This window comes from Brachypodium distachyon, chromosome 1 (assembly GCF_000005505.3).
Source record: "Brachypodium distachyon strain Bd21 chromosome 1, Brachypodium_distachyon_v3.0, whole genome shotgun sequence".
NCBI classification, from domain to species: Eukaryota; Viridiplantae; Streptophyta; class Magnoliopsida; order Poales; family Poaceae; genus Brachypodium; species Brachypodium distachyon.
The window spans coordinates 49,801,577-49,941,501 of NC_016131.3; the positions used below are offsets into that span (position 1 = coordinate 49,801,577).

The window sequence follows — 139,925 nt, forward strand, 5'->3', positions numbered from 1 at the left end:
CATCAACTTGTCCCACATGGGAGCCATTATTCTCATCAAACTCCACATTACAAGATTCTTCAACACATCCGGTGGATTTGTTGTAGACTCTATAAATGTGGGAGTTTGATGCATAGCCAACAAATATGCCATCATAAGTTTTACGCTCAAATTTAGATAAACGAACACCTTTCTTAAGCACGAAACACTTACAACCGAATACCCGAAAGTACTTGAGGTTGGGCTTGTGTCCCGTGAGAATTTCATAAAGTGTCTTGTTCAATATCTTGTGGAGATAGAGGCGATTAGTAGCATGGCAAGAGGTGTTGATTGCTTCGGCCCAAAAGTTGTATGGAGACTTGAACTCCGCCAACATTGTCCTTGCCGCATCCATGAGAGTTCTATTCTTCCTCTCCGCTACACCATTTTGTTGAGGGGTATACGCAGTGGAATATTGTCTTTTGATACCCTCATCACTTAAAAACTCAATCAAGGTGTAATTCTTGAACTCGGAGCCATTGTCACTCCTAATAGCCATAATCTTTGCATTGTATTGGCGTTGAGCTTCATTGGCAAAATCGATGACGGTTTGTTGGGTCTAACTCTTGTGCTTGAAGAAGTATACTCAAGTGTACCTAGAATAGTCATCAACAATAACCAAACAATATTTCTTACCACCAAGACTATCATATGTAGGAGGACCAAAGAGATCCATATGAAGGAGCTCCAAAGGGCTCGTTGAAGTGATAATTGTCTTGTGGTGATGTGCCTTCTCATGTAACTTCCCTTCAATACAAGCACTACACACACGGTCTTTCTTAAGTGAAACATTGGTTAGTCCTAGCACATGCTCACCTTTGAGGAGGCTTTGCAAAGATCTCATATTGACATGGGCTAGACAACGATGCCATAACCAACCCACATCAACCTTAGCCATTAGACATATTTCTTCTCTAGTGGGTTTCTTACCGAAATCTACCACATAGAGACCAGGTTCCACATATCCAACAAAGGCTACTTTAACAGTCTTGATCCACAAAAGGGTCACACTAGTTGTGCCAAAGAACGAATAAAAACCCATATGTGCAAGTTGAAGTACCGAAAGTAAATTGTATGAAAGGGACTCAACAAGCATGACATTCTCAATGGATGTATCCGGAGAGATGACAACCTTGCCTAGTCCCAATACCGTTGATTGTGAAGAATCTCCAAATATAACTTGCTTGGACCTTGATGTACTCATTTTGGCGTCCACAAGCAATTCTTTGCTCCCGGTCATATGATTAGTGCATCCACTATCCACTATCCATAAAGATCCACCGAAAGCAACCTTTTACAAGTTTAAGCTTTGGTTTTAGATACCCATCTTTGAATGGGTCTTTTAGCGTTAGCAACAACGGTCTTAGGAACCAAAATAGACCAATGAACATATTCATAAGGAGAACCAACAAATTTGGCATAAACATGCCCATCATTAGTACGACAAAGAACATATGAGGGATTAAAATCCCGGCACTATTATCATAGGTGGCGCCACCCTCCTTATTCTTTGGCTTCTCCTTGGCCGCCTCCCCTTCCTTCACAAAATAAGCATTAGTGTAGGGAGGCGCCTTTGGCCTTCTTGTTGTTACTCTTCTCATTAGGGTTGTACCCAATTCCCTCCAATCCAAAAGCTTTTGGATGATCAATCAAAAAATCATGGAGGTTCTTTTCGCCTTGGTAGCAAGTGGCTAGACCCTTTTTAAGTTGGGCCTTCAACCTAGCATTCTCCTCAATCATAAATGTATGCTTACAACAATGGTCAGTTGAAGCATCTTTATCATTAGAGATTAATTCTTTCACAAGAGAATATAGAAGATGATCACAACACTCTTTGAGAGACTTGTACTCACTTGTCAAGGACTTGTGGTCCCTTCCAAGATTGGCAAAGTCCTCGAGGAGTTTCCTATGACCATCCTCAACTTCACATATTTTACCTAAGTACTCATGAGCAAGGGAAATAGCATTATCATAGGAATCTTTCATTTTAGCAAGATCCTTAGAAAGTGACTCCTCAATTGCTTCTCTATTAGCTTGTTCTTCCTCAAGAGCTTCATTAAGCTCCGCAATTTCATGAGCCGCAATGCACTCAAGTCTTACCTTTTCATCCATGAGCTTATCATGTTCATCAATGATAGCTTGAGCTTCACCTAGTTTTTCCAAGAGGTCCAAAAACCTCTTTTTGGTCTCACCTTCCAAGCTAGCCATGAAGATCTCGAACTCATTCATGCTTTGCTCAACAACACTACTCTCCTCCACACAATCAAATAGAGATAAACTCTAAGAAATGACATGTTTGGTGGGAGGAGGAATTACCGAAGAGGTCTTGGCCATAAGGCACTTGGGTGAGCGGTTCTTGTTCTCATTGGGGGAGTCGAAGAGAGATGGAAGTGAGGGAGCGATGGCAATGTTCGCCCTCTCCTTGGACTTTTCATCATCATAATCTTCTTCTCCCGAAGTATATTCCTCTTGAACAAGAAGCATTCTTGGTTGCCTCTTCTTCGTTGCCTTCTTGTGGAAGGAGGGCTTGGTCTTCCCCTTAAGTATAAGGCGTCCACCATTCTCCTCTCTCTTCTCATAAATACACTCTGCAACGAAATGGTCATTGTTACCACAATTATAACATTTACGAGATTTTTGACCTTTGGGTTTGGAGCTTGAAGCTCCCTTGTTGTAGTGGTTGTTGGGGTTGAAGGAGTTGGATTTGACAAACTTCTTGTTCTTCCAAAAAGCTTGAGCCGCAAGAGCCATGTGGTCATTGAACTCGTAGTGGCAATTTTTTTCCGTGATTTCAACCTCTTCTTGTTGGGGTGCTTCACTTGGAGTTGAAGTGGGATTCACGTTGGCCTTCAATGCAAGGCTTGAGCTTTGTGAGAGGAACTTGGCTCGAATGAGATTGTCCTCGGAGGTCTTCTTGAGAATATCCATAGCTACAAATTCTCCCATCATTTGACTTGGAGTCAAACTATAGTAGTCCGTTCTTTGCCTTATCATTGCGGCATGAATCTCTCGGTGTGGGGAGATAGCTTCTATGAATAGACGCTTGAGCCATTCATCATTGATGTTACGACTTCCGTGATCCTTCATCTTGGCTCCAAGGGTGATGACTCTCCTATAAAACTCATCCGGAACCTCTCCATCCTTCATGAAGAAGTTCTTGCACTCATTGATGACCACTTCAAATTTTGACTTCCTAACACTCTCATTGTTGTCAAAGTGATCACCAATGAGCTTCCAAGCATCTCTAGCGGAATCAACACCACGGACAAATGTTCTATACTCCAAGGGTAGAGCCTTTAGGAGTATTCCAATGACATGCTCATTGAGTTGATGGTCCACATACTCTCTTGGTGACAAATTCTTTGGATCATGAACATAGTAACTTTCTTCAACAATCCTCCACAATTCCGTTGACGTACTTTTGAAGTGAGTTCTCATGAAATGAAACCAATCAACGTAATTACTAGAGGTAAGCATGGGGGGTTCACCTTGATTATACATAGGTGGCAAATTATGGTGGCGATGATTATAATGAGGTGGAGGTGCCACCTCACTATACAACCCATAGCCACCCCTACCTTGGGATTTGGAAGCACTCTCTTCGCTAGCCTTAGCTTTGTTACGGGCTTCGGCATCCGAATCTTCCTTAGTCAAATCCACCGCACTTGGTGGCTTGACATAGGAAGGGTCGGTAGTAGACGAAGATGCTTTGTTAGGTAGGTGCTCACTAATCTTTTTGTCCACACTATCTAGAATAACCTTTTGCATGCTATCCAAAAGCAATTTGATGGATTTGAAAGTTAGTGGAGCATTATCATCTATCAACTCGGTTTCTTGGGGTTTCACGGTGGGTGCCGCATCATCGCCGGCCATACTCTTAAGAGCGGTAAAGCCCTAATTTAAGAGACGAGGCTCTGATACCAATTGAAAGATCGGTATGGTCGGCTAGAGGGTGGGTGAATAGGCGACTAACAAATTTTAATCTTTTTCTTTTTCTTTTCTAGAAAGACACACACACTTAACCTAGGGTTTACTAAATTCTCTAAAGGTAATGCAACCTTAGGATGAAGTGCAATAGCCGAAGCAACTAGATAACAAGAATGTATAGGGTAAGAATGGATACCACATGAGAGACGAAGATTTCACCGGAATTCCACCGATTGGGGTAGGTGTACGTCTCCGTTTGGAGGAGTGCTCTACCATAAAGGTAGAGACGCCACAAAGGCTCACTCTATTCTTCTCTCACGGCACCACAAAGGTGAGTGAGCTCCACTAATGGCTTCCTTGAAGGCGAAAACCGAACCTTTACAAACTTGACCGGGGCTAGCTCCACAACTCAATTGGAGGCTCCCAATTCAATCCTCAAGCTCCACAATCCCCAAGGGAAGAGCTCAAGGCAACCACTTCCGTCTAGGGCTCCCAAATGCCCAAGAGAAATGAAATCCACAAGAGAAACAAGGGGAATCAACTTTGTGACTTGGTGAAACCCTAGATTTAGGTCTTCTCCTCCAATCCTCAAAGAATCAACAAGGGGGAAGCTTTATGGAGGGAGATCTAGTAGAATGAAGCTTAGGGAGTTCTTGGGAGAGAGGGGGCTGTTCTTTGCTTCGTGCTCGGGCAGAAAAACCGTTGGGGACGAAGGGGTATCTATTTGGACTCCCCAAAATCTAACCGTTATGCACTGCAAGTTCCAAGAGCGGAAGTTCCGCTGGTCACCGGAAGTTCCAGGTGACCGGAAGTTCCGGCCCTGTTCCGGCTCAACTTCTGGAAATCCACAATGGATTCCAGTAGCGTTGTGGACCTGGTCCGGAGGTTGGGCGGAAGTTCCGGTGTACCGGAACCCCACCGGAACTTCCGGACCTGAGCAGACAAATGCACACCAGTTAGATTCTAGAGTTGGTTCTCTCTCACTTTTTGGGTAGGCTTTATGTGGATGTAAGATGTTTGTTTGTGTACGTGAAAAGCGATTCACCCATTACCTTCCCATGTGAAATCCCTCTTAATAGTACGGAGTTCTTACGACTCAATACCGAAAAAGCCGCTAAAACTCCACTACTCTTTGTTTTCCAACTTGAGGGTATCGAATCGTTTTGCGCCATTTGATATCAAATTTGAAATACTTAACGCACGATTAGTCCACAACACACGTTGTCATCACCACCAAAATTAACTAGGAGAGAAATGCCCTTTCAACTGCCTCAAGAGTTGTGGTTTTGTGAGACTGTTAGCAACAGCTGTGGTTTTATGAGACCACTGTCACAAAAAGTGTGGTTATATGAAATTTACTCTATATATAATGGTTTGAAGCGAGGCTTAAACATCAAGTGTTACAGGTGGTACATCATTTTCTTTTGAGATTGAGAATATGATGCTCATGACGAACTAATTGTTGAAACGTTTACATACACAAAGGTATCCCCACAGAGAACAAAATGCAGCTGTATACGTGTGTCCTGGCTAGCTATAGATCATTTTGCCCGTCTTTTTCTCCCACGTTATTCTAAAGAGCTATAGTGTAATATATTCGTTCCGTTACAAACATGTCCAAAATGAAGGACCAGGACACGTCACAGTCGCCGTACGTGTGCGTGGTGCGCATGCACGTCGTGTGCCTTTCGATCAGTGATCTTCAGGTCTCTTGGCCCAAGTCTCGTGCTTGATGTTTCTGGAAAACACAAGAACTAGCTAGGCATACGAGCTAGACTAGAGCAACTCTATACTTGAGCTTGGAAAGGATCGATAGGAATTGAAAGGAAAAGGAGCGGCCAGATCGATCGGCCGGAATGATTGAAATGGAGAATCTCGTTTGCTATTCGCCGTTTCTAATTTCAGTTCTGGCCGGGGAAGCGGCGAGTGGTAGGCGCCGGTGTGCCGGGCAATGACTTGTTGACTTTTCGAAACGGAGGCGACGGGTTTTTTTCCTCGCTCGATCCGTCCACATCGGTCAGGATGTCTGAATTTTGATAGGCTCTTTGTTAATGTATGATTTTGATTATGTTCGGTTCCTCACTTCTAATATATGTGAAAACATGGTAAAATAAATACCAAGTTCTGCCTAGTATGTTCGGTTCCTCACTTCTAATATATGTGAAAACATGGTAAAATAAATACCAAGTTCTGCCTAGATTTTCTCCCTTCTGATTTGGTTCATCAGAATTTCAAGAAGCTTAAAGATGAAATACAGAAGCCCTTTCATATGGAGATTGCCACCATGGTCCCGTGGAGCATCTGGAAACGCAGGAAAGAATTCATCTTTAATGGAACAGTGCCTAGCCTTTATAGATGCCGTAGTATTTTCAAAGAAGAAATATTTCTTGTTTTTCATAGGGCCAAAAGGAAATCCTATGCGGCATTCAAGCCTTGGATTGATAGATTTAGATAGCCTTTCTGTGGCTCTCGTACATTTTGTAACCTCTTTTTTTAATATATTGCAGTAGGCTTTTTGCCTACTGTATGTCCCTAAAAAAATACCAAGTTAACTGAAAGAAATTTGTATAGACAAATAATATTATGCAAACAATAATGCTCAAAGTTAAAAAAAAAACATTGACTATCTGACTTATATTCATGGACGGGAAAGTATCAAGAAACAAGTGACCTGGATGGGGGCAAAAAGAAAAGGAGACAAGGCCGTCGTCCTACTCTCCCGACATTATATAGCTCAAATGCTTTGCGCCTATAAGCGCACAATTACATGCCTCTCATTCTTGATTTTGAAGAAGGTAATGACAGTGCGGTGTACGACGTTATTAGGCAGCATAGTTGAGGTCTTTTGAGAATGCCCTCTTGCATTTCTTTCGGTCCGCAACTAGCTCCAAGATTACTAGCATGACAATAGATGGCATGTCACCCTTTCTTCTTATGCCAACTCACATGATGTAAGATTGTCGGTTGTCCGCCGCTCCCGAACCGAACCGGTTATGTGACATCCCACAAGTATGGATGCAGCTTTGGTTGCCCTAGCTAGTCTTTGATCATGTTCTAGATTTGGGTAGAAAATCACGAGGTTCCCGTCTCTCTCATGGAAAGTTTTGGTGGTACATCATTTTCTTTTGAGAATATGGTTCTCACGATGAACGAAAGAACCTTACATAGCTAGTACACCCGCAAGTCCACAACGCATATGCAATGTTCATCGACACCAAAACCGGTCCTAGCTAGCTTACAAGAACAATTTTGCCCTTTTTTCTCTCACTTTATTTTGTGAGTAGCTAGTACTATTCGTTCCGTTACAAACACGTCACAAATCAAGGGACCACAACACATCACAATCAATCTGTGTGGTGCCGACACAAAGACGAACCTAGAATGAAGATAATTAACCCGGTGTCCTTATGCTATATGTATCAAATAAAAGCATATTTTACCGAGCGTTCAATGCGTCCCTCTACCTCAATGTGGGTATGCGACCGTTTGGACAGACAATCTCAGTTAGCGGGGAACCACGTTGTTACCCCCAATGTAACCAAGCTGTTCTTTGAAGTATTCTCTCTTGCTGCTTGGAATATTTGGAAGATTAGAAATAAGCTGATTTTTGAAGGAGAAGGTGCTAGCTTTCAGAACTGGCTGGTGAAGTTTAGATCTGAGTTGACTCTTCTTGGCCTTAGGGTGCCTCATTCCCTTAAACCATCCTTTGATTTCTTGATTGGTATTTCTAAGTTCTTTGCAGGGGCATGTCCCTGCTTGTAAATATGTAATATGTAAAGTGTAACATTATTATTTCTATTAATATATCACAGTCCTCTCCTACTGTTTCATGTAAAAAAAAATGTAACCAAGCTATATTCAAGGCCAACATGTAGTTCTACCACCTATCCACCAAAGATCAACGAATCACAACCAACCTTAATTTTGGTTTGATCATTGCCCATGTAAGACAAAGTTAATTGTTTTGGTGAAACACAAGGTGTTTAGCCTCGATAGGGAACCGCGGCTAGTTAGTGCGACCTCATGTCTTTATCTAGGGATGAAAGTGGGATCCCACTTAAGTCCCACTTCTAGTTCATTAGAATTTTGCTAGTTCAAATTTGAACTAAAATTGAAAGTTTGAACTAGAAATGGTATAGTGGTGGGATCCCACTTGACACCTATCTTTATCAATCTTTAAGCTTTGGCGCGCCGGAGCCTATCCTTCGACGACAGATGTCTACGTGAGTGAGTGAGTGCGCGACTTGTACTTGGTGTTTTTGTAAAACAAGAAACCACACCATGTCTGCTCCTAACTAGCTAGGCGTTGAGACAGTTGTGGTTCACCTTGGTCGGTTGAAAAAGAAGAGATCTTGTGGGGAAGAAAAGAGAAGAGAAAAGGAGAGGCCAAACGCGTTGACACATGGATGCAACCAGTGAAATATGATCGGCCGGCCGTGGTGAGTGAGCTAGTTAGGCAATTTCATGCATGTAGCAGTACTCCTATCCGTTGGATGTGACGGTGCACAGGAAGATCGGGTTTAATGGAGAATCTCGTTTACTATATTGGTACGTAGTACTACAAGTGGAGATATATTCTCCATTGCTTTCTGGCCGTGGGAAGCGGCGAGTGGTAGGCGAGAGTGCGGCAGTGTCTTGGACATGACAGCTAATTCTTCTTTGTTCATGTATATCAGATCAGTGGATTGGGATTCGTGTATGACAGGTCGATCTTGGTCCTATATGCAGCAGCTGCTTTTCTTTTTCATGTTCTTTGGTCCTCCCCACAGTGCATTGCTGGCATCTTAGCTTCCAACCATATCACAAAGCAGCTAGATCCGTTTGTGACTGGATATAGTTAGAGCACAAATTAAACGAAAACTCCTACCACTCGCCGTCCAACAAGGCAACAAAGGTACTATTATGCACTTCCTCCGTCTCCGTCCAACAGAGGATGTCTCAACTTTGACTAAATTTAAATGCATTTATTGTCTAGATACATCTAAATTTTGACAAATTTGAGATATCTTTTGTTGGACAGAGGGAGTACGTGTATAGTTTTAATTAGTGCGGAAAGCAAGTTAGAGACCATCCTAGCTATATAAAACATGCAAAGCAAAAGTTTGCAACCACAAGAAAAAATTGAATGGAAAAGTTGCAGCACGTACATTTCACTAAAGTTGTATGCTTCGAAGAGTTCATCAGTTTTAGTCTTTGAAAACCCATATCATGTCGACCAAAAGAATATTGTGCCAGTTCTCTAATTATTTAAACATGGGTTAATTTATTCATGGAAGAAAGAGGCACTTGTTGGACTGTTTTTTTATATAAAAAGAATGGAAAGAGCACGCTTCTGGTACGTAGAAAAAAACAGCAATATTCTAGCTAGCGATCCATACAGCTAGCTAGATAGATTACGTAAGTACGTACTTAGAGGATACTCCTACTATGGTGTATGCTCGGCATATTCTCAATAGTCAGTTCGTACGAAAGCTAGCCAGGTAAGATGACCAGGAAGGTAGGAGGGAGGTATCCCGTAGGAAGGTTTCATGTGGGCAGGTGATGATTAGCTTAAGCCAAACAATTGGATGGCTCTTGTTCAGGGGAACATATGCGCCGTCGACCAGTACCAAAAATATACTACGTACTAGAAAGAAAGAAAGAAAGAAAGTAGAGTACATAGCATATCAGAGAGAGACGAGTCTGCAAATTGGGCTCTCGAAAGGCCGAGGAAGATGAGTATAGTAGGCCCATGACAAAGTGTGGTTCCAAGCATGGAGCGATCCTCCTTCATACAGGGTTCGATATCTGTGTTTACTGTGCTAGTTCCTGGATCGACTCACTAGCACACACAGTTTCATGATGAAATATAAAAAAACAAAGGTCAAAAGTACTTTATTACATCGCATCATCCAGAATTTAAATAGTACTTACAACCTCGCAAGACCTCTTGGGCCAGCATAAAACAAACACTGTTTCAACATCATAAAACACTGTTTCAAAAGACTGCAGCAGAAAAGGGTAGAACAGAAAGTCCACACTACTCCAAGGTGAGAGCATATTGGAATGTAAGCACATGACCCACAACCTAACGACGAATCTCACTCATCGTCGGATCCACCTGCATTGATAATTGCAGCCACTACGTGGTCAATACATTTGAATGTATTGGCAAGTTCACCAGAGTTATAAAGGACCTACCAAGTACATGCATAATTTGGCTAGGAGGGGTTGGCTATTTGCACAAAAGCATAATTATTCAATCCTATTCTTTTTAAACAAATAGTTTTGAATTCTATTGGACACGGGGTAGAAACACCCATGCTCCTATTAACCTAGGCACATTGAGTAGAAACATCAATGCTCCTACCCAGTTCAATCCATTCATTTTATTAGGAAATTGGAATGAGTGAGACTTTCCTTACAGCCCCAATATCTAGTTGCTCATAATTGTCCGTAACCTGGGACACGGCTAAGTACTTAGTTTGACACTCTCGAGAGGTGGTACACTTTACCCACAAGAAATCGATGTGTTGATCCCTTGCTGTCCTCCAGATGGAGTAGCAACGGCATCGATTACAGGAATTTTCAGAACATAATCCCCCAGACCACCTGAGGGACGCGCCCCCACCTACACTGCTACATACCGATGTCACCTCGGATCCGGGTTCATATTTCTTACATCCATTCTGGCAGAGCCCATAATACCATGTGGTTGTACTGGAAGCTACTAAACAAGAAACTAGTCCAGTCTCTGGTTATCCCGGGTGGCATCCCACATTGTGACGCAGGCGCTCCCCGAATCGCACGGGGAGACGACCATGGACGCTCCCGAATCACATGGAGAGACGACTCAGCGGGCCCCATAGAAATTTCCTAAGGATTCCAAAAAGGTGTGGATCATTAAATTTGGCCAAACAGATTAAAAGATATGATCATTTGAAGTTATATGGGCTTTTCTACAAAAGTGCCATTTCTAATTATTTTGGGATTAAAATTAGATTTTCATTTTATAACTCGGGTGCCACGTGGCGTGTTCTTATTGGGTGGTACCGGTTCGTTTTATAAGGAATAAAATGTTCTAATCTCGACCGTTGATCAAGATCCAACGGCCGAGATCGAAGATGGAGTTCACCGGCGCTAGGGTTTCGGCCGGGGTCGGAGACGAAGGCGGTGGCGACGGCGCGGGGAGGCGGCGTGGGGTCTCCGGCGACACGGGTGGCTCGGGGACGGGCCAGGTTGACGCGGCGCGGCACGGCGAGCTCGGTGACGCGGTCGGCGCGGGGTTGGGCGGTCGGACGCCTTGCCTAGGACGGCGCGAAGACGGCGGCGGGCGAGCGGAGCTCCGGCGACGACGGGCGACGTGGTTCCAGCGGCTAGGGTGCACCAATCACAAAACTTAGCGTGTCAAAACATGCGCAAGCGTGAGGGGCTCCGGAAATTTGAGGTTTCAGCCGAAGGTGCTCACCAGCGTGGTCGACGTGGCGCGAAAACGGCGGCGGTGCAGAGCTTTTCTGGCGAGCAAATTCGTCGGCGTGGGCGCGTAATTGACTTGGGAGGCAAGGGGGAAGAAGAGAGGAGGGCAAGGGCTATATATGGACGTGCTCAGGGCTGCGAAAACAGGACGGAGCGAGGAGATTGCGGCGGTGAGCGCGCGGTGGCGAAAACGGCAGGCAGCGCGGCGGACGTGGGCGCTTTCCTAACGAGGAAGACGAGCCTGACAGGTGGGCCCCACCTGTCAGCGTCTCAGCGCACGCGCGTGGGCGGCTTGGCTGGCTGGGCCGGTTCGGGCGCGGTCGGTCTGGGCCGGTTCGATCCATTTGGCTGGGCCGGGCCGGTTTTCTCCTTTTTTTATTTTAGCCCTTTTCTTTTTCTGTTTTTCTTATTCCTTTGATAATTTTTGATTTTGAACTCCAAATTGGCCCAAATAAATTCCAGAAAATTTGTAAAATCATGATCTATCATGATACAACTTTTGGGAGTAATTTCCCCTCAAAATAAAATATATAAAAATACATTTGCCCTATAAATGCCTTTAGGGCTATATGACTATTTGAATAAAATACTTTTTCAACTCCAAATAATTATCCAAAAATTATGGGATAGCTTATATATGCAATAAACCCCCTTTTGTAAGTAAACCTTATTGATTTGAAGATTCAAAGCTCAAATGGGTGTAAACCCTAGGGTTTAAATTGAAATGAAAATCTTTCCAAAGCCTTTTGAGATTCAAATTTGAATTCAAATATGCAATTGTGGCATGATGCTCATGGATGCAATGCATATGTAAAAGTTTGAAATTTTGGGATGTTACAAAGCAATGGTGTCAGAACTAGCAATAAATAGAACGGAGTTGGGGGAATCAATCTGGTGGAGGAGCTCTGAAACCCTAGCCACCGAAGAAAGATGAGCCGCAGAAGCGTTGATTCTTTGTCTGTTACCCTCGTCTTCGATGGGAACCATAGATCAACATCTGGCAATAGTTTACTTACCTTTTTCGTAAGGTTCTGTGTCCTCGCGACGGCGTCCTGACGATGGAGGCGGCAGCGTATGGAATATTGGTCTCCCGGCTCCATCCTCATCATGGTGTAGCCAATACGGTCTGCTCCATGGAACTAGTGGATCTCATGGTTTGTATTTTCGTTATTTTGGTCTTCTTCCTCGTCGGTTCGGTGACGATTCTGCGTTTCGACAACCTGATTTGCAAGGAGTGTGTTCCCGGCCAAAGTGCGTTCAACAATTATAGGTTCTCATCGGTTGTGGTGAGCGACTCATGCGGCTATTCAAAACCTACAAGGTTAGTCCAGATTGTACAGGTCTGGTCCTCTGCAGTTTCATCACGAGAGACATGAAGAGATTTCAAGATAGGGATGACGAATCTAAAATTTTTTACTTCAAAGAATCTTGATGTAACTTATAGTTTCATTAGGGTTCTTTGTTGTCAGTTTTTATTTCAGTTTTCTCGATACTTCAATAAAGCCAGATGTTTCTCTTTCAAAAAGAAAAGCAATGGTGTCAAAAGCTCAACTCTCAGATGGACCTCACACACACAACCAAATCCTTTGTCTGCCACCTGGCTCAGAACAAGATTATCACCGTTGATAACCTTCGCTAAAAAAAATCACCGCTGATAACCGCGCTATTAGGAGCTGGGGCCACACACTCCGGGTCGCTCCCCTTGCAATTTGCACCTGCCTCACCTCATTGCACATGGAGTGCGACTTACAAAATAAAAACGTGTCACTTCAAGTGGCCAGGTCAGGATTTGTGAACGTCTTTGTCATCCAAGCATTAGCAAAAGCGATTTTGTAAAATACTCCAGTCTCCAGAATAAAATGGAAATCGTGTGTCTGACACTCTGACTCTCTCTCTCTCACGGTCTCACTTTGTTCTTTCTTTCAACACGGTAGCTGAGTACTGGCTGGGCTTTTTACGTCACTCTTAATTTGAGCCAGAGCTCATGCGCATTCCAAGGAGGCACCCCTAGAACTAGAACTAGAACAACTAGTAGAAGGAGAAGAAGAAAAGTGCATTCCAAGGAGGCGGGCGGTCGGGCGTTTCCCCGTGCAAAAGCTACTTCTCCAGGCTGCAGCTAGTGCGTGCTTTTGGTACGTTGGCTGCTGGCAGCTGGCTGCTCCATGGATGGATCGGTGGCCTCCGGAAGCAGCTTGGAGCGGATATTCCATGGGATTATCCATTTATCCCCACTTCAATTCCCCGACAGACTTCTTCTTCTTCGATCCAATATCGATCGTCACTTTGACGGAACCCCGGAAAGCTAGCTAGTCATGACTGCATCCAGGATCCAGCCACGGTGGACTTAAATTACTACTACGTGCTAAAACTATAGGCTACTCCCACCAGCTACCTTTCTTCCTATAGCCTACTCTATATGGAGTACTTGCCATTTCTGGCCTTTTGACAGAGTATGCACGTATAGTTTCTTCTGTTGTCAACGTATGTATATATAACTCGGTCGAAAAGTCCATGCATGTTCTAGCGGCTTGGGTGGCCAGGACCAGGAGAGACGATGTGAGAGCAACTGCATGCATGCCTGTTAAATTATTGCTGCATGCTGTTTTCTCTCCTTGTTTTTAGTTACTTTGATTAGTTTCTTTTCTTCCTTTTCTTCAATTGGCGTTGACTCCAGCTGATGCAACTCGAAAACAAAGTCCATGGCTAGTGTATTTGGGTGGTCGGTCAGGACTCGGGAGTGACAAATGTGAGCCGCACATGCATATGCTGCTTAATTTCTCCCGCGCCCCGTTTTCCTTTTCTCCTTTTTTACCATGATCGGGCCGGTAATTCTTGAGTGGTGTTGAAACTACTGACGACGGTCGATCCGTTTTTCTCATCGTGCTAACATTTTAATTAAGAAGAGGTCAGCCAGGGACTGCGCGCACTCAGCTAACATTTTAATTAAGAGGAGCAGCAACCACTCGAGACTATATCGGTCCAGCATCATCTCTAGGAGTAGCTTCTTCCTCTCATCGATCAATCTCACTTTACTTCTTCTTCTTCTTCTTCTTCCTTTTTTAGCTCGACGTACGCTGATCTGGTCCGATGGATGGATTAAACTAAAGTCCATGCATTCGTGGCTACTTTGGGTGGTCAGGATCACTCAGGATGGAAAGATACGATGAGCTTGTTTCTCCCTCTTTCCTTAATTACCTTCCTTTTACCTCTCGGACGTTGTCGTCGGATCGGAGAGGCAATTCAAAGTGCGCGTGTGTGAATTACGTACAAAGTAATAATCACAACGGATGGCCGTCGTTGATCGTTTCTCTAGTTCTCAGTGGATAAATTAACGTTTTTCAGACCCGGCTGGGTGACCCATGTTTAATTTCCATTCCATTAGAAACGGAAACAACATATTGTCATGCTTACCAAGTACTCCCTCCGTTACATAATTCTTGTCGAAATATTACATATATCTAGACGTTTTTTAGAAATAAATACATTAATTTTTGGGCAAATTTGAAACAAGAATTATGGAACGGAGAAAGTAATCAAAGCAGAAAGGACAGGGGGAAGCGAGTTCAGCACTCGCAGAAACCCCACTATATGTCTCCGCCGTCTCGGCTAAGCGCATGATATTCTGTTAATTGGTGCCTGGAACTGGAAGCATGCCATGCATCGCCAGCTCTAATCGTGTGGTTAATTACTTTCGACATTGTGCCCGATTGGAAAGGAGAATATGCTCTTGTTGCTTTAGTTTATTATTATCATTTACGATACTTTGCCATCCACTAGCCAATCATCCTACAAGTAGGCCGGAGTGTGACGAATGAAAGTAAATTATCTCAGAAAAAGGTGAAAATAATGCGAGAAGAAGATAAGAGTTTCATGAGAACATGGTAGGAAGGAGAGGCTGTGCGTCGTCTACAGGTAGCTAGGATAACGGGTCCAACTGATTCAACTTTCTCCGTCCCGAAAAGGAAAAGTGATCGAACTTTGTTTATGATGAAAGCTCATCCATTCCGGTGTCATCTTCACATCCAGAGACCAGAGTCTATGGACGTATGCTTTCATAATGTCGTCATGGAAGTTCTCACAGCAGCGAAGAACATATTGCCAAATCCTTCCCTTGAAAGTGGTAAAGATGGCCAATCGACTAAGCAGATCCAGCTTTCCTCAAGATTCAACTGATTTTCATGATTTCCAGGCACCTTCGACAGTACATCCGACGTGCCTTTTGGCTCCAGCCATGTCACATGACATGAGCAAAAGAAATTATTGTGATTTATTCTTTGCAGATCCTTCCCAGTTTCCAATGAACACAACATAACCACGCAAATTTCAACTCCTTTTGAGTAACTAATGATTTCTTCCAGTCAGCAGCAGCAGCAATTACTAGTAGTTTTGAATTCTTGCAAGAATCTTACTCCACTAGTAGCTTTGAATTCTTGCAAGAATCTGCAATGATCCGAGGATCCAGCATTGACAATCAGGTAAAACTTTATGGAATAATACACGGGCAAGCATTTTGGGCCACGATCATATGCTACATGTATATGGAAATAGCACAAAATTACATTGAATGCCTAAAGGAAACTTTGATCTCCTACAAAGTGTTATGGCTACTGTAGTATGGCATATGCTACACATCTCTATAACAATTATTCAAGAGCTCTTCACCACAATCAACTCTGCACCCAACCCATTGATTTTCTGGTACATGGAAACCTGGATACGAAAAATGTATCTTGGACGAAAGAATTGCCTATGTTGCTGCAGAGAAGTCTGCCAGGATTGATACCACTAGACTAGCATCCTTCCATTCTTGAGTTTGGACTCCCTTGTTTGAGGGGTTCGAATAACAAGCAATACGTGGCTCATGCATCAACCAATTCCAGTGCTCCATGATAAAAAATTGAGATTGCAATTGTTACCCTCAGAAACAGCAATGCAATCACTGAGCCGTGGTTTCCTCCTCGGCGCCTACTCATGTTGGGTTAGAACTGCAAGAAAAATAAGAGTAGATAGAGATAGATTCAGAATAATAAATATATTAGTGGAATTAAGTCATAAAAGGTTGCTATTAACTCCTGTTATACATTCAGGAACTATTTATTTTAAGAGATTCTAATATCTTTAGTTTCATTGCAAAAAAAATGATGCTATTGTGCACAAAATTAGACCAGACATTTTGTGATAAATAGGAACATACAGAATATCTCATATGTTAATATAGTGAGAAAGGGTAAGGGTATAACTGGTAAGCTCATAGTATATATATGCAGGTATTTTAAACTGTGTATATTGAGGTAATTGGGATTTTCTTTGAAAAATAGGGAGCAGTGGAAGGGTGCAGCTGTCCTATAAAGCCAGTGAATCACCATAGACAATTGGGTTTTTACATTGGCCAAACAATTCTTTTAGGCTGGCGAAGTTCCTTCATTGTTCGTACCCCACTGTTCCTCACCCTCATTTCCATTTACAAGAACAGTCTCTTCAGGTTCATCACTATCAACTTGGACAGCTTCATCCGTGTTCTCCTCCATTTTATTCTCTTCCAATACCTAAGAGAAATTATATCCCATCATTTCAGAAATCATTTAATATGGTATTGTAATATCAATTAAATAGGTTTCTAAAAAATAATCAAACATAAAATACCAAGTAAAGAATTGTGATCAAGGCCTAAACAATCATCTCTAACATAAGAAATGATCAGTATACATTTGAGATCAAAGAAGTTTTTTAAACACCCAATTTAATTGAACAGGATAAGAGGAAGTATGCTGCAAATGCAATACCTCTTCATCAGGCTCTCCATTTTCATCATGTTCATCTACAGGTTCCTCATCTTCAATGACTTGCATCCTTTTGAAAGCTTCCACAAGAGTGCTGTCTGACTTGTCAGCATAGTTCAAGTATTCATCAGCAGAAGGATAATGTCCCCTGCACATACAAGTGTTATTATTACAAAAGGCTTGCTTTCTTCAATCTATGAGGTACTCAAGGGGTTTTCAGAGACTACTGTCCAATGCAATCTAACAAACCGAAATTATCACTATACAGTGAAAAAAAAGGGCAGTGTATGTGTCAATTTTACCTCTGGGAGGCAATATTCTTTTCAACAGTAAGTGCAACCTGCCAGTCTTCAAATAAATTTGGATACTCAGAAGGATCTGCCAAAGAATCTGCAGCTTTTGGATTAACCTGCAAAGAAGGAACAAATGAACAAAATAAGCAGAGAAACAAATGTGAATGAGCCAAGTTAACAAATGAACAGAACGAGCCATGAGACAAATAAACAAAATAATCCAAGGAAATGCAATAATACAAATACTTTATTTACTGGGAGCATACTTCTCAGAAAGAGGTTTAAGAGCAAAAGATTAAGAAATTACTTTACTGAGGTCATTTCTCCATGTTGCTACAATCTCTGAAACTTTACTAGGAAGATAAGAACGTGCCATTAATGCAGCTTCAGGTATACGATTGCTGCATAGTACAAAATATATGTTTTAGCTTTAGAAGGGAAGTGCATGAAACATTGAAAATAAGTAGAACAGTGAACAAGACTCACCTGTCTACAAGCAATTGTATGCAATCTTCCAATTTACCAAGCATAAAGAGGCAGAGGAAAGCAACATTGTTTTTTCCGTGCTCTTTTGCTAGAGAAGCAAGTTTTTCGATTCCGATAGCATCTCCAAGAGATGAGTATAGTAGCAACAAGCCACTTAAATCCTTGGCCTGCAGAAGGCACTCTTCCGCTGCTTCAAGCTGCAATGCCGAATTTGTGAAATATTTAGAACACTAAGGTAGCATAGTACTCCCTCCTTCCCAGTTTAAGTGTCATTTTAGGTTTTAATTTTTTCCCCAAAAAAACTGTCGTATTAGCACTGGCCTCCCCTCTCTCTAGTATGCATTAATTCCGAATTAAACAATTAAACCTCTGTGAATTCCTCCTGCAACTACTCCACCCCCTTTTCGGCTTCTTCCTTCCGAATGTAAAGGGCTGATTCGTTGCATGCAAGGCTAATTATGGCATGGTGGGCTGATTACTTGCATGCGTGCGGTTCCACGCTCGCGGAGAAAGGCAGGAAAATCGGGCCGCGTGATTTATTGAAATTTTAGCCATGCAATTACTGCCTACGTTGGCCTATTTTCCAGCGCTTTAACTCCTTGGTATCTGAATTTTTTCTTATACGACACTTAAACTGGGAAGGAGGGAGTAATACAAATGCAAGCTTATATAATTGGATATGTTGATTTATTTTGTGACAAGATAGTTGCAATACTGAGCAATGACCAGTAACCATTTCCATTGGAGACAAGGATAGTTTCAAAACTCAGTTTTAAAAACATGTTAATTATTTATTTTCTTTAAGAAAGAATTAGATTTATTTTTCTTAAGTCTTAAACAGATGCAATGGTCCAATCCAAAACCATTAAGTAGAAAGAAGAGTTTCACACTTCAACAGTGGCACCCTATGTTATTATCCTTGAAAACTCAACCCGTTGTGAACAACAAATGACATGTTCAAGACCAACAAATTTTCATAAGATTTAAGAACCAACCTTGCCTGTGGACATAGCAAGCTCACCCAACTGCTTCCACTTAGATTCACTTTGTGCTTCTACAGCAATATCCTGCACAGTAGGTCAGACTATAAAATTAGAACTAATGCCATTAAGCCAATAATTTTGCAGGATATGATCTCTATAATGTGAAAGAAAAAACACATGGCAATATGTTGAGTACCTTCGCAACTTCTAATCTTCCAAGCTGCACAGCCAAGTCAAACTTATAATCAGCGTCAGTGGCTATCTCAAGTGCCTCCTCCAACATTCCTCTGGATTCCAAGAAATGAGCAACACTGCCATACATAAACCAAGAGACCGGAGCTAAGGTTAGAACAGAACAGAGTAAGGAAACTGAGTAGTATGATTTTGTTATTTGTCGCCTCAACCAGTCAGTGAACATGTGGAGGTACACTAGTTTTTTTTATAATAGACCTACCAACTGAGTCTATTTTACTGTGATATTGAGATGTACAGCATAGAGTTAATATTGAGATGTACAGCATAGAGTTACACGATAACACAAATATCATAAATATTAAATACTGTCGAACTGGCAGCATAACTGAGAACACAAATGTACTTTCAAGATCAAATCTTGCTTTGGTACTAACATAACTGCACTGGTTTGTTAAAAAAAGAGTGAACTCCAAAAATATGAATCATGAGAAACTATCCTTGTGTCACAAAAAGCAACTAACCTATTATACTGTGTCTTTGGTATGGACGGTAAAATCTCATTTGCACGTTCCAAATCCCCACGCAACACAAGTGTCTTGTATTCTATCAAACTGAGAAGTAATGTGTACCCAATGACACTGCAACAAGATAACATATTAGTTACAGGAAGCAAAAGAGATGCTACATAAGTAGGAAATATATTCAAGCAAACGCACTTAAACTCCTTGTCAATAAGATAAACTCGACTTTGGTTCGCAAGATATCCCATCAAATACATAGGGCGATCCAAGTGATACATCGTGGTGACCTGTAAATTTTAGTGTATGACCATGTAAAAATAATTGTATCCCACAAAATATCCATACAGAGAACATGAAACTAAAGAAATGCTTGCGCAGAGCACGCGATCTATACCTCACCACCAACGCAATAATTTAGTCGCCATGATGAATTGTTATAAATAAAGCAGTCTCCAACCCAAATCCCTGTCCGCACTCGCTCATTGACCTCATGAAGCAGCTCAAAAGCATCTTCAACACCTTCCTCATCCACAGGCTTACCACCTTCAAGATAAGCAGCAACAACATCTCTCTGCAGTGACAGAAATAAAAAACAAGACCTCATGTCATGTCTTAAAAGAGTTTCATATACTAATAAATTCCAAAGGCACAGAGATGAAATAAAATATAAAGGAACATTTACAGATGCAATAACATACATTGTACTTCAGGATGTAGAATGATGCATCACTTGCTATTGCAACTAGATCACCACCATCAGCCCAGTAGACGTTCTATAAACAATGCCAAAATAGGTTATTTAAATGTGAACTCTGCATATCCATTTGCCAGCCAGAAAATACTGAACTCACCTTGACAGTCACATCAATTCGGCGTATGAGTCTACAATCTGCCCAGTCATAAAAGCAAATGAAGTCACTGGAACACATTGCCAACAGCACACCACCAAAGATGCGCTCTGCTGAGAATGTAGGACGGATGGTTTTCTTCTCCTGTAAACCATATCATTCAAGTCCAACACATTTGTAAAATGGATAGAATAGCATGCAAATTTACACAAATGTGCTAAATAAAAGGTGCCCAGGTCACATATTAACTCAACGTACACGCATGGATTTTTAGATCAGTGATATGGTTAGACATAAGCAAAAAAAAATCCATTAAGCTGAAACAGCAAGAAGGCATATGATTCAAGGTGCAACAACAGCAGAAATCCAATAACGGTAAACCTATAATGGTCTGCAATTTCCTCAAATATGATAAAATATGACCAGAAGCACCAACATAAATCAAAGTGCAGCACAGAACTTTTCAAATTAAGATGAGAGCTGTCCACAAACCTTCATTGATTAAATCAATAGATAAACACAAGAACATAAACACTCGAAGAGGTTGCATCTTGTAAAGTTATTTTAGAAGAAATGGGACAAGTGACACGTGGATTTGCATAGCAAATTTACAAAGACCACAAATAATTAGTATAGTACACACCTGGAAAGATTTATTGAAAATCTTTATTCTTGATGTACTTTCTCTGATTGCATACTCTCCTTCTGATGACCAAACAAACTCTAACGCTGATCCAAATGACCTATTCCTCCAAGCAAGAGCAGTATAGATTATGTATTCACCATCTCCACACACAACAACAAATCGGCCATTGGGGTTATGCTTCAAGCTCTAACCAAACAAAAAGATAAATCACAGTTAGATACATTAACCAAGGTATATGAGCCAATCGACGTTACCCAACAAAAGGAAAATCGAAGTTATAACTTTCACTAATGTAGTAACACCACATCAAGTAACAAAAGATAAAGATGCTAGTCCAGTGAACAGTCACTATGCTAAATGAGACAAGAGTATAAGGTGCATAATTGGGGATATCATTCATTGAACACCAAGCATGTTGCATTCTTCAATGCACCCATGAAAAACTCTTGGAGATTGTCTTTCTACATGCAAAAATGACGAGGGATATAAACATTAAGCAGATGAACACAGTCAAGTTAGAACTACTATTGCAGTTCACAATCATAAAATCTTGAAGTGCGTCCACTTAATTGTCAACGGTCATCAGAAGCTATGGATAAGAACAACTGCTGTTATGCAGATCAAGATACGGTTGAGTAGCGTTTATGCAGGAGTTCATATAATTAAGTACACTATATCAATATTAATGAATTTTAGATTGGAAGAGAAATGTACCATCCAAACGTACCTGTGGGTAAAGATCACAGCTTCCTAATTCCTTCACGGCTAGGGGCAACCTTTCCCCATCTGTAGCCTGATATATAACATAGTAACTTAATAAGCAATCCGACCATCTTCTCAATTTGATTAACTTTATTCACGGAACAGGCAAACTGACCTCAAAGCCTGCACCAACTGTTTTTATATTCACAGTTTGTATCTCATTATGCTTTGCCCAAATGATTTTCCCACTGGTATCCATACTTGCTACTGGTACTTCGCGTCCCATTTTTATCATAATAGTTCCCTCATCGTAACCAATCACCATTCTAGATGATAAAAAATGGTATTAGGAGTTTCAAGATTAGAAAATATGGAGTAGCACTGCAAGGCCCAAACGTAGGGATACGGAAAAAAAAACAGGAACTACTAGTTATCCAAATAAGAACGGGATATTGGATGAAAGATATCATTGAACACAACAGAAAACACAGAACACTAGTAATAACCATCATCTGACAATGCTAGGCTATGATGGAAGCGTGAAAACTGAAAAGGCATGACAATTTGATCAACCAATAATTTGATGCATGCAACAGTCTCTTAAAGCTAACACCAAACATAATTAACTGGCAAGGAGAAACTTATATTGATTTATGACTCACAACACCAGCACACATCCGGCAATGATACAAGAAACATACTATGATATGACACCTCTGTTTAATGGCAAAGCAAACACCAGACATAATTAACTTGCAAGGAGAACTTCGCATTGATTTAGGATTCACAACACCAGCACACATCCTTCAACGATAGAAGAAACGTTCTATGATATGACACCTTTACTTAATAGCAAAATATTATCTGGATACCATTTCAATTAGACAGGTGGCACCACCATAAAACAAAGCAGAGAGCAAATGATCTTTCATTTACCTTCTTGATCCCTTCATGTATCCAACAGCCCAGACTCGTTCAAGGCCATAATTTAGTGTGTTCTCAAGTCTACAAAATAAAGAAAGAATTAAAAATAAGAATGTCACAACTTTGTGGAATTTTTAGGACTAGACGAAAGTAATGCGTCTCAGGCTGACATATTTTTCCAGACTATTGGAGGAATTCATAAATAAAAACCATAAATAGCAAATGCAACTTCAGTGAGCAAACAGGTTAGTTAGTTTATTACAGCTCACGGTTATCCTTATGTTTATGCCCTACATGAGCTCATACCCAGATTGCCACTTACTAAATATTATGAAGTCGCTTAAAATGACAGAAATAGATCGAACTTGGCCGAGATACTGTTTCTGGACTTGTTGCAAAAGGAAGATTTCCCACGCTCTGGGCACTACATACAGTACCATGTGGGCGGCCTGCTTATGAGTAACAAGACACTTCTAATTCCACAAAAAGCTAGGTCGAGCGAATGGCCCTTAATTATTTTCAGAAAACTTTTTTTTCTCAAACACATAATAAGTATGTGTCATTCTGTATTTAGAGAACTTTTGGATCTGCACACTGCAGACTTGAGATCCCATGTCAAGAATTAAACTAAATACTCCATAACATCTGAAGGTTGAAAGGTGAAAATGCTCTTTGCTACAACTGCACGGTGCACCGCACCCTCACAGAGATAGCAATGATTATTTTCCCAACGAAAGCTTGAGAGCTGCCAAGTTAAATGATGCGTTAGGTTGTAAAGGTGCACATGTTCTTATGAAAAAGAATACATAACAGCTGTGCACGTTAAGTTAGCAAATCATGGAAACTATGAGATTCCATGTGTTTAAACATCAATGGATAACAAATTACTAAGAGCTAACTGATACCATGCTCATGTGCCAATATATTAAAATTTTATCGTGCCAATTTCTAACAGGGGAAACAAACCTGTTGTTTAGCAACATTTTGTTTAACGAGAAAGAATCAACAAATCAACCTCAGGGAGTGGCTTGAGTTTTTTGTTGGTAAACTAGGAAAGACATATCCAGATTCCACATCAACAAATCAATAAAAAATGGAAAGTAACCTGTAAGTTGTGGAATGCCATATACGAACTGTCCCATCTTCTGATCCAGTAATGATTATAGGAAGCTCAGGATGGAAACAAACAGCAGAAATGTTGTGTGTATGGCCTTCAAGTGTCTGAACACAGCTCTTGGTTTGGTAATCCCAGACCTGGTTTACAATAACTGCACCATCTTAGTATGGTACACCTGAAGGTTAAAAATACTAAAGCGGTTACAGAAAAACAGACCTTTGCAGTGGAGTCATCAGAACCAGTAATCAAATAGGGCCTGTCACCACCAGTGAAGTAGTCAACACAATTCACACCCTTTTGATGTCCATCGAGCGTAAAATTCGGATCTGGAGAACCCAAACTCCATATCTGCCATTTCAGATTAAGAAAGCATCAATGAACCAGATCACATCATGAGTCATGCCACATACTAACATATCGTTGCAGATGAGACAATGTGAAACATACCTTTGTAGTGCGGTCAAGAGATGCACTTGCAAAAGTGTTAGTATCCTTTGGATTGAAAGTAACTTGCATGACATAGTGTGAATGCCCCTCAAAGATTTGAGTGCACATCCACCCTTTATCCCAGTCCCACAGCTTTATCAACATGTCATCAGATGAGGACAGCACGTATGGAAGAGTTGGATGGACAGCAACACATCTGATGTAATCAGTATGAGCCTCAAAAACTTTAACTTTGTCCATGGTGTTGTAGTTGTAGACACGAATGTACATATCATCTGCACCGGCTACAACCCATTGTTTCCTTGATACAAATTTTGCTGACCGCACTGAAATTACATTCGAACATACATAACACAGTAGTCAGTTACAGCTTTTAGCACAAATTTTATCTTCATGTGAACACAAATGCGCTGAATACCTGGCAACTCTGAAACTTCAAATGATTTCACCATGGTCTGCAAGATATACCAAAAACAAACATATTAAAGAAAAAAATTTGAAGGAGGCAGCAGCTTTTATAGTTTGATATGACAGTAAACCATACATATAGGTGGTCAAAAACTAAGTTGCATTAGTAAATAGTCTGATGCAACAAACACGTGGAGGGGACCCATGGGAGAGATTTAACATCCTACACCACACATGTATAACCTAAATTACAACTTAACGAGATAAAACATTAGTTCATAAGGAATCCGACATAATTATGTGAAGGTCATTGTGACATATTATATCCCAGATAAATCAACCAAATGTCGGTCATAAGATAATACAATATGTATGTCCCCATTTGATATTTTCACGATACAGTAATGCTGAATGCTCACTGGACTTGGTCCCAAAAACGAAGTACACTACATGCGGGGCCACTCAGCATTAAACGGTGCTGAACTATCAACAGGAGCCCAGGCTCAAGTCATTTTCTTATGGAAATGCAAGAGAACTTGGGAGCAAGAACAGCATGATGGTTGTTTTAGAGTACTACATAGTTGTTGTGACCAAGTCTAAACCAAGCTACTCCTACATTTGTGGGCAAAGGAAGTATGCAGCAAGAGCAATATTTCGGTTTCGAACATTACATATTTGAACCTACAACACACAAACTTTTCCACAGACTAAATAATAGAAACAAAAATACAGACCATGAACAACAGAAAATACACTGGCGATCGGAGGCTCCAGCTTTGAGAGTTGAGACAATTAGCCATAACAACAGCTACTCCCTCCGTTCCATAATTCTTGTCTCAAATTTGAACAAAAATGGATGTATCTATTCCTAAAAAGTGTCTAGATACATGTAATATTTCGACAAGAGTTATGGAACGGAGGGAGTATTACTTTATCTCTTCTTTTGGAGGAGCATTAGCAGTTAGTCCAATAGCATGAATACAATCAGAAGTACATAATAACAGTTACTTGAAGAGATTCAGTAGTCAGTATTATATAACAGGAAAAGAGATGAACATTAAAACAGCTCGATCCCTTGCCTGTGACTGATAATCCCAGATGCACACGCTCCCCGAGTACAAGCTCGACAGGATCCTACACCAATGCAAAACAATGTAACCAAATTATTAACCAAAAGCGCATCAAGTGATAAGTACCAACAGCCGAAATGAGACTAAACGGGTCCCGAAAATGCTGTCACTTGCCATGGTTCCGTGGGGTGCAGATCCACCGACTTGACCCTCTCCGACCGCTGTGCAAACTTCCTCTGATCACGCAACAAAAAAACAGTGGACACAAAATCAGCTGTCAGTGAGACCTAACGCCGCGCAACGCGAACAACAGCACCAACAACCAACAACCAAGCAACTGGACCAAGATCCAGCGGCGGCGCACCTTGATCTCCAACCTGAGCGGCTGCGGGAAACACAGGAAGACAAACAACACTGATCAGATCTCGCCACACACAGCACGAATTGTGCTAACCCAAACAAAAAACAAAAAACAAAATCCGCAGAGGGATGCAGGGAGATTCGGGAGCGGGCGGGGAGTTCAGATCCGCGTACCATGGCGACGGCGGCGAAGGAGATCTAGCGGAGGCGGAACGCGGCCGAACTGAGCCCTGGAGATCCGCGGCGGCGGGTTGGTGAGGCGGGACCGCGGCGCGGCGAGGCGAGGCGGGGAGGGAGGAGTGAATCTGATCGCGAGCTCGGTGGCCGGTGGGAGAAAGAGAGAGAGAGAGGGCCAAGGCTCGTGGAGAAGTAGGGGGTTTTGTGCGTATTTTATTTCCTTCCATTTCAAATAAGCGCCTGAGAACTTAATTAATTTTCGCATAAAGACACCAAATTTTTTTTGCGCAAAATAAAGACACCAAACGACTGCGAAAAAAAGCAACTATTGGGCCCTGCTGCTGTTGGGTGAGGCCCAAATCCGGCCGGCCCGTATTCCATTTACTCTCTCTTTTTAGTTTTTGTTTTTGTTGCAAGCAAAAAGCCTTCGTCTCGGCGACGGCGAGTAGCAGAGAAGGGAGAACTCTCTCGCATCCATGGTCGCGACCGCGAGCGCGTAGGAGCGACGAAATCTCAGGTATGCACCCGCCCCAGCCTCTTGAAGCCTTGATAAGATCTTCTTCCTGAGTGGTTTTAAGCTCCGGCGCCGCCTAAGGTTTTCCGGTATTGTGTTGTTTGTTTCAGTGCGGAATTCGTCGGGTGTTTTCTTCTTCGTCGTCGTCGGGTCATTCAGAGCAGTTCTCGGGGCAGGTGTTGGTATCCCCGCCATGCCGGAATCGAGTTCAGATCCTGGCAATGGTAAAGGCGGCAAGAGGAGCCTCCCTTCCTGGATGGGCTCCGGGGACGGCGGCGAGGGAAGCAGCCCAGGCAAGAAGAAACACACGGAGGAGAGCCACGAGACGGATCAGCGAATGCCGGATTTCTCCAAACTTTTGGTACTCGTCTGCGGCCCTGTACCTGGATGTTTGTTTCTCTGTGTGGATTCATAAATGAGGCGAATTCCGTGAGTTTGCTTGGGCAGGATGGGGTCGTGTTTGTGCTGTCAGGGTTCGTGAACCCTGAGAGGGGCAGATTGCGCTCCCAGGCGCTGGACATGGGAGCTGTGTATCGGCCTGACTGGTCGCCGGATTGCACCCTTCTTGTTTGCGCATTTGCCAGCACCCCCAAGTTTCGACAAGTCCAGTCGGAGAATGGAACCATTGTCTCAAAGGTTTGTTCTCTTAGTTGTGAACTTGTGATCATTGTAGTTTGTTTCTTCTTCAAACAATCTTATCACAGAGGGAGAAATTATACTCCCTCCCTCCCATATTAAATGATTCAAATTTGTCTAAACATGGAAGTTTCTATATACTAAAATACGTCTAGATACATGTAATATTTCGGCACTTAATATAGGACGGAGGGAGTAGCATATTTAATCGTGGTTACTTGTTATTCTTAAGCTTAATCTGCATGGTGCCATACAGTATCTTATGGTTGGCGTTCTTTTGGCCCTTAATTCCTGCAAAGTATGATTTATTCATTTATTTAACAAACTGGTGTGGGTTGGATTTTTTTTCTGAATTTTCTATTTGATCGCTTGTGTCGATGATTTTTTTTATGCTGTTCAAAGCATTAAACTGATAGATGTACCCATTTTATGCAATATATCTGCTTTGACCAAAATGTCAATGAGAATGCCAAGAGAAAAGTCATATACAGAGCATGTACTGTTTAATCTGCATTCCAGTGCTCCATCTCTTAATAGTTCTGTCATCAGGCTCCATATGTTTACGTTTTCCCGATGGTCAATAATTGAAGAGCAACTATGTCCCATGAAAGGACTAGCGATTTCAATAATTCCATGGATAGATGTCACAGACATTGTGATCCCTGATTCGCGGCAATTTGTGTCTATCAACTTGTCCATGGTTAAGCAATTAAATTTGTGGCGGGTATAGTACTTAGTATGTTCATAGTACACTTAAGATTAGCGTAAGATGGATAAGCAGAAAACTTAGTTGGATTTAGTGTTCCGGAAACAACACAGCTAACTGTTACCTTATCCTCTTTCCTTGTTTTAGGAATGGATCTCAGAATCTCACAGCCAAAGAAAACTTGTTGACATTGAGCCTTACCTTATGCATGCTGGAAAGCCATGGCGACAAAATAAAGAGCTAGCTGAATCCAGTCAAGGTAGTAAATTATTTTATCTGGTATAATGTTTTATCAACATAAGCTCCCCCTTTTCTTTGAGGTTATTTATTTCATTTAGGTCCATAGTTCATCATAAGATTGTTTTCTCGCATCTATATGACATCTTTGGGTGCAAGGCCATTTTCGCTTATCAGGTGACCCAAAAAATTGCTCCTTAAACTTCATTTCTTGTTGTTCTGTTCTGGTTATGGGCCTATGTCGACTCTACCTCTTTAACTTTATAACTTCATCGGGTTACTCTCCATATCTTCTCAGGGTATGAAACGATGCTACTGATGCATTGCCCATTTCCCTGACAAATATATTACATAAACAATAAGCGCATATCAAAGGATGATGCTTTCCTACTCGTCTTGGAAGAGAGCTAATAATTTCTTATAGCTGTAACTATAACTACACATCGTCCCACACTCACACCCACTGGAGTAATTCAGGGATGCTCATCAATAACCTACATGCACATGCCAGACATAGCTGCACGCCTGGTAATGGACCAACTAGGATTGAGTATTGGGAACCTTCATAAAGAACAATTTGATGCTCATTAACCAATTTGTGAAGGTTGAATAATCCTTGCAGCTCCATAGTACTTTACTATTTTCTTATATAATTTTGATTTAATGTAATCAATTAATGATAAAGCTACAATTTTGTAATTTGTTTTTGTCCTCCTGTTGTAGATCGAAAGAAGCCACATAAAGAGCATGAAAAGCAACTTGAGCAGTCTCATGTCAAGTCACCGCCCGCTGCTAAGGTCTGTTCAAAGTAAATTAGTGAAATAACCCAGAACTAAGCTTTTCCAATTCCCCTCACAAGTCACATGATTGACAGGGATCCATTTAGTAAGATATATATGAGTTTCTTCTCGGTAATAACTATATTAAGTGGCTACTTCAATTTTGGTATCATCATCATTGTAAATTGTACGATTAGAGACTGGACAATTGGTTTAACTTATCTGAATCTGGATATTTCCACAAGGAAGTAAGAAACAAAGCAAAAGCAATGAGATTTGGCAAGAGAGATGTGTGTAACAAAAAGAAGACTGTCAATCTGTTCTTTTATATCCATGAAATAATTCAATTTTAAATTTTCCATGAAAGTATGTGAATTCAATATAGCAGAAGTAAATAAAATACGATGAGTACAACACATTTTTCTCTGGAAACAACTCAATATGTTTGTCATGTGGGGCTGAACCTACAGCAAGTGCAAAGCCAAGCCCAAGCCCAGTTTGGCCATTAAATACAACCTCCACTCAAACCCTAAACCATTCCACCTCCCAACATGTGACCATGTTTTCCTCAGGCAATGAATAACTGCAGTGCATCTTTTGCATGCATTCTTTCTACAGGACCTCATAATAATCTCGTTTTTACAGGCAGGACATTCAGACGCTACTAGCAAACATTTTTCGCCCTCAAATATTAAACAATGGGCACTGGATGATTTTGCGAAGACGGTATCATGGTTGGAGAGCCAAGAAGAGAAGGTGAGCAATTTGGGTTAAAGGGGTCAAGTGATGGCTGATGAAACTACATTTGTAGCCTCATGGTCTTGTGTTTTAATTACACTCAGGGTTGGTATCTCATGAAGCTTTTTAAGACTGTCATAGAGATAGTGACTGACCGATTGTATTTGTACACTATGTTATTAACATAAATCAGATCAACGTTCTCTTAGGCTTAACACGTGGCAGGCAACGTATACTATCTGTCATGATGAAATAAATAATTGAACTTAAACAACAAAAAATAACTTCGCCACTAGTTAGCAAATTATAGAGCAGCAAATAGTTTTGTTCAATATTCACTCAACTTTTCCTAGATTTGTTATCAGATAAGAAATAGTGTTTGCTGTTCTACCTAACTTGTGTGGCTTCTTTTCTGATAGCCAGAGCCAAACGAATTAAAGGCAATAGCTGCTGAAGGGGTAATCACTTGTCTGCAGGATGCGATAGAAACTCTCGATCAAGGCAATGTAAGGAATGCGCTATATTAATTTTAGGCATGCCAATATTATGTACTCCGTATTATTTGTCTATTACTTTTAAATGTCGACATAATGCGCTATATTAATTTTAGAGTTTTGGATTGGAGAAAATGTGGAGTGAGGAATTGGTCTCAATTAACTTGATTTTTCTTTGAACCAACCAGAAGTTATTGATATGTTGTTTGCTTATATGCCATTTTCTGTACCAATTGTCATCGACTCATTGTGTTTGTGATTCCATTGAGATCCCTAGCAAACTTGGATGGATAGTGAGCACCAGTGTACTAAACATGTTTTCTAAGTTCTGTTGTGTACTAGAAATGTGGTATACTCTTGGCTGACCGTGATCAACTTGTTTCTTAGGATATTGAGGGAGTGGCAGATCAGTGGAGCTTTGTCCCCCATGTTGTTGATGAACTGGTGCGTCTGGATACAAGAAGAAGCGGGCGATCCTTATCTAAAAAACAACTCACTGAATTGGCAATAAAATGCAAGAATATTTACCAGGCTGAGTTTGCCCACATGGATAGTGATGACAAGAAGGGCAAGGAGCATCAAAGCAATTCTCCCAGTGTTAATCGGCCCGGGAAGATTACATCTGGTGATGCTCAGTACGACAGTGATGATACAATTGAGATGACGGAGGAAGAGATCGATCTTGCTTGCAGACAGTTCTCAGGGATCAGTAGCTAGGTCAAGAAAAGTTATTTTCTGAAGAGAACACTCAATATTAAAGCACGGTATGGTCGACAGAGATTGAATGCACTTGTTATGGCTTGGAAGCTTCTATCAGTTTGAATGATACGCTCTTTTCTTGATTAAATTTTTGGATGTTGTAGCGTGTGTGCACTCAGGTCTGACGTATGCTGGTATTAGAGATGTGTTATTGATTTCCCCGGTTAGGGCATACGTATACCTGGTTGACCTAATCCACGCAGCATGATGCGTACAAAGTCTAGAAGCATTCATGAGAACCAAGTTAATGCACTTATGCACATATATTCTCCATAAACATCTTCCAACAGATGCAAAACCTCTATGGCGCATTGGCCAAAATTTAATTACTTATACAACATGCCATTTTAGGCAGAGTTCGTAGGCTGCAAAACCTGCACTGACAAAGAAAAGGATCATCTCACACGGCAACAGGCCGTTTCAGCGGGATTCTATGAGCCGCGAGCTTCGATGCTGTTCTTCTTCTCTTGGAGAGAAGATACAGGGCAAGCAAAACAAATAGAACCAGGAGATACAGCCAGAGGTGAGATTCCCGGATGAGGAACGGCTTGCCGCCAACATCGTCGTCACAGTGGCAGCCACAGTCATTGTGAAGTGGCTTCTTCTGCCCGTCCGGGTCCAAGATGAAATCCAGATTCATGGCTTCCTGCTCCAGCACAATGCGAGTAGATCTTGGCCTGAAGCCTTCCATGGATGCCACAACTGATAATACCGACAGAAATAAATATAGTGTGATGTTATGAACATACAGGGCCAACAATGAATTACATTTCTCTACCCAAGATTTCCCATTTTAAGTTTTGCACTGATCTTGCTAGCTACCCCGTATTTATTATTGTGGCTGTTGCTGATCTTAGAATTACCCATCCTTTTATATATATGCAGGTGATCTAATCATATCTGAAATGATGCTATTGTGGATGGAAGGAACATAAGAACCTACCTTCATAGGTCTCACCAGGTGTGAGCATTCGATGGTAATCACCAAGAGTTCTGCTAGCACTTATCTATGAACAAGAAAGATGCAAGTATTAGGATCTCTGAAATGAAAAGCTAGGATCTCTCAAATGACACACACAAAATTTATAACATAATATAAATTCACCAGTTCATCCATAAGACCGTAAAAGAATCAATTGCTCAGCCAGGATCTAAATATCACTAATACCTCACTGGCTATGGGTTAAGGTTGCCAGATAAACGAACCTTCGAATCAATTCCCTTCACCATCAGTGAACCAGGTATAGGGCGGCCACTATCTGAAGCAAATATCCTTCCATGAACTCCTGTCTGAAAGAATAATCAATATGGTGGACAAACTAACAAACACCGCTATGTTTAAGAGCAAAATTAACATGAAGTAGAATCCAAAGAGGGGGGCACATTATATCTTCAGTTAGTACATGGCACAAGTTCAACAATTTTGAAAGGTGTTATTTCAGAAGGGGCTGAGAATGAAATGGCGACATAGTTCCAGGTTTAACTTTAACAGGACCAAAACAGACACCACAAGAACATGATCAATCCTACCTGGGTCCACTAGGGTCAGAAGCTTACTACCTAAAAATTCCTCCAACTCAAATTCCAACTTTTTGTGTCACAAAATAATGCCTCCATCGATATGTAAGGCATATAGTTTTCATGCTTTGTTGACAAGCATAGGGCATGCGCGTAAATTTAATGATGCTTTTCTGACCACCCCCTATTTATTTCCTCATACATTTATTAGCTCCTGACATGAGGTACGCAATCTCGCCTTTCCAAAGCAAATCCTGCTCAACATGCGCTGGCGTTACGATGAAGCATGGACATTATTTTGACGATAGTTATTACTCGTTAGAAATTATCTCCAAGCTTTCCATTACCATAATGTCCATGCAATATAGAATAACGGTCTGTGAAGGGGTTTGTTCTGTGGCCTGATGGCTGATAGATATGGCCAATTCACACTGCACTAATGGCAAAAACGGATGGTAACGGTGCAAAACTGATGGCAGTGGCAAAAAGATAAAGAAGTCTCACAGAAGAGGGGTATTTTCATAATTAGCTGAAAAGCAATGGCATGATTAAGAGTTTTCGAGTCGACTGGTGGCATTGTTGTAAATTTCCCTTTCAATTATGGGCCGTAACTGGGTAGTTACCAGCATCACAACTTGTCAGGTACCAGTATATGATCCAGACCCTGGTACAAAATGAAGATGGAAGAACCCTGTGCCTCAATCCACACACTAACTGGCCATTTCATTTCAAATAGTGCAGTGGTTAATCCTTTCTGGTGCATAACAATAGAAAATTGAACACGGTGGATATATCTTACCTTTACAAGGCTTGCAACAAGATTGAGCATACTCATCTTATTTTGTTCCCATATGACAAGAAGCTGTGGCAGTAAGATTTATAAGAAAAATGGAACAAAAATGTATCAAGTGGTCAACAACAGCAGGAGCAGAAGCACAGATAACAAGATGCCAAAATACCTCAGATGCTTTTGGCCATTTTAGATCACTAATTTCAAGGGTTAACTCAAAGCAGCCTCCATGTATATAATTCCAGTCTTGCATGCCACCATAAATTGGATACCTGCATCACAAACCATATTGCTATGATGTGTCTTCAAAAGTAGTGATACTGTGAAAAACTTGGTTGCATTTTCAATGAAAACAGAACTAGGGGGGCAACCCCTGTTTTCTTTAAAAATGTAGTGACGTACACTGAAATGTTACATATACACAGAAAAAATTGGTATGGACAAGCAAAGGAATGCTAGTGTTTGTTTCTGTACCAGAGTGCTCCGTTAGTAATACCTCCTTTGAATTCTTTGCTCAAAGACATGTTATAGTGTGACTGACTATACACTGATGCCATGTACCGGAATGTCTTGTCATCAGGGCATCCATAATACTGTTTCCTGTAAGCAAGGCAATCTAGGTTGAGAATGCTGAAGTCTGAAACCAAGCAAGTAAATTGTGGTCCTAAAGGCTAGAGGCGAATGATAAACAGAAAAATAAACAGACCGCTATACTGGAAAAAAAAAACTCAGTCAAAATGCATACCAGTAGACAACTAGACATTGCATTATAAGATAATATTAAAGGGCATTTAAAGCCAAGAGTTCCAATAGCACAGAAATACTTGTGATATTTTGATTAATAGCTCATTCAGTGCATTACTGCGTTGATCAGCTGTTTGTAAAACTTCGGCAGCATGCTGCTAATCTATCTTGATGGTCCTATAAAAAAGAAAGTGGAACCAACAAATCTGTGGGGCATCAAAACAGTGTTTCCTTAGAGCAGGCATCAGAAGCTACATGCAATCCAATCTCTAAATAAGCCATTTGCAAAACATCAAAAGTCAAGTAATCAACAAGAACTCAAGGAGGCACAAAACATGTAACTGTATATCCTCGGAATCATTTATTGACACATGTGTGGACAATCCTCGGTTGCTTGTTGCTGGATCACTGTACAATGTAGAGAAATAGCATGCAAAAAAGAACTACTAGGGGATCTTGAAACTGAATGTAAACAGTAGAAACTGGGAAACACCTTTTATCTCTAGATCCATCCCATGGATAATTTGCAACAAGAGCACCCTGTAAAATCAAATCAGGAGGCAATGGATACAATTAGGAGCTAGTTTGCAACGACTAAAGAACTATTGTTAGAGTAATGTCCATGCAATGTAGAAGGATCACTTGAAAATGCACACAAATTAGTGAATTCTTAGTATTGGACCATTAATAATTAATCATGAAAATAGATGGATGGTAGAGTGGTAGAAAAATGGCCTTGTCTTGTACATACTACCTAATCTTACATATTGTACTTGAAATCTTCCTATTGCAAATAGAACTTTTTCTAGTATTAAACAATAAAACAAAACTCTCCCCCTTCTGTTATTTTTGACTTTAAACTGTAAGAGTTGCACGATTGCAGTCCGACAGTATATAGATATATAAAAATTTTAAAGTGAGACACCGAATTGCGACCTTCGAGGATCGAACTCTGGTGGGCTGCCAGCACACCTGGCTGGCTGACCACCCAAGCTATGCTTGGTTCTCTCCCCCTTCTGTTATTGTTGTTGTTTTCCTGCGTTAAAACCACTGATGTTCACACTTAAAGATCAAATGGCAGGGGGGCCTATGAAGCTACTAAGTTAACAAAATAGTTCCTGAATTAGATGCCAGACTCGATTCAAAACATCCGCCTTTATAGTACATATCCAAGCAAGTAATTATTCACTTCACCATATTCCGTTCTCAATTTCACAGACAGCAGATAACGACATCCAACACATTAATCACGGAGCAAACACAGCATAGGAACTTTCAGAAAGAAAGCTGGTAAACTTTTTTTTGACTGAAAACTGTAGGAAAGATTCCGACAGTATATATATAGATAAACTTAGCATATAGATATAGTAACTAGCAGCGAAGTTGACAGCGACCGCTCCAGGTTGAGAAGGAATTAAACATCTGGCAAAAAAGTTTCCTTGCTGGATAGCAAAAAAACTTCTGGTGCAGAATAGTGAGCTATATACTTTCATTTGGGACATCCCCGTAAACATAACATGGAAGTTTTCTGGAAACTGAGATTTGGCTCACCAATGAAGAAATTGCCTTGACCACAATAACATAACTGGGCGGGTAACAACAGATAACTATTAAAATAATTTCACAAACTGTGGTAAAGGAAAGAAAAATTACCCCATGCAAACTAGCAGAAGCCGTGAAGTGTTCTTGCTTTATCCAATTTATAATAGCTCTAGTTTCAGGTTGTCTGAAGCTAATCTCGTCGTTGATGGGAAAAAACTGCCAATTGACAATGTAAACTGAATGGCTAGAAGAAAAAAAAGAAGTACAAAGGTGGTTGTGGAACCTTCCATAGGAAAATTAATATGCCAGAAGAGTAACTCACTTGGTCAGGAAAGTCTCTGTTCAGATCAATATTGTTTGCATTACCACGCCTTCTTAGAGCAAATCCATCTGGGTTCATTGTTGGAAGTATATGAAGGTGCATGTTCTCCACAATAAGAGTTGCCTACGGAAATTAGTTTAAGCACCAAGTTCTGAGCACAATATATCGTATCGAGTTTCAAAAAACTGATGGAAATTTTCACAATATTTTCAATGTTGGACATTACATGATTCATAGCAATGTTCCCAAAACAACATAATTTGTAACATGGTTTAGAATCAAATTTCATTACATAAATTAATTGATTTTTACTGTGATTAGTTACTAGGATTTAATTTAATGTCATGGACAAAACAACTCAAAATACTACAGGTTGTTTATCACATAGCCAAAGCTTAAGAGCTTGGCCCATCCTAAGCTCCATAGCTGAGCAAAGAGCATGTAGCAGCGTGTGAACCTTGCATACCAGGGGATCCTTCAGGTAGTTATCACATAGCCAATATGCAAGTTGCATAAGGACTTCTCTTCCAACAGGCTCATCACCATGGACATTTCCAATGAACTGCAAAAATAAAACAAATACTAACGTCACAAATACAAATAGATAGGTACCATTCACATAGAGACAGGAACATGCAAAGTATGCAACCTAGATAGTTATCATCTATAGTATTTTGGATATGATTCTATTACAGCTTAGTTTTATGCCATTGAGATGGGGAAAATGGGCTACTCCAATGTAAATTCACAAAGAAGCAAGATGGAAAGTAACAATTGTAGTGCAATCTGTCAAGGATGTTATTTTACAATTTGAAGAATAGACACCCCGTCGCCATTAGAGAAGTTCACATGTGAGTACACTAATACTATTGTATTACCGTTTTTCCTTATGGGCACGAGCGATAAAAGAATTAAAACAAGATGCTCATCAGGCTGAAATTATAGCACACCTCTTAAAATTTTATTGTACTCCCAAAAATTGAGAAAAGAACAACCCATTTAAGAGTATAAATAATAAAGAAACCCCGAACCTTGAATGCTGGTTCAGCTTCTTTTTGCCCAGGCTTGTCTGATACTTCAATGACCCACTACAAGAAAAAACAGAAAAGTTATCCAGTATACAAATTTAACACTAAGAAAAGCTTTGAAAATAATAAGCATTAGATTACATACCAATGGGGAACCATTTACACTCCTCCCTATGCTGATAGCAGGTTTGTGTAATCCCTCAAAGAGAGAAGAAGGAATAGGTAAGTGAAGTTTGAACATATGAGGATACTGGAGATACCAGAACACGGGGGTACAGCGAGGCACATCAATTTGATTAAATAAAAAAAAAAATACGAAGCACCAGACCTTGAGACGAGTTGAAGAAAATTTCAATAGCAAACCAAAAGTGCAGGAACAGGATATTCAACCAGAAGATTAAGCTATCCAGGAACAGTACTTTTTAAGAAGCTTGGTGATTTTTTTTTTCTAGAATACACCCGAAGCTTGGTGATCAAAGCAGGCAACCTAGGGACTGGAATCAAGCATTTCAAAAATAATGAGACGGACATTTTATGGAAGGAGTTTAGAAAACATGCAAAACACTGCCCTTTTCATTTTGGTTTTCGCTTTTACTTTTACCTATCGGTGTGAACATGGACTATAGATCAATCATGACAATAACAATATGACATGGCTAAACAAACTGATAACCCTCAAAGTGATCAAGAAACTCCAAACATACGCATCAACAACAGGGAGCAAAGTATTATACATCATGTACCTGTATATCCTGGACACATTAGAACATTTATTTCCAAAACCTTGTATCGCATTCTCAAGTTCAGAGTTGCTCATATATCCACGAGTCATTTCTTCGCTAAAGTTGTTGGAAAAGCCAGAGATGACATGTTCAACCAATGTTCTCATGCAGTAATCACACAAATAAAAAAAGTAAAATCTCTGATTAGAAACATACGTGATCTCCGGATTATCCTCAAGAAGAATACGTGAAAATGCCCCATGTTTTCCATTGTCGATTCCTGGTTAGCGGTAATAGATTATTACTTAGGTAAAAACATCTACCCACAATTAATGATTAGAGTGCGTAGTACTCCATTTTATAAGCCAAGTAGATGATGCAGGCTGCTAGGCTTCCTCCTAACTATGCAGATTGCACTCATCATTCACTCCCAAATACTATGCACTCTATCATGCATCCGAAGAGGTCGTACCCTGTCAGCGTACTAAGACCATTCCCAAACAGCACAGTTTCTACCCAAAACGAACTTAACAACAGGCACAACCGCGCTAGGTGGGTTCCTCAGTAACAGCAGCAACCCCTCCCAACACCACCAGAATCAAGCGAACAACCAGATCCGCATCCCATCAAGCTAGCTACTCGAGATTGGTCCCGCCAGTTTTCACGCGGTCGAATGGAGTTCCAGCGCGGCCGAGCCATTGCGCCGGCGCTGGAAAGTGGAATCCAGGAACACAGGGCGAGAGAGAGAGAGAGAGGAACCTGACGAATCAGAGCCGCCTCTGGCGGCGGCTTGCGTGGGGAGCGAGGCGAAGGCGCGGAGGAGGACGAGGAGGAGGAGGGAGAGGAAGCCGAGGCGCGAGATCGCCATGAGCGCGTGAGGGAGGAGGTGCCGGTTTGACTCGCTCCCGTGCACCAGTATTGGCAATTGGGTGAAAGCCGAAGGCGAGGCAGGCACTCGCCTTTCCATTTTAGTATTCTGATAATTTAAAGAACGAATAAAATCACAGCAGCACCAGTGGTCTAGTGGTAGAATAGTACCCTGCCACGGTACAGACCCGGGTTCGATTCCCGGCTGGTGCAGAAATGCGATATTTTTGTTCTTCTTCTTGTCTCAATGCTGAAGTACAGTTTTTTCAGTGGTTGCACCGGTTTAGTCGACGAATCTCTCTCAGGATGCAGAGCAGTAGAAACACAGAACTGGACATGTATAACTTGGGTAGTTCAATGGGCAAAATTCACTTATTCCACATTATTATTAGTTTTCTAGAACAATACAGATGATTGTAGATCGATTTCTCCAAAACAAATAACAAGATTATTCGGTCATTGTTTTGGCATGTACCAGAAGTTCAAGAAACTACGGTATTAGTACTATAGACCTTGTATTTCGCTTGCAAAAAATGTGTAGGAGCACTGCTATGCGTACGACAAAAATTTGTACGATTTCCATACGACACTGTTTGAGCACCATTGATTTCCAACTATGGAAGTAGGAAACCAGCAACCGATGACGTGTACTGCTAAGAGGGTTCTTGTGCACCAGGAACAACCTTTAAGAACATGGCTTTCAGCACCAGCATCACCCAAGGTCTCTGACATGAAATGAACACTTCGGAGCGGCGCTAAACACTTGGCTGTATCGCAACAATCGCAGTGGTGTGATCTAGAAATTCCACATGCACTCTTCAGCACGAAACAGCAGTATGTACTAAGTGAACTAGGACGATGACCTGCAATACAGAAAAAAGGCATGAGACTAGGCTACTCTTGGAACTGGAGCCATAATGTGCAAAACGGTGGGACAGTAGCTCACCTTCCTAAAAGATGACCGCAACACTTGAAGTACAGTTCATCTATTTTGAATTGGAGACCTTCAGTAGTTCATGGAATGCTTCTTGAGGAATATCAACGGACCCTACACGTTTCATGCGCTTCTTCCCTTCCTTTTGCTTCTCTAGCAACTTCTTTTTCCGAGTAATGTCACCACCATAGCACTTGGCCAGAACATTCTTTCTCATTGCTGACAAACTGAAAATGGTACATGAAAGCTGAAAGCATATTCAAGTATGTACCTCTCAAATGCACAGGTTTTTACTTAAATGAGTAGTTAAGTTAACCTAGCATTGAACAGAATTTTTACCATGCAACTGAACAATGCAATGGACGGTTAGTCACAAATTAGAACTGGGTGAGAAACTAGAAACTAATATTCTAAGAGTCCTAGAAAAGATACCTGGACCTTTTTCAAAGGTTTCATAACCAGAATACAAAATAAGACGAGACCATGGAACTGATTTGTCAAAGGTTTCATAGTTGACTAAGAACAATAGAAAAATCAACTCAATTCCAGTGAATGTTTTCACACCAGATGCTAAGGAGCAATGATGTTCTAAACTTATTAAATCAGACATGCTGAAAGCCAAAAAGTGAATGGATCAATCTGATTTTGCTTGGAACTGAAAGTCCATCTCATCTTATGAACTTCTATAATCATTCATAGAAAAGTTCATTTCCTGAATGGTAATAGATGCACTTGTGGAATAGAGTTAAGTGCATACGAGTGATAACTCCAAAGTACTTGGCAATGTAGAACGTTTTTTAACAAAAAATCATCGTTCAGAGAACTAAAAGCATAACTGAGATCTTACGTTTCCCTTGCGATAATCTTTGAACCAATTGCTGCCTGTATAGTTATTTCAAACATTTGCCTGCACAATCAGAGACCAAATGAGTGGTGACTGGTGAAAGGGTATAAATTATTGCTATTCGGTAGAAGGATGGATCAAATTGTTGCAGTAACAATTCGCCCAATAACAAAAAGAACTTTCTCATTCGGAAGTCTCTTTTTACTTCTAATTGTTATCTAAGGGTATGGATCCAAAATGAAGTTTAGCCCCATGAATAGAGATGTAGGGTTAGCTGCTCTAAATCCGCCAAACTCGTCTTTTTTGTATTGTTGTTACTACTACTATAGATATAGACTTACTCAGGCACCTGTTTTAAGCATCGGGTTCCCAAATCAAGGAGCAAAATGTATACCTTTCTATAAATTTCTTGAGCTTGTCCACTAATTCTCGTCCAACCTTCTGGGCTTTTTGGTTATGGATGATAGTTGCCATAGCATCGACAGGCTGGCCATTAAGTAGAATATCCATCTTAACAAGATCAGATTTTTGATACCTGTTGGAATGAATCAAATTAAAGAAATCTAACAAGAATAAGAAATAATGATATGAGGTTGTCGCTTTTTTTTCCTCTCTGTTGCCCATTTAGCCATAAGAAATTCCTATGGCCTACTTGAATGGCAACCTCACGTCAAATGCAAATTAGTTTTACACATTGCTGGTCAAATTAATCCAGCAAGTGATCATAGCTCAGAACATTTAACAACTCGAACAGTTACTAGTCTAGTCATCAGCAGATGTTCCCCCGAAACATTAGATATCCAAATCAAAACTTCACTCTTGTTGGTACCTAAGCAGCTGGATTGGAGACAATTGGACTAGACGGTCATATTCGTGAGCAGCCTACTACAATTTTCAAGAAATTAAGGGTATGCGGAATGTTCCAGGAGAGAAAAATGGAAAACCAGGGCACATGAGGAATTCAATAAACAAGAACCACCATATTCCTTTCCATCTCAGAATATATAAATGTTGGAAACAATAGTATAGCTAGACCATATATGATTGTTGAGTTGAAAAGGATACATACTCGGAATCTTCATAATCAAATGTAGCATAACCAGATGTTATGCTTTTCAACTCATTGTAAAAGTCCACAATGATCTCCCTCAAAGGTATTCGGTACTTCAATAAAGCCCTTTGGCTGCATAAACATGGCTACGATAAGCAAAAACACAAAGAATCTACTAAAATGTGATTTTGGGAAAACAATTACGCATCGATGAATGTATATTCTAGCTGCTCGCCCCTCCTTTCTGAACAAAGCATAATCACAGGCCCAACATACCTACAAAAAATTGGTTGTTCCTCATCAAAATTGTTTTAGTTGCAAAGATTTATCATGAAAACTAATGAGAAAGGAAGCAGCTCTTACTCACTAGGAATAAGAATTGTTGCAATGACTGTTGGCTCCCAGCATGCTGTTACACGTTTTGCAGTATTTGAAGCCAAGGCCGCAGGGTTCTCAACTTGCACTTTGCTGAACGAGACAATCTTAGATCAGATACTGATCTTAGATCAGATATACTAGTAGATAGCAAGTATAATGCAATTATAAATGCACACCTTTCATCACCATATTCAAAGATATATGGTACAGTTGGTATGGTGGATATGACTTGAGCTCCGTATTCCTAAACAGAAAACAGTGACAACTAAAATCTCACAAATGACGATTGCGAGTAAAAATAACTTCATCAGATGATGCAAGAACACTATCACTGTCCTTTTCTCGATCAACTTCTCAGTGAGAGGAAAAATGCATTATGCATGTGCAGGTGGGTCAATTGAGCAAGGGCAAGGCTCCACTTTGAATGCATACATATTGCAAGCTTAACAGTGGGTAAAATTATGCAAAGCTATTTAGTTTCAATACTAAATCGGCACAAGAAAAGGTGTTCAAAAGAACTCAGTGTGGTACCAATTAAGTGCAAAGGTGATTGTATAATTGTACAACTGTGCATAGTGAACCTTATAGTTGCATGTCACCAATAAACTGCCAATTGTTTGCAAGAGTAATAGTAAAACTATACTTGTTCAAGCCGTTGATGAAAGACATCCATGTGCAGCAATCCTAGGAAACCACATCTGTAAGAGAGACAAACCCATGCATATGGATCAACAATGAAATGCAGGCTGTTTCAACACTTGATAGCATGTAACCAATTGAAGTAAAGCATACTGAGCATGCAGAAAAGCTTATACCTGAAGCCCATGCCAAGTGCAGTGCTTGTCTCTTTTGTAACAGACACGCTGGCATCATTGCACGTTAGCTTCTCGATGGCATGGCTAAGAGCATCAAAGTCAGAACCATCGGCTGGGTATACACCAGAGAAGACCATGTGTCTCACAGGCTTGAAACCTGAATGGCTATCCTATATGATGTCACGTAGTAACACAAAGAAAAAACTAAAGCAAGTAAAAATTGTCTATGGGTGATATTGTTAATATATCAACTGTGGTGTTCCCAGGTTGAATCGAATTACTAATTTAATCATATGACTAAAAATGGCTATGGGAGGGTGTGAGTCCCATACCAGGAAGTGGTTCGACGATACTCTTTGCCTGATGAAGTGTATCACCGATGCGTGCTTCTTTAGTTGAACGCATTCCAGTTATAACATACCCCACTTGTCCAGTGTAAAGTACTCCAGTAGGGGTAAGCTCAGGATGCATAATGCCAACATCAAAGACTTCATATGTGCGACCAGTCGCAGCTGATGAAATCTTATCTCCCTTGCGCATCGCACCATCAACAACAGCAACATGACAGATCACCCCTTTGTATTCATCATAGTACGAATCTAAGAGCAGCATTCTTACGGGCAAATCACAACTGCCAGGTGGGCAAGGTATGCGATCGATAACAGCAGGTAAAACTTGGCTAAGGCCTTGACCAGTTTTGGCAGAAGTGAGCAGAGCTTCACTTGGATCAATGTCAAATAACCTCTTCAATTGAGCCTTCACATTATCTGGATCAGCAGTAGGCTGATCAATCTTGTTAATGACAGGAATAATGCTAAGGTTTGACTCAAATGCAAGGTAAAAATTTGCAATCGTTTGTGCCTGTACACCTTGGGCTGCGTCAACTACTAAAAGTGCACCCTGGCAAGCTGCCAGGGACCTGGAGACCTCATAGCTGAAATCCACATGGCCTGGAGTATCAATCAGGTTGAGCAAATAGCTTGGGCTATCAGTCCCATGGGACTCGGAAGTTTCCACAGTATTCCTGTAGAACATAGTTGCTGTTTGGGCTTTCACAGTGATGCCCCTTTCTCTCTCTACCTGTTGATACAAGATATGGAAGTTACAGCAAAGGGCAGAAAGTATTGAACTACACAGCAGGGACATATCCACCCTAGGAACAGCACTTCCTAGTGGAACTTCTTTTCAAAAAAGGCCATATCTACGAGACAGGGAAAGTCAGCAGTGGATGTATTTCATTTGTGCTAATATTACCATCCAAAAATAAGTAATGGTTCAAATGGTGATGCTTGAAGACAAATCCCAATTGCTTTCAACAGTTCACAATTTAGGATGAAGAATTCCCACAGATTAAACTGAATTCCGTATTAAGTGGTAGCATATCTGGCTTGAACTGCTAACCCACACACGGTGGGTCGAATTAGTAGTTATAAAATACTTAATTGTGTGTAAGATTAGACTACAACAGCATCAGTGAAATACTCCCTCCGTTCCATAAAGATTGGCGCGGTGAGTTCTCACAATGTAAACTTTTCCATGATGCGTGTATACGAGCAATGTATTAACATTTCCAAGGGAAACCCCGTTTGCATGTATACGAGTAATGTATAAGGTTGCTAATTCAGTTCCAGTACGTACGAACTTCAAAACTAAGAATCATCCGTGTATCGTTTCTTTCAGTAAAACTATCAAATGAAAGGACCAACATTTCGTTCGAACTGCTCATGCTACGAGAAAGGGAAGCTTTGGCGCCGCACCTGTAACTTGTCGAGGTACTGAGGCTGGCCATGTCCCTTCTGGATGGTGCCGGTGAGCTCGAGCAGCCGGTCGGCGAGTGTAGACTTTCCGTGGTCTACGTGCGCGATGATCGAGAAGTTCCGGATCCGCTCCGGCGGGTACAGCCCCAGCTCTGACCCCGACACGATGGCGCGGCCGCGGTGCTCCGGCGACGCCTGGGAGGACAGGAGACGCTCGGGCTGTACGAGCGTTCGGGAGGGAGCGGAGGCATTGACCAGCGGACGGATGACGCGGCGGGCGGCTCGCCGGAGCGCGGCGGCGCCGGCCATGCGGAGCCACGGATGGAGCGGCGGGAGCTAGGGTTCTGGAGGGGGATTTCAGCAAAAGGATTGCTGAGTAGCGGATGGAATCGGTCTATGGACGAGAAACGATGCCTGACTGACTGTTACGTGGGACCATTGACACGTGTCATTTTATAGGAAAAACACATCTGGACTTGAAATTCGACCCATGCAAAAAACATTTAACTTCCCTATGCAATTAGTTTAAAAAAAACTTCCCTATGCATTTTTTTTATAATTTTCTGAAAAGTTTACATTTTCACATAATTTTTACTGTGGAGACGGTGTTCTTTTTCTTTCTCATCCAATTGTTCCGACACGATCGATCGTCACATTCTCACACAGATAATTAACTCGTGCACACCTTAATTAGTTAATTTTTTAATCATGCACACTCTCGTACAACTTATGTTGCACGGTGTCACGTTTTTCGTACGCACAACTTGCGCACAGTGTACAGCACATCAGCATGGCTTGCCAATGTGGCAGTCGAGCATGCCTGCGAACCGAGTGAGCCGTCCAACATGGCTCCCATGCCTAGCCGGTATAAAGTCAACCTTCCCGTGCCTCCGCTCATTCCTCCCGCCAGACTCATTGAAGAAAGCCCCGTCCATAAAGACGTCCGCCTGCGACTTCCACACCCGGTCCTTGTACTCACTATACAGCGCGTACTCCCGCTTAGTGACCTCCTTGGCGTTGACGTCGTCGGGCGCCACGAAGCAGTTCCCCTGGCTGATGATGGTCGGGTCCCTGTTGCCCCCAATGGCGTACATCTGCCAGTGCGTGTAGTCGTTGTTCACCACGTGGAAGAAGCCGAACACATCCGCTGCACCAGCCCCTTGTCGAAGTGGTTGAATGCCACCGCTATCTGCATCGCGTTGTCCTCCGGGCTCGAGTTGCTCGCCCCAAACAGCATCCTGATCATCGAAGACACATATGATCCGAACAGGTGAAGTGCAATCGGAGACACATTTCGTACGTGGTCATGGCGGGTGAAGTGGTTGTTGGAGATGGTGACGGCGGAGGACCCCGCGACGACATCGACGACCCCGTCGGCACACTGCCACATGGACAAGTGGTCGATCCAGACATTGCTGGCCGACAACAAGGACACGCCGTCGCCGTCTGTGCGGAACCCGTAATGATGCTTTGAGTACCTGATCATGCCCCCCAAATGCGCCACGGAATGGTGGATCTTGGAGTTGTGGACGATGACGTGGCGGACGCCCTGGAGCGTGACCTGGCCGCCCGTTATATCCTGCGCGCCGCGGCCGTTGATCGTCTTGTAGCTATCTTTGCTATTCATTAATCCACAGTTACGTAGTCCATCTCACGTCGTCCTTTGCCCCAGCCGTTGTAAAAAAACCAGTCCCACGAGCGGACGCGTGCCGCGCGATGAGAAAACCAGACAACGAAAAAAGAACCGATTTTTCCGTCCAGTGCGATCCTGATGCCTGAAAGATTCCCCCGCCTCCTCCGCCACCCTTTCCCTGTCTCCGCCGCCGCCGCCCTTCCTCGCCTCCGCCGCTGCCGTTGCCGTTTCCCATCTCACCAGCCGCCTCCCTCTATCCTCACGTGCTCCGGCGACCCAACCATCCACAGGGTTCCGCTTAAGGCGCTCCAATCTCGTTGCGAGGGCCATGGCCTGACCGAGCATTTGCCCTAGGGGACTGATGGCGGCGGCGGCGCGCCGTCATGTGGCTCCCTGTTCCTCAGATACGCGGCAGGCAACAATGGCGGGATAGGGATCGGGGGCTGCTCGCACTCACAGGCGACGGGCGGTGTGAATGCGATGGCGCAGCACCGGAGGCTGAGCTCGAAGTGGAGAAGATCTTCTCCAGGCAGCAGGACATGATCTGGAGGGGGCGCCCGTGTGAGGGACGCCGATGACGGCCAGCAGCCCAGTGCCGCCCCTGCCGAGCGCGTCCTCGACGGTGACGAACAGGCGGCGGCGGCAACCATTGTTGTTGTCATCTGCTACTGTTTTGTGTGAGATGAGGGACGCTGCCCTCCCATGGCGTCCCCTCCATATCCCCTTCCCATGGAGGCCCCTCCGTATCCCCTCCCCATGGTCTACATACCAGCTCCCATGCTTTCGAATAAAATCCAAGTGCTGATTGTTTTTGTCCGCTATTTGTAGCTATCCGTCATATGCTGCTTTACTTTTTTTTATTAAGATTCAGTATTTGCTAAAAATAAGCTTCAGTTCTTCTCATTGAAAACTGAGAGGTTGCTTTGGTGTTGTAGTCTCAGTTCAGATTCAGTATTTGCTAAAAATAAGCTTCTGTTTTTCTAATTGAAAATTTGCACGTATGGCCGATTGAAATATGGACGGTTGAAATAGATGGGGATTGGGTACGGGTCAGCGAGTGATAATGTGGCATCTAGGGAAACAAATTTAATTTACTTGAACTGAGGTAATACATACTCTAAACCTTTTTAACATTTGGTGTTGTAGACACTATTACAGTTGTTACTTCTGTACCAGTTATGGTCTCTGAAGTATGTTTTTCTACATGCTTGTAGGTATCTTGCAGTTTGCACAAGCGAGCTGCTAAAGAGTCTATATCGATACCGGGTGTATGCCGGTGCGATTGTCTTGTCTTATGAGTTTGCAGGATAAGGACGAGCCCCTTGATCTCAATCAGCGTTGAGATCCCTCAACGGTCTTATCCTGACCACGCGGCGCAAAATAAAGCAGCGTTATCATTACCACGGGAAAAGCAATCGCTGCTTACGTAGCGGAGCTAGGTGACTGCACAAAAGAAGCACCGAAAGAGAATCTCTGACGAGAGCCGGCAGAGGATAGCGGTACTTGTTGCAGGGTGCCAGGGAAAGTAAAGTTGTCTTGTCCCCTGCGGTGCCACCCGGAGGGAACCAAGCCGCGTGTCCGGCGGGGCCCAAGGAAGGTGACGTTGGTACTCGGCCCGCATGTCAGTGTGACATGGGCGGCTTATAAATAGAGCACTACCCCTCTCTGGAAAGAAAGAGAGCACTTAGTGATCTAGGGTTTCCCCTTCTTCTTCTTCTTCCTCAAGAATACAGCTCAAGGAGCGCCATTGTAAGAGCTTGTCTATCTCGGCTAATACAAAAAAGTAAGAGTAGGAGTCTTACCTCGGTAAGAGGGCTCCGAACCTGGGTAAATCACGGTTTGCTTGTGTGTTTGTGCGTGTTTCCCTTCACGTCCTCCCTTCTCCGGTTCCTCCTTCGTCCATCGGCCCCAAGTTAAGCCATCCTATGGCATCTGCCGTGACACCACCACGACAGTTCGCGCCCACCGTGGGGCTAGCAACGGCGCTGGCTGAGTCTTCATCCGGACGGGAAGTTTTCTTGCCACCGGAGAGCGTGTGGTCTCCGGTTTGGTCCAGAGATTCGGCTCTCTGGGCTTCATCGATAACAACGCGGGCTGCTTCAACGACGCACCGTTTCCTTGCGCGAGCCGCTTCATCAACTTCGGCGTGCACGAGGTTTATGTTGCCACTGACAGCTCCTGCAGGTACCCAGAGCAGGTGGTGGTGGCCAAGGACCCCCCCCCCCGCCGTCTGCACGGTTCGCGGTCGGCATGTCGACTGCCCCGCTGACCGTGTGGAGGTTATGGTGACGGCTCATGGTGCTGATGCTGGAAGGGACGTTGCGGGAAGTGGCGCGGTCCCAACCAAATCCGGTAGAACGGCAAAACTCTCCTTGGAGAAGCTGGAAAACATCGCTGCTCAAGCAGGCACGTCGGCCCTGCCGCCGAAGCCGACTCAGCTCCAGGCTTCCATCGAACGGCTGACCGCGCCGGTGGCGTCGAACGCTAACCCGGCCCAGTTGCAGGCGGAGTTGGAGTTGGAGCGACAAAAACTGCTGAAGGAAGCTGTCGACGTCGCTCACGCTTGGCAACAACTTGATATTTCGCTCTGTGAGTATAACAAAGCCCGTGGTCTTATTTCTACTATGTTTACTAACCCTAGCCGAGTTGGGGAGGTGCGTAACCGTGGCAAGAATTTGAATGCCGAGATGACTAGAGATGGCAGGGGTGTGCCAGCAGTGTCGGCAAGTTACGCCTCGGCGCTGAAGCCGAAATACAATACCCCTGTCAAGAATCTCAGAGCTGCTGAGGCTACGGCCGAAGAGCTGCCGAATCTTACGGAGGAGGCACTCTGACAGCAGCAACTGCGCGTGAAAGAGCTGCTCCGCACAGCTAATGAGCAGAATGAGGCATGCATGAGAATGCATGGCAAGCCCGGTGCATCTCAGGTTATTCACTCGGCAGCGGATGCCGGAGGCCGAGTTGATAAGCAAGCGTCTTCGCCTGGTGGCAAAGCGAGACAAAAGTGTCAATTCTGGCAGGGATAAGCAGCTGGAGCGTTATGACCCGGCCCTGACCGAGAAACAGATGGTCAGAAGGGTTGATGACAGCCAGAGTGGTCTACGTCCCGGCAACAATCGTCGAGACCAGCAAGAACGTTACTCGTTTGATCATGGACACCGACCTCAAGGTCCGGCACCCAATACTGCTGCGGGTCAGCAGGGTGTCGGGCGCAACCCCCCGTATCAAGGTGAAGATCGCCGATATGACCGTTACGATGATGGATACTCGGCCATGGGTGACGAGGGTTATATGAGGCGAGAGCGTGATAATCTCGGCCCGCTCGGAGCCTGAGTTGGGAACAGGCAAGTGTCGCCCCTGGATGCCCGACATCGGCTTGACAGAATTTATCTGTCTGAACTTCTGGAGGAGCAAGGCCCTCTGGGACCGCGTTGTTTTGCACATCGGATCATGAGGGAGAGACCAGCCCCGGGTTTCCAGCTGCCTAGGGGTACCAGAACATATGACGACAGTACTAAGCCGGAAGATTGGCTGGAAGACTATGTCACTGCAGTGAGCGTGGTAGGCGGCAACCGCAGATGTGCGGTACGTTATGTACCCCAGATGCTGGTAGGACCAGCAAGGATATGGCTGAACAATTTGCCGGAAGGCAGCATCAATTGCTGGATAGACTTTGAAGAAGCTTTTGTCAGCAATTTCACTAGCACTTACAAGAGGCCAAATCGCCCTCAGCAGTTGTCCATGTGCAAGCAAAGGGACAACGAGACTGACTGGGATTACCTGACAAGATGGAACAATCTCCGTAATTCCTGTGAAGGGATAGTGGAATCACAAGCCATAGCGTGGTTTGCCCAAGGATGCCGGCACGGTAGCATGTTGTGGCAAAAGCTGCAAAGAGAGATGCCGGCTACCCTATCTGAGATGATACGGATCGCCGACATGTATGCGTTGGCGATCCGACTCAGCCATCGCTGATGCCGGCAGAACCGCAAAGGGAGCAGCCGACATACAATCCTGCCGGGGCATTCCGGAGGAATGATCATCAAGATCAGCGCAACAAGAGAAGGGATGACAAGCCGGATTACCGATATGGGCCAGCCCATGGCGCCGCTATTCAGGATCAACCTGATGCCGGCTCCGGCCAACGTCAGAAAACAGGAAATCAATAGTGGGTCAAGAAGGGAGAACAAAAGAAGCCCTGGCAAGATAAGACGAAGTATACGTTCGAGGTGATGCTGGATTAGCCTTGTCGTTTCCACACGACTAACCCCAACAAGCCGGCGAATCACACAACGTGGCAATGCAGCTGGATGCAGCGGGCCGAGAAGGGCGAGACAAGTCGGTTACCCCCTCCTCCACCGCTCACAGGTGCTAACACACAGATCCAGGGACCCGCTCAGGCAAATAATGATGTCAACCAAGTGGAAGACCAAGATATCCCGGGATATGCCGGAAGAAATGAGTACAAGGAGCATCACCAAAGCTACATGATTTTCATCACTGAGCCAACTTAAAAGCAAAGTCAGCGCATGCGAGAGATGGAGGTCAATGCTGTTATGCCGGCTGTTCCAAAGTTCATGTACTGGTCGGAGCAGGAGATCAACTAGAACCGAGCAGACCATCCTAAAGTTATGCCCAACCCTGGTGGATACGCTCTGGTGGTCGACCCGATACTCATTTGGCCCGACATTAACGTCAAGTTCACTCGGGTTCTCATTGATAATGGGAGCAGCATAAATATCCTGTATCGGGACACGATGCTTAAACTTGGCATTACTGATAACATGCTTGAGCCTAGCCGGACTACCTTTCACGGTATTGTGCCGGGAGTGTCTTGTGCCCCGGTAGGCAAGATCCGAGTCGACGTCTTATTTGGCACCAAGGAGAACTGTCGGACCGAGAACCTAGTGTTCGAGATGGTCGACCTTAGCAGTCCGTACCACGCGCTGCTCGACAGACCGGCACTCGCCAAGTTCATGGTGACTACTCACATTGGCTATCTGAAGATGAAGATGCCAGGACTAGATGGTACCATAACCATCGCTGGCAACTACAAACGCTCAATGGAGTGCGCAGCGACCGGATCTGCTTTGGCCGAGTCACTGGTCATCGCTGGTGAGAAGAAGAAGTTACAAGAAGCTGTTGCGATGGCTCAGGCGGCACAAATTGACCTGCCGGCTATGACCAATCCCCATGGAAGTGTGGCTTTTCAGGCAGCCAAGGAGACAAAGAAGGTACAGGTTGACAGCGAGTTCCCGGACCGCACCGTCATCATTGGTGCCGGCTTGGGTGAAAAATAGGAAGGTGAGCTCACCAGCTTCCTCCGTGAGAATCGGGACATCTTCGCATGGTCAAATCAAGACCTACCGGGTGTGCCGAGGGAGTTGGCTGAGCACTCATTACATGTCAGACCAGAGGCAAGACCGGTGAAGCAGCCCCTTCGACGCTTCGCGACGACAGAAGGAAAGTCATATCGGAAGAGATATCCCGGCTTCTAGCTGCCGGCTTTATCATGAAAATGTTGCATGCCGACTGGCTGGCAAACCCGGTCATGGTTGAGAAGAAGAAACACGACCCAACTGCTGCCAAGGTGTGGCGCATGTGTATCGACTACACCAGCCTGAACAAGGTGTGTCCCAAAGATCCTTTTCCGTTACCTCGGATTGATCAAGTGATCAATTCTACGGCCGGGTGTGAGTTGCTGTCTTTTGTAGACGCGTACTCTGGTTTACACCAGATACCGCTGAACCCTAATGATCAAATAAAGACATCATTTATCACCCCGTTCGAGGCTTATTGCTATCGCACTATGCCGTTTGGTTTGAGAAATGCAAGCGCTACTTATCAAAGATGCATGCAGAAATGCGTGCACAACCAACTCGGCAAAAGTGTGCAGGTATATGTCGACGATGTCGTCATAAAAACCAAGGAAAGGGCCACGCTTCTGGATGATATCCAGGAAACATTCGCAAATCTGAGAAGATTCCGGATGAAGCTGAACCCGGCCAAATGCACATTCGGTGTGCCGGCAGGGAAGTTGCTCGGATTCCTGGTATCAAGCCGAGGTATTGAAACAAATCACGTGAAAATCGCCGCCATAGAAAGAATGAAACTACCGAAATGCCTCAAAGATGTGCAGAAATTCACTGGATGGTTAGCATCACTAAGTCGCTTCGTTAGTCGGCTGGGTGAAAAGGCCATGCCCTTATACCAGCTGATGATGAAAACCGACAAATTTGTGTGGACGCAACAGGCGGACATGGCCTTTCAAGAGCTGAAGAAGATGATTGCTACGGCACCAATATTAGCCTCGCCAATGGAGAAGGAGCCGATGTTGTTATACATAGCAGCAAGAAACCGAGTGGTTAGTGCCGTCATCGTAGTAGAAAGAGACGAAGACGGCAAATCAGTGCAAAAGCCGGTATATTACTTGAGCGAGGTGCTATCGTCGTCTAAGCAGAATTACCCCCATTACCAGAAAATGGCATATGGCGTGTATATGGCGGCAAAGAAGCTGAAGCATTACTTTGAGGCACATCAAATCCGAGTTATATGCGAGGCACCCGTCTCGGAAATCATGAGTAATAAAGATGCGAGCGGCCGGGTCGTAAAGTGGGCTGTCGAGTTAGCACCCTATGCGCTGCAGTACGACAGACGGGACGCCGTGAAATCTCAGGCTCTGGCGGATTTCTTGGTGGATTGGGCCTAGATGGAGTATGAACCACCGCCCCCGGAAACTAACTATTGGAAGACGCATTTTGACCTTTTTAAGATGAAAAGTGGGCTTGGTGCCGGCATAGTTCTGACCTCGCCAAAGCGCGAGCAACTTAAGTACGTATTGCAAATTCACTTCGCAGCATCCAACAATGTTGCCGAGTATGAGGCACTTGTGCACAGACTGAAAATGGCAAAGGAAATTGGAGTCCGCCGGATTCAATGCTTTGGTGATTCCGATCTGGTAGTCCAGCAAGCTTCCGGCAATTGGGATGCATTGGATGCCAATATGGCACTATACCGGTTCCATGTTCAGAAAATCAATGGCCACTTTGAAGGGTGCGAGTTTCACCGTATACCGCGGGCGGAGAACGAAGCAGCTGACACATTGTCAAAACTCGGCTCAACACGACAGGCCATTCCAGCTGGTGTGGCATTGGAACATTTACACAAACCATCCATCAAGCCATCGCCAGAGTTGGAGTTGATCTTTATCCCGGCGAGCTCTGAAGCTAACGTCACCCCCATGGACATTGACAGTGGCAGCGGTTCCGGTAACCCGGGGACTGAGTGCCTTAACTCGGCAGAAGCAATGGCGGTTGAGCCAATGGAGATAGACGTACCGAATGAGCCGATTTTTACAACTCGTCCCGTGCCGGCTTGGGCACAACCGATAATGTCCTACCTAAAAGATGGGAGTCTCCCGGAAGAGGAAGTGTTGGCAAGGCAAATTCAGAGAAGGGCGAAGGCGTACACCATCATCAATGGCGAGTTATACAAGAGGAGTGTCACTAATGTACTACAGCGATGCGTTGAGCCGGAAGAAGGGCAAGAGATACTCGGGGATATTCATCAGGGAGAGTGTGGCCATCATGCATCTTCAAGAACGCTATTGGGCAAGGCATTCCGGCATGGTTTCTACTGGCCAAGTGCACTACAGGAAGCAGAAGACATAGTCAGGAAGTGCAACGGCTGCCAGAGGTATGCCAGCAAAATACATATGCCGGCATCCAAACTCAAGACTAATCTAATCACTTGGCCGTTTGCGGTTTGGTGTTTGGATATGGTGGGACCTTTCAAGCGGGCGCGAGGAGGCATGACGTATATCTTGGTCATGGTCGACAAGTTCACCAAATGGATTGAGGTAAAGCTGATCCGAAAGTGTGACGGCAAGACCGCGGTGTCATTCCTAAAGGACATCATCTTGAGATATGGGTACCCGCACAGTGTTATCACGGATAATGGAATGAACTTCACGGAGGGACCTTTCACGCGGTTTTGTGCGGAAAAGAAGATCCGGCTAGATATCCCTTCTGTGGCACACCCTCGGTCCAACGGACAAGTTGAAAGGGCAAACGGTATGGTTTTAGCCGGCATAAAACCTCGGCTGATTGAACCGTTGGAACGTACTCCGGGATGCTGGCTGGACGAACTCCCGACTGTGCTATGGAGTCTCAGGACGACTCCCAATCGCTCTACAGGCTATACGCCATTCTTCCTCATATACGGGGCAGAAGCTGTCTTACCAGCCGACATTGAACATGACTCCCCGCGAGTGACCATGTATACCGAACCGAGGTAAAAGAGGCCCGAGAAAATGATGTCGACCTGCTCGAAGAAGCACGGGAGTTAGCTCTATCTCGGTCGGCCATCTATCAATAGCACCTAAGGCGTTATCACAGCCGAAAGGTCAGCCCGCGAGTATTCCGGGAAGGAGACCTTGTTCTCCGACTTGTGCAGCGCACATCTGGCATGCATAAATTGTCACCCCCATGGGAAGGACCCTTCATCGTGAGCAAAGCACTTCACAACGATTCCTACTATCTTATAGATGCGCAAGATCCCAATGCGAACAGGATGGACCGATCAGGCGAGGAGACCAAGAGGCCGTGGAACGTGGCTTTGTTTCGTCCGTTCTATACTTGAGAGATGAGTATTTGTATCGTTTTCCCCTCATGTTGAATGTTTTGAGACAATGAAATTGTTCGCCGGGTTCTCAAAAGGAACTCGGGGACTTCCATGTTATTTAAATGATGTATTGCAATTATCTTTTGTATGTCGGCATGGCTTAGTTGTGTAATCTTATGTCGGTCTAGTAGTGTGTCGGTATCGAAAATCCCCTCTATGACTTCGCTACTGTCCGCACCCGGGTTCATGGCAAGCTAGAGACGGGTACGAGATAACTGAACACATGAAAAGCGATTGCGGAAACAAACAAATAAGCGACCCGAGATGCGCATTGTCTTAACCCGGCATTTCTTTCTTAACTCGGGTATTGCCAAGTGAATTCGTCGAGCTTATTTTTTCGAAAAGGTGGTTCTATGACTTCGCGATTCATACGTCAAACGCCGATAAGGCAGACAAAAGAACCGGGGTCATAAAATTTCACTAAAAGCAAAAATGTACTCGGGGACTCGGTTGGGAATTTGATAAGCAAAAGACTTATATAAATTAAAAATCTCATGTCTTACAAACAAAAATATGTTAACCCGGTTACATATGCACCCGGCATTCCGGGGATCTGATGATTCTAAAATTCCTTTTTTCTGACATCACTAAGAAGAAATAGAGGTGTTGTTGGTGCCAGAACTCGGAGCATTTCCTCGTCAACTGCTTCTTCCTCGTCTTTGTCGGCCATCTCGGCATCTGCTTCGGATGCCGGGCCCTCCACAAACTTATGCACGTCGGCATATTGTATGAAGGAGTAAGCCCGCTCTTGGCGTTTGGCGATCAGCTCCGGGTCCGAGAGGTAGGGGGAACCGGCACGCATCGACTGCAGCATGTAGAGGTTGATGCCATCATACCAAGACAGTACGAACGACAAGGCCTCGTCGGCACCGACACGCGCGGCCGATTCCCGCCACTCGTTGAGGCGATCCTCCACCTCCAGCAGGCGCGTTGCCAGTTCTGGGATGCCGGTCGGAGCCTCTTCTCCCGGCCATAGAGCTCGGAAGGCCCGGATGTCGGAGTTCAGCATATTAACCCCGAACGACTTTAGAGGCTTTACCCGGCTAGCAATGCTAACCAGATAATCCACTAAATCGTATTCAAAGGGGGTTGTCCCGGCTGGATCCCTCTTCCTGCGCGCCTTGAGCACGGTAGCTTGGGCGGTCTCGATCGATTGTGGAAAGAATTTTGACAAAAGCACAGAAGACAGTAATGAGTCTCGGCATCCTGTTACTATTACGGACAAGTGATCGGATGGAGAAATTTGTGTCAGGGCAACTTACTGGTCAGCATGGTGTCGATCTTGACGAGCTCATGCCGGACAACCTTAAACAGCCGGGTCTTCTCGGCATCCTCTTTCTCGGCGGCAATGGCACGGGTCTCAATCTCGGCGACCAGACCCTTGCACTTCTGCACCTCGCTCTCCAGACGGATCCTCTCATCAGCCTTGGTAGAGAGGGCCGAGGTGAGTTCACCCACCTCGGTCTTATGCGCCTGCAGCCGAGCCACGTCCTCCCGGTGCTGTTCTGCTAGCCGAGTCTTCTCATCCAAAGGCTGGAGTTTAAGTTGGACAAAACCGGAAACATGGAGGAAATGATACCTTGGAGTTCGGCGACGCACTTCAGAAGCTCCGCCACTTGGGCGTTGTCCCCGGCTGTGAACAAGAGCGCATATTAGCTTTCGCAGCACACTGATACTCGGACAAAGATTTTATGATAGTAAAATATACTTACTCTGGCTCTCGCGATCAGCTTTCAAAGCCTTGTGCTCCGCCTCCAACTACTTGTACTTTGCTAGCAAAGTCTTAAAGGTAGCGGTGCGCTTATTCATGCAGGACTGCAAAATGATAATTCACCGTAAGTTTAGTGGAGTAAGAAGTCAACAATTATAAGCTTCAGGCTGACTATTCAAACGCGGCCTGAATCTCGGGGAATAAGTGTTTGAAGTTTCTAAAGCTTCAGGCCGACTATTCTAAACCCGGCCTGAATCTTGGGGAATAAGTGTTTGAAGTTTCTAAAGCTTCAGGCCGACTATTCTAAACCCGGCCTGAATCTCGGAGAATAAGTGTTTGAAGTTTCTAAAGCTTCAGCCGACTATTCTAAACCCGGCCTGAATCTCAGGGAATAAGTGTTTGAAGTTTCTAAGTGTTGCAGAGTGTTTGAAGTTTTAAGGGCATAAGCTTCAGGCCGACTAATTCTTACTCGCCCTAAACCTCGGGGACTAGGAGTATGGATACTATATTGGAATTAAAAGTAAAATCTTTTAAGGAATTCTTCGTACCTCTGCAGACCGGCTGGCCTCAAACAAGGCCACCCTTGCTTGGTACATCCGAGTAGACACCGATTCTGGAGTCGCTGCAGGTGGAGGTCCCACCAGGGGGCTTTGCCGCACCGACTGGAGGGTGCTGGAGGTCACCTCATAGTTGTCGGCGCTGTTCCAGTCCATCACGAACTGGCCCAGCGACACCCAGCTGTGCCCACTGGCTGTTCTGAGGGGAACTCCCTGGTGCCTTCGGAAAGGCTGCGGGCCAGAAGAATCCGGAGGCGTTGATCCTGCCGGGTTAGCAGAGCTCTTAGCCTTCTTAGCTTTTGCAGTAGCAAGCTGAGTGGCTTGCGGCTACGATGGTGACGATGGGGCTGTTGGAGTCAGTTGCGGCCCTTGGGGTTCTTGGGGCCCCGTTGCCGGCTGCTGCGCAGTTTCCGTGGCCTGCGGCTCCGTCAATGTCTTGGTTGCCGCCGAGGAAGGAGCAGTCTCGGCAGCCGAGGTCCCAACTGCGGATATCCCTGCTGAGGCGACGTTCGAGGCATCGACGCTCGGGCCGACATCCCGGACGGAGGATGTTGGGTCCACGGCAGTCTCGATCTCACCCGTGGCTTGGGTCGCAGCCTCGGCACGGGGACATGGAGCCGCAGGGATCTCGAATGCGATACACGTTTGAGATTGCGTGGCCGTCAGAGCCGCCCTGCAGAAATAAAAGTTATTCGTTATCATGACAATAAAGAAGAAAACCGGCGTCAAGGATTGAAATAGTGTTAGCCTTACCCGACGATCAACGGCTTCGGTTTGGGTCCACGGCTGGCAGTCTTCTTCTGCTTAACAGTCTGCGGAAGATCCTTCTCGGCGGCGCGCTTCGGGACGGCGTGTCTCTCTCGGCCTGATGCTTCAACAGCGGCCGGACCCGACGTCTCGGCAGCAGCAGGCTCGTCCGATTCAACTGTTTCTGGGGTAATGCGGATATAAGTATCTTGATGATGAATGTTCTAAGGAATATGAGAAGATGTCGGAGATCCTTACATTTGACACGATAAGGGCCGGCATGGGCTATCGGCATGTGGTCCTCTGAATCCGGATCCTCATGATCGATGGTCATGCGCGGGGCCGCGAAGCGTTTGTCCGGGGATTTCCCGTCTTCGTTGTTTTGACGGGCGAACCTCTGCACAGAAGAATCAGGTGCCGCCGAGTTAACTCTTAATCAAAGTAAAGCCGGTATAACCATATGTCGGATGAGAACAGAAGATACATATAAACAAGAAACTTACCAAGGGCGCACGGTGCTTCCGGCTATATGTCGGCATACCCCAGTTCCAGCGCTCCGGCATGCTGGTCTTCTCAATTGCTTTAACCCGGCGCCGAACTTCAACCTGGTCCAGCCAGATGGTCGACACCCGGTCCGTGTCGAATTGACCGCCGTAGAAACACATTTTGTGTAACCGGCGCTGGAGCGGGCACAGCCGCCGGTATACAAAAGTCACCAATAGATCATCGGCCATCATCCCCTCCTCCTTGAGCTCGAGGATGCCGGCATGGATCTCGTTTATCTCGGCGTTGGTCTCCTTCGGATCGAACGTCCAGTTCTTCTTCTCCTCCGGCGGGTCGACTACAAATCCTGGCAAATTGATCTTGTCGGCTTCGAAGGAATTCTTGACGTAGAAGAAGGTCTTGAGCCATTTTTTACAAGACTCAAGACCCTGAATCCGAGGAAAGATGGAACCCCGGCGGGGTATGACGACGGCGGTGGCGCACTAGGTCATCGGCTTAGCGGCGCTGGGATTTTCTTTATCGGGGAGAACTTGGGGCCAGAACATGAACTACCTGGCCCACAAGTCAATGGAAGGCCAGAGGCCGAGATAACCCTCGCAGCAAGTGACGAATGCCGAGAGCGTGAGAATGGCATTCGCCGGAAGATGGTGTGGCTGGAGGCCGAAAAAGTCTAAGAAATTCCTAAGGAAATCGCTAGCCGGGAGGGCAAAGCCGCGTTCAAAGTGAGCGAGAAACACTACATGCTCATCGGGCTCCGGGGTCGGCACAGTCTCGTCGCCGGGAATCCGGCACTCCACGTCCTCCAGAATCCGCCGGGAACGGCGGAGCCACGCAACGTCCGCCAGGGAGACGTCGGAGCCCTCCCAGCCGGCTCACTCCAAGCCTGTCCTCTCTTCCATCTGCTGAGCAGCAGAGTCGACGGCGGCGGGGTTTCGGGAAGAAGAAGACATGGTTGGGAGTAGATCTAGGGTTTGTTGTTTTTGGTGAGAGGATGCTTGCACGAGGCTCAGGCGAGCAAGGAAGTGTGGTGGAGACTCAAGCGAGCGCGAGAGAGCTTGCGGCTGCGAGTTCGCTGGCAGAGAGCTAAAGACCGCGGCGGCGGAGGAGCTCTGGGCTGGCAGCAATGGCGGGGTGCGCGGAGAGCAAAGAGGCAGAGGAATGCGAGGAGGATGAGGAGTGTGAAGGGTTTTTTACCCTCGCCCTCCCCCTTTACTTATACCCGCGGCGCGGTAAGTGGGGCGTGTATCCCCCGCGCCCACGATCCTAGTGGCCAACAGGAAGAACGCGGACGAGGTTGGGGCCGTTAACCCCATTAAAGCGCACGCGCTCAGTTATCGCGCGGCGCGGCGCCGAGAATCCCGCAGGATCCAGGAGGATAAGTGTCTGCGTGGAAACCGAAATCCATCTCTTAATGACTCGGTCGGCTTTACTGTCCGATGGGATGACACGCTCGCCTCAAAAAGCGCACCGGCGGTAACTTGAGTCTTATCCTCCCGTTACTTTAAAGAAGCGCAGAGTACAGGCAACAGGTGGCATCAATGTCGGCAGAAGAAAGTTTTCTGCTGTCGGCCACAAAGGAGAAAAGAATCCCGGTCAAGGGCTGAATAAGCATGCCGACCTAGTATGTCAGAATAACTTAGTCTCGACTAAGAGGACTCGGGGTTGTCTCGGCCTCCTTTCCGGTTAGGCCCTTGTAAGCTTCGATGGTTTGTCTATGGGAAACTGTCATGGCCTGACATTCTTTCCTGCCGGACCGCAACAGCTTCGGGGACTAGGGTCGGGAGGATGACCCCGGGTAGGGTCATGATGACATGCTCTAGCCGAGATGACGAGAGCAAAGCCGGCATGGTCAATTATGCCGGCATCATAAAGCCAAACTAACGCTAAGCCGGCATACCGGGTGTATGCCGGTGCGATTGTCTTATCTTATGAGTTTGCAGGATAAGGACGAGCCCCTTGATCTCAATCAGCGTCGAGATCCCTCAACGGTCTTATCCTGACCACGCGGCGCAAAGTAAAGCAGCGTTATCATTACCACGGGAAAAGCACCCGCCGCTTACGTACCGGAGCTAGGCGACTGCACAAAAGAAGCACCGAAAGAGAATCTCTGACGAGAGCCGGCAGAGGATAGCGGTACTTGTTGCAGGGTGCCAGGGAAAGTAAAGTTGTCTTGTCCCCTGCGGTGCCACCCGAAGGGAACCAAGCCGCGTGCCCGGCAGGGCCCAAGGAAGGTGATGTTGGTACTCGGCCCGCATGTCAGTGTGACATGGACGGCCTATAAATAGAGCACTACCCCTCATTGGAAAGAGAGAGAGCACTTAGTGATCTAGGGTTTCCCCTTCTTCTTCTTCTTCCTCAAGAGTACAACTCAAGGATCGCCATTGTAAGAGCTTGTCTATCTCGGCTAATACAAAAAAGTAAGAGTAGGAGTCTTACCTCGGTAAGAGGGCTCCGAACCTGGGTAAATCACGGTGTGCTTGTGTGTTTGTGCGTGTTTCCCTTCACGTCCTCCCTCCTCCGGTTCCTACTTTGTCCATCGGCCCCAAGTTAAGCCATCCTATGGCATCTGCCGTGACACCACCACGACAATTCTGTAGCTTGCAAGTTGCCAGAGATGTTTCTTGTCTCATAAATGTTGCATTTTAGAAGGAATTCCCATATTTTTGGAGCACTTTTCTCTTTCTGTCTGTGCATCATGTGATTCTTTCATACAAAACAAAAGCATTAATTTGAATGCCTAAGCAAGTTAGGATAGAGCCAAATGAAATTAGCTAGCCACTTGATTTTCAATCAGTTGCTCACTTTACAAAAAAAATTGCCCAATGCTTTCAGGGTGTCTGGTTTATAGGGCAACGAAAATTTAGACATGTAATTTTGTTTTTAAACATTTTGGACATGTAAAATTGTTTTCAAACATTTAGACATGCAAGATTACTAAACAGAGTGACAGTATTGTCAAAATCAATGATCTTTTAAACTTGGATTGTTCTGTCAAAGCTATTATCATCTCAGCCTGTATTACTAAACAAACTTGTTTGCACAGCTGTTGTATTATTCAATTTATTTCTGAAGATGTTTCTGTTCCATAACATCACAGCTTTTGTGCTGCAAAAAAATATTGAGCGCAGTAGCAACCAATATAACCATCAAGTTGAGTTCCTACCAGCTGCTGACTTGATATTGGCCTATAATATTTACCTCGCAACATAAATACACTATAGAGCACATGTATATGATGTTCTAAATTTCCATTTGCTTATTGAGTTGTTCAATGAAATTCTCATTTATTCATATTTTCCTGTTGAGAGTAACACAACAGGTTCTGTGTAAAAGCGGGATAATGGGGCCTTGATCTCTCATTTGTGCATCTATCATGGTACAGTTTTTGAGGATGGTCGTATCACCCAAGCTGGAAAATTTGATGATCTTCTCCAAGCTGGGAGTTCATTGTTTGTATTTGTGGGAAGCCTTCTTGTGGCTACATTTTATATTTCTTTACATTTCCTCTGTCAACTCTTGTTGATTTATATTTAATTTAGCTTTGTTTGTGCACTCATCATTCAAGTAATTCTGAAGCTCTGCAAGCAGCAAACAGATTCATGTCAGTGAGACAGTGACAGTTTGCAACAAGGAGTCATAAACGATGATGCAAAAGGTAAATAATTGGCAGGCACTGGCCTCTACCAGCATGTCAATCCGGTACTTAAGTATCAATGCTTAATTTCCTAACGCAAAGCAGTGGATGCAGATGGAGGCAATCGAGTGTTGGGATTGCCGCCGCAACTATGATCGGGGCAACGACCGTGGCTTCACGGTGGTAATCCATGCAGCGGCAGGAGCACCGCCAACGGCCGCAGCTCGGAACGACGATGCATCTCCTCACCGGCGGCGTCGTTGGCGCCATCAGCAGGACGTCTACCGCGCCCCTCACCTGCCTCACCATCCTATTCTAGGCACGTCTTAAATCGAAAGCGGGCTTGCTTCCTCTCCCTTTCAATGCTGCGCAGAAAGCTTTCTTATTTTGTTTTTACCTCTCCATAAGCCCTATTGTCTAATGCTAACTGTGGGATTTTAGTAGTAAGCAGTGAGTGTATCTTACTAAATTGGTTGGGATGGTTGGGATGATCCTGCTTCCCAATAGTGGATACATGATAATTTTGATTCATTTTGTAGGAGTAAAACAAGTCTTGGCTTGCCGTTATGGGTAAAACAGGCACATATTAGCATGTCTATGTTAGTCAATAATTCATGAATTCTAATTTTCTATTTGCAGGTGCAAGGAATGCACTCGGATGTTTTTTAAAAAATGTGTTTGGTCGTTGTCAAAGATGATGAAGAAGTGGATTTTTTTTTATCACAGTTGAGAAAGCACACTTGATAAGAATGATTTCGAAATGAAACGGAGGAGCACGTTAAACTTGTATATATCATCTAAATTTTTGTTCCGTAACAACGCACGGACATTTGACTACTTGACGATTAATTGTCGGGGGAGACTGACCCTGTTTCTGGAGAAGACGATCCAGAGCAGATTGTCCTGGACTACCGCGTACCAAAGCGTGCCTTTTTTAGGGTGGACGAGCACGTTTGGATCGTCGGACGGGTCGGTGACGACTTTCGTCTTCCTGCCGAGCCCGCCCAGCGCGTTGTGGCCGAAGCCCATGGCGCAGCGGGCTAGGTGCTGACGGTCGTCGGCCCAGTTGGGCCGGCAGCGCCAGCAGCGGTCGATCGGGTTTGTCGCCACGCATGGGCCGCCTCTGTGGTGGCCCGCGATCAGCGAGCGTCGGTCGGTGGTCGTGGCCCTGTGCACGGCCTGGTTGATTGGGTCGCTCGCGTGGGCCGCGAGGCTGTAGGCGCGGGCCGACGCCGCGCGCTTGGCCCAGTAGTCCTCGTCTGATTCCCAGGTGGTGGCGTTCTTCTGAGTGGCCCCCGCTGCTGAGGAAGACGGAGAGGCGGCGGCGGTGGTGACGAGGAAGACGATGTAGAAGGGAACGTGCAGCTGCAGCGAGCCCGCCGCCGCCGCCATTGTGCTTTACTAGATCTATCGATTGAGCCCGAGCCTGGGGCGTACATATTTCTCTGACGATGGATTGACCTCAGCTGGCGCCGGGACGTACGGTCTACTTGGGGATGACGCAGAAGAGGTTCACGGCCAGACAGATAGGCTTGCATGCGCTCAACCCTATGTTGATGATCAGAAAGTAAGATCATGTTCCTTGCATTGAGAGCTCATGGACGAAGTTAACGACAGCTTAGCTGTCTTCAGAGTACTTACTACTTGTACTTATGGGCATCTTAATTTATCCACGATAAAAAAAAAACGAATTATTTGTGGGTGACAAGATGATGAAGCGGTCAACATCGGCCACGTCAAACAATAATTGAGATCGATCAGCACACACACAGGAATATTACTACAGTACTTTTTATGGGCATGTGTCAACACATATGACAGATAAACTAGCTTGCCAGTGAGCAGCAAATTAAGATGATTCCTTGATAGAGGCTTTCTGATACCTCGGCATCGTGCCTGACCTGGCCGCGTGGCATATATATATGGCGTGTCGTGTCAGGCGTCCCCCTCACCCTGAATTATTGCCGGGCTCGATCGGCACAACGTGACAAGGACATGGACGTGATACGATACGTGCACCTGGCCACGTTTCATTTTGCCCCCGCCGTTACGACGTGGGATAGGCTAAGTAAGATCTCAGCTCACTAGCTAGACTGTTAACTCAGACGTCCTGCCGACCGACCAGCACCAGCTGCTGTCCAAAAAAAAAAATCAGACCTGCCGACCATACGGTTCGACGTGATCCAGCGCAATTAGAATCCAGAATCTCTAGTTACAGGTCAGCAACGTCGGCGAGAGATAGGATTTCGCTACTCCCTCCATTATTATCCGTTATTACAAGGCACGCACGCATTCATAAATTCTCAATTTGATTAATTAAACGGACATGTTTCTTAACAAAAGTACATCATTAGATCGAAAAAAATTTCTAATCATATGATTTTTCAATTATTTAATTTATATTTAGTTAACTAAATTTAATGATATGCGTGGGTGTCATGTTATGGGACAGAGCGATATCACGGACACTGCGATAATTAAGTCCGGTGGGCCTGGGCGGGCTCCAGGTGGGTCGACAGGCCATGGCCCATCTGTAGCGGCCAGATTGGCTGGCCGGATCTAGCTATAAGCACGTCCCAACGACTTGAGAGTAGAACCGGTATATATAAATCCTCCGTGGAGCTGTTCATCGACTTGGCGTGTGGCCAACATGTCAATCATTCATCACCCGCCATTAGGCCACCGATGCCATTATCTTTTACTCCTCCCATAGCTAGCTAGGTGGCAGTGGGTACTAGTACTACTAGTAGCAGCAGGGGACTCCGGAATCTATAATCATCATCGCCCGGATTCATTGATTGATTAAAGCAGTCAAATTGGCAGGTTGTTGTTGCAAACCAAACCACCATCCACAAGTTGTTTCACTCCGGAATCATCACGATTTCAAGAAGAAAGGAAGGAAGAAGATTGGGGAGATGTTGATCTTGGAGATGGGGATGTGGCTGCTGCCCTTCACGCTGGTGCTGGCGCCGGTCAGGAGGACGGTGCGGCTCGTCCAGGAGCTGCAGAGGATCCTCCTACTCATCGCTTGCACCAGCTCCGGCGGCGGACGCCATGGCGGCGGCGGGCTCGGCGAGGTCTGGAGCCGCCTTGACCGCCTCGACTCCGCCACCGTCATCATCGCCTGAATCTGAACTCCATCCTGCTTCGTCCTGTAATTAGCTGGCCTCCTCTCCTCTGCTGCTGCTGCTTGCTGTTCTTCGAAACAAGGATCTATCGCTGCTTAGCTCTCTCTGTTTCGAGCTTACGATCGGTTTCGAATCTTTGTTTCTCCCGGTTTTGATGATTCTATCTTCTGCTTTTTTTCCTTCTTCTTCCTTATATACATAGTATATTACATGTACCTCTGTAATTAATTACGCCCCAAATTGGGCCCTTTTCCCGGTTATGATTATTTATGCGAGCTTGAATGTACTGAGACGATTTTTGATGAACAATACTCCTTGGCTGTACAGAGATAAAAAAAAAGGGGATGTTTTCTTGAGGAATCCACGATTTTTCAGGCTGCTGTCAACGCATGCTATAGCTGATGATCCATGGCGATAACTCGGAACGCGTTTCTCGTGCGGATGGATGATGTCATGACGTGATCTCTCTCTTTTCTCAGCTGGCTCGTCTCGATCACCTATGTCCTTCTCGCACCCTCAATCAATTAGACGCTCTTTTTCTCGATGTAAAATCGGTCGCAGTTTGTTCATCAAGTCGATGATCTCTGAGAAGATGGAAATAAGATGTTTTTTATCAAGGGGATCTCTACTGAATTTTTCACCCTTCTCGGAATAACAAATTCAGTAGTGGTAATTTTTCGCATTTGAAAAGCATACGAAGCATCTATCATTACATAAAGATGGATGATGACAGGAAACCTTAAAAATTGTCAGAGTTATCCGTCCAGACTAGCCAGTGAAGTGGCACTGCTGCGTGGCGGATAAGTTCAGCTTTATACTGGAGCAGCGAAAAAGGAAAGAGCTTGTCTGAAAACAAAAGGCGTGCATTAGCATATGGGTCCAAAAGTTTCTTTTTTGTATTATTATTGATTTGTATGCAATCAGGGTTCTTATTCTAAAGATACAATTTGTCCTCGCTTCGCATAAAAGAATCAGCCGAGAAATTTAGGATTTCTATATCATTACTTTTTTTTGGTAATTCGTTCTTACTTTTTTTAAATGAAAGAACAGGTGGTGCAGAGTTATCCAGTCCGGTCCAAAAATTCTGAAATCCCAAAATCTGTATTTCACCATAGTTTATCTAAAATTCCTTTGTTTTAACAAAAACTCCACTGGGTATATTTCTTTTTCGCCATTGGCTCCCCCTCTAAGCTGGGCTATATACCGGCCCATACTGGCATAGACGGCCTGTCTGTCGAGCCCAATTAGATTGGGCCCAGCCCCATTATAGAACTGGGGTCACTTTTCTTCTTCTTCTTCTTCTTCTGAACTTGACTCCAAAACCAAAAACCTGCTTGTTTTGTGCTTCATCCATTCATTCGAGACCAAAAAAGCATCGTCGCAATCCCTAGACATCTGATTAAAAAATGAGTCAAATTTGTGCACAAAGGTACTCAAGAACAGACTTGGTTTTCTTTTATGATGGGTTAGAATTGTGCGTAGAAATACATGGATGGTAGGCGCTTTTCTCCCTCGGTTAGAATATATTCCCTGCGGAGTGTGGACTGTGGTTCAGTTGGTCAAAGACAGATGCTTGACTAATCAGGATTGGTTGCCAATCATGTGCTCGAAGAACGACGCCGTGGTCTCACAGGAATCATACGAACAAATCACTCCGTGCACACAGGCTGTTTCAGTCCACATGGTACAAGTACACAGGCTGTTTTCAGGAAGAAAATAAGAAGAAGAGACAACATATTTGTTTGCAGATGTGTTCAGTCGTGTATCTCAGGATCATAACCACTGTGAATTTCTGTGTAAGCGTAGCAAAATTTAGTGCTCTAGTTTCTCGTGTACACACTGCCGTGGGGCCCTTGCAATTAGCATCCCATTTCCAACGAACTTAACTCCTCTGCCTGCCCTTTCCATCTTGGCCTCAGTCCTCTTCATCACTCCTTGTCCGCATCGTCTCTTGAGTCTTTGACTGACTTCTTCTCTTGCCCGGCTCCATCTCCACTCTCCCTGTGGCTCGAAGGTACGCGCGATTGATCCAACGAATCTCTGTCGTCTCCCCCTCGATCGGCGAAAGCTTTTCACCTTTAAATGATTCTCTCGCCGCTGATGTTCTAATGTGTCGTATGTCGTATCATTACCTAACTCCGGTCTCTTCGTCGGGATTCAGGAAGAACATGTCCATTCTGAGTTTCGCCTCGCATTTCTGAGGCCTCTCGACCGCGAACCGGGGGGGGCGGGGATTAGATAGAAATTGTTCAGGAGATCGAATTGAAAGCTAGCTGAATCTTGTTTTTCTTTCTGGTGTACTCTGTTCTTGATTGGTGGTTCCAGGGAACAGTGGTTGTCGATTAGGAGGAGCAGATACGGAATAAGGGTGGGGAATAGATATACCGATGGAGATCGAGGAAGACGACGCCGGCGGCGGCGGCGAGGCGGCCGGCGTGAGCACGGTGGCGATCGCCGTGAGCGGGAGCAAGAGCAGCCGCCACGCGCTCAAGTGGGCCCTGGACAAGTTCGTGCCCGGGGGCAGGGTCCTCTTCCGGATCCTGCATGTCCGGCCGCCCATCACCATGGTGCCCACTCCAAGTCAGTTGTTCAGTTCCTCCCTTCTCTCTGTTGCCTGTATTGTTTACTGAATGTTGATTGTGAACTGTCTGAATTTTCTGTTCTTCATGTCTGAACTATGAAGAAGATAACAAAGAGGGAGAAAACAAAATGGAGCTTGTTAGTCGTCTGTAGGGAAAATGAAACTTCTTCTGAAATGTGAAGTGGCTGCCAGCCTCTGTGATGAGTTGGTTTTAGAAATATGAATTGAGAGGACATATGGTTTATGGTTTAGAAGTTTTGATTGGAGGGAGTGGCCATTTGATATATCAAAGAGATTAGTTAAACCTTAAAAAAAATACTAGTTCAAGGAACCAAACGGGGAGCTTAAATGAAACAGAGATGAAGGAATTCCAAGTTTGCTTCTTCGATTTCAAGAATGGAGCTTGTCCGATTCCATAATGTATTGTACGATTAAAAAAAAAAGCAGCGCCATCTATGAACAATTTTATGGTTGTAGTGTCACACCAACCTAGTACCTACTATGGGAACTTTGGCCTTTTGTGGTACAACATTATTAGGTTGCATGAATATGAATTATGGAGCTCTTTGGTTGTCCTGGCCGTGGGCAATTTATAATTAAGAGTGTACCTTCTCCTATTACACATTTAAATTTAAATTCACTTGAAATGCTTGTAATGCCAACCTGTTTTTCTTCTCATCTTCTCTCAGTGGGTAATTTTATCCCAATATCGCAAGTGCGGGAGGATGTAGCATCTGCATACTGCGAGGAATTGGAATGGCGAGCTAGGAATATGTTGCTTCCTTTCAAGAAGATGTGTGCTCAGAGACAGGTTAACTAGCTTGCCTGATTGTTTGATTTAGCATGGCACTTGCAGTTAATACAACTCCTGAAATTTAATAATAACAGTGTAATCTGTTTGATGAACAGGTGGAAGCTGAAGCTGTTTTAATTGAATCTAATGATGTGCCTTCTGCTATAAGCGAGGAAATCGACAAATTCAACATTTGCAAGTTAGTTTTAGGTTCTTCGTCGAAAGGCATATTCCGAAGGTAAAACCTTATGGTTCACGTTTCAGCATTAATCTGAAACTACACGTAAACATCTTGCGGTGATAGCTGGCGTACTATGAAGAAATGGACAGAAAAGCTTAAGCATTTGGTAGGATGATCATTGTTTTCTCAATTAATGCCTCAGCTACCGTCCTAACACTGAAGATTGCACTGCAACTACTTGATTGCAAGTTCTCTCTGGACTCTGGAGACTTGCAGAAAATGTAGGATGAGCGATCCATCACCAAAAAAAGGCAACTGCAGCAATTGTACTTGGCTACATGTTCCTTTACCATTGCTCAAACATTCCATTAACTATCCACCAGAAAGAGTACTAATCATGTGGCGTGGTTTAACTAGGTTTATATGCATTAAGAGAAACTTTAAGAGCAAAAGAACAGTCTACAATTACTAGAAGAAAACACTGTCCACAATAGTAATCACGTGCTTAACATTGTTAACAATTTGCAGGAAGCTCAAAGGAAGCAAGACTGCATCTAGAATTTGTGAATGCATTCCAAGCTTCTGTACAGCATACGTCGTTGCAAAAGGGAAACTGTCATTCGTGCACTCAGCTACATCTGATGCATCTGAAACACCTAGGTCCATATCTTCTTTAACCGTTTCTTCTCCAAGCACCAGAAGCGTTTCCTCCACCACACCGTCAGGTAACACATAAATCAATATTATTTTTCTGTGCTTTCTGAAATTTGTTAGTCTTCACACCTATCAACCAAATGCAACTTTTTTTTTTCTCACAAAAAATAGAACATTTTTTTATTAACTAAATTTAAAGTAGCAGCTTCACTTTATGAGACTAGCAAACTTTCAGAAACATATTTAAAAAAATTCAAGAACATAGATATATTATTGTGCTAATTTGTTCTTTGAGAATGTGTGCTAAATATTCTGTCTACTGCAGAATGGGTTGACACAAATGGAACAGCATCATTCGACCGGCCTTCTTTGTCATCTCAGCGTGATCAGGCCGTCGCAAACATAAACCGGTTGTCTAACAGGGGAGCTAACCCTTCAGGCAGAGCCGGGAGTGAGATCTCTTACCATGATGACACAGACCTGATGAGAAATTCGCACTCGATCGAGTCAGAAGCACATTTCAGCAGCAGGAGCAGCAGCAGCAGCAGTTGGAATTCAGTTTACAAGAGTTTCCGAAGAGATAGTTTCCCGGATAGCTCTGATTTGCACGCAGTAGTTTCAGAAAATGCACCAAATCTGAAGCATTCTGGAGACCAGGTAAGAATTCACCCTTTAAAATGAAAACAGTATCTTACTCTCTTCAGTATTTTTTTTTGCATATTTTCTAACTAATGGAAGAGTTCACCTTCCAGTCTCTGCATCGCAAGATGCACACAGCCAAAGTATAATATTACTGCATGAAAGCTGAGATGTCTGTCCAAGTGAATGTGCAATTTATGAACTTGTTTTTTGCTGAGCAGGATGGTCTGAAGCTTGAAATTGAGAGGATGAAGCTCAAACTGCAACATCTTCAGAAGCTTCACGAGAATGCTCATAATGAATCAGTTGACTCCACGCAGAAAGTAAGGGTTCATTTCACAAAACGTGAGTAGTAACCTACTAGGTCTTAACAGTTTCTTGTTGAATATTTGCTATCAGGTAGACAACAACTTAGGCATTCGGCGCTTCGAAGATGAAGTGAAGCTTAAAGAGATTGATCTGACAGAAGAGATGGTGAGGAGATTGGTAACGAGAATGGAGAGGCATGAACAGGGGGTGGACAGAACAGAAGTTGAACCCAAGCAAGGCTCTTCTGAAAGGGAAGCTACAGATAGTAGTAATGGTGATGCTGGTGAGAAGAGAATAGGAGAGACGATTGTCGGACGATGCTTTACCAAGTATAACAGGTACTCTTGGGAGCAGATTCAAGCGTCGACTTCGTCATTCTCGAGTGATCTTATGATCGGTAAGGGGTCATATGGAACAGTCTACAAGGCTAAGTTCCAGCATACAGTTGCAGCAGTGAAAGTCCTCAACTCCCATGATGGCTGTGGAACTCAGCAGTTACAGCAGGAGGTACTGTATTTTACTTTGCTAACATCAGCAATGAGCAATTCAGAAACATGATCTTTTGTTTCCAAATGTTTGGTTCTGCAACTGATGATGCATGGTTTTGTTGCTGCAGCTTGAGGTGCTGGGCAAGATCAGGCACCCTCACCTGCTGCTGATGCTGGGGGCGTGCCCGGAGCACGGGTGCCTGGTGTACGAGTACATGGAGAACGGGAGCCTTGACGACGTGCTCCTCCACCGCCGCCGCCGGGACAGCAGCAGCGCGCCGCCGCTGGCCTGGTTCGACCGGTTCCGGATCGCCTGGGAGGTGGCCGCCGCCGTGCTGTTCCTCCACAGCGCGCAGCCGGACCCCATCATCCACCGCGACCTCAAGCCGGGCAACATCCTGCTCGACCGCAACCTCGCAGCCAAGGTCGGCGACGCCGGCCTCTCGACGGCGCTGCAGCTCCCCTCGGCGGCGGACGTGGCAGGCGGAGGGGGGACGATGGTGAAGCACACGGCGCCGGTGGGCACCTTCTGCTACATCGACCCGGAGTACCAGCGGACGGGGGCCGTGTCGGCCAAGTCCGACGTGTACGCGCTCGGCGTCGTGCTCCTGCAGCTGCTCACGGGCCGGCCGCCCATGGGGCTCGCCCACGCCGTCGAGACCGCGTTGGATCTGGATCTGGAAGCCACCGGCGGCGGATCTAGCTCCGCGTTCGCGGAGATGCTGGACGCGGCCGCGGGGGAGTGGCCGCTGGAGGAGGCGCGGGAGCTGGCGGCGCTAGCGCTCCGGTGCGCGGAGATGCGGCGGAGGGACAGGCCGGGACTGCGCGAGCACGTCCTGCCGGCGCTGGAGCGGATGAAGGATCTCGCCGCCAAGGCCGCCGCCGCCGCCGCCAGGGAGAAGAACACCGCTCTTGTTCTCGGATCATCCACTCCAACTCCGAGCCATTTCCTCTGCCCAATTCTTCAGGAGGTGATGGCGGATCCGTGCGTGGCCTCGGACGGGTACACGTACGACCGGAAGGCGATCGAGGTGTGGCTGGGCATGAACACTAAATCCCCCATGACCAACCTGAAGCTGCAGAGCAGGAGCTTGATTCCGAACCACTCGCTCCGATCGGCGATCATGGACTGGAGGACCTCAAGGAGCAGATGATGATGACGATGCGGCTGCATTCTGGACCAAATTCTGGTGGGCTGCGGTTGACAGAATGACAGGGGGGTTTCACCTTTCTTGAAGCAAGATTTCAACATTTTGGCTGGCATTGTATAGAAATAGAAACACACTTTTGTTTTCCTAGAAGTTTTGGAAAATAGCACTGAGTTTTAGTAATTATTTAAAGAAAAAAAAACAGCACTGGTTTTATGTTGTGCGTGCAGATCTATATATATCAAAATGTGAATAATGTGTGTTGAGAAAATAGCAATGCATATTTGAGAATATTCTACAAATACTTTTGATAATTTGGGAGTATTGAGAATTAGCTATGCATATTTAAAAAGATTCTAGAATACATTGGATTATTAGAGAAGAAAATATTTACAAGAAGCTTTCTGGTGTCATGAGATGATTGGAATAGGCTTGAGTGGTTGTTTGAAGAGAAGATATTTACCATGGAAGGTCCTAGGGCAAACTTCATGAACAAGTGAGAACTCTCTATAATTAGGATACATGTAAAGTATTCAAGAGAATTGTAGTAGAATGTTTAGCATATACCGCATGGTCTTGTACAAGTATAAACAACGGTGCTCCCCACCCCATAGGTGTACCGCCACAATCACCATAAGTAATGTACTACTAAAAACCACAAAAAAAAAGTGCGCTGCCATAAAGAGTAGTATAGTTGTGTACTAATAGGGAAGCCAGCAAAGAAATGTTATGGTGTGCAAGGGTCCTCAGGAGTGGATGTTAGGTCCCCGCCAAAATCTTTAGGATGTTTTTGAAAAGGGCCCTTTACTTATCATTGGTTAAATTCCTGTTTCCTACTCCATCAAATCCCTAGTGGTCCTCCTCTAGATGTTTGTTGATAGATTACTCTTATTGATATGTTCGTTCATCATCCTCAACAATATATGTGTTGTTACTCGAAGCTGATGTTGTTTGTTAAGAGTTTGTTCATCCTCAGATGTTTGATGATCTGTTGGTTCATTCCTGAACAGTAATTGCTACTGAATTTGTTCGGACAATTTCAGATGAATTTTATACGGCCGTTAGATTCTATTTCCTCGCATGTGGATCGTTCGATCTGGATCTGGATGTCTGTCTCTGACATTTGGTTTGGTTAAGTGGCCTCCTTGTTCTCTCTGTGTCGCTTTTTATTTCATTCGATTAGTTGTCTTTTTACCGTGGCGGGAAAAGGGAAACACACGCGGAAGGTCCTTGTTGGGTCGTCGGAACACGCCGGGTCGGCGTCGCGCCGCAGGGTTCAAGCTCTAGCATCTCGTCCCCAGGGCCCGACTTACCTAATGCTTGTTCTCCACCGATTTTCCATGTTTCTGACGGTGGGTTTTGAGGGAAGCGGACTATTCGTGGCTAGGCGGCCCGTGCCTGGATTGGATTAGGCGATTTGCTGCTTCTGCAATTTGATTGACTTTTGGGTGATTTGTTTCGGTGGGTGATTATGTGATTAAGATTCTGATCCATGCACTCTGTCGCAATGTCTTCAATGTTCAGGGATTTTCTGTCCCACAATGTCTTCAATTTTAAGTGGTTTTCTCTCCCGAGGGAGGATGCTAGACTTACTCAACCGTCTCGAATGAATCATTTCCATTGATTATTTGAGCGGTTGAAAGATTTGACAAAAAAAATTATGTGTGCAGAAATGAAGGGGTTCATCTTTTTATGTTTTTGGTCCAAACATTTTTATTACGGGACAAGTGGTGCAATATGAGTCACAGAATATGAATCCACTCGATTTAGTCAGTTTATTATGGGTGCAGTATGAGTTGCATGGTGTTATATCATGGTTTCAATTTGTTAATTGTAGAGTAACGATGAAAATATTTGACCTTGCCAGCTATGCTCTCCTACTTGGGCGTCTTTTGATTATGTTTCCATATGATAATTTATGTGTGATTTATAAATTTCATTTGCTGGTTTCTTCGGTGTATGAATGATGCATTGTATGTCTGGGCTGAAAACCACTGCTGGCTTGTCCTGCTATCCTGAGTTAATTTCCAATAACTTTATTGAGATTTGCTTACTATTTCCCTTGCTGATTTCAGTTTTAAAGAATAACCCATACACATTATTTATTTATATATACCCATTCGAACATTTACATTTTCTTATGGAAAATGACTTTTGACAGACCGTGAGCAACAAGAACAACAACATAGTCTGTCAGTCCTTAAGATGGTTATTTAATTCTTGCTTCTTTGTTTGCATATGCAAATGCACTCCTATGAATTTGCTGATCTCTTCACATGTACAGGTGAAAGAAAAAACTTATCACTAATCTACATCCTACAAGCCGATAACTGTATCAACCAGGAAAGTGACATTTATAGGGCCACAAAAGAGTAATAAGCCGTTACACAAAAAGAAAAGCAAATCCTTTTGTAGCTCGTCGCTTATTGGCAAAAGTTGAAAAGATCAATGTAAACTTGCAGAAAGAAAAATAGAAACGTGGTGGACTTGTGAAGCCCGACGAAGAAACATTAACTAAAAGAATAACAAAGCTTTTATATATCGAGTCATTTAAGTTATAGAATAGTCCCTAAACAAGCGATTCAAAATAACAAGTTCATCTTTACCTAGAAAAGTAAGGAGCAACCTAGAACAGCCAAACACGTTATGTTCGTCAGCTATTCTTTTATTCTTACCAAGCAGTACCTTTATTTGGTGTATTTCGAAGTCGACCATATTAGAATCAAGCTTGCTTGTCATGGCTGCGTGTTTGATGCACAGGCCAGACGTTTTTCCTCATTTTCGAAAAAAAATCAAGCTCGTCGATTATGAAACTTACAGAACTCGGCATACTAACTGGCATTGTTTTTCTTTTAATCTGGTTACAGTAAAGCTGTGAATGATACTCTCTCGGTTCCTAAATACTTGTTCAATTAAAAAAAAATGATAGCCTGTCAAGTCAATAAGCAAAACAGTCTGCTCCAGTTTTATGCAGCCATCCAATCTTGCCATGGATAGAAGATGTTGATTAGTTAGGTCAGCTCTCACTCTTCCCACTGATGATTTCCACAACTTGTTTGCGACTCGTGGGGGATCGATATGATCGAGAGCAGGACTGAAAAAAAGCTTGAAGCAAAGCAAAGCTTTCCTCCGTCGATATTAACTTTGTGAATCGATTGCCTGCCGCGGATCGCGTAGAGATACAACTGTCGGTTGAAAACAACTTTTCCCCCTTAGAGTCCAAAAGAAAAAAAAAACTAATCAAGCGTGTGTGCAGGATTACTCTAATCAGATCTCCCTAATGATCTCGCCGCGACTTTGCCAAGTCACTTTGTCTGCAGCCTAATTAGCTTTCGATTGAAGTTTTGGAAAAAACAGCAGCATGTGTGCGTGCTGCAGGGTCCTGAACATGCACGCATAGTACTGTATTATTTTCATCGAGAATTTTAATCTTTTCGGAGGGGTCTAGTCCCTGAATTGACTGAAACTTGTCGCTGTTAATGAAGATCTTTCGTTTAAACAATTTGCAGAAGTGTAAGTGTTAGGCCAGTCTGCACAGATGCACGTACGACAGCAGGAGAAAGACATGGCTCCAAATACACTTGCTGGAGAAGATGAGAAGAGAATGCGAAAGTAAACCAAAAAGGATGCGAAAGATTTCATTGAATTTTTCCCATCAATCATCAATTAGTAGTACTATTACAAATCAAACCAAGCTGTTGATTCACCAACCGGCAGGGGTTGTTGATCGGTGAATCGTCCACACGCCGTCCAAGAAAAAGCAGACAGCCATTCTTCCGCTTTGCTTAATCTGTTCCTGTTCCTGTCTTCTGTTCGTTCGTCGATCCAGAAAGAAATTGTAAAAACCCAAACCAAATCATCGCTACTAAATGAGCCGAGCGAGCGCTACTGCTGATTTGCTACCCAAATTAACCAAAACAAATCCCCTCCCTCTTGATTGATTGACTGGCCAATTAATTTGATTGATTAATTGACGCAATCGACCTCCACCTGGAAATCTCCTAATTAATCGCCGATCGATCTTGTCGTCGATGAAGGCAGGTCGTCAGGGATCTCAGAAGAGTTCTCTGGTGACGAGCGGCGGCGGCGGCGCGCCGTTCCACGTAGCCTGCCTGGCGGACCGGTCGCCGGCGGAGGGGAAGAACTGGCAGTGGCTGGGCAGAACGTTGCCTGCGGCGGCGGCATGGGCGGTGTTAGATTTGGGGTGGCATTGCTGCTGCAGCGGGGTTCCGGTGGTGGCGACGCGGCGGCAGGAAGGGCACATGGTGAGCGTGGCGGCGGACTGCTGCTGGGCGGCCGGAGCGGAAGCCGCCTTGAGCGCCCTGAGCTCGGCCACCTCCTTCTCGAGGCGCTTGTTCTGGTCGGCGAGCTGCTCGCACCAGCGCTTCATGTACTCGCAGTCCACCTCCGTCTGCTTCAGCTTGGTGCGCGCCCGCCGGTTCTGGAACCACACCTCCACCTGCCGCGCCCGCAGCCCCAGCCGGTTCGCCAGCGCCGTCTTCTGCTTCTGCAGAACCAAATCCAAGAAGAAATCCATGTCAGCCCAAGTCCCAATGCGCGCAAATCGATCGATCGGGAAGAAGAAAGGATCTGATCCATGGCGGTTCCATGGATCGGAGATGAAGGAGAAGGGAGAATCAAGGGAGGGAGGACTTACGGGGTTGAGGGTGCTGTGGGTCTTGAAGCACTCCTCGAGCACGGCGGCCTGGTCCTTGGACAGCCGGAGCTTCTTCCTCCCTCCTCCTCCGCCGCCGTCCTCATCCTCATCGCTGATCGCGGCGCCGCGGGAGACGCCAGATCCCGTCCTCTCCAGCCCCCTCTTGATTCCCCCGCCCCCCCCGCCGCCGCTGACCCCCGAGAGCGCCGCGCCGCTCTCGGGCGACGTGGACGTCCTCCCTTCCTGCTGTTGGCCGTAGTGCTGCTGCTGGTACGACGACGGGAACTCCATCCTCGCCGCCACCGCCGCGCCCGCATCGGCGGAGACGACGGAGCTGAGCGCCGCGTGCCAGTGCTGCTGCTGCGAGGCCGGCGAGGAGGACGCGGTGGTGGTGGAGGAAGTCAGGCTGCCCTGCGACGCCAGCCCGAGACCCAGCCCCAGCCCCAGATCTAAACTCCCTCCTCCGCCGCCGCCGCGAGACATCATCTCCGATTCGATCTGAGCGAACAAGGGGAAGAAGGAAGAAGAAGAACGGAGTGGAAGGAATGATGATGTGTTGCGGCGGCGGGGCGGGGGGGGGCTATAAATAGGAGGGCGGGGGAGGAAGGAAGGAAGAGGAGCAAATGATGAGCTGTTCCATTGCGCGGGGCGGGTCCCATCTAATTTAATCGTGCAACAATTAATTGATTAATATTGATTCCCGGTTATTGATTAATTTCCAGCTGATTTAATACCCCGTGTTTAATTCCTCTTGATTGATTTCCTTTCGCGGCAGCCGCTCATCGCGAGCGATCTGAGGAAGGAGCCTTGTTGACCCGGTCGCTCCGGCCGCGGCTCCAGATCCAGCCGAGCCGATATGGAGCCAGGACCGTGGGGCTTTGGGAAACTTTGGCTATTGCAATCCGGGTATACGTGGCAGGCAGCTTTGGAACTCGGACTAGGACAAAGATGACTGATCGATCCGTGCAATTCCGCTGTCTAGCTCGTTTGTTCCTGCTTGCTAGTACTACCACGAGAGTGCGTAATTAGCTCTGCTGCCTCTCGCAGGCACCACAGGATTGAGAAATTTTGTCGTCCTATAGCTAGCTTGCCTCGCTAGCTCTGATCTTGCTAGTGATATAGATCGCGCGCGTCGTGCTAGCTACTAGCGGAGATGGAGTACACGTGCATTTTCATTTCTTTGCCCATAGTTCTTGTTGATTCTGGGAAGGCAGGAAGCGGAACGCGATTGTTCCTTATTTTGCCGCAAGACGGGCAGAAATTGTCAGGCCATAAAACCAAAGTTGTCGGCCTCGCAAAATAAACTTGTCATTTTCTTTGAACTATAGTCGTCACTTAACGCAATCATTGTCGCTCCAGTAGACTAAAGGGGGAATGTTCGTTGCTTATAAATTCTGTTTCTATTTACTCCTATTTTAGGTGTACAAATTTCCAGAACTAATTAATTATGCGTCCAAAAGAAATCCCGCGGCGATCAAGTGCATGATTAAATGATGGAATCCTTCCAGCAGCACGGCACGTACGTACAGTACCTGAAACAAAATGGCAACAAAATGCAGCTAGTAAATAACTATCTATCTATAATCCGTTTCATGATTACTGTAATTAGTAGCAGCAGCAGCATCTAATCACAGTGAGATTCAGACCGATTCCTCGGGCGCCGCTGGCCACCAACGTACGAAACAAAAACAAAAAATTAAACCATTATCCCCCGCACGTAACCACGCCTTGTTATCTCCTACAGAAAGCCTTGGATCTTAGCACACCACCGCAATGCATAAGTATTGCTTTGCTGTCTGACCGGTTCACGCATCGATCCATCCATCCATCGCCATCACGCCCAGAAACACAAATTATGATGAGAGACCCCGATTGATACTGGCCAAAGATCGATGGACTTAAATTAACTTAACAAACAAACGAATTTAAGCACGAATGGTTCGTCTCGAAGGGCTGCAGCAGCTAGCTAGCTAGCGGCGCCGATTCCGAGGAGCGGGACACGCGGATAGGCGTCCGGATTACTATTACAAAAGAAATATATTCTAGCGCCGTGACACGACACGAGCAATGTGGTGTGGTTATTATTACAAAAGAAATATATTGCACGGATCCATGCATGCATGCATACGTGCGGACGCGCGTCTACGTGGTGCCAATGGAGGGAGGAAGAAGAGGTCAATCTCTGCCAATGAAGTCGCGTCGGGATTCCTGGGGGCGGTAGCTTGTCCATGTCCCCTGCCAAAACAACAACGCTAGCTTGATTGTGTGGCTTCCGATTAGTAGATCGATTAGTTTACCCCGTCTTGTGCTTAGGCCAGACGATAAGATTAGTAGATTAAGCCTAATATGTTGATTGGTACTCTATGTTGATTATGCATGAATCCTGCGATTTGGTTAGCTAGACTTGGTAGCCAAGACTCTTGCCTCCCACCCAAGGAGTGAAAACTGGAGTGATCTACATATTCTAAATTCTAATTGACCAGCTGGATGATCGACTTGTAGTACTACATCTCAACCAGCTCCAAGAACATGAGCCTAGCCGCATCGAAAAAAAAAAAGAGCTGAACCTAATCTACAACTACAAATATTCAAACTTGTATGGCATCTCTCAAGCTCAGTTCATGTCAGTTTTAAGCAAAGCTCGTCATTATACTCTCCAGTAAGTACATGCACCTCCTGAAGACTCCTGAGACGTAGCCGGCTCAAGCTGGGCTGGATCGGCTTCATGGGACCGACCGAGCCGAGCCGGGAAACACGGGAAGAAATAGACCGAAGAACGAAAAGAAAGCGAGGCCCATGATTTCCAGCGCACCGAGCCGAGCCCCCTGGGGTAGGGCCCACCTGGGTGGACGGGAAATTGTGAAAAAAATAAAGGTCCAACAAATAAAATGGGTAGCAAGACAATGGGTGGCCCACCGGCCCGGCCGTGCGCCTCGCTTTGCCGGCACTTTTCCTGACACCACCCACAGGCACTCCCCGCAATCATTGGGGCACTCACTCTCAGTGCTCCAACAACTGCTGCTGCTGTACTTGAACCACTGTAGCACTAGTATTCCCGTTCACTCCTCTGCAGCCTCAGATTATACTCCTCGCACATGCTCACTCCCTTTTCAGAAATTGTCTCTGTATAATGAGATTATACAACAAATGAAATAATTAAGTAGTTGGGGCTTCATAAAAAAAGTTTGTGCTGTGATTGTAAGTTTTTTTTTTTACTTTGGAGAGCAACCGTCGACGGCATGCACGTACAGGTACAGCACCATGTGTTGCTAACGGTAGGTGCATGGTCAATTGGTCATCGTCTTAAAGCGTGTTAAGTTTGCAAAAAAATAATATGGCAGTCAATTGTACCGGAGCTTTAATTCCCCCCTTAATTATAAAGATTTGGATACCATTACTCATTTTAATTCCTATTCTTTTTTACATGCCTTTTATTTCCATCATCATAAGCGTGTTAAGTTTGCCAGAAAAAGTTGCCAGTCAATTGTACTATAGTTTTAATTCCTCCCTTAATTAATTTGATTTGGATACCATTACTCATTTTAATTCCTATACTTTTTTGACATGCCTTTTCTTTCCATCATCATAAGCGTGTTAAGTTTGCCAAAAAAAATTGCCAGTCAATTGTACTAGAGCTTTTAATTCCCACCCTTAATTAAATTGATTTGGATACCATTACTCATTTTAATTCCTATACTTGATGCAATCTGGAGTACTTTTTAATGGATGCCTTTTCCATCATAAGTGTGTTAAGTTTGCAAAAAAAAAGTCAGTCAATTGTATAGAGCTTTAATGCCCTCTTAACTAATTTTGATTTGAATACCATTACTCGTTTTAATTAATTCCTATACTTTTGGTGCATTCTATACATTTTTTTAATATGCCTTTTCCATGCCATCTGATCTCTCCTGATCCAACTCAAAACAATTGCTCCAACCTACCCTCATCAGCTCATGTTGGAGAGGAATTATTGGGTGGGCCATGCCTGCCTCCCAGTCCATAGTGGTTGTTCTTGTTCCTCCATGCACTACTGGGATGTGGAGCCTCTCACTTTTGGCATGACCCACCACCATATGATTGCATTCTCATCAGATTGTGCGTTCTGGTGCAAGCTTTTCTTTTTCATTTCCTTGACAACAAATGTTCTTTTCTCAGCTGGTATATAATTTGGTATCACCTTTATTTAATTTTCCCATTGAGCTGTGCAGCAGCTGCTAGCTGAGGGAATCAGGGAACTGGTGAGAGATGGGCAAATGCAGTTGCAATGATAGGTCCCATGTTTAAGTGGTATCTTGACATGACAGAGAGGGCATGCATATATATGTGCATATGCATGGTCAGGGCCAATAGATAAATAATTAGTCTACTGAAAGCTGCATCAGCAAGCAGATGGGGTGTTTCTTCGTTGAATAATAATAATTGTGTAGGTGTGTGCAGCACTTAGGGTGGCGTTCAAGTCCCCTAGATGTTGTTGTCGGCTCAAGTGGGGTGCCTTCTTTTATCCGCGAATTATTAGTGCCACACACAACGTAGCTAGCAAGCTGGCCCTACCTGGCTTCATTGGCATAGTCTAACTATAAGATGATGATGAGCAGTACTAATGATTTGTTATGTATATATACTCAACTAGAGTATTATTTTGATATGCCAAATGTGAGTAGTAGTATTAGCTAATTAAGAAAAGGTCAATTGGCACCATTCCAACAAAATTCCCAACATTAAACAAGACATTGCAGGTATCCTCCATATGTACATATGTGGTAGTAATAATAATACTAGCATGTGTTTTGTTAGAGATGGAAAGGTTGGTTGAGATTTGAGAGATTTTGTTAGACCGAAAGCGCCGAGCCGGAATATGTGTAATCATGTTAGCTAACCTGGGAAGAAAAGTATGGCGCGCGGGGAGAGAGTATCAGGTAGTACCAATAATTGGCTTGTGATTCAGCTAGCAGCAGCTAACCGTCTCCATCGTCCATGAGAAGAAGAAGAAGATAACATTCATATCCTCAGGCAAAAACCATCCACCCAACAAACTCCACTTCAGTACTCATTTTCCTGCAAAATTAGTTACAGCCTTTGAAAGGAAGGAATTGGATTTGAATGCTCATCAGATCGTCCTAATTAATTATTAGCAGTGATTTGCACGCACGATCATTCTCATCATAGTGCACTCATCTACAGCCCTGGATAGCTAATTAAGCTACTCCATCAGCGACTGCAGCTAGCAGTATACGTACTCCTATATACATGTATATTTATCCCAAAATACCAGCAATACTGTACTTATACTGGAGTAAACTACATTTGGTGATGAACAGCTGGAGTGTGGAGAGAACATTTCTGAAGAACGCTGACAGGAGTGTGGATCTTAATTAACCACAAGACGGTGCAGTTTCCATGCAAGGAAGAGCAGAGTGAGGGACACATGGGCAGCTGTGTGTCACGTGCGCGGCCAATCATGCGAGGTCGACCGGGCCGGGCCCGCATGTACGAGGCTGGCGGGGACACGGCCCATGTGCGGCCCTCGTGGTGGTCGTGCGTGCATGCATGCGCGTCTAATCATTAACATGCCAGTGCGCCCCATCGAGCTTATGATTGATTATTATTGGATCTCGGTCGGTTCTTCCGTTGTGGATGCCTCATGAATGGACGGCTCGATCGCTTGCTTGCTCGTCAGGGGCCGGGCAACACGGAACGTGGCCTTTGCCTCTTCCATTATCGAAGCAAAGTATTAAAGGTTTGATTTGACTAATAATGCCCGAATTGACATTTTTTTTGTGAGGTTAAAAGGGCTTATGCCGTCAATTCGGACCTGCCAAACTCCAATCAACAACTGAACGACGAAGAATAGAAAGGGAGTAAGAAAAGACAAAAAATGCGCGTGTTACAAAACCAATCAGATCGGCTTCGTAAAACAGAGGAAAGAAAATCTATGGTGCAGGGTGTGACGAACCTCACGAGTTTACTGGACTGAATTTTCATCATAAAAATGAGCATTTCAAATTTTCTTCTTATGTTTTTTTGTACTAGGTTCACTATGATTTCACATCGATTTTTACTACTCCGTCAGACCCATATTAATTACTTGTCACTGATCTAGTTAGAACGGCTTTGTACTAGATTTGGGACAAGTAATATCGGTCGGATCGAGGGAGTAAGATTTTCAAATTTTATTAGTGGTTTAATTATCATCACATTCCGGCTTCATCAATTATACCTACTCCCTCTATCCAACAAAGGATGTCTCAACTTTGACCAAATTTGAATGCATCAATACACTAAGTCATGTCTAGATACATTTGAATTTTGATAGATTTGAGTCATCTTTTATTGGACGGAGGGAGTATATAGTTAATTTCACTCCGGGTTCAATAAGTTTCGGCAATTTCGGGAGGGGCCTCCCGCAGGGACCATACCATGCATAGAGAGTTTTGGGCGACGTGCAAGTACCAAAAGTGATATAATTGGTGGCTGGCTTGGTGGTATAATTGGAGGCATGCGTATAGACGTGAACAAACCGTAGGAACTGTGTGTGATTGAATCGAAGAACTAGTGGTAGAATTAATGGCGATGCAGAGCTAAGCTGGCTAGGCGCCCGGCATGCAACGTGAAGGCCAGCGGAGCGTTCGTTAGCTTTCCGCTGCATGCAATCGCACAATGATCAATGCATGGGTATATATGGAGTCGTTGCCTATATGCACAGTAGTTGTCTGCATACCGGCCGGATCCACGGACCAGATATACATGCCATCGTCGTGCTGTGCGCACGGATCTCATCTCGATCACGGAGCACCTACGAATAATTTGAACCTAACGCCTACCTGACGACCTATCGATATAGGAGTATATGATGCATGGATAGAAGAATCGTGTGATTAATTTCGGTTGTAACTATTTTTGGGTTAACGCACGCATGGCATGCATAATGCAAGTTCAAGTTTTTTTTTACGAAACACGGTACACACTTACAAACACGCAGGAACATTTGACCCTCTTCGTTTGATAAAGAATTTAACACCTAGCTAGGATCGTCGACTTAGAAATGTAAGACCCTTTACAAGAGGGTCTCCATGCATGTTTCGTCCAATTCCCCTCTTTTTCCCAATCCTAGAGCATTCTCGACAAAGTACGTTGTTTTGCCTAATCGACCGTATATACGTACTACTGAATAAATGAAACCGGGCGGTGTACTACTCAAGACCCACATTAGCGCGCTGCAGGGAGGCCACTTGTTCATTGCCAATAATACTACCCTACTAAATAGCTAGCCATACCTTAATTATCTCTGCCGGTAGCTCAATTGTTTAGCTGGAACAACTACTGATTTGGCCGACATGGCCGTGCTGTCAAAGACACCGGCCGTGCCATGCCGTGTGTGTGACTGTACGTGTGCCCGCCAATCGAAGAACTTGCTGCGTTTTATAATAATCAGCAGTTGCATGAATGCATGCTGGGATGGATCGAGATCAGCATTCAGCAGGAGGTTGAATGCCTTTCCGTTCCGTGGCCGGCCTGGATCGGTCCAACCGGTCGGTAACTGCTGAATTATTCCAGGTGCACATGCCTCTAGCTTAATTTCCTTCTCTCTCTCTCTCTCTGGAATGTGATGCTAATCATTTCATCGCATGGGCATCCTCTCGATCAGATCCATGAGCTATGGCAGTACGCTTAACTGTATTTATATAAGTGAACAATAATTGTGTACGTGCAGGGAGGAAGCTGCGTCCAGATGTGCTTTGCGACCGGATTAATATAATATCCATTTAATTTGTTTTCTTTGCTTGGGTCGGCTGGAAATTAATACTATTGCTAGTTTGCTAATTAAGCTCCGATCTGGCCGGCATGTACTTTGCAAGCTTGAAACGACACATGAGGAGAATTTTGGTTACCTCTAAGTAACATGGCTTTTGAAAAGCATGGCTTTTTTCTTCTTCTTTTTTCTTAAGATTTAATTCCTATTACGTACACCATGGATCACCGCCGAAATAGCTATCTCAACGGATGAAATATGCATAGAAAACTATGTGCAGCCGTATAACGGATGATTGAGAGTTTTTATTACTGGGCGATAATTTTGGTTTACTGCTCGGTGACCGCGCGTGTTGATCGCCAGTCCCACACGTTAACCAAGCAGAAAATGTCGAATTGCTTTGAAAAATTTGAATTTAAGCGCCAATTATGTGGATAAATTGCCTTGCATGCATAAAAAAGTTTGGATTCAAAATTTGTTTGAAATATTTTGTGCGGCGATTGAGTGGTATTTTTCAGTAACATCACAAACACCGGCTCCCCTTGTTAATTTTTTCTTTCACCCAGTGTTAAAACCTACTCCCTCCGTTTCAAAACACAACTCGTATGGTTTCATGCACTTAGACCAAGACACAGCCCCTTTGCGTACTCCCGAAGAACACATTATTCTTGATTGCAGCGTGGTATTAATTTCTACTCGTCCGTTGCGATTCTTGATTGCAGCCAGGGAGGCAGACGAAGGAGAGAAAAGAACGAGAAAAGGAGGAGTACACGAGTAGCAGGTGGTGACGGAGTAGACGAGGAGAAAAACAAGGAGGAGACGAGGAGCCTTTCTGCATGCATGCATGGACTGTTCCATCGGTAGTAGCAAGCCATCTATGTCGAGGGAATCAAAGCAAAAACCGAGCTGTGTTGTGGAATTTTTTGAAACGGAGGGAGTATACGTTTCTATACCTAAAGTTACACACGATTGCTGAAAACGCACAACTACATACCTGGTTCGTGTGCATAAAGAATATATCGATGCATGCTAGCTCATGACCATCGACGATATATACGTTCATTGTCAGGGCCCATGGTGGGCACAATGCTACATTCCTCTACGACTTGTTTCATGAGCATCCGTCGTTGCCGGTGTTAGAATAACTATGCTCGCTTCTAATGTGGTAAACGAAAGAAAAACCCAATGGCATCGTGTTATTTTTTCACGAGATATAGATCTCTTCTCTATCAAATATGTTTATTATTATCCGATCATCGTAACGATTAATAATCAATGCCCCTTACTTGAAACAATATGATCGAGCCGATCGATGTTTCTTTTAAAGAAAATATGTTGTCCACGGTCTTAGGCTCTGCAGTCTAAACAGACCGTGCAAATCTCTCCTCGACTGATATTAACAACAAGTGCAGGAGACCCGGGTCCCGGTTCAAGAGAGACGTAGAATACAACTAGCCTAGCCTAGCTAGCTGCTTAAACAAGTACAGTAGCTGGGCAGCTGATTGGCGTAGAGGATGATTACACGAACAAAGTAGGTCGACAGCACGCGCATTATGCTAATGACAGTGGCCATTTGTTTATCACGGTTGCCAAGGCGACGAACGATCGAACCACGACCCGAAAGGAAGAAAGGCTTGCACGTACGCATTGCAGTTACTACGTTCCATGTGGGCATGCATGTGGCGTGGAATCCCGAGGCCGCGCCAGGCAGGCATGTCCAGCGCACGTGCCACCGGTCAGCGGCCACGCTGTACAGGAGGAGTGGCTCGTCTCCGAGAGCTTTGTCCGGACGGCCCGGTCAACATTCGATCGACCGGATCATGGCCACTGGGGGTACTATATTGCTCGTCCGTGCGCCTCCTAGCTGGTCTAGTCCTTTTTATCTTTCTTTAGCTTTTCTCTCTTTACATATACAGGTTCTCTTCTTTAGGTTATTAATTTGCACGACCGCATCGATATAGGCCATGTTTGGGAGCCAAGTTTCTTTTTCAATTTTTTTAGCAGAGATACTTCTCAATAGACGACGACCTGTAATTCACAAGGCTATTGTTAATTGGACCCAAAACTAAACTCTTCCAAACTGGCCCTAATTGTCCTCTAACTTTGATCGAGCCGATTTTTGTGGATGCTATTCACCTCTCGAAAAGATTTTCTGCAGTTACCACATTTTAGAGAAGCTATAACTGAGTTTGAGTTTTGATATGGAAATGTGCAAGTAAGCAGTTGGGCTATCACACATTTCTGCACCTAAAAGTCGACACAATTGTGGGCAACTTGACGTGTAACCCGGTCGACTTAGAAACAACCATTTTCTAAAGCAACTGAGCAAAAATATGCAGGTCTGAATTTGTAAAAGGCTCCAACAAATGGCAGAGGGACGACAAGATGAAAATACCCTGAACATAACAGAAGAAGAGGAAAACCATGCACCTAACATGTACTGCCTGGTTTAGCTCGACAAGGAAAATTGATTTATATATAGCCAGACAAGCCCGATGCTATAAAAATCTTACGCCGCTTACTTTGCTGGATGAACAAAATAAAACAAAATTACAAGTCACCTTTACGTTGCAACTTGTCTGGCAGCTCAAAAATGAGTTGATACCACACCAACTCTTACTCTTCGTTTTCCTAAAAAAACTATTGCTATTCATTTTCCTAAAAAAAATTAATGTCGTACTCTTCATTCGAAAAAATATATATATATGAAGAGTAGGATCACTCTTTTGTTCTCTGCACCGTGAGATCCACACTGCGTGCCTTACTGCCATGCACTAGGCAAGAGATAAAAAGAAGAGAAAATAAAAAGTTTGAAATGAATTAGTTTCTCCTGTTAATTATTTCATCAACTTTCCACATGCATACATTTTTGCTGTCTCCGGGTCCGGCCGGGAACTCATGCATCGATCAATCTATGGGATGATCCTAATTAATTTGTCAAAACTAAATTGCCGATTTCCTCTCAAAAGGCACAGGAAAATTTAAAAAAAAATCGCGAAATTTCCTGCTAATTAAACTTGCTTGAACTTGTGAGTGGTGACAGTGCCGCCATTTTAGTTACTAGCTTGCTTTTTGCTACGTTGATCATGGCGCGCGGCAGAGCAGAGAGAGAGCTCGATCGATCGTTCAGTCGTCCTTCTATCTGGCTGGCTTGACTGCCTTGGCAAGCCCAGAGGATACCCCGTACGCCGCCGCCGCCGCTCCGGCGGTCTCCCTGTACCCACACCAGAACTGCCGCTGACCGGTCAACGGCGCCGCCGGACCCGGCATGCCGATGCCCATGCCCATGCCGATTCCGGCATTGGGCGCGCAGGCCGGAGACGAGGAAGACGACGAGGCGACGCTCTTGCAGGAGAGGCACATGGTGAGCGTGGTCATGAGGGGCGGCGCCGGCGCCGGCGCGGCGGCCCTGAGGTCGGCGAGCTCCTTCTCGAGGCGGCGGTTCTGGTCCACGAGCTGCTCGCACCAGCGTTTCATGTGCTCGCAGTCCACCTCCGTCTGCTTCAGCTTGGTGCGCGCCCGCCGGTTCTGGAACCACACTTCCACCTGCCGCGGCCGAAGGCCAAGGCTGTTGGCCAGTGCCAGCTTCTGCTTCTGCAAAACAAAGAAAGAAATCCATGTCAATTCTCAGTCCTCGATCTAAGCAGAGATTAGGGCGATCAACAGTATAGCTAAGCTAGTTTAGTGCGTACCGGAGTGAGTGTGTGGTGGGTCTTGAAGCACTCTTCTAGGATGGCGGCCTGGTCCTTGGACAGCCGGAGCTTCTTGCGCCCGTTAATGCCGCCGCCGTCGGCGTCCACGTCGTCCTCGTCGCCGCTGCCGGCCGACCGCTTCGTCCCGCTGCCGCCGCTCGACGCCGGGCTACCGGGCGAACAAGTCGTCGTCCTCTCCTCCTCCGGCATCGCCACTTCTTGTTCTCGGTCCGCCGGCGCATCGCCAGAGTAGGGGACGAAGCCGCCGGACCTGGAGGAGACGAAGCCCAGGCCAAGACTCAGCCCAAGATCCAAGCTCTGAGGCGCCATATCTAATTAATCAACTGGCTGATCGAGCTAGGTAGCTCTGTTAGTTTAGGGAGATCGGCGGCGGTGATCGATCGATGAGCAACTGATGCGCAGGTGCGCGGGTATAAATAGGGGGATCAATGGTGAACGAACGAAGGAATCGATTTGGGGGAGAACATATCGATGATGGGAGGGGCGACAATGATGAGCTGGTGCGCGTGGGGTGGATCTCCTTTGGGGATTCTTTGGCGAGTTTCCTTCCTTCCATGCCACTGGCCAGCTCGCTCTTGACCCTTGACAAGACACCGGGGATGGCTTGCCGGAGTAATCAACTGGGTAATTTGCTGGCTAATCCAGGTTCCCAGGTGAGATCACGTTAAGATACATGTAGGAATATTGTATACCTATTCTTGTGGTAGCCAAGCTAAGCTATCTATCTACGAGTAGTAGTACTAGCAAGAGACTAGCAAAAGGAATTCGTGCTCCCGAAATTATGCAGCTGACAGTACAATGTAGTACAAGTGGAAATACCATGTATAATATGCTAGCTGTCGCATGATTTCAGCATTACTATGCGTACGAAGTAGATCAAGAGGGCCGGTGACTTGGCTAAATTTCTTCCTCCCACCTTCTTCCATCATATTCAATCAGGCATTACTATAATGGAGTAGTACGTCTCACCAATGTCCATGGAAGCTAGAGTTGGAGAAAAAAAACATCTAGACCCTGCACAGGAGTTTAATTCATGGCAATTAGGTAGCAGAAAAACTCAAATGCAATCTTCTGTTACTGCATCATGACTCATGATAGGCTAGCTAGCAGGGTCCATGAACAATTTGATTGCCACCTTTCCGGTGGAACCACAAGATTCTGTTCTGTTAGTGATTGTGCTACTGTACTACAGATTTTTCTTTCTTTCTGAATGCTTACACTACAGCTGGTGCAACACTTGTAGAGAATGAGAATCTAGATACAGAGTGAGTGGTTCTGACAAACCAGCATGGGAGCATCAGCAAAAAGTACACTGATTGTGTAATCAATAGTGTGCAATGCTAAGCTAATTATTGATAATACGTTGATTAATTAGTTAGTTGATAACTAATTGTGATAGAGTAATACACAAATGCAAAATTCAATCGCGCTGCATACATTGTAACAAAACCCTGTCGCAATAAAAGTTTTCATATCAAGTGAAAACTTCAATTCAGTGTAAAATTGAAAACTTCAACTCCTATACATTAGATCTTAAATAAATGGGAGAGGTAAGATACTCGAGATATGCTCATTGAGCTGAGGTCTGATGATCCATCTATAAATCTCAGCCGTTGAAGAATACAGGAGCACTGGATTTTTTTTCCCTGTAGACATAATGTAATAGTGCTACAATGAGCAAACATATCTCGAGAATATGCATGGTTTGGTTGTTAATGATTGGACGATTCAGTACAGATACATAATTGGCCGACAATGCCACGCGTGTGCTGTGGGCAAAAAATCAATCGTGCGTGCAAGCAAGCAAAAGACTGAAATTAAGCTTGGCTGGATGGATCCAGAGTAGTACGTGCGCGCGTGATCGATCTATAATTAACCAGCTCAGATTTGGGAGGCATTCCAGTACTGGACGGCGACTAACCGTCGAATCATTGCTCTCTTAGTACTACCACTAATCCCGGTCACATGCTTGGTTCCCTGGGCTGTCTGTCACCGGTCCTGTCAGACTGTCAAGTGTCTCTATTGCCGCCTCATCGGTGTCTGCATGCAGTCGCTGTTGACGATTAAATACGTACTTGCGCTTGATTGTGCTTGATCGTACTAATTTGAGTACTCGCTGAGGATGTACGTACAACACTCCACCCCCACACAAGAAGTGTTTCTCAGATAATTAGTGTACAAAGAAATCTATAAAAATAAAATGCTAAGGATTCCAGTCCCATAAATTAATCAGGCGATCGAGATCTAATCCCACAAAAATCCTATAAAGTTCCTTCAAATCATAGGAGCCCTTGGAACGGTTCAGCACACAATTATGCAATGCCACACTGCCTCCGTTCGATCCGGAACGAATGGCACTGTACAAAGCCATGCAATAAACCTCTGCTAGCTTTGACAGTCACTAGCCGGAACTGATGGAATGAAAATTTTAATACTCCGTAACATATTTTTTTGATTAACAAACGTGTTCATTCTATCTATTGCGTCAGGATTTAAGAATGAGTACATTCCATGTTGTATAGACAGACAGAAGGGAGTGTGCATACAGGAAGGGGCAGCAGTGTCCAGATCCAGCAGCTGATTAAACTTCGAGGAATATGAATATTGCACGCAGGAACGAGTGAACGACAGGGCGAGTCAGGGGTATTCGGATTCAGTATTCATCACTGTTCAAGGCAGGAAGGACATGCCCATTTTTCGCCCCCACTTAACTAATCATTGCTGATCCTGGCCCTGTCTGAATAATGCTGCTAATTATTGGTTGCAAGGAAGTGATCGATATGGTGTGGCAGGCAGCTGAAGCTGGAGCTGCAGGGCTGGTGGTGCAGTGCAGTGCTTCGCTAGCTTGCACGCGCGCGCATGTGGCCGTGCCGGGGGATCCCGAGGCGCGCCACGTGCGCCGGCCGGTCAGCGCCTTAATTCCGCTGGGACGGGGGAAGACGAAGGCAAGCCCGAATCTTGATGCACACGCAGCGATCCTCGAACCTTGATGCGCTCTGTCTTAGACTATCCTCCTCCGTTCACAGATAAGTGCATTTCTCGGTTTAGTACACTTATCCCAGAAATATCAATTTCTGCATGATTGCACGTTAAACAATTCCACACCAACGTGTTTCGATCAGGTTTGTTAATCTGGTTCAACTCCCTGCAGTTAGTCATTGAGGATCATGGCCGTGACTCGGATCTAGACAAAGTTAATTGGTCCTTAATACCAAGGCGGTACGATTTGATTCTGAGGACTGTCCAGTCCAGCTAGCTAGCTAGGCCGTAATCAGCTTGTAGCTGTTGGTTAATTATATTAGCTCAAGGGAGCATCTCTCCCAGGGAGAATATTTGTGACCGTTAACACATAACCGAAAAAGGCATATACAGTTGTAGGAACACATGTCATGATTAATCCATCGTTGTAATCTCTTCGATCAGAACAATAATTGGGATGTTAGTTAGCACGTATTGGAGATGGCCATTAACAAGATAGTACTCGATGATTAATTAATTAATGCATAATGCAATCTTACTTAGCTAGCTTAATTTGCTGTACCAGTAGTAGTATTATTTGTTGCCCCGACAAGAGCATGTTATTTGAATAAATCATGGGATGCTATCTGTACTGCTTAATTATACTTACACTTTGTAACTAACTTGATCAGTGTGGCTCTCTCATCTTGTATGGGGACTAGCTAGCTAGAGCTAGCTGGGCTACCTGGCTAACTACTGAATAATTCGAGGCTTCACAATCACATGGCCTTTTGGTGGTGATGATTAATTGCGGCTGTTGCAGAGATTCACTAGTTCCCAATATGTGCTATATATCTGATCATGTAAGCAGATGAATGATGCTAAAACAAAACGGCATTGGCATACATCCGTACGTGCAAGTTGCATTACACATTAGTGCCGCGCCGCCTCCAATGATATGATACATACACTGCTTGATAACTTGATTTGATGGTTGTTAATTTAATTCCCGGTACATACATTTATTATCACATTATCAGAAATTCTGAAGCATTATTGTATGTTTCTTCTCTGCGATTATAGACTCGGATTATTGGTATGCACAACTCGCTCAAAATAATCCAAAGGAGAGCCCTAAATGAATCTCCATTCACATGGTTTCTGGCACGGATGGGATGAGGAACTAGTAGTACTCCCTCCGTCCAACAAATGATGTATCAACTTTGACTAAATTTTAATGAAGTCATGTCTAGATATGCATTCAAATTGGCGCGACTAGTGGGCGGCTGTTGGCTAGTTAGGCCAAACCAGCCAACGGCCATATAAGGTAGGTGCGGACCCGCCCCCCATCCCGCGTGGCCAGAAAAGGAAATGGATCCCTGGTCCATCCCGACCGGCCCCCACTTGGTCCCGACGCCCCGCACGCGACCGCGCGGGCCTTTTTCGCGCGTCCCCACGCCAACCACCACCCTTCACGTGGCCAGCTGGCCCCACCACGCCCGCGTTCCCCCCACACCCTTGCTTCTCTTGCCCTCGTGGGTTCTTTCTTCTTCCCTACGAAAGCAACGCTGGATCTGGCCTAGCGTTGGCAATGGCGACCACCCCTGCAACGCTGAAAACCAGCAGAAAACTGCCGTAAAAAAGGGCTATAAAAAGGTGCGTCCCTTCCTCCCTCCTAACCAAAGCAGCGCGCTTCCTGTTCTCCCTTGCGTTTTCAGTCCGTTTTGTGCCCTACAAGTTGTAAAGTTGCAGGAAATTGCATGTCCGATCTTGTGAGTTGCAAACCTCTGTTCTGGTTAGTTGCTTGGATGAGAAAAAAAATCAAGTCCCCCCCCCCCCCCCCCCGAGAACCGAGAAAAGAGATACTAGCTAGCTCTATTTTGGGCTCAATTTTTGGATTTACTAAGAAAAGTTGCCGCTCTTAACGTTGATAGTTCCCAGCCATACTGTATTGTGCTAAGTTGCTGTGTTCTTCAACAAAGTTGCGTGAAAAGGCATCAGAGTGCAAAAAAAAAGCGTCATGTTGCAAGCTCTATTAAGAAGTTGCAGGGGAGGCTACCCCCCTCCTCCCTATAGTGAAGTTGCTACTCCACAAATGGCAAGTTGTTGCGTCACATTTAAAAGTTGCAAGAAAAAAGGGGAAAAAATGTGTGCAAACTATAGCAACACAAGTGGCATGACATTTTTTTTGCAAGATGCCATATATCATGAACCCCCACTGTTTTGGGAACATCAAAAAAGAAGTATGCCATCTGCTATTTACCATGAACTGCATAGCACATTAAAAAGGAAGAAAAAACTGTGTACTCTAGAGTGGAGAAGTTGCTACTCCACAAATGACAAGTTGCTGCATCACAATTAAAAGTTGCAAAAAAAAGGGGACAAAAAATGTGTACAACCATATATCATGACATTTTTTGCAGATGCCATATATCATGAAACCCACTGTTCTGGGCACATGAAAGTGAAAGTAGGGCATCTGCTATTTGTCATGAACTGCATAGCACATGAAGAAAAACTATGAGGAAGTTGGTAGATAAATCATAGGTAGGTCTATACACACACTTAAGTTGTAGCACACCATATAGTATAGCGTCTATATACAAGATAGAGAAAGTAGCATAACACCATATGTTCTGGGCATTTTTCTGACTAGACCATAGGGTCTATATACAAGAAAAAAGTAACACATCAAGCTAGCTGTGTATAAGAGACAAAAAGATCCTTGAACTTCAATTCCCTGTGCATTCTTGTCCCGTATCATCATCATACTCGCGGCACCTACCTGCGTAAAAAAAAGCACACTTCTGGAAATGTTAGATACCCTTGTTAAGTTACCAGTTTCGTATGAAAAGTTGCATAGCAAGGATAGTTGCTGTCTTTTCTGTAACAGTTGCTTGCCTGATTTTTTTTATTGTTAGTGCTGTAAATGTTGCCTTGTTGCTGTTTTAGGACTATTTTTATCTGTCCTTTTATCTGTGACAAAACATGGAACTAATGGGCAAAATATGCAACTTTCCTAATGCAGGTTGCAAAAAAAAGGGGTAAAATGCTGGACTTGAACGAAATCCCATGTGACCTAGATGATGGATTTGGAGAATGTGTTGAACCATCCTATTGCACCCCAGCTATCCCGGTTGCTGTGCATGAGGAAGTGGGAGAGTCTCCTGTGACTATTTGCATTGCTGAGAACGAACCCTTGGTCGGGGCGCCTATCGCTGGAGACAGTACTGCAGTTGCTGATCACACCAATGTAGTTGCTGAAGACAATGTGGGAGTTGCTGAAGACACTACCGGAGTTGCTTGTGATGCTCCTGACAACATTGAGCAAGAGATTGAATACTCCTCTCAGCCACAGGAGCCATTTCTGGGCATGCGGTTTGACACCCTGGCCGGTGCCAAGGCGCATTACAATGCTTATGCGCGTGTGATGGTTTTTTCTATCAAATCAAACACATCAAGGCGGTCGGCTGACACAAATCTGGTGGAGAAGTAGCAGTTTGTTTGCAACAAGTTTAGAAAGCCCAAACCTATGGACGATGCTGCCAGCCAATCATCTAATCCCACTGGCAACTCATCTAAGGCACGTCGCGACGAGAGTTCTAGTGATGAGGAACATGTGGATGCGCCTAATGAAGATCCGTTGCTATTTAGGAAGGTGGTGAAAAAAAGGAGACGAGAGTCGATCAAGCAAACGGGATGCAAAGCGAAGATGACGGTGAAACTAATTGATGGAAGGTGGGAGGTCATATTTTTTGTGGCAGAGCACAACCATGAGTTGATAACCAAGCCCTCTCTCACAAAGTACCTGCTATCACACAAGAATATATCGCCCAAAGAAGAGGCATTCCTGAGAATATTGGACGACTGCAATCTTGAGACAGGTAAAAAAGATACATGGTTGCTTGACATATCTAAATGTGTTGTTGTAATTTGTGATGTAGTTGCTAGTCTGCTTTTGTGTAGTTGCTAGACATGGAAAAAATGCATCTTCCTTTATGGTTGTATTAGATGGCTGGTAGCACAAAATCCATGAAAAAAAGATAGCACGGTGGAGTTACACATGTGTAACACATTTAGTTCTTTGTGAACTGTTGAAAAAAGGTCAACAAAGTTGCTACCTTGTAGAAAAATGCATGGCTTGCTTGTGTGTTTTTTCAGAGAGTTGCTAAGAAATTCAAGTTGCTGATTTGTTTTTGCTTGTGCTGATTTGTTGCTTGTCCACCCATCCCGTAGGTCAGATGATGACGCTCATGTCCACGTTCTATGCGAACGTGTTTATTGTGCCGTACACCACAAAAACAGTCAGCAACTTCCGCTCGAAGATCAGGTCTGAGAGGAAGGGTGATGACATGGCTGAAACGGTGTCATACTTCATGGCGAAACAGGAAGAGGACCTATCCTTCTACTTCAATGGGAAGCTAGATGAGAACGAGAGGGTGGAGTTGCTGTTCTGGGTTGATGGCATAGCGAGGAAAGCATATAAAGAGTCTTACCACCATTGCATATCGTTTGACACCACCTACCTCACGAACCAATACAACATGCCTTTTGCCCCCTTTATTGGCATCAACCGGCATGGGCAATCCTTCATGTTGGGCTGCGGATTCATGAGGGATGAGACGGCTTCGAGCTTTGATTGGCTGTTTCAGCAATATCTGTGCAATGGGTGGGCAAGCTCCCCTGACACTACAAGAAATCTGCTGATTTATGACCCCCCTTTTTCGTCACTAAATCGTCACTATTTTCCATTTATGACGTTCTCATGACGAAAATCAGATCGTCAAAAAATGACCGTCACTAATGACACTTTATGACCTTTTTTGAAGAAATGGTCACAAACTTTATGACCAATTGGGTTCGTCATAAATTTATGACGAAAACATATGGTCACTAACTGTCCAGCGTGGACATGTAGGATCCAACATGGCAGTCCGACGTGGCATATTTAGTGACGAAATGATATGGTCATAAAACAAAAAGGGCCTGGTCCATGCAGGTAATGTTAATGGGCCAAGCCCAAATTTTCTTCTGGGCCATGCGCAACGTTTCTTTTGGGCGAGGGTCTTTTTACAATCCAGAAATTATTTAAGTAGGTTTATTTCATCTATTTATTTTCTTTCCTCTCAAAAAACTTTTGTTTTCTTTTTTCCAACTCCAGATCAATATTAATTGGGCCAAGGCGTTTTTACAAAAACAGAAGCCAAGAATGACACAGATGTTTGGGCCTCTTTGGGTCCTGTTTTCAGCCCAATACATACAGATCATTCAACACATATTGGAAACAGCATGCGGCAACATTTAGCGAGAAAGTAATAATTACACTTTAGGCAACACATAATGAATAACATTTACAACACATAATACATGTATACTCCAGTTACTGGGGTGAGGCCCCCACCGATGAACTCTCCATGCTGACCATGACTACATACAGAAGACAGATCTAGGCAATTCACGCAAGTCACAACACATGTCACATACCATTCAACGCTCCAGCTTCTCTCCCGCTCGGTCTTGTGCACAATCATCCTACAAACCAACAGAGAAACAATCGTGCGGAATCATCCTGCAAACCAACAGAAATGAACAAACAGAGTAAGAGTATGTGGATCTAAGCGTTGGTACCCGCTCATCTTTGCTCGGTCGCAGACGTGGATAGGTCAGTGGAGCTTGCTGTTCATCTTCCAATGGACCAGCACTCCAGCATCCAGCTCTAGGAGACGATCAACGCCAAACACAGAGATTTGACAAAACTAGTTAAGAACATTTTATAGTTGCACACTCCACTGACTCAACAAACAGTTCTGGACCGGCCTTCTGGTGATTTGTTGTGATACAGTTGAGAATACCTGGGAAAAGGGAGATGGGCTCACCGTCGATGGATTAACGGACTGCGGTAGGGCAGGCGCGGTCAGAGGGAGATCAAGTGATGGAGGCGCGAGGCGGTCGGAGAGGTGGACGACAAAGGGCCTTCCTGTCGAAAAGGGTGGCGCCAGCAGCCTGGGTCGAGGGGGATCGGGAGATGGCGATGAGGGGCGGTTGAAGAGGACGACGACGTGGGGCTTCCTGCCGAGGACGTTCGCCGATCCCTGCTCGAGAACGGCATCATCCGCCGGCCCATAGCGCAACCTCCAAACCCCATCCTGCAACACGAGCCAAGGCACCTCCGGTGCTGGAGAGCGTCCCTGCGGAGGCGGCATCAGAGCAGATGTAGAGAGATTAGACAGCAGGAAGAAAGGGGAGAAAGCAAGGCGGCGGCGTGCGCAGTGCGCTGCTCTGTAACGGTGAAGCACGACGGCTTGTAGGCGGGGTAGAGATCGGGATAGGATTCTTCCGGCGAAAGGGGACGAGGTGTGGCTCAATCGGATCTGAGTCAAGGGAGAGAGGGTGGCGGCTGTCGAGACGAAGAGGAAAAGGAATCCCAAGTGGAGTTAGGGTTAGGGTCTTCTTTATATAGCTTTGGTGTAGTTGGTGCCAAATTGGGCCGCATTGTCCTCAGACGGGTCGGAGCGCAGCCCCATTGGGGATAGCTACAGCAGCCCAGGTGCAGCCTAGCTGCACTTCGCTTTTGCTGAGTTGAACTGATTGTTCTCAAAAAAAAGTTGATGACCTCAAAAGAGAAAATAGATTTGCGGAGCTACTGGACAGAAGCATTTGATTGCCTTGGTGGCTAGGCACGGCAGTTCTTCTTGGCAGGTCATTGTTCGAGTTCTCATCCAGGATTGTTTTTAACTCTCTTATAAATAAGGTTCGGTCGGCCTCACAACCTCATAGGTTGAGTGTGCTTCGCATGTCAGTCAGCGGGCCCTTCATGGTGGTTGGGTCCCACTAGTCAGTCTGGGCCAGATAGGTTAAGCGTGCTCCGCATGTATGTTGACGGCCTTCACTGTGTGGCCCACGGGGTTGCTGGTCCCACTGTTCAGGCATGGGTAGTACGACTAGGTCAACACGTCAAAGTTCACAGTCCGTGGGTCCCACGTGTCAAGGGAGTATTTGTCTGGGCACACGTAAGCACAAAATTGACACGTAGACACGACGAGGGGGCTAAATTACTAAGTTGGCTGTCCAGTCATAGCAATGCATCATAGTTTATGAAGTTATAACCATTTAAATTGGTCACGGTCAGTTAAAAATAACATCGTTTACCGTGTTGTCAGTTTATGACCATTTCGTGTGATGAAATCATGACATTTTTTGACAGAAATGGTCATAAATATTTGGGGTTTGGACCCTCCTCAACACTCTATGACCATTTTGTGCAAAATGGTCATAAATTTATGACCATTTTTCACATGGTCATTAAGAAAAGGTCATAAATGAACACTTTTCTTGTAGTGTGAATATAATAACTGATCAGGACTATGCTATGAGGGCCTCGATTGCAAACGTGTTCCCAAACACCGTCCATCGCAATTGTCGATGGCATATCATGAAGAAGGCACAAGAGAAGCTCGGTTCTTTTTTGGGTAGGAGGCCTGCTGTGTCGCAAGACTACAATGAGTGTGTTGATATGAGTATGACTCCAGATGAGTTCGAGCAGAAATGGGCAACTTTTCTTGCGAAGCACCAGCTAGAGGAGCATGCTGACTTTGCGCACCTCTACAACATAAGGAGGACATGGGTGCCGTGTTACTTTTGGGACTGCTTCTTCCGCTTCCTCCAGTCCACACAATGAAGCGAGGGGTTCAATGCTGTTCTCAAGCGCTATGTGAATCCTCACAACTCGATCCTCAACTTTGTGAAGCAATATGAGAAGATCCAGGTTAAGATCCTCGTGAAGGAAGGGGGCAACGACTACAGGACAGATCATCTAACGCAAGCTACTTGGTCATCCTACCCCATTGAGAAGCAGGCTTTCGCAACTTACATCCGTGACATCTATGTGAAATTCAGGGATGAGTTCATGTTGACAGGGAGGTACAACGTTCGCCCCCAGCAGAGCGACCTCTACCGGCTCGAGCCCAACATGACGTACTGTCAATTCTATGGTAGTAGAAGTTACTTGGTTCTTCCTCGAGTAGGCGACGAGGAGTACAGTTGTGAGTGTGGTAAGATGAAGCGGGATGGGTTGCTGTGCTGCCACATCTTGAAAGTGTTTACTCACCTTGGGATTGATGAGATACTCGGGCGGTATATCATGAGGAGATGGACACAGAATGCTGTCCCGTGGGAAGTTGCTCATCCAGATGAGACGCAATCAGACGCCTTCCCGCCGGAATCATTGAAGCAAATAAGAATGGCAAATTTGTCTGTCAAATACGGTGAAATTGCTAGGATCGGTTGTTGTTCGGATGCAGCGAACGCCATAGCGGAGAAATACATCCGCGTGACAAAGACTGAGATAACTCATCTGAACTTGACGAGGAGGAAAGATGCAAAGAGGAGGAGGGAGACAGCAGCATGTAAAGCATGCGCCACAAGCGCAACAAGCGCATCATCTTCCCCGACGACTACCCAGGCAGCTACAACACCGGCCCCCGCAACTGCACCGCGCCCTGCAGCAACTTCGGGTGGTGCTCCAGCAACTACAACCCCAACCCCGGCAACAGCAGCAGCCTCAGCGGTGAGTGGTGCAGCAACGGTGCCTGCACCCGCAACTGCAACTTCTGGTTGTGCTCCAGCAACTACGTCACGCCGCCCTGCACCTACAACCGCAGGCCCCGCAACAGCAACAGCCTCAGCGGCGAGTGGTGCAGCGACGGCATCGGCTTCAATCAACCCTAATCGTTACGAGAATGCACTTGAACTACACCCAAAGAAGAAGAACAAGTGTGCTCTTTATAGCTCTGATGAGCACAACTCTACCAGGTGCCCTCGGAAGCTGGCCTAGGCACTAGGGCTTGGCCTAAGTATGCTGGGGCAGAACAGAATTCCTTTAGTGTTTTTTTCCAAACTTTTATGTTGTTTGCTGCAACGTTTATCTGTTTCTGAGCAACTAAAATGGATAAAATGGGTGTTTTGTTTGTCAGCAGGAGTACTTGTTCTTTTTTATTTCCATGTGTACTAAATATCTGTCGGTTTCTGATTAACTGGGATGAGCAACTACATGCACAAAGATCTGAGCAACTATTTGACAGATCTGTGCAACTATGTGACAGATATGTGCAATTATAAAAGACAGATATGAGCTACTGCTGTGCTTGTATCTCAACTGAATATTCCTATGTAGTATACTGAGCTCTCATGATATAAAATAGGCAACTCTTGGTGCTACTATGCAAGGAACATGTTCAAAAAGAGCGTAGAAAAATAAAAAAAACGATTATGTGGCGAATATGGAAAGGGGGAGTATGATATAAAAGACCCGCGCTTTCCAATTTGCAATATATCTCACCACTCTTCTTTGTTCTTGCTCAATTTAATCCAGTTGTAGCTCATAATCTTCCGGATGTTCGGTATGTCATCGGACCCGTACATTTGCAGCGTCGTGCCCCACCAAAGTTCGACATTCATGAGTGTGTAGACGCCGCAGTAGTGACTTCATGTCCCAAAAACACACATGGCGCAAACAGAAAAAAAAGAGAATAAAAAGAGACGGTGAGAAACATCCTGTAACGAGAAGGGAGGCCACTGTTGCAGAAAAAAAAACATAAAAAAAACACAAGAGTAAAAAGACACAAAGTTGCTTACTTATTGTTCTGTTTTGGTGGCTCAATGTCAACTAGGCTGAATTTCTCGATTTTGATGTTTGACTCTTCATAGTGATCTTCCCACAATAACCAAAGTGATGCTCTGATTTTTTTTTTGCAGCATTTTCCAAAGGACCGCCCTTCTCCAATTTCCTAGCAGAGTCAAAAACCTCAAATCTACCAGCCTTGATGTTCATCACAAATAGCCAGTAGTGCATTACTGCTTCTGCGGGAGGTTTGGTAGGCTCAAGGTTCTCAAAGATGGGAAAGCAAACCTGTGTAAGACATTTGGAAAAAGAACAGGTAAAAGTTGTAAGATTGACATGAAAAGTTGCTTGTCTGTGGAGTATAAGTTGCATGAACCAAGAACAAAAAAAAACATCCTGATGCTGATGTATAATTTAGCAAACATGCTTTTGCGTTGCTGCTAATTTGAATTATTAAATGTCCAAATGGGAGAAGGAATGGGGTGGTTGTATTTCTTACAAGATCCTTGCGGTCCAAATGGGCGCTGGCCTTTTTGAATTTCGCGACAAGCTCGGGTACCCTCAATTCCATTGCAAGAAGCCATGTCTACATTGCGACCAAGATGAAAAAATATTAGGCCTAACAAAAAAAAACATAGAGAAGAAAACCTACTTCAATTATGAACCCAAAAAACATAAAAACATATAGAACTAATTGCAACTAACCCACAAAACTAGGCAATCTCTATGATCCATCTGAGCAACTGTATGTAGTAACTCTAGTATTTTGAACCCATATAGAACTATTTGCAACTAACCCACACAACTAGGCAACTCTGTCTACCATCCAAGCAACCATGTATAGCATATGTGCTATTATTTTGCGAACCATATAGGACTATTTTCAACTAACCCCCCCCCCCCCCCCAAACAACTTTGTTTACCGTCTGAGCAACCATATATAGCATCTAGGCTATTATTTTGCAACCCATGTAGAACTATTTGCAACTAACCCACACAACTAGGCAACTCTATGGTACATCTGAGCAACCCCATGTAATGTCGCTTACCGAAATCCGTAATGGCATTATAACCTTCTTTGATTTAGTGCCCATTTGTTGCTTCAAGTACTCTATGCCGATCTCCATGACAGTGTTGCTGAGCCATCCTCTTGGCTTCATTGCATTTGCAAGGTCCCGACAAGTGATGTAGAAGTTCTCGTAGTTGATGATTGTTGGGCTGCACAAAATCAAAAAAATGTTTAGCAAAAAACAATGACTAATAGCTGCCTATCATGGTTCTGAGAACAAAGCAGCAACTCTGTATACTAATGGTTGCAACTTTGACACTAGGCCTAGCAAAAAGGCGGCACACTCTTGCATAAAAAACCCAAAAATGGTGGGGATGTTGATACCTTCTGTCTTGCGATGGATTGATCTTCCTTGGCATCCTGGCATAGACAATGAATCCTGTGTATACATCCTTCGCCTCTTGAGACGGTTCAAACTTCTTCACGCGCCAATCGATGAAAGGAGATCCTTTGCAGGCTGCTGATTTGCATACCCTCTTGTCTAGCCCTGCTTGCATTGGTGTTGCAGAACTGCTTCCGCTGCCGGTAGCGTTAGCAATCTTCATAGCCGCACTGCTGATGGGGTGCAAAGGTCAATGGTCTGTTTGTTCATAGGTTTTGGCGCAGGGGGTGTGGCAAGGTTGATGGGAGAGATAGAGCTCCTGCCCGCTTGAGCTTTCCTTGCTGCCGATTCTCTCACAGCACTCTCTAGGCTTGCCAAAGCTTGGTTGGTGAAGACTTCATCCCACTCTTCGAGCCCGCCGTCTCCTTGGTATGTCGCTGACCCGTGCACTACGTCGGGCAGCTGTGAGCAAAATGGAAGCATGTCTGAATCAAGACTGAGGTCGCAGGAGGGCGGGTCAAACATGCCCGGTCTCACGTTGGTCCTTGAGTTGCTGTGCCGAACCGTTGGGTTAGCTGAATTTTCAGGTTGAGCTGCCGCTGGAGCCATGACTGCTGACTTGTTGCGAGCTAGAGTTGGAATGGTCGCAACATTGCTCTTCGCCATTGCGATCACATCTTTGAAAAGCTTCTCGTTTCCCTTTGTTTGCCCTGGTGGTGGGCAATTTACGCGGCTGGGATCAGCATGTGACGTTGGATCCCCCATCTTGACCGGCTGTTGTGAACATGCCTCCTGGGCGTGCAAGTGCCCACCACCTGCTGGCAACTTTTGAACCTCATGTAGCAACTTTTCTTCTTGTGCTTTTGGGAGCCTAGTTGATTCTGGAAACTTGACTTTGTGAACTGGCAACATATAAATCTTGCTTTGCGCCTGAGCAACTGTTTCAGGCAACTTTGCTGATGAGCCTAGTAATTCTGCACCCTTGCCTGCCAAAAAAACATTCATCCCTTGCGCCACTGCAGCTGCTGCCGCAGCCTCCACATGTTGGGCTGGCAGCTCGACGCGTGTGCGTTGCGACTCTCCGGGTGCAACTAGCAACTGCGATATATGGCCTGGCAATTTGCCCTTGGTTCCCCGCAACTCTGTAACTGGGCCTATCAACTCCCTCCTGGTTCCCTGCAACTCTGTGGCTGGGGGTGGCAACTCCCCCCTGGTTCCCTGCAACTCTATGGCTGGGGGTGCCAATTCTGTGGCTGGGGGTGGCAACGCTTCCCTGGTTCCCTACAACTCTATGACTTGGGCTGGCAACTCCTTCCTGTTTTCCTGTAACTTTGTGACTTGGTCTGGCAACTCTTGCATGGTTCCCTGCAACTCGGTGACTTGTGCTGGCAACTCTTCCCTGGTTCCCTGCAAATTTCTAGCTGGGGCTTGCAACCCCTCCAATATTCCCCACAACTTTGTGGCTGTGGCTGTTAAACCCTCCTGTTGTGCTGAAGCCTCCTTGGTTGTGCCTTGTAACTCTGAAGCCGTATCTGATAACTTTGACTCTGTATGAAGCACCTTCCCAACAGCACCATGCAACTCTCCTGTTGGAACTGTCAATTCTTCTTCTGCGCGTCTGGCCTCCATGGCAGGTCTTGCGGGGGGTTGCTGCTTCTTTCCTATTATCTTCCTAGGAGCTAGAACCTTCTTCTTTTTCTCTTTTTTATGTAGAGGATCTGCTGCTTCTTTCCCTTTGTTCAAAACTGCGTCTGCTGGGACTGCTGCTCTTCTCCTTTTTGCCAAAGCTGGATCTGGTGCCCCACCTCCCGGTGCTGCTACTGCTGCTGGTGCTGGTGCTGGTGCTGCTGCTCCTTGTGGTGCATCTGTAGCCGCTTCATCGAAACCCGCTGCTTGATTCATCCAATAATCTATCATACTTTGTGGGCAAAGTTCAGGGAACAAATCCTTGCCCTCTGACTTATTTTCATCACTCCTCTTCAGTTCACTTGCTATAACCTCATCGAAAGCCTTCTTCCGTACATTCTCTTCAAAGCTCAAAATGTTTGGCAGCTGTGGGTTCAAAAACAGTTGCAAAAAAAAAGATGTTTGAATCCCTGAATAAAAGTTGCAAGTGGTACCACTTGTTTGTGTGCCTACAGATACTACACATATTGCTGCTGAAAAAAAGGGACGAGAAGTGATAGGTCGTTACCTCAAATGTAGGCACTTGGTGGTGCCCCGGTTCGAGGTTTACTAAATCGATGAGATTTATCTCGGTGTTGCTGTCCATGATATTGTCGTCTGCTGATCCTGAAGAATTGCCCCTTTTCCTTCGATAGTATTGGAATCTCCTCCTTAAATTTTCAATCCAGCCCCCTAGTGTGGTGTCATCATCAGGACTTTTATCCCTAGAAGTTTCCTTGGGTGCTGCCTCGCCCCTGGCGGCACCTCCGGATCCGCTTTGGTTATCATCGTCATCTTCGCCGCTGCTGTTACCTTCTTCGCCTGTCCCATCTTCATCTTATTTGTCGTCTTCTTCTTCATCTTCTTTGTCGTCGCCATCTCTGCCATTGCTGCTGCCTTCGTCATTCTTTGGCGCCGCCTCTTCTGTACCTTTGCCGGTGCCGTCACCGTAGCTGCCGGACTCCTCGGAGCTGGTGTGCTCACTGCTGGTATCTCCGGCGTGATCGTCATCGTCACCCGTTGCCCCCTCTTCATCTTCTTCTACACTGTCTTCGCCATCTTCAAACTCACTTTCATCATCCTCCATGTGAGGCCTCTTCCTTGTAGGGTTACTACTGCTTGCTCCATCAGATTCCTCATATATCTTTGCTATGCCTTGCACGAATGCACTCATATTCATTGATATGTGCTTTGAGATATCAGTGCAAAAGCTGTTGACAAGATCAGCAATTTTCCTCTTCTTCTGTATATTTACAACACAAAAAACACAAAAAACCCTGTATTATGTTTTGCTGCTATGCCAAAAGACAGAAGATGCAATGTTGGTGCTGATATAAAAAAGCTGCAGGCATATAAGTGCAAAAAGTTGCTGCACATCAACATGGAGTTGCTGACACAAGCAGAAGGAGTTGCTTTTTTTGGAGAAAGGAAAAAAGTGGTACTTACATTTGCACTTGTGTTCGTTGGTAGTTTAGATGCGACAAACTTTCCCGCATCAGCTGGTCCTCCATACAATACATTTGTTTCTTCGACCTGAGCTGCTCCCGCAGAGACGTCCTTTAGCTGCCAGAAAAAAGAAGATAAACTAATTAGAATTCTACTGCCAAATAAGCAATTCTCCAGCAACTTTGTTAGCAAAAAAGCCAAAAAATGGCTTGTCTTTAGCAACTATTTGCAACTGTTGAGAAAAAACTGACACACTCACCGGCAACTTGCCGAACTGCCCATCCTCCTTTGTGTCCTTCTTAATGACTTTCTTAATAAGAGCTGGGGCCCATGCTTGAACCCTCATCCCGCAGCCGCTGATGCGCTCGCCGTGGGCAAGGGAGTCCAGTTATAACATCTGCCGAAAAAACACATAAAAAAGAGAAACAGAAGGTGTTGTTGTGTTGGGCCTCATAAAAGGAAAGATGCCGCAAAGTGACAAGAAAAAAATGTGGACAGAAGAAACATACCAGAAGATTAAATACACAGCACAACACCGAATTTTTCTTGTCACCAAGATCAAGGAACGCGTGTTGGATAGAATCTGCCACAAATTGACAGAAATCCAAATCTGACAATTTTGTTAGGTCGAGCATCGCCGGAAAGCTTTTTGGGCTCACTTTTGTGCTGGTGTTGGGGCGGAGGAACCCGTTGATCGCTGCGATGAGCCATGCTCTAAAAAAGTTGTCATCTGCTGTCCCGTTCATGTCCTTTATCATATCGACCCAGGTGGATAGCTGTGCTGATTTGGCATTCTCCAGGCCATACATTTCAATGATGGTGTGGTTGACGTCCTGATCTACCACGTATGGCACCGGCCGCCCCCTGTTTGGAAGATTCTAGATCCTCTTCACACTGTTTGCATCCACGGCGATCTTGCCCCTCTCTGGGAATACCATCTCGCAGGAGTCGGCGTGGTAGCACGACATGAGATACTTGGTCATTTTATCAGACATGGTTGCTGGGACGTATGTTAGCCCCCAAAACCATAATCCTCAATGACTTTGATTTGATTGTCGTTGAGCAACTCATTCAGCTTGAAAAGCCTGTAGGGCGAGGCCCGATTCCTACCACGCTGTGGAGACGTAAAGAAAAAAATGGATGTTGTTAGAACATTCTAATAAACAACAGATAAAAGTTCATTTTGTGTTGGAAAAAGAAGGCTCTATTGAGTTGGTTGCAAGGTCTGGTTTATTAGTTGCCAGCTGTAGTGCAGTAGTTGCTAGAACTAGTGTATTTAGTTGGCTAGTTCTAAGTAACCTAAAGTTGCCAGTCCTATTATCAAAATGTTGATATCTCTTGTTTGATTAGTTGCTATCTCTAGTATATTAGTTCCCATATTAGTTGCTAGCTCTTACAAAAAATGATATGCATGTTCCCCAGGAAAAAATGAAAGGTTGCTAGTGCTAACGAAAAATGTTGCTATATCTAGTGCAGCAGTAGCTAGGGCTAGTTGGCTAGTTGCTAGGCAACTAATATTAGTTGCGTGTTCCTGTTATGAAAAATTAAGTAAAATAAAAGTTGCCAGTCCTACTATCAAATGTTGCTATCTCTTGTTTGATTGGTTTGCTATCTCTGGTATATTAGGTGCTATCTCATGCATGTTCCCCCAAGTAAAAAAAGCAAAAAAATTGCTAGTGCTAAGAAAAAAGTTGCTATATCTAGATTGATTAGTTGCTAGGGGGGTAGACTTGTGGTTTGCATAAGGAATCATCGGCTCTATTTACTATTGAACATTGCATAACTGTAGTTTCTAAAGAAAAAAACTCAGTGGAAACATAAAAAAAATTGGAAAAAATAGATAAAAAATAGCGGTCTTAGGTTGTTTTTCAGTTCTTACATTCTTAGGGTCAGGGGCTCTATCTCTGTCCCTTCTCTTTTCTTGCAATCTGTTGCGCGGCTCCTTCTTCAACTTGCGGATCTTGTTGTTCAACTTGCAGATCTTGTTCTTGACCTTCCTCTGGTCCACCAGGTGGCTTCGTGCGCTTTGCAGCCTGTTTATAGAATCTGAATCCTTTTGCCTGAAAAAGATGACATTAATTTAGGTAATTTAGAACTCCAGTAAAAAAAAGGTCGGTTGCTGGGTTTGCAGCAAAAGAAATGTTTTGCGTATACACTTGTGGAAATTGCTACCCGCGCTTACCAAATTTCAAGCATGAGCACGTGCTGTCTCAACAGGCAGTTTGCTTCTGCTGCCTCCGGCATCACCTTCACCGCCGGTGTCCATATTATCGTCCCCGGGAGCCGTGGGCTGTAAAAAAAGACAAAAAAAAAGAGAGAATTAGCATTTGCAGATAGGATTGCCGAAAAAAAAATGCTAGGATGCTATCATTCCTGGAAGCTCAAACCTATAGAAAAACCCATAATGACATGATGCTACTAGTATAGAAGTGAAGTTGTGTAGGCTGTACCTGTGCAGTCTCAACAGCAGGTTGAGTGCGGCTGCCTCCACCATCATCTTCGCCAACGATACCCGTGTCGTCGTCACCGGAAGCCATTGGCTGTAGGAAAAACACAATAACATGTTAGAACATAAACTATTCCCCCCGGACCCAGTGCAGAACAAATCCTTGTCACTGAAAAAAAAACAGGATGAATATGTGATTCACATGTCCAATGAAAAAAAAGAAAACCATATAGCAACTCTGATATTTTGCAACTAACCCACAAAACTAGGCAACCCATATAGAGCTATTTTGCAACTCTATGTTCAATCTGAGCAACCATATATAACATCTTAACACTATTTTGCAACCTATGCAGAACTATTTTTGCAACTACCCCCACAACTACTAGGCAACTCTATGGTCCATTTGAGCAACCATATAGCAAACTCAACTATTTTGCAACACATATAGAACTTTTTTGCAACTAGTCCACAAAACTAGGCAACCCCCCATGATTCATCTGAGCAACTATGTATATCATCTTAGGACTGTGTGTTCTTGCAACCCATATAGAACTGTTTGCAACTAACCCACAAAACTAGGCAACCCCGTATGATCCATCTGAGCAACTATGTATATCATCTTAGAACTGGGTCTTCTTGCAACCCATACAGAACTGTTTGCAACTAACCCACAGAACTAGGCAACTTTATGTTCCATCTGAGCAACCATATATAGCATCTTAGGATTGGATATTTTGCAACCCATAACTATTTTGCAACTAACTTACAAAACTAGGCATCTCTATGTTCCATCTGAGCAAGCATATATAGCATCTTAGGATTGGGTATTTTGCAACCCATAAACTTTGCAACTAACCCACAAAACTAGGCAACCCCCATGATCCTTCTGAGCAACCATATTCGAAGCCGCCAAGTCAACCTAATCAATTTCGAAGCCTTTTGCAAAAAACAACCTAATCGATTCGAAAACCCCTGCAAAATCAACCTAATCAACCTAAAATCAAGGGTAAAATTAATCTGAAAGCCCTAATGATCTCCCTGCAAAATCATCAACCTAATCACCCCAACTCAATTCGAAGCCGCTTCATGCAAAACCAACCCATCTCATCTCAAAAAACCGGACAAAATCCGCAAATCCCGCTGCATGCAAGCGCCCCTAAACCCCCGCAATAGCTCAGCTCTTCCCGGGGCTAGGGGATAACAACGGGATGGCGCGGGGAGGCGATGAACGGGGACAACTATGGGGGGAGAACTACACGAGCACTACGCCGGCCTCACACACACACACACACACACACACACACACACACACACGTCGCCATTTTGGGGGGTCAGACAATGCCCGTGAGAATGCCATATGGGTAGACGGAAGGGGAAGGAGGGGGAAGGGGAAGGAGGGGGTCACACCTCGCTCGCTGGGGTCGCCATTGAAGCGCCCCCGCCCCCCCGTGTGGCGCTCATCGCTGGCTAGGTTTAGTTTGCCGCCGCCTCCCCCACGAACTCGCAGGCCCTCGACGCGTCGCGGAATCTCCGGCGACGGACGGGAGGAGTGCCCACCGCGGATTCCTCTCCCTCTCCCTCGCTTCCGTCCCGGACGCGCGGCGGTTGCTGGACGCGAAATCACCAAGAATGGGAGGAGAGAAGAGCGAGATTTCCGTGGGGGTTGGGGATAGAGGGGCGAGGCAGAGAAGAATGGGAGGAGAGAAACGGCTCGTCCCCCGAGATTCAAACTTGTGTCTGGGAGGAGGGGGGGCACGCCTAGGGGGGAGGGAAAGGAACCACCTGGTCGGGGCTGCGTCGGGCGGTTCGATAGCTTCGGCTCGATCGCTCGGTTCGTGGGAGCGTGTGCTCGCTTCAACGAAAAAGTGAGCCGCACTTTCTAGCCTTTGGGATTCAAATTTAGTCAAAGTCTCATCTTTTGTTGGACGGAGGGAGTAATATAAATGTACAATCCACGCCTCCACGGTGCAAATTACGAGAAGTAGTACCGGATTAAGTAACTGAAGGAGCTAGCAATGATTTGTTGCACTGATTAAGTCTGATTAAGTGAAGAATGAACGGGGGCTCCCGGGCAACCGGGCTAGATCTAGCACCGGCCAGCCAGCGACGCAGGGAAGACCGGACCGGCCGGACAGCCAGCCAGATCGATCGAGGCACATACGGACTTCTCATGGACATGGACCAGAGCGCACAAGGTCCGGTCGGGCCGAATAATCATTTGCTCATGTGTGGCCTACTGGCCTTCTCGGCTTAAGTTTGTTTAACCGTGGGGTGACTGTGCCGCACGCATGCGCCGATCGGGCGAATGAGTGGTTCAGCACTTGAGCATGTGGGCCGGTCTTCCGACACGCCAGGTGGGCACGGTCGCCCCGGATCTCGCGCTCTATTCCGATTTCCGAGAGAGAAAAAACCCAAAGGATAACGGGCCCAGCGTCAATGGGCCGGCACAAACTGGTACTACTACTTCGTAGCCCAACGTCTCCGTCGGACGCGAATGATTGTTGGCCCAAGAGCTGCGTCTTGGGCCGCACAAGAGCTAGGTCGGGGCCCAACTCCATCTCCCCGTCGCTTCTTCTCGTGTGCAACCAACCCACCCGGCTCCGCTCTCCCCTCCTCCTCCCGTCCCGGCGCCCCGTCCCCGCACGCGCCACCGCCGGCTCCCGAATCCATCCATCCGTCGACCCGCCCGGCGCCCCGTCCGAATGGAGACGGCAGAGGCAGGAGGGGGCATCGTCGCCGCCAGGAGCAGCCCGGCCGCCGTGCAGGCCACCAACGACGACGCCGCGGCAAGCAAGCTGTAACACGCCCGCCCCGCCTTTGCCTCCTCCCTGCCCCATTTATCCGGCCCTTTTGTTTCACCCTTGCTTGCTGTAGTGGAGGTTCTGATTTGTAGAAGCGAGCTCGGCTAGTTCCTTGGATGCTCTCACGTTCATGTGTTAATAATGCTTGCTTCCCGTTGCGACAAGTCGAGGTCAAGAGAATAATCGTCTTAATTTGCAGGTCCTGTGTTAATAAAGGATACATGAAGGATGATTACGTGCACCATTTTGTCAGGCGAACAACAAAAAGGGCTCCAATAATCAACCGCGGTAGGTATCTACTGTTTTTTGTAAAAAAATCTAGTTCACTGAACTTAAAGTAACAGGGAATTCTGATTTTCTTCTCTCCAAATGACTTTGCAAAGGCTACTATGCGCGCTGGTCGGTTCTTAGGAAGCTCATGCGCCAGTTCCTTGATGCTGGGAATGGCAGTACTGATCAAAAGCGGAAACAAATATTATCTCTTGGTGCTGGCTTTGACACGACATTTTTCCAGTTGCAAGTTAGTCTTCATCAACTCAATATTTCATGGACATCATGGATTCATGCTTAGCGCCATTTTTTCTGACCTATACATGGACATTGTTTTTCCTGTATCATTCATGATGTTTTATGTTGATTTTCTATGCCCTTTCATTGTTATTAAGGAGTAGCTAGCTGCATTCCAGTATTCCTGCGGGTATACTCTGTTTTGTTTGGAGTCAGCATGAGGACCAAACTACATTAATTGTGTTGGTGATTTATCATATTGATCTATCCATTTCTTTCTTTCTTATGTTTGTTATTCTAGGATGAAGGTCTTGCCCCATACCTTTATGTAGAGCTGGACTTTAAGGAGGTATGAGAATGTTTTCTTTATGTATTTATGTGTGGCCTGCTACTCTTTGCAGTATCATTTCCATCTTAAGATTCACTATGCTAGTTATTTTCTACTCCCTCCGTCCCATATTAAGTGACTCAAATTTGCACAGTATGGATGTATCTATACCCCAAAAGCGTCTAGATACATGTAATATTTCGACACTTAATATGGGACGGAGGGAGTATCATCATTCCCAACATCAACTTCTTATCATCGTGAATGCAAGTAATTTCTGGGGACTTCTGATGTCTGGCAGGTAACTAGCAAAAAGGCTGCCATCATCAACCACTATAACGAAATGAAGCAAAAATTAGGACCTGAAGCTTCTATTTCAATTGGTAGTTCTCTTATTTACTCCAATTTTTTTCTCTACTGTCTGCCTACCCCTATTTGCATATATGGGCATTCCTGGTCGTACTAGAATGGACCCACAAATCTGAATTTGCTCTGATTCTTCTAAATATATCAAGTGTGTGTTTATCTAGTTTGATGTATCAGCAGCAATGCATTGTTGAGTAGCTGTGATCATCAAATTTGGCAGTTTTGATGCAATTATTTCTGTTTATTTATAAGTATCTTATTTCTCCATGTTTATGTCAAGTTAGGTGGTACTGTTATAATGGAAAATTGGTAACAAGTCGTTTGCTGACTAGCAAGCGAGTTTAATTGGAGGAAGCATGTCCTGTTGGTTATTATAGTAAAAATTTCTGTTATATTTTAATCTGGAGGCAGCTATTCAGTTCATCAGTTCTGTCTGCAAGAAAATTCTCTGTGTTATAATTTAAGTTGAAAATATTATGGTCTTAGTTACACTACTACTACTAAATTCTTGCCATAATTGTCAGTTGAAGTGACCATTCCTTGTCATGGAACTGGATACATTTTCTATTTTTCGCTCCACGCACAATAATTGACTGTGACCAAATATTTCAGAAAAGGGTGAAGTGACGAGTGCGCATTACAAGCTATTTTCTGCTGATATTCGTGATATACCAAAACTAGATTCGGTTATTCGCATGGCTGAAATGGACCCTAGGTATGTTCTTGTATCTTTTTCTAATGATGTGCAAAGTGGGCACGTTCTGTTAGCTTAATCACAATTTATAACCTGCTGGATGCTCACTTATATTTATTAGTATTTTTTTAATATATTTATATTTATGTACATGTCACAACAACTGAAGCAATGGTTTTATATTGGATTAGTTTATTTGACTGTTTGGATGAGCACAATTAACCTTCATCTGCTAATGAAAATTAACCGACTTGGAGTTATGCCTCATAGTTATTTCCATTATAAACACCATCGAGTAGGATACCTGCATTATGTAGCCTTTATCGCTAACACTTGAATCCCAAGCCAACTTTCAAGCTTTTGATAAATCTTTCTATTGTCATCAGCTTGCCGACCTTTATAATTGCAGAGTGTGTGCTGATTTACTTAGATCCAACTGCAACTGATACTATTGTTAGTTGGGCATCTGAAAAGTTCTCCACTGCCATTTTTTTCTTATACGAGCAGGTTGAATAATTCTCTCATGATCTACTCTTTTGCCACTCTTTGTAAGCTTTTAGCACTGTTGACTTCTACTTTGATGCAGATTCATCCAGATGATGCATTCGGGGAGCAAATGATTAGGAATCTTGAGGTACCATTTTACCTGTTTCACTGTGGTGCATTAACCATTTGTCTTGTGAAATGATTGAACTTTTTGAGTATACGATTGTTGCATGATATTCTGTCCATGTTGGAAATAAATACTTGGGCACCTTCTATTTTTTCACAATAAATTACAACTAATTAGACAGTACTTAACAAATAGTTCGACTTCAGTTTGAAATGTCATATAAAATAATATATATCTGGGCACTCAAAGAGGTCTACAACCGAGTTTGAAAGAAGTGAGGTAGATTCTAGGGATCCCCTTGAACAAATGTCAGTCGTGGCCTTTTCCTACCAGTCTACCACATACTATTTCTGTGATTCATCATAACCTATGCAAGGGCTTTCGACCTGTCTTAAAATTATGGAAAGGCTCAACTGTAGCTGTATGGCAGTAAAGGAGAGAGCACAGCGAGTTATTATATGCATGACTGAAGAGGAAGATGGTAAACTAAAATTGCATAGATGTGCGCAATTAACAAAGTTGAGAAGAGTGCAATTGAAACTCCATTGTCCAGTTGAAGTGTGAGATCAGATGTTATAAGTCATTTGTTTAAGTATCTTGTGTTTGTGGGCTTCAATTGATTGATTAAGTTTTACTTGTATGTAAACCAGATGGTGCTCTTGTTGTTTGTTAGCACCTCTTCTTTTTCCTGATGTAGAAATATGTACTGAGGCATCAGCTACTTTATCTGTACCTTGTAGCACTGTTTCATATTATATACTTCCTGTTGTCCTACTAATGCAGAGTAGAGGATGCCCCCTCCTCGGCATAAATGCTACACCAACCTTAAGTCACAAGGAAAAACTTTTTCTTGATCATGGATGGAAGGTATACATTTATTAGCACTAAAATTTGAAATAATAATGCTTCCCGAGGATCTTACAATTGATTTTTTCAGAGAGCTGTTGCACGGGACATGCTGAAAATATATAATGATTTCATTGACAGTGGCGAAAGGCGCAGGTATTGCTACTGATAATCTCTGAAAAGTAATACTGCATTTCAGAAATGTTCCCTGAGTTTAAAAAGATGCCTAGTGCCTTTAAGTTCCTGTAAAGGAACAAGTGACCGAGGAAACCCATTTCAGTGCGTGTACTCACCCGTTGAGAGTTTTAATTGATAATGTTAAATTGTAGTATCACAAGGGAGAGAACACCTTATTCTCTTAGATTTTCTGTTTACCTCATCCAAAGGTCAGTCGAGCGGATGCAGCGAATAGTTAGTTTGGATTGCTCCATGGTGTTTTAAATATGATCTTGATGAAGGGCACAAGTTCTGGTTAATGTTACTTTGCTCTTGTTTGGTTTTCTTCCTGCCACAACTCAATGAAGGTGCATGGTTGCAGGATTGAGCGGCTTGAGTTGTTTGATGAGTTTGAAGAGTGGCATATGATGCAGGTAATTCCTTGAAAATAAGTGCTTATCAATTGAGCTTTCAGGGCTCCCATTTCCCGTAGAAATATAGTTACATGTGTTTGTGCTCTGATTTTCCATGCATTACGTTTTCTGTTTTCAGGAGCACTATTGTGTTGCATATGGAATAAACGATGCCGAGGTTAGCCTATGATTGGTTCGGCAACCAATTCTTCTTTCAAAAATCGAAAATGCATCTGGGCATATTTGATGATCTTGGAACAAACCTTCTATTCAGTGAATGCCTCTTAAGGTTCAAATTCATCCAAAATGACTAAAATGTCCCCTCTTCCTCTTTCAGGGTATATTTGATGATTTTGGGTTCACAAAGGAGTAGCATTCGTCGTGCTCCTGGATGCAGCAGAATCATATGTAACCGAGACGATTTAACTTAGAAATGCCACAAATATCTTTGCAGAATACGAGAAATATGTGCTTCAAGTGTGGGATCCTTTCCAGGAATAATTGCTGTAACCTTGTACTGTTGTACATATATTGTTTGCGAGCAGGTTGGTTGAATTCGATGTTGTGGGGGTCACAACATCGAATTCAATCAGCTGTTTCTCTTGATGTCTGGTTTGATAGAACGATTCAATCAGCTGCATTCCATGTTTTGCCTTATAATGTGTCTGGTGATGGGCAACTGAAGTTGTTATGCAGACCGAGCAAATCGTGTTTGCCGTGTGTTTGCTTGTGTCGCCAGATTCTGCCACACGGATGGTTTGCCAGCAGATTTTTTTTTTTTTTTGCTTTCTGTGGCGATCAAATTGCTTGTCACCAGTTTTGCTATTGTCCAGCTAAAAAACAGTTTGCTATTGTTGTTGAGCCAATTTTTGTACAGCTCGTTAGGCCAAAAACTTAACAAGTGAGCGATATACGAATATATAGTTTGTAACCTAAATTTTCATGAAAAATACATGAACGGTTGCAAAATTAGTACTCCGTCTTATACTACGACAAACTACTGCGAACCAGCCACAATTAATTGTGAGGTGCTCTCTACAGCCGGCTCGAACTCGGGCCCGAGTCAGACTCCCAGATGGTCCAGCCGCACCGGGACCCGGACCTGGCTCCTTTCTTTCTTGCGTGGGAGGCCAAAGCGGCGAAACAACAAACTCGAACCGGGCGCTCCGCTCTCCCCTCCGCAACCTCGCACTCGTCTCGTCTTCACCACATCTCGCTCGCCGCTAGGGTTTTCGCCGCACCCCTCGGTCGCCGATCTCGCCCGACATGGACGCCGGCACCATGGGCTCCGCCTCCGACGCGCCCACCACCGGGGAGCACCGGATGGGCACCACCATCGTCGGCGTCTGCTACGACGGCGGCGTCGTCCTCGCCGCCGACTCCCGGACCAGCACCGGTACGAACCACCCACCCGATCCGCGCCCGTCCCTCGTCGCTGCGGCTGTTCAGTTTACTTTAGGTTATTAGGTTTGGATATATCGCGTCGCGTGTCTCGTCTGATTTCGCTCGTAGATCGTGGGGAAAACCAGGGATGTAGCAGTCCCTGTGTCTAGCCGAGGGTTGCCATGCTTATGCTATATGGGTTCTGCGTTTCGTAGTACGATATTTTGTGGTGGTGTTTTAGTTGCGAGACCAGGGGAAATCTTCTGTGTTTGCAGTCGTGAGAGTAATATTGCTAGGCAGCTGGGGATTAATAGGGTTAGGAGGACCAGTGTTTGATTCTGCAAATGGCATGGTAAAAGGGACCAGATCGAACTGTTCTCTTGCATACATGTGAAATCACGGATTGCCTTGTTTTGTTGCCATGGAATTAGAGGCAAATGAACTCAGATTCGCTATGATAGTTATCATTGGGGCAGTGAATAAACAGAACATGTGCTTCCTTCTGTGTCTTGTGGATTTGGACCTTTTATGTCATTGACATAATATGTTCCTGCCGAGTTACTGGATAACGTGCCTCCATAGGGTGTTACTGTTCTGGAGTCTCCTAGTTTGCAAAGTCTCGTGCCTTCTGTTTCAGTTAAATATAAGCAATACTGTTTTGTGTTGTTCTGTTGATTTTTTTCCTTAATATCCCCTGCTCCCTGTTCTTAATTCGTAGGAATGTATGTGGCAAACCGTGCTTCGGACAAGATTAGTCAGCTGACAGATAATGTCTATGTCTGCCGCTCTGGATCTGTAAGTATTTTGTATTTATGTTGAAGATTAGACACTTTCTTATGTTGTTCTCTCATGTTATTGTGGCATTGACTCATTCAGATGTTACTAGGCACTGTTCAGTTAGTCCATTTCATAAGTTAATGTTACTTCCCTTACTTATAACAGTTGGATATGTTTAGTTGTTATGACCAAATCATTTGTGTTGATCTTCAGCTTTCTTTTTGGTAGGCAGAAACCTCCTTTTCTGTTCATAAATTCTATTCCTCACATGCAAAATGTTTCTCATTAACTCACAGGCTGCTGATACACAAGTTATTTCGGATTATGTACGCTATTTTCTCCACCAACACACGTAAGTTCTCTATGCAAAACACTGTTTATGCTGCACGGCATTGAATGAATTAATCTGCACAATTGACTATCTGATTTGCAATCTAACTGATGTTAGATTTGTTCTTTGTGTACAGAATTCAGAGTGGGCAACCAGCTACTGTGAAAGTTGCATCCAACTTAGTTAGGTTGTTGGCCTATCAGAACAAGGTATAGCTTCCGTGGCATTCGAGAACACAACAAAGTTGATGGTTTTTTATGGTCGTTCAACTTGTTGAACACATGGTATCTCGTTCTAAATTTTGTTTATCAACGTCCAGAGTATGTTGCAAGCTGGAATGATAGTTGGTGGATGGGATAAATATGAGGGTGGCCAAATTTACTCGGTCCCTCTTGGTGGAACGATTCTGAGGCAACCGTTTGCAATTGGAGGTAAACTCCCACAATAAAAGTTTCAAAAGAAGGAAAAGAAAAAATGTGCATCATTCCTTTCCTATGCTTGAGTTTACATCCGGGAGTAGCTAGTAGTTCTCTCGCAACAAACCTTGTGCTTCCTTACTAGTACTTTGTTGCTTGTGGTTTGTGTCACATTATTATACTGAGGTGTCAATCACAGTCCTTATCCTCGTTAAACGCAACCTGCCCAAGAAACATTGAGCATACAAATTTCCTAATACGGCTTATGTGCGTGCAGCTTCTAACACTTCTATCTTGTCACTGATCTCTTTGCAGGATCTGGTTCCAGTTACTTGTATGGATTGATGGATCATGAATGGAAAGAGGGGATGACCCAGGAAGAAGCTGAGGTACGTTATTTAGTTTCTCCATAGAAATTGGAGCAGCGATATTTTCTGCTAAGAAAGGTGTAATGGGCCACAAGGTTTATTTAATGATGTTTGAGGCACAGTAAAGTCTAAAGCTTTGTTCATTTCCCATTTGGCTTGTATCACTGGTCACTAGTTTCTCTTATTTCCTTAAAGTGGAATCTGTTCATTTTTTTTATCAGTTTTTCTCGTCACTGACATTGAGTAAAGACCTCGTAGTATTAACTACATAGTTCATAGTCATTGCAGAGTGGGAACATCATTTTTCACTTACATTCTTGCAGCACATCTCCTAACATTGTTTTTCTTATCCTGATCTTCACAGAAGTTTGTGGTGAAGGTGGTTTCCCTTGCTATTGCCCGTGATGGTGCTAGTGGAGGGGTTGTTCGCACCGTCACTGTAAGTGTTCTTTTCATGCTCTGTTCATTTTATTTAGAAATATACACAATATCAGAGAAACTTGGATTCTCGTTTGAATAGACTTATTCTACAAAACTGGCATGCTGTCTCTTGTGATGGCTTTAGAAACCAGATCAGTCAACTAAAAACCAATATTTGCCATACTGTCTCTTATGATGGCTTTCAAAACAAGATCAGTCAAAATCGAAAACCAATATCTTGTGATGGTTTTTGAAATGAGACCAGCCAAAAGTTAAAACCAAATTTGTCAACTTCCAGTAGGAAATATTGCATAGCTTCGAGATATGCTCCCTTTCGACCTTGAATTGCTAGAACCGTTTTTCATTAATTGTGCTAAAACAAGCTAGGGTAGAAAAAAGAGGTTGCCACGTCTTTTCTGTTTGATTTGTTCTCATTACCTGTTAGCCCCTTCTTTCTGCTGAAATCATGCTTGGTTTACAAACAGTGGTAATACGGTGTCTGGTAATGCAGACTGTGAAGTTGAAATTTGTGTCCTCTTGAAAAAATAGTTTTCATCTTTCTATTTTGTTGCTGTTTATTTCCCCAAGGTGGCTACTTAGATATACTCATTTGCGATCATTTTGCAGATAAATGCCGAAGGTGTTAAGAGGAGCTTTCACCCTGGTGACAAACTGCCGCTGTGGCATGAAGAGCTGGAGCCCCAGAACTCTCTCCTTGATATACTCGCCGCTGGAAACCCTGATCCGATGGACCATTGAATTTGCCCTGCAGACTACTTTTGTCTACTGTACCTGACTGTTCTAGATTCGAACTTAATACTTGGAAGATCCGCTGAACTATGCCACACCAGTGTGTTTTCCCCCGTATTTTTATGATTAATAGTACATTGCTTGTTGCTCGGTGCAGTCATCTGCTAACGGGTCGTTGGGGATTGGCTCATGGATCCATGTCCCAATCAAACTCAAATTTGGCTCATCCAACCCAAAAAATGTTCACTTAACCATACGTCGTACACTTTCTTGCAGAGGAAATTAGCCGGAAACAATGTTACGTGGATCAACGAGACAAGGAGGTTGTTCAACCTGTCGTTGGGTCTTTAATATCAGAGAGAGGAAGGTTAGGATATCGTGTAATGCTTATGTGAAATAAAGATTGTGTGTGTGGGTGTATAAATTCTTATTTTTCTGTTGCTAGCGAGACTAAAAGCAATGAGAATACAGCAAGAATGGAAAAGGCAATCGATTGGGTGCAAGAATGGAAAAGGCAATCGATTGGGTGCAAGAATGGAAAAGGCAATCGATTGATTTCCCAATCGATGTGCTAGTCTGCAATAGAAGCCACAATGGTCGCCCGGAAACTGGTAGGTACCGGAATGAAAGTATGCGATCGAAGCAGAAAGTGACGCACAAGGGTGCGGCGGATTCAAAGTAGGCGATTGATGGGCCATAAAAAATAATCCCTCCGTTCCTAAATACAAAATAATCCTTCCGTTCCTAAATACTTGTCGTTGTTTTAGTTCAAGTTTGTACTAAAACAACGACAGGTATTTAGAAACGGAGGAAGTAGATCAAATCCTTACTCGACTGCTTCCGACATCTTCAATGCTTTCTTCTTGCCCTAGCAAATGGCATTATGCTACCACAGCCAGCTGCTTCCATGGACATCACAAAGGCACGTTCCAACATTCCATTGCAATGAATAGGCAACTATATTTTTTTAGAAACATGGAACAAATACATCACTAAAGAATAACATGGATTAAAATTCAGGTAATGTGAGCATCAAACCAAGTCTAGAACTTGAACCTGAGTTGTCTGGTTCAATCACAAAGAGTCAGACAACCTGAACTACGCTTAGTTCATGTGGATAAGAGATAATTCTTATAAATTTGTCTAAAAACTGACATAAGGTAGTACAAAGTGTTTTTTTTTCTGTTCGGTTGGCTCAACGGCGTGGCCCATCATCTATATTGTGATCAATATGTTTTGAAATTAATTGTTTCTAGACTTGACTATGAGATTAGGTCAAAATCTTGGTGGGGCGGTAAGCATTGTACCGACCACCGTGGCTATGCAGAAATGATATGGTATTTGTCAATAATAACTTGTTCCCGTGGTAGGCTATATATTCTCGAAAATGCTTTTCAGGTCCCGAGCGACATACCTCCCTTTATCCTGCACGTGGAAGTCTCATCGAGATCCAGCTTATCTGGACCCCACGCGTTTGTATTTGGCCAGCCCACCCAGTATTCCTGCGTATTCTTTCCCTCCACAACGGTAGCATGGCCCATCCAACACGGCACTGTTGATCTGTTGGTCCAATCATTGCTAGCGTTCAATCCTGGGCCAAAACCCGTCGCCTTCTCGCATCGGCCATGTCTTCCTCCATGCCGCCGTCTCCCATTCCGTCCCCGTTTTTGTGCGATATCCATGATTTGCTCCTTGTTGGGCTTCGTCTCCCCTCCCCACCGCCAGGCCTAGGTGCAGGCAAGCCCGCACGAGGCCGAAGCATCAGAGATTTCAAAATAAATCATGTTTTCGTTGTAATTTGAAGTGGTGGGATTTTTTTTTTGTAAGGTCCAGATTTGATTAATTTTCGATCATGAATGATTAAATTATTTGTTGGAGACGAAAAAAGAGTTAACTAGGGAAAGCAATACTCTTGGTACGAGTATTGCTTAGGCGAACTGTTCTAGCATTAATCTAGAAACATGTGGTTAATTTTCGATCATCAACCCGTACCAAGATCAAGATGTGCCAAAGCAATACCGACATGTGCCAGACAAAAAACTTTTGAAAATGGCTCACCTGGATGCATCAAAATCGTCCGCCCATCACTAGGGTGCTACATGGACCCTCTACCGCATACTGGGCCAGAACTGATCTTCCCTTGGTCCGTATTCAGCTTTTATGCATTTCCGATTCCCGTGCTGGCCCACCACCATTCAAAACAAACATCCGGATGACTGGACAAGATAACGCTACCGCAGTAGCTCGGGAGCCCAAAATCCGCGTCCATATATTCCTGCATTCGTTAGCTACTTAGCTTCTTACTTGGTATATACTTAAGCATCGTCGAGAGACCAGGCGTGTACATGAGTGTAGCGCGCGCCAAGATGTGTTTACCCCTCACGTCTGAGCGGTTTGATCGAATGATCGTAGCATTGAAGCTCCTTCAGCCTTTGTATTGAGGCTAGAAATCAAATTTCACCAAGCGTGTATTGGGCCCCATGATTCGGAAATTACACCTAGGTCCTTACCTACATGTACCTATATGTTGTGTGTAACTCAGGGGCTCGGGGCTATATGTTGTGTGTACCTCAAGCGCGCGGGGGGGGGGGGGGGGGGGTGTCTGGGGACCTATATGTTGTGTGTTTTCACGCTCTGGCCCTCCACACAAAAAATTCTACTTTGGCCCCCACTATGTCTTTTTCGTGTGCCTCCGTCCGTCCCATATTAAATGACGAAATATTACATATTTACATGTATTTAGATGATTTTTATATAAATATGTTCATATTTGGACAAATTCGACTCACTTCATATGTGAGGGAGTATCAGATACAGTAAACCTTGCCATTTGATTGTGATCCAGAATGGGGGCCAAAAGTTCGAATATGGTGTCAGATCAAGGGTCCAATTCGGATGCAAGCCATCGTGACCACTCCGCGTATTGCCCGAACACCGAAGGATGTTTAGTTACGGATATAAACTTAATTACATCTAATCACATCGGAATCGGAGAGATAGCTAGTTAGCTTCCAGCACAAATCCGAGTCGACCTGACTCATCTTTCCTCCTGCTACTCCTACAACAAGAGTGCATATATATATATGCACCTACATACCTTTTTCATCGTGAAACCGAAGCACCTAGCTAGACACAGCGGAATATAATCGAGCCCTCATCGATTAATCCAGCATATATCGAGCTCAATTAGCTAGAGATCGATTCATGGACAAGCTTCTCCGGCCTGCACGTTTACAAGAAATCAATGGCCTCCCGAGCACTCGTCCTTCTGGCGGCAGTCATCATCGCCTTCTTATTACTCCTCTCGCCGGCCTATGCTGCTCGCCCGGCGGACAGACATTCAAAGCCTGAAGCAGCACACCACCGTAAATTCGGACAAAAAACTTGGACACAATTCGGACAACATAGAGCAGCTGCTGGGCACCGTAAACTTGGACAGATCGAGACTACCGAGCTTCCTTCTCCGGAGATCAGCACCGACCAGGTTCAGGTCGACGTGGTAAGCCACGGAGCGGTCGGCGACGGCGAGAGCGACGACACGCCGGCGTTCATGGAAGCATGGGCATCTGTCTGCTCTTCGTCTACACCAGCCACCCTAATCGTCCCCAAGGAGAAGACGTTTCTCCTCAAGCAGACCGTCTTCTCCGGCCGATGCAACTCCACCGTCACCTTCAAGCTAGACGGCAAGCTGGTAGCTCCGGCCACCAGATCGGAGTCGGACTGGGGCAAGGGCAACAACAGACGGTGGATCATGTTCTCGAAAGTCGACGGGCTGACGGTCACCGGGGATGGCACGATCGACGGCAGCGGCGAGATCTGGTGGAAGAAGTCGTGCCGGGTCGACAAGAACCTCCCGTGCACCGGTGCACCGACGGCGCTGTTGCTGTACAAGTGCAACAATTTAACGGTCGAAAACATCCGGCTCCTCAACAGCCAGCAGATGCACATGTCGGTCGAGGATTGTAAAGATGTCGTCTTGAAGCGTGTCAGGATCACTGCGCCGGGGGATAGTCCGAACACCGATGGGATCCACATTGCTCGTACCAAAGATATCCAGGTCATCGATTGCGACATTGGGACCGGAGACGATTGCATGTCGATCGAGACTGGGACGGAGAATTTATACGCTTCCGGCGTGACGTGTGGCCCGGGACACGGGATCAGCATCGGAAGCTTGGGAGACGACAACTCCGAGGCCCGGGTGTCAAACATTACTATCTACAAGGCGCGTCTCACCGGCACGACCAACGGGGCACGTATCAAGTCATGGCAAGGAGGAAGAGGCTATGCTAGAGACATCACATACGAGGACATGGTCATGGAGGATGTCAAGAATCCTATAATCCTTGACCAGAACTATTGCACCATGGCCGACCCTCTGAGGCCGAAGCCATGCGAGAAGCAAGACTCGGCGGTGGAGTTCAGCGGCATCCGGTTCAAGAACATTCGGGGCACGAGTGCCACCAAGCAAGCCATCAAGCTAGATTGCAGCGACGCCGTCCCTTGCCATGACATACTGTTGCAGGACGTGAAGCTCACCTTCAACGGGCGTCCACAGCGTCACAGAGGCAGATCAGCTCATCGTTCTACAACAACAAGCTTATGCAACAATGTGCAGTTGCAGACATTGGACAATGTTGATCCAAAGATCGCCTGCTGATCGAGGCGGCGCAACATGGCTGTTTCTTGGATTGTTGTTGTGCTTGTAGGATGTAGATCGATTAGTCACTTGTTGAGATTTTTTTACATATATTACAGTTATGGGCTCTGTAAATCGAATGATCACTTGTAGAAACAGAGTTGAGATTTTTGTACTTAATACTACAGTTATGGACTCTCCGATGTAAATCTAGTAAATCACTTGTAGAGACAGGGTTGAGATTTTTGTACTCCCTCTGTTCCTACTGTTTAAACTTGCACTAAAACAGCGACAAGTACTTCTTCCATTTCACAAAAATTGGCGTATTTTGTTTCGTTAAGACAAACCTTTGACTAAGAATTACTTTAATATGTAAGTTATATGATCCAAAACCATGATCGTTAGCAAGAACTTTTAAAGACGAATCCATTGATATAAATTTTATGTATGAAAAAACACATATCAATAGAGTTTTCATTGGTCAAAGAGCCTTGTCTTAACGAAACAAAATACGCCAACCTTTATAAAATGAAGGGAGTATTTAGGAACAGAGATCGTTCCCACGCTGGCCTAGTCCGTAATTAAACAGTACTATTGTGTTATGCTATTAGCACAGAGAGCAGCTTGACATCACTTATTAACCGAGACACGAGTTTAAACAGCAGATTATCTCGAAAAAAGTTTAAACAGTAGTTTGAACACATATTTTTTAGGAATCGTAGCTTGGACGCAGATGACTTGTTCAGTCTACTTAGTCGAGTGCGAAATTGCTGTAAATCAAGTCTATAAATTTAGTTCACAACTTCAATTCACTGCTAAACTGAAAAGACATAAATTGCCGTACGTTAATACATCACTTGGTCGAGCGCTGTGTCAGTCGATCAGACGAGATGATTTTCATGTGGAGTGTTTCTTGCAGAGGAGGTAGGGAGCGCCGCAGAGGCACCTGTGTTGTGCTGGAAGCTGTAAAAATCGAACCTGGATGCTTCCGCAGGCACCTGTCCGCAGTCAGTGGCGGAGCTTGCCGTTATGAGAGCCAGAGCAAAATACACTGTAAACTAAATTCTGTCCAATATTTTTTGCTAAGCTAATCAGTTTGTTTGATTTGATTAAACGGGGTGCCTTGGCTCCCCCCATGTCCGGCTGTCCGCAGGGCGTATTGTAACTCACATTGAAGAACTGCACATTCGCCATGTTTCTCAGCACGCCGCCGCGGATGGCGTTGTGATTCATGTCGACGGCATACGTTGAGCTTATCCAAAACGGATTTGCTAGGGAACAGTCGCCTGAGAAACTTGTTTTCTCAGTCGACGGCCGAAAGAAACCTATAATGAAACGAATGACCTAAATAAAACAGCAACAACTAGTTGGTCTGGTGGTTCCTGGGTATTTGGTCTCGTACAGAGGATGCAGGTTCGATTCTCATCTTTGCCCTTTTTTATTTCCTGTTTCTTTTTTTATTTTTGGTTTCTAATTTATAACTCGTTTTGTTTTTGTTTTTGATTTTCATTTTCTCTTACTTGTTTTTGTTTCCAATTTTATATATGTGCACTAACGTAAAGTAGCAATATAACAGTGAATTTAAAAATTGCATGTGAAAATTTAGGCGCAATTCTAAAGTTGCAAGCGAAATTTTATGTGCAATTTAAATATTGCATGTGAAATTTTATGCAGAAGTTTAAAAATGCACGTGAAATTTATATGCAAATTTATTTTTGATTTCTCTTCTATGGCTTTTTTATTGTTTACAAATTGAGCGTCCACCCCATGGGCAATTCGTATATGTCAATAATATGAAATATTTTTCATTCTTTTTTTGTTAAAATATCCGTCCTCTTTTACCTGCAATTTTTAGAATCGCGCATAAAATTTCATCCGTATTTTTTAGAATCCCACATAAAGTTTCGCCTGCAATTTTAAAATCGCGCATAAAGTTTTGCTGCAATTTTTAAAATTTGATTATTATTTTTGTTGCATTTTTCCTTTCTCCGTGTCGTTGGCTGTGTTGTGTGAGCGTGCTTTCGTTAGGATCGTTTAACAACGTTTTAACAACATTTTAAAATTTATAACAATATACATGAGAAGCATATAAGTGAGGATTGGAATTATGTTACTAGAAGGACGAGTGCGTTTTATTGTAATCTCAAACTCGAAAAGAAACAAACGCACACACATGTACACACACATGCATGTACCGTTGCATGCATGCAGCAAGAATTCTACGGTAGCAACCTTAGCATCCGATCTTGGCTAAGCTGTCGACTGAGAAACAAAAGTTCTCAGTCGACTGAGCCCTAGTCAGACCCCAAAACGATCTTTGGATAGAGGCCGACGCTGAAGTTTCTGACACAGTCACAACAAAATCTATTATATACTACCAGTACACTGTCCGTGCGGTTGTCACGGACTCTTAAACATAAACGACCTACACTAACAAATAAAGAGATCATGAAAACTTCTTGCTACTCCAGCTAATTAGCACATAAGAGAAACAATACCGATCCGAATGCTCGTGGGGGCCACCGGAGGCACGGGGAGGCAGTGCAGCAGCGGATTTGAGGTCGGGCTCATCATCTCGTGCGCGCGTCAGTGACGAACGAAGCGATTTTTTCTTTCGGACTCGTGGTTCGGTGGGCTGGACATACCGGTCCATCCAGTTGGGTTGCGCCCCAGCCAGGCCGAAGCTCAAATCGCGCGGCGGACGACGACCGACGAAGAAAACACTATTTTCTTTATTATTAGGTGTAGAAAAGCAATACGAGGGGTATCGAGAGGAGGCTCCACGTTGATCCACATCACCTCAATTATTATGTCCGTGGGATCTGATATTTAACGGTTAAGATTTAATGAGAGCGATATGTTTATTGGGCTATGAATTGGTTTAAGGCCCATCGAAATCCAAAACATAACTGATTTATTTACTTAATTGTAGGTGATATAATTGGACCATTAATTTACTAGGCTTTTTTATGTTTGTACGGGCCAGGCAGGAGTAATAATCTAAACCGTCCCGATCGTTCGATTGAAGGAACGGCGGGCAGTGCAGCTGCGTGAGATTGGTTCTAGACGGACCATCCAACCCATCTCACCAAGTGGCAGCACGAGTTTCTTATCATCTCAATTATGACCATCTTTGCTAATCTCGGTGTTAATATTTTTCACGTGCAATATACTGGACCTTAGCAGCTCAAACACATGTGTCTCTATATATAACTAAAATTAAGTAATAACAAGAAATTTGACAATCTGACTTCCGTACAAAACTCTATGTGGCGTTAAAAGTAACTACTCCATCCGGCCATATTACTGCAAATTTATCTACATATACATGTATTTAGACACGTTTTATTATATACGCATCTAGACAAAACTGTAACAAGAATACAAACGAAGAGAATAAATGAATTGCGAGAGAGAGAAAAAAATAACAACTTCATTAGAATATAACTGTCTTAAATATAAAACTGGCATCATAAATTAGAAAATTAGCAATTCGGTTTTCGACTTAGTATCTATCCACGTGAGCTAAAAAATTATCCATCAACTATATATAATACAATGAATGGGACTAAAAGTAAACTTTCACACAAATATGTTACCTCACACCTCTCTATTATATATTAAAACCAATATGAGATGTACCGAGGAGGCTCCACGTTGATCAACATCATCCCAATTATTCTATCCATCGGATCTGGTATTTAACGGTTAAGATTTAATGAGGCTGATATCTTCATTGGGCTATGAATTGGTTTAAGGCCCACCTAAATCCAATACATAACTTATTGACTTACGTAATTGTAGGTGCTATAATTGGGTATTCTAAAAAAAGTTGCTATAATTGGGCCATTGATTTACTAGGATGTTTATATGTTTGTACGAGCCAGGTAGGACGCATGCCCTTACACTTTATTTAGGCACCATTCGTATATAACAGCACGGCCACTAGATTGGATGTTCTTACCGATCAATATTGCAATTCACCAATCGAAAATTTGTGTGGATTTTCTGTCTTTGTATGGCAACACGCGCAAAAACATAGGGTGATGAAGCCGTATAAGGTGGAGCAAAACATGTATACATGCATGTGCACACCGTCTCACAAACACCCTATCTTGTCTTTCTATTACTGACTTGGTGTTTTTTAAAATGATATAATAATACTCCCTCCGATCCGTAATAAGGGTCTTAAATTTTCTACTAACTTAGCAGAAAGTTGTACTAAAGGTAACACTTATCATGGATCGGAGGAAGTAGTATCTGTGTGAGCCAAAGTAATTACTCCCTCCAATCCTACATTGTTGTCGGAATATTACATGTATCTAGATGCTTTTTGAGAATAGATACATTCATATTTGGGCAAATTTGAGTCAATTTAGGATCAGAGGGAGTAGAAAAAATATCCGGTGAAAACCATCTCTACAATGCAAACTATGAAAACTTCGTCGAAAAAAGTTCAAAAAATTCTAAAACAGGTTCATATGTTAGAGAAATGATGTTTTAGTATATGTAAGAGTTTGGTAGGAGCAGAAAAAAAACAAATTCAGCATGAATAATAGGCCTTCAGTTTTGACACTATTCATTTGTATTCTCTTTTTAATTTTTTCAAATGCATTTGATTTTCAGCTTGAAATTTTGCACATTTGTAGAGCACCACACCTCCACAATATGGCATTTTTATAGGATTTTTTTCAAAATTTTATACATGGTTTTTATGGAGTGCGCACAGAACGGGGTTTTTTCAACAGATGCGACATGTAAAGATGTTTTGCGCGGGACACCGTGCTAGTGACTAGTAACAGAAGAACCTGTAGGCCATTTCAAAATTAACTGGGACAGCTTACGGGAACACAGTAGGCCATGTGAAATCCTCATATATGTTCGATTTAAATGTAGACTAACTCAGAGCCTCAAAAGGTTAAACCCTCAATTAGTTAACCTGAATTACTACCGGATGTCTGGTTTCAAGGGGCCGGCATGCATGTTACTAACCTGTACACTGATTAATCGTCCTACCAGTTTCTCCATTGATTAGTTCCACAAGGAATAATAGGATCTATGGTATGAATACCTAGAACTGAAGACAGGACGTGCAAGAACTGGCTAGCAAAGAAACCGAAATTAAAATCAAGAAAACAAGAAACTGATTCACTTACACGACCATGGAATATTGGTGCAGATATAAGAAGGCTCGATGGACATCGGAGGAGGCAGGGGCACTGGTGGACTGGTGGTGCAAGTGGGCGCCAGGGCATCTTCAGCCGCAGTTCCTAAAACAAGACCACTTAGAGCAACTCCGGCCGTTGCCGAAAAAATGTGTATTTTTTCGGTTCTGAAAAACGCTGCCAGATAGATACCAAAAACGAGTATGCGGTATCTGTTCTGTCCAAGTCCTCGCAAAACCGAATATTTCCGACGCGAGTAGGGGACGAGCAGCACGACAACGGCGGCGGCAACCGTGGACAGAGAGCTACGGTTAACCAAATCGAGCACGGGAAGAAGCCACAACGAGATAAACTCACGTAGAAGGAGAAGAAGCAGTCGGTCCCGCGATGAGGACCCGCATTGTTCGCCGGAATTCAAAGAATAAGCTCGGGCGGCTGGAGTCGAACAAGACGAAGAATCGCTCTGTGTAGTTGTTCCTGGTCCAATTCCTTGCACCTATACGACCAGGACGACGAGGCGCGGCTTGTGACACGCTTGGCTCGGCGGCGACCGGCACGCGGCCCTGGCGTCGGGCAGTGGCCGAGACACGGGCACGGGCTGTGGCAGGGACGCGGGCACGGGTGGCGACCATGGCGGCCAAGATGCGGGCGCGGGCGGATGCTTCGGGCGGCGGCCGAAACGCGGGCGTGAGCATGGGCAGGGGCCATGGCGGCCGAGAAGCCGGCGCACACGGCGGGCGGCATGGCAGCAACGAGCAGCGACGGTCATGGCGGGCGGCAGCCATGCAGGGAACGGAAGCGCGGATGAAATTTCAGCCCGCCAACCGTTTTTTGAGATGTTCGGAATCGAGAAAGCCCGAACTCCGCCCCGAATACGTTTGGATTTTTGCCTCACGAGATTGGTTCACCGAAAAGAAAACCGGGTTCAGATTGGTTTTACGGTATCTGTTCTAGACCGTTTTTTTCCTCCCGAACCCTTAAAGTGACGGTTATTTTTTGGTTTTGGCCTCTTTTCGGTATCTGCTAGAGATGCTCTTCTCCATCCGAGGACCCTAAAGGCCCCCTAAACGGGCTTGGGCGTCGGTGCCAAAAAAATGACCCAGCCGCGGCCCCCAAATTGTTTCTTCGTCCGGCGCGGCCCCACTTTAGCGTCGGCGCCCCTAGGCCGAACCCAACCCAAGCGAAGGAGAGCGCGAGCGCCGGCTTCACGCGTAAATGTGGCGGGCCGGTCTTGTCAACAGCATTAATCGTCTTCACCGGCATCTGTTCGGCTCCTGAGGCTAGTAATGGTGGTCCGCCGGGTCAAAGCGTCGTCGCGTACCGTTGGTTGCCACGCGGCGCGCCCCCGCGCATTCCCGACTCTCATTATCGCCGTGTTCACACCGTCCGCCAGTCAGTATTCCGCGCCTATAAAGCATCGCCGGCCTCGGCGGCAATCGCCTTCTTCCTCTCGCCCTCCGACTTGCCCTCCTCCTCCTCCTCTTCCTCGCCATCGTTCTTCTCAGCTGCAGAATGCATGGCGCCGCCGCGAACGGGTGGATCCGCCGCGGGCTAACGGTGGAGGAGGTCGACGCCCTCCACCACGTCGGTTACCCGTGCTCGCCGGACACTCAGCTTCCCGGTGACTGGATTGAACACCGGCGGCATTCCGCCGCCGTCGGTGTCAAACGGGCCAAGATGATGCCGGCGCAGCAACTCCTACCGGAGTTCTGCCGCGACGGCGACCCGGAAGAATTTCCAAGGCAACCTCGGCAGGCGCATGTTGTGTGGCGACTGGAAGAGGCAGGCCGGATGCAAGGGGCAATGGCGGCGCGGTGTGTGTGGCGCAGGTGAGGCGACGATGAGGCGCGGTGGCGGCCGGTAGCGAAGCGCGGCATGGACAGAGACGACACTGGAGGGGCAAATGCTGATGTGGCTTAGAAGAGGAGAGAATAGGGGTTCCCTTGAGGATCCTGGGAATAGGGATTTGAGGGGTGTTTTTAGGTGCTTTCCTATTTTAGGAGTTCATGTAGGAGCCGTGCGCCTGAAAAGAGTTTTTTCTACTCCAGCCCATAAAAACAGGATAGGGGGCTGTTTAGTGGCCCTGCTGAAGATGCTCTGGCAGCCTCCTCGCAGACACCATGCAATTTGAAAGATGTGATTATGCGACAATAGACCTGGACGTATTAGGAGTTCTATTCCTCACCACATGGGTGTACAATAATCCTAGTCCATGAGTTCTATTATTCCTCGCGATGCGAATTTAAGTTTTCTATCTAGTAAGACTATACATAGAGGACTTTGAATTGAGGTCATGTTAAACAAGACGTACTTTGCATGTGCACGCCGGATCTGAAATAGGGAGACTTTGAATTGAGGTCCTAAAAAATGGCTGTTTATTAAACTATTGACCGAAGATGAAATAGGGAGACTTCTCTGTTTTTAATGAATTCCGGTTTTCTGTAAAAAGAACTATTGATGCAAGATGGAGTCTGGCAGAACCCCCTCCGTAATAAGTTATATTGGCTCTATTGCAATCTCCTAGATTGAATGAAAACCAGGTGATTCACATTTCCGACCCGGCCTAACGAAGGTTAAGTGCGACCTTTTCTGTTTTGGATTTTTTTTATCAAATACAAAGCTCAGGTTCAGTTACGGGAGGCTATTTGATTGGGCAATCGTCCCTCTCGAGATTAGACTCTTTGGAATTGTTCGCAATAACTACAACAAAATTGCACGAGTTTTGAGTGCCTCTCTTCCTGACATTTCGTTTAGGGGAAACTTAGTGGTCCCAAATTTGAGGCCTGGAATCGGTTGCTACCTCGCCTAGGCGCAATCCAACTGACTCAATAACGTGATGTATTCCGTTAAAATTTACATCGGTTTGGTCATTTTCAGTCAGCTTAATGTACCATGTGTAGTCAATACGTGTGTTCCTCGGACGAATAGACCCATGTGGTCCCAAAATGAAGACAATGTAATGTTAGGTTGTCGGCACCTTTTTTTCCGTTTGGTTAATATATTTATATGGATATCCAATCTTTGGCCAGTTTGATTCTTGTTCGATTTTTATTGTGTGCATCTCTTTATCAAAGGCCGGATGATGTGAACTATGCTTGATGTATTTCCTTGACGTGGATTGGTAGCCTTTAGTCGATCGAGAGAATTCCATATTTGCCACTCAAATTTTGCTCATATGTCCAAATGCCACTCAAAATTTTCTTGTTCCAAATTTGCCACTCAAATTTTGTATGGAGTACAAATATGCCACTACTGTCAGTTGACCGCTAGTTGACCGTTAAGTAAGAGATGAAAAGATAATTTTGCCTCTAGATGGAGGTACCTTTTACGGTCTTTCATGGTATTTCTAATCTAATTTGTTAAGAATGGGTGGATAGAATTGCACCGTTGTATACTATCTATTGTTACCTGCTGCATATATTCCACCAAGATAATTGCATCTGATGCGCCAGCTCCGTTGGCTTCTAATTTTGTGTTCTCTCGGCAGGTTCCAGGTTTGGTTAATGTTGAATTTGCTGATGTTAGTTCGATTATGGCTAATGCAGGCTCATCCTTGATGGGAATAGGAACAACAACAGGTTATCTGTTATTGTAGTATTTAATGCTTTTTGAAATCCAGCAGCAAAATCTGCATTTAGGTAGAACACAAACTGAATTTCAATCTCTTTGATGTCTTTTCTCTTTGTATTTTCCCCACCATGAAGAACTAGTGGTTAATAAGAAAAAAATAACATGTGTTCATCTCTTATTTAACGGTCAATTAGCGGTTAACTAACGGTAGTGTCATATTTGTATCTCGTGAAAAATTTGAGTGGCAAATTTGGAACAAAGAAATTCTGAGTGACATTTGAACATATGGGCAAAATTTGAGTGGCAAATATGTAATTCTCTCTTACTCGATTCATGGAGCCCGGCTCTCACGTTAACCGAACATGGAGCCACGCGCGCTGGTACCTTGGATGATTTGATATGCTCAGCCTTGGTTGGTGTCACTGTATTTGAGGGTTTTGGGTATTTAAGAAGTGCTTTAATTTGGTTTAAAAATGGAATGTTTTGTTGGAGAAATTATGAATAATCCCCTCCAAATTCTTCCTATCAAACAACCATTTTGGGTTTATAGTGTTTTTCAATTTGAAGTGGATAATACTAGAAAACACACCAAAACTCTAGTACCAAACAGGGACCGGTGGCGTGCAGAATTGCACATTGAGGCCAGGCCGTCCTAGTGTATTTTTTTAAAGTAAGGAAAAAGTTAAAAGAATTTACCGTTGTTTGGATCACTGATACGTAGAGTCCGAGTGTTGAACTCTAAAGTAGCATTGTCTTGATGCGAGAGTGAGATGACTAATTAAAGCGCCCCTTTTCCAGAGAAAAAAAGAACCATTGTGTACACGCTACAATTTCGCTGGCAACAACCAAGTTGAGAGATGCGATAATAAATGCAAGATGAGTGGTGATTATGAAACAATAAATTTTGAAATTGTTAAACAAGAGACTGGACATGGCAGACGCTGCAATGAGAAGACTTGAGGGAACGATTATTTTGTTCAACACAAAAAAAATTCTATTCGGTTATTATTATGCATTGGCTCCGTACATGGGCAGTGTTTCATCGCCTGAAGGATCGGAGAGCCATCAAGGTGTTCGCCCGGTTTGGTTGGCGTGCATCAAGGCCACGCCCCCCTAGTGTCTTTCGTCGTCGATCTGCGCGTGTGACTTTCCTCTTGCAAGTTTTTTCCGGCTGTGTGCATCCCTAGCCCGGGTGTTGAACTCTAAAGTTATATTGTCTTAATGCGACAATGAGATCATTAAAACAAAACTTTTCAATAGAGAGAAAAGTTTTCCTATAAAGCCTATCCCAATTGTCATAAGGCATATCGATATTTTGCTTACGAGGCATAATTCAATACACTCCTCTCCCCAAACTCAAAAGGGTAGGATGGTCTTTTCACCTTTTTTTTTCTTTTTCCTACTCTTTACTTCGTCCTGCTTTTTTTCTCTCTCGCAAGATATACGTTGCCTCAAAAAATGTTTCGACGATCCCTCCGGTGAGAATGTTGAGAATTGACTGTGAATTTTCATCGCGATCCAACGGTGCAATCTCCGGAAAACTTCGAAACACCGAGTGATGTTTCGATTGCTCGTGTCCGTGCGGGGCAACACAAAAATCTGACTTGCTCGCCTGTTTCCTGCTGGCTCAAGAAACTTTTCGTCGATCCCTTCGATGGGATTGTATGGAATTCTGTCTACTGCTATCTCGTGAAATTTCGTGAAAATCCAACCGTGCAATCTCCGACAAAATCAAAAACACTGAGTGTTGTTCGGAACCGGGCTGAAAAGAGAGAAGGAAATATTGTTTAATGTCCATCATGCCTTTTTTTATGAAGTGGTACGAGTGATCTAAAACGTCCTTATGTTTTCGTAAGAAGAGGGGGTGTATTGAATCAGTGGTGTTTGCTTACATGGCATGCCAGTTAATGAAGAAAGAGATGGGGGTTGTCTCTTGTTGGAGATACTACTCTTTCACATAGACATAGATAAAAACATTAATTCACCCAATTACATGCAAACACAACTACTAAATTAATTAATGCCACCTTGTTTAGAGACAACAAGTAAGAGACATGCATTGTGGAGCTAGTCTCTTGTGAAACTAGATGGTGTCCCGCACGTCGTTGCGGAAATTTTTAGTTAACATACATGAGTGAAATTGAGTAGCAACGAAAGATTATTCAAAATTGAAAATATATATGAAATTGTATGATATATTCTTTGCTTAGCGAGGATAGCTTGATAAAAAAAAAGCATGCATGTGCAAAAAATATGAGTTCCCCATTAAATTGGTGTGAACATATTAATGACATGCGTGATGATGTGGCATTGCTTGCATGTTGAGAGAAATCGAGTAGTGGAGTTCTCCTACTTAGATCTAGAAGATATCATCACCTAAGATAGCGTGTTAAGAGACACTGCATTGGGAGAGGGCTAAGCACCCTCTCTACACACTAGTGTAATTTCGCATGCATCAACCAAGTTGAGGAGATGTGATAATATATGCAATATGAAGGGTGATTATGAAACAATAAATTTAGACATTGTTAAAACAGAGACTGGACATACCAAACCTGCAATGAGAAGACTTGAATGAATCGAGGTCCTAAGAAACTCGTTAACTTAGTCAATTCATGGAGCCCTCACGTTTAACCGAACGTGGATCAATGGGTTATCGAAAGACTTCGTTTTATTTTTGACTTTGAATCGAGGTCCTAATTGAGAAACTCGTCACCTTAGTCATTCAAGGAGCCCGATCCTGACGTTAACCGAACGTGGAGCCGCGCGGGCTGGTACCTTGGATCGATGGTCGATCTGCATGACAATTAAAACTGTAGGCCTTTATATTATTTTACCTATCAAAGTTAATCGCTGATTATTTAATTTTCACACTATTCTTTGACAAAAGGAAATGTTTTTTTATTTATTTTTTCTATTTCTTAGGCGACTGAGAAATAACTATTTCTTAATCAATGATACCTGATTCAATCATTGAGATTCGTGTAAAATTAACGTAGGTCCGATGGATAAGAAAAATCTTAATTGGATGTCTACGATTGTTAACTGAGAAATAACTATTTCTTAGGCGACTGAGAAATAGACATTCTTTTTTGTTTCAATGAGATATTGAAATTTGCTTCTAGTGCAAAGGCAGGTTTTCAGTCCAGCAGAGATTTGCTTCTACTGTCCATGTTACTTCTAAATATAAGACTTATATTTACTAGGAACAGAGGTAGTAGCTCCTAGGTTTAGGGTCGGCACTGTCTCCAATAGTTGTATGTTAGGTACTGTTGGTAAGTTCTCGTCATGTAAGAACTTTTAATGATGTGGCACATATTAAATGAAAAGAGAAAAATGTTGCGTAGGTTAACATACAACCCATGCATGAGCCCAAGACAAAATGAGAGAACAACCATGAATATCCTCTCACCCCTTGTTGTGTAACTAAGAGCCTCTGTAAACTAACATACAACCTTTTGTTGTGTAGCTAGAGTGGTTGTATGATGCATTGTATGTAAAAAATATGGACAATTTTTCTTACAACTTAACATACATATTGTTGAGCCTTGTAGATGTCCTCAGGATGCAATACGGCGACCCTCCCGATCACCGAGTTGTGCAGAAATCAAGGTAGACCAGTTGGAATGAGGTTGACATTGGGATCAAATACCAGCTAACCTTTCCAATGAAAGTGGCTAATTGTATGTGCAATACACGTCTTTATTCATCTTTTTTTGGCAAGGAAGGGTCGAGGTACGATGTGATACGCATCCTGATATACTCCCTCCATTTCTAAATTTTAAATATTTAGATTTGTCCTAAATCAAACTTTGTCAGTTTTTTAATTAAATTTAGCGAAAAAATAAATACCAATACATACAACATCAAACTAGTACGACTGTTATCAAATACCCCCTCTGATCCAAAATTCTTGACTCAAATTTTTCCAAATATGGATGTATCTATTCTTAAAAAACGTCTAGATACATGTAATATTTCGACAATAATTTAGGATCGGAGGGAGCGAGTATATCGCAATTGAAAAAGAAACTGAAAAGTAATTTGTTTATGACGAGGGGGCTGGCGGAGAGAGCCCTTTGTAAAGCCACCAACAGAAGCTGATGAATGCACAAAACTATACTCCTAGCTTGGTACACAGCTGAGATCGCGAGTATCATATACTCCCTCCGTCCAACAAAGGATGTCTCAACTTTGACTAAATTTAAATGCATCCAAACACTAAGTCGTGTCTAGATACATCCAAATTTTGACAAACTTGAGACATTTTTTGTTGGACGGAGGGAGCAGTACCTCTCGCTTCTGCTGCTATATACACAATGGCGGAGTTTGCTCTTGGTCTGACCAAGACGGCGGTGGCGGGGACGGTGACCCGAGTGAAGTCAGCCATGGAGGAGGAGTCTCAGCTGAGGGGGCGCGTGCAGGAGGACCTGGTGTTCATCACGGGGGAGTTCGAGATGATGCAGTCATTCCTCGGCGCCTCCAACGCCGGGGAACGCGCATCCAAGAACCAGGTGGTGCGCACCTGGGTGAGGCAGCTCCGTGACCTGGCCTTGGACGTGGAGGACTGCGTGGAGTTCGTTCTCCACCTGGACAAGCCCTCCCGCTGGGACTGGGTGTGGCGTTTCGCCATGGCGCCCATCAAGGTCTTCGTGGCAAGCACCCCGCCGTTGGATCAGGCGGTGGCTAACATCAAGCGGCTCAAGGCCAGGGTGGAGGATGTGAGTCAGAGGAACACGCGCTACAACCTCCTCTTGAGCAACGGGAATAACGACGACTCCACGTCATCAGCTGCTCATCTTATGCGAGTCCACAAGGAGGCAGCATCAGGGGCACTCCATGTCCTGAGGGAGGTGTGGAAGGCCAATGGGAAGCTTCTTGGCGATCACACCACCGGCGATCTGAAAGAATTGATGATCCACTGTCAAGGCAGCAAAGAGCTCCAAGTGATCTCTCTGTGGCTTGGAGGAGATGTTGATGATGGCCAACATCATGTTGTTGTTGATCAGCAGCAACAACAACTTGGGTGCGCGAGGGCGACAATTATGAAGAAGGCGTACGATGACCCGGATATCTGCCTGCGATTCAAGAACCGTGCCTGGGTCAATAAGCTGCCACATCCTTTTAACCCAGTGGAGTTCCTCAACAACTTGCTCACCCAATTTACGTCGTCTCACCAACACCACTACCACGATGACATCCCCGAGCTGGTGCGGCAAGTCAGCCGGCTCAGGCATCTCATCATCCTGGAGCAAGAATTATCCAGTGTCGCGGACTGGGAAGCCATCCGAATGTACCTTCCCAACGGCGACAACGGCAGCCGGATCGTCGTCTCCACCAACCACCTGGGGGCTGCACACTTCTGCACAGGGGACCACTACCAAGTATCAGACCTTAAAAGCTTCTCGACCATCGATACATTTGTGCCATATTCCCCAAGGTATTTATTTATTTCACTGAGTTTTTACTACTCAATCAGCGACACTTATTAAATCGGATGGAGTATAATACTATATATAGAGTTGGATCTACTGTATCTTGCAACTATACTAGCTAGCCCATATAAAACATGAAGGTGAGTGTTGCCACTTGCCGTGCCCTTCCATCTTGATAAAAGAATTAATGGAATTGATTTTTTTTGAAGGAAATTACATTTTCTATTAAAAGTTTATTCGGAATAATTACAGAGAGAGCTTAAGAATTTACAAAGTTTATTCGGAATAATTACAGAGAGAGGTCGAGAATTCCACATTAATGGAATTGATAGAAATACATCTTAGGTTACAGTACATCAAATTTTCTGAGTAAACGCTACAAGTCACACATTCTTTGTGGTAAGTAATGCAATATTATTTTGACCAACTTAGAGATGATTATGGTTGAATGTAGATCCAAATTAAATCATGAGAAATGTGAATGAAGTTAAAACAGATAAATAGGCACTAAGCCATGACGCGTGTAGTATATTCCCACAACTGTAATCCTGCCTAGAGCTAACCTGACCTTGCCGGCTACCGAACGACATGATGGAAGGAGAGGAGTCGGAGAGAGGTCAGATTTTTAATTCGGTTTTTTAAAACATAATTATGTATTGAAACTATGTGATTCTGAATGGAACCATAATCCGGTTCTTAGTTCGATTTTTTTAAGGGATTTGTTTTCCAGTAAATCCATCTAATGGGGGACAGGGAATATTGTTAATCACTGATTGCTAACGTAACCGAAAATACCATCCGATGAGAAAAATCCTAAGAACCACTTTGGCTGCATACCTCTACCATTTGTAAGCTCTTCTCCGTCTCTCTGGGGAATGTCGTACATAGTACCACCATCGGTCCATCATCAGACACCAACCGAGCTTTTTAAAGCTGGAAGAATTTGACGGTTTTAGAGATGTAAGAACTTGTTTTGCTCTACATGCTGCTAGTATTTTCCCAATATTACTGTGTATAATTAATCGGATTGGCGATAGCTTAGTGAAAAAACGTTGTTTTGGCTCCACTTGGTTAACCGTTGTTTATTAGTATTTAGTAGCACTACTAGAACATAGCACAATGACGTAGAGAGGATTAATTAAGTTATTCTACCGTTTTGCCCTAATTGCGTTTATGTCGTCTATGTGTATACTTGTAGGGTTCTGCACGACAAGACGACGGCAATTGTGGACACGGAGATGGAGGAGACAACATGAAGAAAGGGGGTAAATTTGAAGGAAATCAACTTGTTGAGCGAGAAAACGAAGTGACGGCCTTGACTTACTTCAATTCAATAAAGCTTGATGTGACATTGTCAGTGTGGGGGATTGCTGGTGTTGGGAAATCATCTATCGTCAGAATGTACTATGATGGTTCCCTCAACCAAAAGAAGACAATGGGCGATGATGAAATAGACGATGAAGACTACTACAAAATGCACGGCTAGGTGAATGTGCCTCAGCCGTTCAATTTGACAGACTTGTGTCAGCGATTGCTTCTGGATTTTTATTCGGATGATCTTGATGCCAAGGAAAATGCAGCAATTGGTATGATGGAAGGCCAAGACCCTATCCAAGGGTGCCGTCAGATTCTGCGTGAAAACAGATGCCTCCTTGTTATCGATGGTCTGCAGTCGAAGGATGACTGGGACCTGATAAACACAGCCTTGTTATCTGGAAGCCTATTAGAGGTAATACTATTGTCATTACACGTGAAGAAAGCATCGCCACACATTGTACAGATAAACATTCGCATATTCTCAACGTCAAAGGTCTGAAAACTGACATGGCCCTTGATATTTTCACAAAGGTAATCCTCCGTGCGTGTGCATGTCTGCTTTCACTTACAGTTGGAAATTCAGGATTTTTAACTTGGTCCCAAATTGCAGGTAGCTCTGAACGGCAGGCAATTGTCTTCCCGCGAGGCAGAGATTTCAAATCTTATCATGGCCAAGTGTGGCGGGCTTCCGGAAGTAATAGCTGCCATGGGGCGCGAATGGGCCCGTGCAGACATGCCGGGCATAAAGAAGCTGGAGTTTATAAATGCTAACTTCAGAGAATGTCTCGAGACCCCAAGTTTAAGGGGCCTATTCTGTTGGATGCAATCATACTTTGATGGTTGCTCGGATGAACCCAAGCCATGCATCTTCTATCTGTCAGTCTTCCCTGCGGACCAAAGCATCCGGCGGAGCCGTTTGATGAGGCGGTGGATCGCAGAGGGTTACTCATCCGGTGGTGGTGGTGGTACCGCAGAGGAGAAGGGAGAAAAGCTCTTGCGTGAGCTCATAAAATTGAGCATATTATACCAGGAGCAGGAGCAGGAGCAGGAGACATCAAGAA

At 44.5% G+C, this 139,925-nt stretch overlaps 11 protein-coding genes, 1 non-coding gene and 2 pseudogenes across 16 annotated transcripts; 8 read left to right on the forward strand and 6 right to left on the reverse strand.

Annotated features, from left to right (window-relative positions):
- Positions 1 to 15,864: 15,864 nt before the first annotated feature.
- LOC100823641 (coatomer subunit beta'-1) lies at positions 15,865 to 26,545 on the reverse strand. 4 transcript variants are annotated; one of them, XM_010229800.3, is made up of 25 exons: positions 26,355 to 26,545; positions 26,185 to 26,205; positions 25,995 to 26,056; positions 25,830 to 25,884; positions 24,761 to 24,797; positions 24,343 to 24,668; positions 24,112 to 24,243; positions 23,884 to 24,032; positions 22,791 to 22,859; positions 22,030 to 22,180; positions 21,880 to 21,945; positions 21,150 to 21,338; positions 20,510 to 20,650; positions 20,357 to 20,431; positions 20,053 to 20,229; positions 19,854 to 19,945; positions 19,659 to 19,775; positions 19,139 to 19,253; positions 18,955 to 19,026; positions 17,960 to 18,156; positions 17,781 to 17,874; positions 17,483 to 17,589; positions 17,184 to 17,328; positions 16,850 to 16,946; positions 15,865 to 16,385 (listed from the first exon to the last, which is right to left on the reverse strand). In XM_010229800.3, the coding sequence occupies exons 1-25, from the start codon at positions 26,355 to 26,357 to the stop codon at positions 16,366 to 16,368; spliced, it is 2,709 nt and encodes a 902-aa protein (XP_010228102.1). In that variant the 5' UTR covers positions 26,358 to 26,545; the 3' UTR covers positions 15,865 to 16,365. The 4 variants fall into 4 exon arrangements, with proteins under 4 accessions (XP_010228102.1, XP_010228101.1, XP_010228099.1 ...); XM_010229799.3 differs by having other exon boundaries at positions 16,835 to 16,946; XM_010229797.3 differs by having other exon boundaries at positions 16,785 to 16,946.
- A 187-nt stretch (positions 26,546 to 26,732) lies between these two features.
- Positions 26,733 to 31,323, forward strand: LOC100823945 (DNA-repair protein XRCC1). The gene is made up of 8 exons (XM_010229801.3): positions 26,733 to 26,874; positions 26,982 to 27,232; positions 27,319 to 27,507; positions 28,361 to 28,472; positions 29,174 to 29,247; positions 29,875 to 29,985; positions 30,387 to 30,473; positions 30,849 to 31,323. The coding sequence occupies exons 2-8, from the start codon at positions 27,065 to 27,067 to the stop codon at positions 31,176 to 31,178; spliced, it is 1,071 nt and encodes a 356-aa protein (XP_010228103.1). The 5' UTR covers positions 26,733 to 26,874; positions 26,982 to 27,064; the 3' UTR covers positions 31,179 to 31,323.
- A 132-nt stretch (positions 31,324 to 31,455) lies between these two features.
- Positions 31,456 to 38,804, reverse strand: LOC100828220 (carboxypeptidase SOL1). Of its 2 annotated transcripts, XM_014897545.2 has the most exons (16): positions 38,646 to 38,804; positions 38,103 to 38,166; positions 37,908 to 38,003; positions 37,310 to 37,340; positions 37,168 to 37,224; positions 36,603 to 36,698; positions 36,137 to 36,259; positions 35,926 to 36,030; positions 34,766 to 34,812; positions 34,003 to 34,128; positions 33,698 to 33,800; positions 33,538 to 33,600; positions 33,362 to 33,452; positions 32,427 to 32,506; positions 32,164 to 32,227; positions 31,456 to 31,922 (listed from the first exon to the last, which is right to left on the reverse strand). In XM_014897545.2, exons 1-16 carry the CDS (start codon positions 38,752 to 38,754, stop codon positions 31,621 to 31,623), a joined length of 1,557 nt encoding a protein of 518 aa, XP_014753031.1. In that variant the 5' UTR covers positions 38,755 to 38,804; the 3' UTR covers positions 31,456 to 31,620. The 2 variants fall into 2 exon arrangements, with proteins under 2 accessions (XP_014753031.1, XP_003557211.1); XM_003557163.4 differs by lacking the exon at positions 33,362 to 33,452 and having other exon boundaries at positions 32,427 to 32,510; positions 38,646 to 38,803.
- Positions 38,805 to 38,895: 91 nt separating this feature from the next.
- TRNAG-GCC lies at positions 38,896 to 38,966 on the forward strand. The gene has a single exon. It is a non-coding gene; the product is annotated as a tRNA-Gly (tRNA).
- Positions 38,967 to 39,103: 137 nt separating this feature from the next.
- Positions 39,104 to 44,905, reverse strand: LOC100828524 (translation factor GUF1 homolog, mitochondrial). The gene is made up of 12 exons (XM_003557164.4): positions 44,533 to 44,905; positions 43,108 to 43,855; positions 42,776 to 42,932; positions 42,604 to 42,658; positions 42,137 to 42,204; positions 41,946 to 42,050; positions 41,787 to 41,858; positions 41,601 to 41,714; positions 40,926 to 41,066; positions 40,535 to 40,594; positions 39,700 to 39,914; positions 39,104 to 39,616 (listed from the first exon to the last, which is right to left on the reverse strand). Exons 1-11 carry the CDS (start codon positions 44,839 to 44,841, stop codon positions 39,740 to 39,742), a joined length of 2,004 nt encoding a protein of 667 aa, XP_003557212.1. The 5' UTR covers positions 44,842 to 44,905; the 3' UTR covers positions 39,104 to 39,616; positions 39,700 to 39,739.
- A 412-nt stretch (positions 44,906 to 45,317) lies between these two features.
- LOC100824254 lies at positions 45,318 to 63,392 on the reverse strand (annotated as a pseudogene).
- Positions 63,393 to 66,984: 3,592 nt separating this feature from the next.
- LOC100828823 (U-box domain-containing protein 35) lies at positions 66,985 to 72,223 on the forward strand. Its single transcript, XM_003557165.4, has 9 exons — positions 66,985 to 67,142; positions 67,454 to 67,708; positions 68,399 to 68,520; positions 68,619 to 68,740; positions 69,212 to 69,408; positions 69,663 to 69,994; positions 70,198 to 70,299; positions 70,376 to 70,792; positions 70,902 to 72,223. The coding sequence occupies exons 2-9, from the start codon at positions 67,516 to 67,518 to the stop codon at positions 71,925 to 71,927; spliced, it is 2,511 nt and encodes an 836-aa protein (XP_003557213.1). The 5' UTR covers positions 66,985 to 67,142; positions 67,454 to 67,515; the 3' UTR covers positions 71,928 to 72,223.
- A 3,311-nt stretch (positions 72,224 to 75,534) lies between these two features.
- Positions 75,535 to 77,138, reverse strand: LOC100829626 (homeobox-leucine zipper protein HOX2). The gene is made up of 2 exons (XM_003557168.4): positions 76,579 to 77,138; positions 75,535 to 76,428 (listed from the first exon to the last, which is right to left on the reverse strand). The coding sequence occupies exons 1-2, from the start codon at positions 77,062 to 77,064 to the stop codon at positions 75,976 to 75,978; spliced, it is 939 nt and encodes a 312-aa protein (XP_003557216.1). The 5' UTR covers positions 77,065 to 77,138; the 3' UTR covers positions 75,535 to 75,975.
- A 9,992-nt stretch (positions 77,139 to 87,130) lies between these two features.
- LOC100829933 (homeobox-leucine zipper protein HOX28) lies at positions 87,131 to 88,716 on the reverse strand. The gene is made up of 2 exons (XM_003557169.4): positions 88,021 to 88,716; positions 87,131 to 87,922 (listed from the first exon to the last, which is right to left on the reverse strand). Exons 1-2 carry the CDS (start codon positions 88,348 to 88,350, stop codon positions 87,467 to 87,469), a joined length of 786 nt encoding a protein of 261 aa, XP_003557217.1. The 5' UTR covers positions 88,351 to 88,716; the 3' UTR covers positions 87,131 to 87,466.
- A 5,995-nt stretch (positions 88,717 to 94,711) lies between these two features.
- LOC104582262 (protein FAR1-RELATED SEQUENCE 5-like) lies at positions 94,712 to 99,408 on the forward strand. The gene is made up of 5 exons (XM_010231681.1): positions 94,712 to 94,883; positions 95,236 to 95,456; positions 98,360 to 98,623; positions 98,747 to 99,241; positions 99,370 to 99,408. The coding sequence occupies exons 1-5, from the start codon at positions 94,712 to 94,714 to the stop codon at positions 99,406 to 99,408; spliced, it is 1,191 nt and encodes a 396-aa protein (XP_010229983.1).
- Positions 99,409 to 110,146: 10,738 nt separating this feature from the next.
- LOC100830236 (leucine carboxyl methyltransferase 1 homolog) lies at positions 110,147 to 114,953 on the forward strand. The gene is made up of 13 exons (XM_003557170.4): positions 110,147 to 110,366; positions 110,570 to 110,658; positions 110,754 to 110,890; positions 111,179 to 111,226; positions 111,507 to 111,588; positions 112,184 to 112,286; positions 112,652 to 112,772; positions 112,852 to 112,899; positions 113,662 to 113,745; positions 113,816 to 113,880; positions 114,263 to 114,314; positions 114,433 to 114,471; positions 114,631 to 114,953. Exons 1-13 carry the CDS (start codon positions 110,272 to 110,274, stop codon positions 114,664 to 114,666), a joined length of 999 nt encoding a protein of 332 aa, XP_003557218.1. The 5' UTR covers positions 110,147 to 110,271; the 3' UTR covers positions 114,667 to 114,953.
- Positions 114,954 to 115,438: 485 nt separating this feature from the next.
- On the forward strand, positions 115,439 to 118,898 carry LOC100830544 (proteasome subunit beta type-6). The gene is made up of 8 exons (XM_003557171.3): positions 115,439 to 115,689; positions 116,395 to 116,471; positions 116,750 to 116,805; positions 116,921 to 116,993; positions 117,104 to 117,215; positions 117,516 to 117,589; positions 117,933 to 118,007; positions 118,616 to 118,898. The coding sequence occupies exons 1-8, from the start codon at positions 115,560 to 115,562 to the stop codon at positions 118,745 to 118,747; spliced, it is 729 nt and encodes a 242-aa protein (XP_003557219.1). The 5' UTR covers positions 115,439 to 115,559; the 3' UTR covers positions 118,748 to 118,898.
- A 2,736-nt stretch (positions 118,899 to 121,634) lies between these two features.
- On the forward strand, positions 121,635 to 123,498 carry LOC100825169 (polygalacturonase ADPG1). The gene has a single exon (XM_003561151.2). It carries the CDS (start codon positions 121,983 to 121,985, stop codon positions 123,396 to 123,398), a length of 1,416 nt encoding a protein of 471 aa, XP_003561199.1. The 5' UTR covers positions 121,635 to 121,982; the 3' UTR covers positions 123,399 to 123,498.
- Positions 123,499 to 136,410: 12,912 nt separating this feature from the next.
- LOC100825474 overlaps positions 136,411 to 139,925 on the forward strand; it is a 5,331-nt pseudogene continuing 1,816 nt past the window's right edge.

Excerpts from the sequence above, each read along its gene's own strand:
- LOC100823641 (XM_010229797.3), bottom strand. Across the intron at positions 24,033-24,111 it reads CTGATGACTCCACTGCAAAG|GTCTGGGATTACCAAACCAA; the intron begins GTCTGTTTTTCT and ends ATTGTAAACCAG. Across the intron at positions 20,230-20,356 it reads TCTACATCCTGAAGTACAAT|AGAGATGTTGTTGCTGCTTA; the intron begins GTATGTTATTGC and ends CTGTCACTGCAG.
- LOC100823945 (XM_010229801.3), top strand. The coding sequence starts at position 27,065 with ATGCCGGAATCGAGTTCAGATCCTGGCAATGGTAAAGGCGGCAAGAGG. Across the intron at positions 29,248-29,874 it reads AGTCACCGCCCGCTGCTAAG|GCAGGACATTCAGACGCTAC; the intron begins GTCTGTTCAAAG and ends TCGTTTTTACAG. Across the intron at positions 29,986-30,386 it reads TGGAGAGCCAAGAAGAGAAG|CCAGAGCCAAACGAATTAAA; the intron begins GTGAGCAATTTG and ends CTTTTCTGATAG.
- LOC100828220 (XM_014897545.2), bottom strand. The coding sequence starts at position 38,754 with ATGGCGATCTCGCGCCTCGGCTTCCTCTCCCTCCTCCTCCTCGTCCTC. Across the intron at positions 37,225-37,309 it reads GTGTAAATGGTTCCCCATTG|TGGGTCATTGAAGTATCAGA; the intron begins GTATGTAATCTA and ends TTTTTCTTGTAG. Across the intron at positions 36,260-36,602 it reads ACTACCTGAAGGATCCCCTG|GCAACTCTTATTGTGGAGAA; the intron begins GTATGCAAGGTT and ends TAATTTCCGTAG.
- LOC100828524 (XM_003557164.4), bottom strand. The coding sequence starts at position 44,841 with ATGGCCGGCGCCGCCGCGCTCCGGCGAGCCGCCCGCCGCGTCATCCGT. Across the intron at positions 42,933-43,107 it reads TATCGTCGAACCACTTCCTG|GTTTCAAGCCTGTGAGACAC; the intron begins GTATGGGACTCA and ends ATAGCCATTCAG. Across the intron at positions 41,715-41,786 it reads GAATATACATTCATCGATGC|CCAAAGGGCTTTATTGAAGT; the intron begins GTAATTGTTTTC and ends ATGTTTATGCAG.
- LOC100828823 (XM_003557165.4), top strand. The coding sequence starts at position 67,516 with ATGGAGATCGAGGAAGACGACGCCGGCGGCGGCGGCGAGGCGGCCGGC. Across the intron at positions 69,409-69,662 it reads TTCCTCCACCACACCGTCAG|AATGGGTTGACACAAATGGA; the intron begins GTAACACATAAA and ends TGTCTACTGCAG. Across the intron at positions 70,793-70,901 it reads CTCAGCAGTTACAGCAGGAG|CTTGAGGTGCTGGGCAAGAT; the intron begins GTACTGTATTTT and ends TTGTTGCTGCAG.
- LOC100829626 (XM_003557168.4), bottom strand. The coding sequence starts at position 77,064 with ATGATGTCTCGCGGCGGCGGCGGAGGAGGGAGTTTAGATCTGGGGCTG. Across the intron at positions 76,429-76,578 it reads CCCACAGCACCCTCAACCCC|AAGCAGAAGACGGCGCTGGC; the intron begins GTAAGTCCTCCC and ends TTGGTTCTGCAG.
- LOC100829933 (XM_003557169.4), bottom strand. The coding sequence starts at position 88,350 with ATGGCGCCTCAGAGCTTGGATCTTGGGCTGAGTCTTGGCCTGGGCTTC. Across the intron at positions 87,923-88,020 it reads CCCACCACACACTCACTCCG|AAGCAGAAGCTGGCACTGGC; the intron begins GTACGCACTAAA and ends TTTGTTTTGCAG.
- LOC104582262 (XM_010231681.1), top strand. The coding sequence starts at position 94,712 with ATGACGGTGAAACTAATTGATGGAAGGTGGGAGGTCATATTTTTTGTG. Across the intron at positions 94,884-95,235 it reads CGACTGCAATCTTGAGACAG|GTCAGATGATGACGCTCATG; the intron begins GTAAAAAAGATA and ends CCCATCCCGTAG. Across the intron at positions 99,242-99,369 it reads CATTGAAGCAAATAAGAATG|GAAAGATGCAAAGAGGAGGA; the intron begins GCAAATTTGTCT and ends CTTGACGAGGAG.
- LOC100830236 (XM_003557170.4), top strand. The coding sequence starts at position 110,272 with ATGGAGACGGCAGAGGCAGGAGGGGGCATCGTCGCCGCCAGGAGCAGC. Across the intron at positions 111,589-112,183 it reads TGAAGCTTCTATTTCAATTG|AAAAGGGTGAAGTGACGAGT; the intron begins GTAGTTCTCTTA and ends CAAATATTTCAG. Across the intron at positions 112,900-113,661 it reads AAATGATTAGGAATCTTGAG|AGTAGAGGATGCCCCCTCCT; the intron begins GTACCATTTTAC and ends CTACTAATGCAG.
- LOC100830544 (XM_003557171.3), top strand. The coding sequence starts at position 115,560 with ATGGACGCCGGCACCATGGGCTCCGCCTCCGACGCGCCCACCACCGGG. Across the intron at positions 115,690-116,394 it reads CGACTCCCGGACCAGCACCG|GAATGTATGTGGCAAACCGT; the intron begins GTACGAACCACC and ends CTTAATTCGTAG. Across the intron at positions 116,806-116,920 it reads TATTTTCTCCACCAACACAC|AATTCAGAGTGGGCAACCAG; the intron begins GTAAGTTCTCTA and ends CTTTGTGTACAG.
- LOC100825169 (XM_003561151.2), top strand. The coding sequence starts at position 121,983 with ATGGCCTCCCGAGCACTCGTCCTTCTGGCGGCAGTCATCATCGCCTTC.